This window comes from Quercus lobata, chromosome 5 (genome assembly GCF_001633185.2).
Source record: "Quercus lobata isolate SW786 chromosome 5, ValleyOak3.0 Primary Assembly, whole genome shotgun sequence".
Taxonomy (NCBI): domain Eukaryota; kingdom Viridiplantae; phylum Streptophyta; class Magnoliopsida; order Fagales; family Fagaceae; genus Quercus; species Quercus lobata.
In genome coordinates, this window is record NC_044908.1 from 17608511 (window position 1) to 17752689 (window position 144179).

Genomic DNA, 144179 nt, shown 5'->3' on the forward strand with positions numbered 1-144179 from the left:
TTTTTATTTTTATCATTTTATATGTTTTTTGAAGTGATTTTTATTATTCTTTGTGTTCATGTTTAGTGCTTACTTTGTTTTTCATTGTTTGAGCATGTTTTGTATTGAAAAACAGGTGTCAGAATTTTTGGCTACTTATTCTAGCTACTCTCATGAGTAGCGAGTTTTGGCTACTCGTTTTGGCGACTTACCCAGTTGCGAGACCCAGTAGTGAGTTTACACAGAATAGTTTCGTGACTCACTCGCAACTCATCTCGCGACTCACCAGTTGCAAAACGCCCAAAAACAGTTTTTTAAAGGGCTTTTTGTGCGAAACTTGTTTTAAACCTCTCCCATCCTCTCTTAAACCCCTCTTTCAATACTTTTACTTCAAAACCCAATCAATTTGAATGGTTTTTCATTCCATTAACATCTCTAAGGTAATTCTAAACTCTTTTATTTGATTTTGATCCTTAGATTATGTTTTGGAGAGTTTTTGTGCTCTTGGTTGAGATTTTCATCAAAAGGGTTGAGGAGACTTATTTTTTGTCAAATTTTTGTATGGGATTGGTTTCTTTTGATGATTTGATTTGGATGTTGGTCCCTTGTGGTAAAAAGATCATATATTAAGGGTGGATTTCATGATGTTCATGCATTGTTTTACATTGTTTTACTTCTCACAAACTTTTATGATTAAAGTTTTAAAATAATATGTAATTCATATCTGATTATTTTAAGAATTCCATTAACTTCAAACACACAACATGGTCAAAATAGAAGCTATTTTGATAAGAATCCACCCAAGAGTGAGCAGGTTCTAAAAAAAATACCTAATTTGAGGAAACTGACCTCCAAGAATGAGAAGTAAAATTTAGAGAGAATAGAGAAGATTAGGAGAGAAACTAACTAACAGATATTAACAGCTTCTATGGTAAAAGACTAACAATTCCCTAACTCTAATGCAACATCTTAGGACAAGTTTATGTTAAGTAACATCAACAATAACAGATATGACATCAAGTCAACTATAGTAGCAACATCATTGGCATTGCTTGATGACTCTTAACATATTCTATATTGTTAACTAATATAATAGCTTATTATGTTTTTAATTTTTAAAATAATGCATTACTCCTTTTTCTTTTCTTTTTTTACCTTTTGTTTGGTTTCTGAGAAAATGAAGAAAAACAAGTTGAAATAAAGTTCTAGAGTTTTAAATGATTCTCAACTATGTATAACATAAAAAATCAAAGTACAAGGTTTTTGGAAATAATTCTCCACACTAGAATGACTATCATTGATGTTTACTTATAGCTGTACAAGTAGGATTATGCAAGCTACAAGGAAAGTTTTGATGCAGAGGTTAACTATGATCTGTCATGATTTATTATTGCATAATATTCTCTTTGACTTTGACAAATATTTGATTTGATGCAATGATCTTTTGTGTTTTGGTTTTTTTTTTTAAAGAATGAGACTGATTTTCAAAATTTATGATGGCTGGACCCACAATAATTTTCAACTTAAGTTGTTGCATAACTGATGTTGGTGCTGCTACTGGAGGCTTAAGTAGCTGCAAAATTGCTGGTGTTATTGTTGGAGGTCTGATGGATGTTTTGATAGATTTAGTGTGTCACTATATAAATCCATAAATTTAGAATGATAGAATTTATTTTTCATTCAGGAGTAGGATTAAGAGAATAGCTCAAATTGTTATTTACTTTAAAATTTAACAATCAGTTGGTGCAATATTTGCAAATTTCATCTAGAATGAGAACTTTGAAGCCAAAAACATCTTGGGCTAGGAAGTAGTAAAGGTATGCTTGACTTAACTAAAATTTACTTTCAGTTGGTAATGACTTTCACCTTTGAGTAATTTTTCGAATTTTCTTTCTCCTAAATTTTCATTCCATTATCATAGGCCTTTAGTTGTTTGGATTTGTTGACTTTTGGATGACCTTTTAGAACTAAGAGACTAAATTCAACCAACAATGATAGATTCAGAATGTGATTATCTAAATATGCACCATGTAACAAAAAAATAGGATTTAATTTAAAAACCTGCATTTCTATAAGTGGTTTGGTAGACATACTTTGAATAACTCCAAATGGTTCACATCAACATTTGGTTTGTTTTCATGCTTTCAATTTAGCCTAAAACATGCTTATGATATCCAAATCTGTTTACAATAAGAATAAGTATGTGCTTCATGCATGAATGATTTCCTGGGGCATTTCATTTTTGTGGTGAATACATTTTCAAAGCCATATCAAATGTTGTATATATAGAATGGAAGTTTGAAGTGTAGTTATTGGAAATGGTTACTGATCTTTTAGTTCTTTTAATAGTGTTGATCTATGTGTTTGGTTTGATTGAACAGGGATGGCCAAAGAAAATTTTGCGGTTTCTTTTCCAAAAATTGTTGAAACATAGTGATGTGGGTAATTTTGGAATAATTACTAGCAAAATTTTTTTGTCTTTGATATGGAACAATTTCGATAAAGGCCAATGGACTTTAGTGACATCATAAATCATCTATTCAAGATGTCAACTGTAGTAAATATTTATTTGCTGTCTAATATATATATAATAGCATAATGAGAAAATTGAGTTAGCCAATATCATAAAAATTTCAAGGAAAAATCATTTTAGTACCTCCAAATGTCCTGGTCGAACTAATGTCTTATATGTTCAATAATCCAAGCTAACATCAATAGCAACACTACAATGTCACATACTAGTAGTAATAAGTGCTAAGCAAAATAAATGTATTGTGAAAAGAGACAGAGGAGAAAACCACAGAATAGCTAATCACAACTACAGAAATAAAATAGTCAAGTACATAGCAGAAATCACATAAGGACGGTAATAAGAGGATTATCCTGGAAATCATCAGGGGCAGCCACGTTAGAAAGAAGTTGTGCATGATGAGCCTCCAAATCTGCTATCTCCTTTTTCAAGCTCTCAATCCTGGCATCAATGGCATCAATAGCGGGTTGAACCTTCCTCCTAAAGAAGACACGAGCAATCTCTCGAAGTTGATCCAGCATAAAGCCCAACTCAAACTCAACACAGATCAACTCTTGGATCACTGCCCTCCACTGTAGGATCTTCTCCACAGAAACCGTGTCAATAAAGTTATGTTGGATGTCATTCAAAACACAGCCTAACAACTTGAGGAAGTGCTCCCTAGCAGAACGACCAAGGGGGAACTTTTGCATGAAATCCCCATGATCTTGGTAAATGGCTTGCAGATGATCTAAACAGTCCTTAGGCACTTGGTATCCATGAAAGTCCACATAAGGAGGATCGATACCCCAAAAATCCATGGGGTAAAGATCATTTCTCTCCCTCTGCTCAAAACGCACAAAGAAAGAAGTGACCTCCTCCTTAAGATCAGCAACAGTGGCAGAACTACTCCCAACCTCCATCACAACACTCTGGGCTCCCTTAGCATGCAAAAAACCTGAAAAGGGCAGAAAGAAGACACATAAGCCTTGAGGGTAAGAAAAAAAAAGGTTAGAGAGAGTAGGTAAAGTTGAAAAGTAAACTTACTAGATCCAGCAGGAGTAGGTTTTGCAAGAACACTTGCAACTTCTTGCTTCTCAGGGACCTCAGAGCCTACATGGCACGATGGCACTCATGGTAGGAAGAAGCGTACATAAAAAAAAATTTAAAAAAAAAAAAAAAAAGAGAGAAGATAAAGAAGAAAAATCAAAGGAAGAGAGTTCGTACCTATAGTCACAGGAATGGAAGATGGAGTAACCACTAATGAAGGCCCACCTCTAACCACTTGAGAAAGGGTAGCAAATGGATCGCTAGAGGATATGACATGAGGAGTGGTGAAAGGAGCCTCCTCAATTTGAGCACCCGTGGGAGAAGCACCACCCTTTGGAGGAGTGGAAACCTCAGCGAAAATCCCCTTGGTAATAAGACCGGGTCCCTCTGGAATCTTCTCTTCAACAGGGGCTCCCTTCTCAACAAGAATTGACTCTAGTGAAGGAGTCGGGGCCTTGGTAGAAACATCACCAACAGCAACAGTAGTGGCAACAGCCATTGCATTTGCAATCATCTTGGCATCTGCAAAGAATCCCTTCATGGAAGCATTAGACGCTATAGAAACCTCTCCATCCTCATGCGAACCATCCTTGGCAAAAGTTGCCTCGGTGTCAGCAGTGGGCCTAATAGGAGCCTCCTTGCTCATAGGAACATAAGAAGAAATGGGCTCAGCCTTAATCTGAATATAACAAGAGTAAGAGGGTGAGTGAAATGAAAGAAAGTAAGGTGAGGAGTAATGATACACACACAAAAAAAAAAAAAAAAAAAAAAAAAAAACAAAACAAAACAAAAAAAAACAAAAACAAAAATGGAAGAGAGACTTACCTCGACCTCGTCAAGTATAATATGTCGTGTGGCAAAAGTGACCTCCTTGATTTTAGACTGCAAATGAAAGAAGTGCATACACAGAGTTAGCCATAAGTAAAGACATCAAAACACTAAAATAAGGACGAGAAAATTTAGAGATAATATACTCTTCTCTTAGAAGGGGCAGATGAAACTAAAGGAGATGTCTTCTTCTTGCTGCCACAGGTCCTGCTAGAGGGAGGACCATCTAAAGGTTGTCTCAGCAATGGAGGCTTGGGCTTGACCGTGGCAGACTTCCTGGCGGAACGAGACCTCACAGCAGGAGAATGAGTGCTCTCAAGAATTGTATTGCCAATATGGGAAAGGTTCCCCACATATGGAACTATATCAGAACAAACCTTAAGGGTACCCGTAACAATACCTTTACCCTTTTTGACAGATTTAGACTTGGCAGGCTTAGAGGCCGAACTCTTCTTTGGTGCAGATGGAAGGAGGTTCATGACTTTCACTTTCCTCTCCTAACCCATGGGATACTCACTTGTATACCAGAAACCACCCTTGCTATTCTTCCTGCCACTCAAATATGCCAGAACTTTTTTGCTTCTTGGCATATGCAATCACGGACCTGATGGGAACAAGTAAGTGTGGGTTCGGAGAAAGCAAAGCATGCAAGCCTTGAGGAGGTATGAGTGAGAAGCCATGACTACCCATGATATCTTCGCAAAAGGAAGTCATAACGGCCTGCCAATAGGCATGCATAGGGGCAGTACCAATTTGTAATGCCCTAGGTTCAAAAAAAGAAGATGATGTGGTTAGACTTTAGAGACCCATGTGACTCCCACCTACCCTTCTCCTCAACCACACAATTCTCACAAATATCTCTCCCTCTTATTTTGTTTTGTCTTCATTTCTTTTCTTTCCACACAAACACATACTCCTCTCTCACTTTCCCTCTCACTCCCACTAGTGTACCTCCATACCACCACCTGCACCATCTTTTTCTGGTGAAGTTTATCGAAAAACTCCATAGGAAAAAGCTAAGGCTCACTCATTTCTATGATTTGAGGTAAAATTCCAAATCTTTTGGTGGGTTTATACGCTTTTTCTTGAGGTCCTTTTAAGCTAAGTTTTAATAATGATATTTATGTGATTTATGAGCTTTGGAAGTTATATTCATGTGTTTATATGTATAGGTCTGGTCTTGGTGGATTTATTTGATGAATGAGTTTATGGTTTCTACATTGGTGGCTATCTAAGGTTTGTTATGGTGAAAATTTGAGGGTTTCGGCTTTCTAATGTGAAATAGATGGTAAATATAATTATTATTGTTTATTTGGAGCTAGTTAAAGATTTAAATTGTTAGTCTTGGAGGATATTGTGATTTTTGGTATCATGGGTCTCTTGTTGATGTAGTGTAAATCTTGTGGGAACTACTTATAAAGTGTTGAAGTTTTGATGTTAGAGAAAATACCTTGAATGATTTCAGTCTATAAATTGGAGTCTATGCCTTGTAAATTAAGTTGTTGAGAAACTATGGAAGTGGAATGCATTATTTGTGAGGTTGAATACTTAGGCTTGCCTAAGTAATCTCTTATTTAGTGATATCTAAAATTTGTAGCTAGATGCAATATCAAGCTTGATACTTATCGTGATAGGTTTGCTTGGTATTGTTTAAGTTCTAGCTAATCTCATTTGGAGCTTGAAGAATTAGACTTTTTGTGGGTTGTAAGGTAAGTGGCTTCTTAATAGGATTTTTGGAAAATAACCATGTTGCATAAACACTGTTTTTGGGTCAAACACATTTTGAAAAATTATTTGTGGAACCATGTTTTTTTAAAAAGTGTTGTGGTGTGACCCTACTATATATAATTATATATGAAAGCGCATCATGTTTAATATTGCATATAGGGAAATGCATGAATATTTGGCATGGAAAAGAAAAGCATATTGATAGTGGATTTCATGGATTTATGGTATTATTTGGAATACTAAAGATGTGTTATCTTTACTTGTATTATTTGGGAAATTGATAGAAAATCTTGTTGACAAGAAATGATTTTGAACAATTCGTGAACTTTGTGAAATGCTTGGATATTATAAAGTTTTATGAAACTACTCAAAAATGAACTACGGGTTTCAATTTCATTTAGCTATGAGCTTTGTTTTTATCCTTGTGCCGTGACAGGTGTGATTACCCCAGCCAAATGCCGCAGTCTTTGTGACATTGGTATCTTGGCACCTTGTTTTTGTGGTGGTTTGATGTCTTTATGGCATAATTTGATGTCTTCGTAACATAATTTAATGTCTTCGTGGCATAATTTGATGTCTTTGTGGAATAACCGATGTCTTCGTGGTATAATTAATGTCTTCATGGCATACCTAACGTCTTTATGGTGGGCTTGTCATGTGGCCTTGGGTTGGACTTTCAGGTTTTCAAATGGTGTTTTGATAGCTTATAGTATATAGTATGTAGTTTCATGTTGAAATATTTTGAGAAAGCTTGGTGCTACATTTTTTAATCATTCTTGTCATTTTTTTAAGAAAAATGGATTTGCATGATCCAAACAGAAATTCCCAAATTATAACACGTTTTGTAAAATGCTCATTATCATGAGACTTGCATTTCCCCCACCCCCATTAATTATGCTACTTACTGGGCTTTAGCTCATCCCATCCTCTAATAGTTTTTCAGATCAATTAGCTATGCCTCGAGTATGGAGTTTACTTTATTTGGTGGTAATTGGAGTGCTATGTTAAACTGAGAGACTTTTGCTGTAAATGGCTGGTGACTCAATCTTGCTATGTTCAACGAGGTCGTAATTAGCTCTATTGGAGGTAGGGCACTTCAGGTTTGTTAGCCTTAGGCATGGTAGGCCTAGATTTGATGTTGAGTTGTCTATTCTTGATAGGATTGTGACCTTGTGTAATCCATTTGGAGTTTTGTAATATATTCATGTATTATATGAAGGCACATGATTTTTAGTTATTGTTTGTGAATGTGCTATAGAGCTCTAACTTGTAATGTGGAGATTTCAGTATGGTTATATATTCTTATTATGTGAAAAATGAAAGAAAAATATCCTACAGTTTCTCTCTTGATGGTTCTTTTCTCATGCTTTGGATCCTTTTAGGTTTGGGGTGTGACACACTCTTTGTAAGCTAGGAATGGTAACAATGATAAAGGGCTTCCTTTAATAATCAAAGGAATGTGGACAAAGAAAAGGGCAAACCAAAGTAGTAGAATCCTGAACCAAAGTGAAATCATCAGGCACATCTTAGTCAAGGCCAAATTGCCTTCTCACCCTATGCACAGAATAATACACATACCTCATCCCTTCATCAGCCAAATAGGGCAACTATCCAGCATTGGTGGCGGTTAGATACATGAGTCCCCTTTCATCATAAGCAACTGAAAGAGTGGCTGTACCGGCAATACTCATGAAAGGCCCTATCACCGAATCAGCACAAGTATAGCCAGCCTCGAAATTCCTACAAGCCCTCTATGAAAATCCCACTCCCTTATCGAAAAACTCCTTAATAGAATGACCAATGAGCTTCAACCCAACCCAACGAAAGGCCAAAAGGAACTAATCAACAAAGCCCCCATAGAAATTAGTGATCACCTTGGGACAAGTCTGAAACTTCTCCTTGGCATAGCGAACATACTTACACTTAGACAAATGCCTAGAATAGCTTTCCCAAAGAAAATTCTACAGAATAGTGCTATGGACAGAAGTGGTGACTATATGGCAGGAACCCCCTTCCCGCTCATTATTTGCAAAATGTCCAACTGAATGTAGAAATGGCTTAAGAACAAAGAAGCCAGTGGAAAACTCACCCTACCAGAAATCTTAATGGCTAATTGAAAATATACAGGCTTTATAGCCAAATGAGAATGGGAGCCAAAAACAAACTTACATAACCCAAAAATGATGAAGGAAGCACGACGAGTAGTAGTAGAAGCCTTGGTAAAAGCCCTAATCTAGTTAGATAGCTTTGTGTTGCCACCGCCAAGCCCTTTATGCAACTCTACTTGCATGGCCTCCTTATCAGCAAAAAGTTGGATGTCTGAAGGTTCGATGTCACCAAGTATGGAAAGCAATAATTGATTAGCCACATCTTCCAACGTTACAGTTAGTTTCCCATAGGAAAGGAAGAATGTGTGGGTCGCGCTACACCAAAGACGGACCAAATGCAAGAGATTGAACATGTCATGGTAGTTTTGTAAACTTCGTGAGGAAAAAACGGCCTTCAAGACGCCGGCCTACTGTAGCGCCTCCATGAAACCTACATTGGAAAGTTCATGGTCAACCTAATCCTTCCAACCCAATGATGTACTCGACTCGAACTTAAATAGAATGGGGACTGGCAAGGTTTCTCCACGGCAAACGGCAAGATCGAGGATAGTAGTCGGCAGCGGTGCCCAAGACATATTGGTGGCCCGTTACTCCAAAGATAGCCAAACACGATTCGCTGGTGGGGACAAGTAGTCACCAAGTCCATTGGAAAATGTGAACGAACATCATACCACCGGTCTATGAGAGGAGGGCACTCACTATCGAGGTCATGAGCCATCCCCTCCTCCTCAGAATGCTCTAATTCAAAGAGAAAGACCTATTTGCCTCCCTCACTTTTGATAGGCGACTGATCAACGACGGCCTCTTTCCCTTTACAGCAGGAAGAACCCTCGCTCTTCACCGGCAACATGAAGAGAAAATGGGTAATGTGCAAGAAGTGAGAAGAAGGATGGAGTGGAGAACGAAGAGAGAAAGGGAGATTTCTTGAAAAGAGGAAAGTAAAGAGAATGAAGGAAAAGAAAAAGTTGTGTTGTAGTTAATGAAGGGAAGCGACGAGACGTTTCTCCAAAAGAGGCAACGCATTAGATGTAGCAAAGGTGTTGCATCGAAATAATTGTCAAATAATGAAACCTAAAAAGAAGGGATTGTTTATGGAAGAAAGAAAGTGAGGAAGGATGGGGACCACTATTCAAAAAACTCGCGAAAGAAAGAATAGAAATATTCCTATATGAATTGCAGAACAATTCATATGCCCAAGAAGCCGAATGTTGATACCTTTTTTTTGATTAAAAAAGGACAGCAAAAAAGCTTAGTAACCAGCAAAGAGAGATAGAGAAAAATGAGATTAGTAAGTAATGGCAGAAATAAGGGGCCATAAAAGTCTGAAAGAAAAGAGAGAAAGAAATAAGGCCCAATGGGCCAGAATTAACAACAGGAAGTCCCATAGGCCTAAGAAGGGGTAAGAATAGTGTAAAGAACATGAAGAATTGGATGATTGTAGCTAGTTCGAGGTTAGCTAGGCCTCCCAAGAACAGGAAAAGAATTGAAGGAAAGAATGGAAACACAGAGAGAGTATTGAGACATAAATTGTTTGATTCCCCTCTTTGTACAAGTTGTTGCTATTCTTATACCACTCTCTCAACTCTGCCCTCTGTAACTAACTAACTAACTACACAGCTGTCACTAACCAGCTTAACTAACTCCTATCACCTATCAATGTAACTAACTCCAACAGAATCCTATGGCAGCAACTATCACACTATGGCAGCAACTAAAGTCAACCAATAACACTTCTAAACTAAACTATTCAGCAAAAAGAGTCTTCTTCTCAACTAAAAAGCCATAAAGCTCTAAGCTAGCTAGTAGCTAGAACGAATGATCAATTACAAGAGATCAATTTTTACCACATCAAAAACTGAATTCCTATCAAAAACATCCAAGTTTTAGGACTTAACAATCATTGGGGATCCGCTGTGCAGGTGAATGCACATGAATGATGCAAATCCTCTTTCCTCCATTGTTCTGTAAAGCCCATAACAGGGTTGATTTGCAGTCTTTCACATCTAGTCCCACCGCAACGTATATCGTTTCTTTGATCACACTTGTAACCGGATCCTCTAAATTCTCATGCCCACTTTCCATGGTTTGCCGATGTTCTAGTTAGAAAGCTAATATATATAATCAACTACTCACCAACAAGAACTTATTCATCAGAATCTCACGCTAAAACTCATGCTAATATGCACCACCTTTCACTTTTTGAAGAGAACTTCAGAACAAAATTTTCAACCAAAAAAAGCCTTTTTGATGGCTCTGTGAAGTTTCTGAATCGTACAATTATATATATCATTAGAGGCAAGGATGGACCAGGTGGGGGCCCGGGCCCATAGGTCCAATTATTTTTTTTAGTTATAATATTTTTTATTTTTGTAGCTTGTCCCTCCCAAAACCTTAGATCCATTTTTTTCACAATAAGACTAACTAGTTTCACCAAAATAACAACTATCTAACAAAAAAAACTTAACAAAAACAATAAAAATATTTACAATGGTGATTGTATTTTAGTAAAAAAAAAACTATTTTACTATTAAAGAACTAGAAAATCATGTACTATTGGAGAAGTTAAAGCTAAATTTTTCGCAACTAATATAAATAACAGTTTACTGTAGAAAGTTATTAAAAATAAAATACAATATTTTATTAATATTATATCTCTTCCTTCAATTAAAAAACTCAAATTCTCTCGCTTCCTTTATTATTTTAATAAATTATTTATATTATTTTAAATGAAGTTATAAAAAAAAAAAAAAAAAAAAAAGAACATATGATATTAGGTGAGTGTTTTTTTTTTTTTTTTTTTTTTTTTTTTTTTTTTTTTTTTTTTTTTTTTTTTTTTTTTTTTTTTTTTTTTTTTTTCTATACTCCGGCTCTTACTAGCTTAAAATACTGGGATGGTTCCTGATTAGAGGAGGAAACAGAATTGCTTGTTTGCATGTGTTTGTGTGCGTAACATGGGCTGGAGAATTACATCATACATGGGAGTATAAACTTAAATCTATTTTAAACAAGTTAAAGGTCCTGTGTTACATGATTTTATAATAAACATATAAAATACATATTTTATACGATAAACAATAACGACATAAATAACCTATATATATATATATATATATATAAGCAAACCGTAGAGAGAGTTCAATTAAAATTTGAAAATTAGAATCCAAGTTTGTGTAATGTGTCTAAATTTATGTGGAGATCACACCATAATTATCCATTTAAGTTTGTGTCATGTGTCCACTTAAGTTTTTTAATCTTTGTGTCAAGTGATTTAATGAGTGCAAAATACTAAGAATCTAATATTAATGAAGTATAAAAAAAAAAAATTACATATACTCAACAAAAATCACCTCACATTCTATCTTATTAAAAATTAGAAAAAAAAATGATCATAAGTAGTATTAAATTTAGGTAAGAATTTTAATATGTGACTAATAACTTTTACTTTAAAAAAAAAAATTGACTAATTATTTATATTTTTATGATAAAAATTGTGTTTAGTTTTAAATGTATTTATATGTATGTATTAATGCATGTGTTACATGCTATTTTTTAAAATAATTTGACTAATTATTTATATTTTTATAATAAAAATTGTGTTTAATTTTAAATGCATCAATGCGTTTACATGGATTACATGCTAGTTATTATAATAACAAAAGGAATAAATTGTATTGGTATAATAACTATCAAATTTAAAATATTAACACCTAAATAAAAAATTATTATTTTATAATATAATAATTGTTCTCTAATGAGAATTTTGTATCTTTGAGAGACTGTTGAATACCTCTTTGTATACTATATTTTTAGTATATCTTTCCTCTTGTTTGTCATTGTTCTTTATTAGAAAATTTAAAGGTTGATAAAAATCATGTCAAACCATATATATTTAATGATGGATAAAAATAAAAATAAAACTAAACGGACATACTGTCTTCTTTTATAGGTCAAAGTATACAAGTCTAATAGTTAGCCAGAGCTATTTCGATCAATCAGGAAAAAAAATTAAATTGTTATGAACAATTTATCATCAAATTTATAGCAAGACATGCTTAATAATAAGCTAAAAAGAAGATTTTTCTTGAAATCAAAATTGAGTGGATGAAAGCAATGTATCACCATTGGAATCCATGTCATAAAACACAAAATAATTTTAAAAAATTATGTCTAAACATATTTAATGATTAATTCTCAAACCATAATCATATGAATTGGATAAAATATAAGCAAATTAGGTTCAACAAAAGACAAAAAATACACAAAACTTATTCAATTTAATGGAAAAGAGTAAACAAATACATACTTGCAAGGTTGTTGGTAGAAGAAGAGAAGAACAAAGAAAAAGAATCACATGGTAGGTATTCATTATGAATTATTTAATATATATACACTCCACATTGAAGAAATTGATATGAACAAAAAGTCAAATGTTAGTTTAATTTGTGGAAGTGTGAAGTTGAAGTCTAAATCTAAAAAAAAAAAAAAAAAAAAGGTGGCCTATGAATTGAAAATCCAAAGAAAAAAAAAATCTTGTTGTGTGAAGAGGAAATCCAAAGAATTTAGTGTTTTATTTTAAACACTAACAATAGTTTTGTTTTGTTTTGTTTTTTGTTTTTTGTTCTTTTTTTGTTTTTTTTAACATATACAACCTTGCTTCTTCTTCTTCTTTTTATTTATTTATTTATTTTTATGTTTACATCGTTGCTTATATATATATATATATATATATAATTTAAATTATGATTATAAGGATTAGTTGAAGATTTTGGATTATAATTGTGGGAGGCCATTCGATCAATAGGTCCATTAAGGTCAGGATTGTTGGGCCTGTGGCCCATCCGAGGATGTATATCCATCCGAGGATGCCAAGTCCGGTCATAAGGTAATTACTGAAGGGGGTGGTAGTCAATATCACGAGGGTGAGGTGCTGTATTCATCCGAGGACGCCATACTCCTCGGCACTGTGCGTCCGAGGACGAGCAGGGTGCGGTTTTGTGGCAGCCGGGCCTCGGAATTATGTCACCAATACAGATAGGATCATAGACCAAGGGTAAAAGGGAAAAGATAAACAAATATCTGTAACCACAACTGCCTCTGCATTAATGACTTCTCAACCAACTCTCTGACCGCATTAATGCGGAGGTGATACCTGAACAGTAAGGAGGCAGCCTTACAGCTGCCCATGGGAAGTTCCAGGAGGTGCTGGATGGGACAGAAAGAAATTCTCCGAACCCAACCTACACGTGTGCGGTGAGGATGGAAGGTAAAGGGTGGTATATAAACTGAAAGAAGAACATGCAAAAGACGGATCGGAACAAAAAAAGAAAAGGAAAGAAAAACAAAGACAAAGAAAAAGAGCAAAAAGAGAGTAAACAAAACTGCACCGATTATCTAGGAAAAACGATCGTTGTGCCAACTTTAAGTTTTCAATATACGTGAGATTGAATCTTTTTGATATATACAAAAGTTAACCCAGTTCTTTACACCCACGCTCTACAAATCATATTGTTTGGGCCTTTTTACGTACGAACCCAACACTGTTACGGGTCGTTACGAATTACGTCCTTACAATAATCAAATTGATATTTTTTTTTATCAACTTATAGATTATAATAAGAAAAGGATTAGATGAAGAATTTGGATTGTAATCAAATTAATATTTTTATCAAATTTTGAAATTATAGAAGTAGAATGACACCTGAACAATGTCTATACAGCCTGTAACCTACTCTATCACTGCTAGCCATGCAAGGTTGGGACAAGTATCTAAGAGAGGAATAGCAACCCTCCAAGTGGAGGGTTGAGATGAAAATCAACTAGCTATAAAAGGGGAGAGATGCCACATGAACAAGGATGGGAGAAAAACAAGGGAAAAAGTCCTAAAATAGAAATTGTAAAGTCCTTTCAAGTGTAAAAGTGGTCCTCGGTCTGCTTGAGGAGAAAGAACAATAAATATTTTGATTTTATTCAAACTTCATAATATTAGAGCAAAATTGTGAGACCTCCCTTTTCATTTACTTCATCAAGCTACTAACTTTAGAAGCCCAAGTGTTGGTTCGCATATCCATCTCTACAAATTAATTGTATTGGGATTAAGATCAATTCCAAGCCCAATCGATAAGGCTTGTCTCGGTTTTTGACCCCCTACAGTATATGATATAGACGAAGTTAGACATTTTCATTCATTTTCGGCTAAACGTTGTATAATTTTTTGTTTTATCTTTTATCTTTTTTTCTTTTTTTTTTCTAATCTGTTTTTATCTTTTGTTTTTGATTGGTAGAAAGAATTGGACGTATTTTTTAATTGAGCGAACTAGCAAAGGGTCAAACCAGGACCCATTTTTTAATTGAGCAAACTAGTTAAGGGTCAAACCAGGGCCGACACCACCTTGAAAACAAGGTTGTTATAGGACCACCATGGAAAAAATTATTATTATTATATGTAAATTTTTTTATAAAATATATATATATATATATATATTTTTATATATATTTTAAAAAATTTGTGACCATCATAAATTTTTTTAAGCCCAACAAAATTACATTTTGGACAAAATTTGGAAACAAATTTGGTTGTAGACTAAGGTTACAACTCTACTCAATTAAATTTTTTTTTTTTATTGGATGTGAATTTTGATAAATCCAACATTGGATTATATTTATATATATATATATATATATATATATTTATTTATTTATCCTTTATACTAGTAAAATTTCAAGAAAATCAAAGATCAATAGATATGTCATAAATTAAATGTTTAAATTTCAAGTTTTCATAGTCTAAAATTATACATAAAAAATAAAGTTTATGGATTGAATAGTAAATAACAACTGATTGGCATGAAATTTGAAATGTGTTTTAAGAACATAAAGAACATGCAATTCAATGGTTAGATTTTCAAAATATATAGCCATGTTAATTTTTTTTAGTGAGAGTTGTAGCTTTAGACTACAACTAAGTTTGTAACTAAACTTTGGTATCCTTAATAATATATTAGGCCTTTAAAAAAAAAAAACAAAACAAAACAAAAAAAAAAACAAAAACAAAACAAAAAACAAAAAACCTAAGAAATTTTTTTATTGAATTAAAATTTTGAAAGAGATGTAGCTTACAACATTGATAATGAGACTATTATGCTACAATTTCAAAATAAGAAAACTAATAGAAGGAGATTGTAAGACTTTATGTATTTCCGTGTTTTATTAGATTTTGTATAATTTAAATTTCTTAATGACTACCCTGAAAAATTTCCTAGAGCCACCACTAGATCAAACTAGCAAAGGGTCAACTATTATGACTTGTAGAAACACAAGATGGGTCCAACTCGAATAAAATGATCATATTACTCTAGAGAGTTAAGAGTAATGTTAAGAATGTTATAATTTTTTTATTTGTTTAATTAAAAAGGGTAAAATATAGTATACTACCTTGAGGTTTGAGGAAATACCAAGCACATCCACAACTTTTTAAAAATGTCCAATTTAATTCTTCAACACAAATGGTGTTAATGTCTGCCATTAATAACAAAGTTTTTTCAAGACAAATTTGAAACTAAGATATGACTCTCTCTATCTGTCTCATCTTTTCTTTTTCCTAATCTCATTGACTCTCTCTCTTTCTCAATATATATATATATATATATATATTTTTTTTTTCTTATCCAAACCTTAAAATTTTGAATAATTCGTTTAAGGACCCAAAGATTCATTCTCTGAATATTCCTCCTTTTTTCTTCTTAAAATCAACAACATAAGCAATGCTTTCTTTGGTTCTTTTTCTTAAAATAAAATTTAACAAAAAAGGTAATTACTTTGTTACTTTAAGTTTGGTAGCCTAGAAAATCAAAAGGAAAAGCCATTGAAAAAGTCTCATCTCCTCCATGTAGTGTTTGGTAGTCAAGAAAAGCAAAAGAAAAAGTTCCTTAAAAAACAAAACCCTTTTCTCCTCCACAATGAAACCAAGGAAAACACAATCACACTAGCCAATGTCCTAACTCCAACACAAACTTGCCATCAACCACTGTGCAAACATCAAACTCCTAATACCCACGCCAGCGAAACCCAAATCCAGTCCCACCAAATCTCCACCACCGAAATAGAGAGATGAGAGGGAAAGTGGATCCATCATCAACAAGATTCAAACAACCAAAGGAAAAGAAAATTGAGAGAGAGAGAGAGTCAGTGTCATAATAAGATTTTGGCTATGTTCAACATTATTCCCCAACCATTGAGGGTTTTTCACTCGGTGATGAGCGTGTTTGGTGCAAAAACGCAAAAAGTGTGCGACAATGTGTACAACACTAGGGTCGAGTGTGTGTGAGTGAACTTCCTAAATTATATACATTTTAGGAGTCGCCATTGACCATTGGAATTCTAAGGTGTGATTGGTCACCTAAGTCTAATCAATTTTACTTCCTAAATTAACTAAGAAAACCCTAAGGGCACCTAAGCTAAAATAGAAAAAAAAAAAAAATGTCTTGAACCATAAGACATGGACTCGAATGCTCAATCAAGTGTGAGTAATGTGTTAAGCACCCCACAATACCTATCTAAAAGGATAGTACATTGTTTTGAATTAATCTTAAGCATCTCAATTTAAAGAACAACTTAAAATATTTGGCATTTGATTTTGAAAAGAATGATATGCATGTGCATGTGCATGTGCATATGCATATGCATATATGCATATGCACATGTAAAATTTATCATAAGATGGCATGTGAGAAATGACATGTATCTATCCTAAGATGACATGTGAGAAGTGACATGTATTTATCCTAAGATGGCATCTGAAAAATGACGTGTATCTATCCTAAGATGACATGTAGATGCATGAAACATATAACCTACCCAATGGTGACATGTGAATGCATGAAATGTATATAGGAAGCTATCCTAAGATGACATGTGAACAATTTATTTTAGAAAACAAAATTAAAAAACATTGCTAAGCATGTAATTGCATGGCATTTTCAACGAAGATAAATTGCATAGAGAATTAAATATGGCTAACCTCATGCCAAAGCATAACATACCATTCTTGCAATTTTTACAATTTCTCTTTTCCAAAGTATTTATCTTATGCAAAAGACACAAAGAAATGACAAGAAAAATAAATATTAGGCTTTCAAAAGATGCTGAAACAATGTCATTTGACAAATCATTGATCTTGAAGAAATATTTTTATTTTAGGAAAAACAAGAAAAACCATTTTTGTGACCTCAGGGCCTTTGTACAATTTTTGGGCAATTTAAGAGTCAAAATATAAGTTTGGAAGGTTTTGGGGTAAAAGATGTACTTAAAAAAAAAAAGCTAGGTGAAAACATAATTATGGAATGATTTTAAGTCAATATGCAAATTTGGAAAAGTTTGGGGGTCGAAATGTGATTTGGAAAATTTTGGGGTTGAATTGGGATTCATGTGAGCTGTTGGGCTGGTTTTATTTTAATTGAAGGTTTTGGAAAAACTGATGGGCCGAGTGGTGTTAGAGGGAATCTGAGTGGAGTGGGTTTAAGGTTTTTAATTAAATGGGGCTTTTAATGCCAGTTGGGCTTTGTGTGTGTGTTTGATAGAGTTTGGGCTGCTGTGCCTGAAGGGAAAAAGGCTTAAGTGTGTTGGGTTTCCGTTGGGCCTAAGTGTTCATGCATAAGCAAATCTCAGACTGGGCCTATTTTGCACACTATCGGATTGGGCGTTGATTAACGAATTGATCCAATCCTTACCTTAATTAAAACCCTCCCCACTAATCACAGCCTAGATATTCTCCAATGGCCAATGAAATCCAGCCACCTCACCTAGCCTTATCTCCCTAATTCCTTTATTTCTATTTCTATTTTAAAACCTCTACATTATTTTGATAACGATATGGAGACCGTGGCAGGTATGAAATATTTTGTGAATTGCTTTGTATCTCTCAAGAGTTATTTAAAAAAAAAAAAAAATACTATGTATATCAACTTATTTTTTTGTGTAATGAAGATTTGTTAAGAATATTTGACAGATTTACCCCCTCTCCATGACAAATAGAAAGGTATTCTTCTAGAATCTCATTCATATTTTGGCTTTCTGTTTTTCGGTAATGTCCTACAATCTTTTCGTCCACTAAGCTTGCTGGGCCGACTCATAAAGACAAACGTGCAATTCTCCATAGCAATTTTGAGCCAACTAATTCTCCAGTTCTCCATAGTCATCTTTCTTCATATTAATTACCAGATCATGAGTATAAATCTCAATCAAAATTTGTATATGTTAGATTGACCAATTTTTCCCAAGTTACTAAATTCTCCAAATTGATGAAATACTATTTTGGTCCTTAAATTTTATTAAAAATTTGTTTTTCATCCCTAAATTTGAGAAAGTTGTTTTATTTATTTATTTATTTTTTTTTATCCTTAAACTTTGTAAACAGGTTTTTTTTTTTTTTTCAAAAGTTTAGAGACAAAAAATAAATTTGTTAAAGTTTAAGGAACAAAATAGTATTTTATTACGAATTTATTTCTCCGGAATTATTTTTGGAAGTTTCTTTTCAATTAGTTTCACGATTCTAGCATAAATCCATAAAAATAAAAATAAAAAATAAAAAACAAAAAGAAAAAGCAATAAAAATACACCAAACCCTAGTAAATTTTAAAACTGTAAATCAAGTTCGTAATTTGAAGTTCCACAAATAAAGTCAACCAATAACACTTCTAAACTAAACTATTCAGCAAAAAAAGTCTTCTTCTCAACTAAAAAGCCATAAAGCTCTAAGCTAGCTACTAGCTAGCACGAATGATCAATTACAATAAATCAATTTTTACCACATCAAAAACTGAATTCCTATCAAAACATCCAAGTTTTAGGACTTACAATCATTGGGGATCCGCTGTGCAGGTGGATGCACATGAATGATGCAAATCCTCTTTCTTCCATTGTTCTGTAAAGCCCGTAACAGGGTTGATTTGCAGTCTTTCACATCTATTCCCACCGCAACGTATATCGTTTCTTTGATCACACTTGTAACCGGATTCTCTAAATTCTCATGCCCACTTTCCATGGTTTGCCGATGTTCTAGCTAGAAAGCTAATATATATAATCAACTACTCATCAACAAGAACTTATTCATCAGAATCTCACGCTAAAACTCATGCTAATATGCACCACCTTTCACTTTTTGAAGAGAACTTAAGAACAAAATTTTCAACCAAAAAAAAATAGGAGGATAAAATTATAAAGAAAGAATTGGAAAAAGCCTTTTTGATGGCTCTGTGAAGTTTCTGAATTGTACAATTATATATATTTGTAAGCGACTAAATTTCTCGGTTCGAAATAAAGTCAAACAAGTGAAATAGTTTCACAAATGCGAATTTGTATTGATGATTGTGTGGTACAATTCTCTATAATTACAAAAGAGTTATCCTCTGATTCGATCTCCTTAAAAGACTTGTTAATTGGATTTGTAGTAATGTGATTTTGATTCGAACACCCATTGTACTTCAATTTGGCTGAAGAATGGATCGAAAATCTTTGGAACAGAATTACAATGAATCTCTGGCTATGAGCTTGTTGGAAATCCTTTGTTCTTCACGTTCTTCGTGTTCTTCGTGTGTTCTTCATCTTCGAAGGTTTGTTGTGGAAGTTCTCCGGGATTTTAGAGGCTTGAATCTGTGGAGCTTCACTGATTTGTGGTTGTTTGAGGTTTTTGGAGGCTTTTAAGCTTGATTCCAGTGAACTTTGAGATCTAGGCAGATAGTTTGGATGATTATGCTTCGAATGTTTTTTGTATTTGAAGATTTGTGGTGGAAGTTCTTCGAGGCTTTGGAGGCTTGAATCCTTAGAGCTTCACTGATTTATGATTTGTTGATGTTTTCAGACCTTTGAACTTGATTCCCGCAAAATTTAGGATCTAGGCAGATGATCTGGATGATTCTGTTTCGAATGTTCTCCGATTTGGGGTTGAAGTTCTTGAAGGTTTTGAGGCTTGATCTTCGTAGAGCTTTTTCACTTCTCAATTCTGGTCCTCTGAATCTTGGTCCCCCTAAATGTCTTAGGAAGGCTTCTATTTATAGGAGTTTGGGGGTGGGTGAGCGACACGTGGCGGAGCTTGATTGGTGACACATGTCACAGCCTGATTGGTTCACTTAAGTCATCGCTTACACATGCGAGGTTGCTTGTGTCATCACTTACACGTGTGAAGCTGTTTGTGTCATCGCTTACATGTGCGAAGCTGTTTGTGTCATCGCTTACACGTGCGCTGATGTGTGATTGGTTTTTGCATGACACTTGGCAAATTTCTGTTGGTTTCTGAATAATGATAGCAAAACCTAGCAGCAATACGTGGTACTTTGTAATTAGCTGTATTTTGTGGACTTGGTAATGTGACGTGTCAACTTGTGATAGGTCGGGAATTTTTCCTCTCTACAATATCATTAGAGGCAAGGACGGACCAGGTGGGGGCCTGGGCCCATGGGTCCAATTTTTTTTTTTTTAGTTATAATATTTTTCATTTTTGTAGCTAACCACTCCCGAAACCCTAGATCCATTTTTTTCATAATAAGCCTAACTAGTTTCACCCAAATAACATTATCTAACAAAAAAAATAAAAATATTCACAATGGTAATTGTATTTTAGCAACCAAAAAAAAAAACTATTTTACCACTAAAGAACTAGAAAATCATGTGTTATTGGAGAAGTTAAAACTAAATTTTTTGTAACTACAGTAAACTAATATAAATACCAGTTGACTGTAGAAAGTTATTAAAAATAAAATACAATATTTTATTAAAATTATATCTCTTCCTTCAATTAAAAAACTCACATTCTCCCGCTTCCTTTATTATTTTAATGAATTGTTTATATTATTTTAAATGAAGTTATAAAAAAAAAAAAATAGAACATTTAATATTGGGTGAGTTTTTTTTTTTTTTTTTTTTTATACTCTGGCTCATACTAACTTAAAATCCTATGAGCAAATAGAATTGCTTGTTTGCATGTGTTTGTGTACGTAACATGGGCTGGAGAGTTACATCATACGTGGGAGTATAAACTTAAATTTATTTTAAACAGGTTAAAGGTCCTGTGTTACATGATTTTATAATAAACATATAAAATATATATTTTATACGATAAACAATTACGACATAAATAATCTATATATATATAAAGGCAAACCTAAAAGAAAGTTCAATTAAAATTTGAAAATTAGAATCCAATTTTGTGTAATGTGTCTAAATTTATGTGGAGATCACACCATAATTATCCACTTAAGTTTATGTCATGTGTCCACTTAAGTTTTTTAATCTTTGTGTCAAGTGATTTAATGAGTGCAAAATACTAAGAATCTAATATTAATGAAGTATAATTTTTTTTTTTTTTTAAATCACATATACTCAACAAAAATCATCACACGTTCTATCTTATTAAAAATTAGAAAAAAAAATGATAATAATTAGTATTAAATTTAGGTAAGAATTTTAATATGTGACTAATAACGTTTACTTTAAAAAAGAAAATTTGACTAATTATATATATTTTTATGATAAAAATTGTGTTTAGTTTTAAATGTATTTATACGTATGTATTAATGCATGTGTTACATGCTATTTTTTTTTAATAATTTAACTAATTATTTATATTTTTATAATAAAAATTGTGTTTAATTTTAAATGCATCCATGCGTTTACATGGATTACATGCTAGTTAATATAATAACAAAAGGAATAATATGTTAACACCTAAATAAAAAATTATTATTTTATAACATAATAATTGTTCTCTAATGAGAATTTTGTATCTTTGAGATATTGTTGAATACCTCTTTGTATACTATATTTTTAGTATATCTTTGTTCTTGTTTGTCATTGTTCTTTATTAGAAAATTTAAAGGTTGATAAAAATAATGTCAAACCATATTTAATGATCGATTAAAATAAAAATAAAACTAAACGGACACACTGCCTTCTTTTATAGGTCAAAGTATACAAGTCTAATAGTTAGCCAAAGCTATTTCGATCAATCAGGAAAATTTTTTTTTTTTGTTTTGAACAATTTATCATCAAATTTATATCAAGACATGTTTAATAATAAGCTAAAAAGAAGATTGTTCTTGAAATGAAAATTGAGTGGATGAAAGCAATATATCACCATTGGAATCCATGTCATAAAACACAAAATAATTTAAAAAAATTATGTCCAAACATATTTAATGATTGATTCTCAAACCATAATCATATGAATTGGATAAAATATAAGCAAATTAGGTTTAAAAAAAAGAAAAAAAAAATACACAAAACTTATTCAATTTAATGGAAAAAAGTAAACAAATACATACTTGCAAGGTTGTTGGTAGAAGAAGAGAAGAATAGAGAAAAAGAACCGTATGGTAGGTATTCATTATGAATTATTTGATATATATACACTCCACATTGAAGAAATTGATATGAACAAAAAGTCAAATGTTAGTTTAATTTGTGAAAGTGTGAAACTGAAGTCTAAATCTTAAAAAAAAAAAAAAAAAAAAAAAAAAAAAAAAAAAAGGTTGGCCTATGAACTGAAAATCCAAAGAAAAAAAAAAATCTTGTTGTATGAAGAGGAAATCCAAAGAATTTAGTGTTTTATTTTAAAAACTAACAATAGGTTTTTTTTATTTTTTTTTATTTTTTTTTTAATGTGTACATCGTTGCTTTATATATATATATATATATATATATATATGTATATATATAATTTAAATTATAATTATAAGGATTAGTTGAAGATTTTGAATTATAATCAAATTGATATTTTTTTTTATCAACTTATAGATTATAATAAGAAAAGGATTAGATGAAGAATTTGGATTGTAATCAAATTAAGATTTTTATCAACTTTTGAAATTATAGAAGAAGAAGATAAAAGCAAAAAACTTTATATCTATTTTTTTTTTTAATCTAGCAAAATTTCTGCAATTTGGAGAAGTCACTTAGTGTAATCACGGCTTCTAAGCCCAACTTTTATTATATAGTATATGTAGGGGGGTCGAAGAGAGGCACCTATCAGACTAGGCTCAACCCAGCTGAGATACTCAACATATCTGATAAACCGGAAAACCCGAGGAGTACACTCCACCCGAGAACTCCCCATACAAGGTACCTCGTGAAAGACGAGGAGGAAAGTGCCATAGCTGAGGGGAAGAGAACCGAAGTCAGTAACAATCACAGATGCAGGCAAAAGGACTAGGAAACTTCCAAGAAAAGCAACCATCACCTCTACTTCAAATGCAATGCAAAAACTCAATCTGTCGCATTAATGGCAAAATGACACCTGAACAATGTCTATATAGCCTGTAACCTACTCTATCACCGCTAGCCATGCAAGGTTGGGACAAATATCTAGGAGAGGAATAGCAGCCCTCCAAGTGGAGGGTTGAGATGAAAATTAATTAGCTATAAAAGGGGAGAGATCCCACATGAACAAGGATGGGAGAAAAACAAGAGAAAAAGTCCTAAAATATAAATTGTAAAGTCCTCTCAAGTGTAAAAGTGGTCCTCGATCAGCCTGAGGAGAAAGAACAATAAACATTCTAATGTTATTCAAACTTCATAATATTAGAGCAAAATCATGAGACCTCCCTTTTCATTTTTACTTCATCAAGCTACTAACTTTTGAAGCCCAAGTGTTGGTTCGCATATCTATCTCTACAAATTAATTGTATTGGGATTAAGATCAATTCCAAGCCCAACCGATAAGGCTTGTCTCGATTTTTGACCCCCCACAGTATATGATATAGACAAAGTTGGACATTTTCATTCATTTTCAGCTAAACCTTGTATAATTTTTGATTTTATCCTCCTTTTTTTTTTTTTTTCTAATCTATTTTTATCTTTTGTTTTTTATCAGTAGAAAGAATTGGATGCATTTTTTAATTGAGCGAACTAGCAAAGGGCCAAACCAGGACCCATTTTTTAATTGAGCAAACTAGTTAAGGGTCAAACTAGGGGCGGCACCACATTGAAAACAAGGTCTTTATAGGACCACCATGGAAAAAATTATTATTATTATATGTAAATTTTTTATAAAATATAGATTTTTTTATTTTAAAAAATTTGTGACCATCATAAATTTTTTTTAGCCTAACAAAATTACATTTTGGACAAAATTTGGAAACAAATTTGGTTGTAGACTAAGGCTACAACTCCACTCAATTAATTTATTTTTTGTTTTTTATTGAATGTGAATTTTGATAAATCCAACATTGGATTATATATATATATATATATATATTTTATCCTCCATACTAATAAAATTTCAAGAAAATCAAGTCCAATGTGCAGGAAAAGTGACTTCAGACCATTTCAGGGTTCTGGGTACCTGAACTGTGGATCTAACGTCTGAGGTTTGGATAAGGGTGGTTTCACCAGCCTTTCTTTTCTCTATGGATTGGATAGACATGTTTGTTTTCATGCACTTATAATACACTCTGTATATAAGGGCAAGCTGTTTGGTTCCATGTAACAAGAAAGTTTCATGGGTTTTGATGTTGAGGGTAATATATATATATATATATATATATATATATTTTATTCTCCATACTAGTAAAATTTCAAGAAAATCAAAGATCAATAGATATGTCATCAATTAAATGTTTATGGACCATTCATTTATGGACCCAAAGATTCATTCTTTGAACTTTCCTTCTTTTTTCTTCTTAAAATCAACAACATAAGTAGTGCTTTCTTTGGTTCTTTTTCTTAAAATAAAATTAAAAAAAAAAGGTAATTACTTTGCTACTTTGCGTTTGGTAGCCTAGAAAATCAAAGAGAAAAGCTAAGAAAATCAAAAGGAAAAGCCATTGAAAAAGTCTCATCTCCTCCATGTAGTATTTGGCAGCCATGAAAAGCAAAAGGAGAAGTTCCTTAAAAAACAAAACCCTTTTCTCCTCCACAATGAAACCAAGGAAAACACAAGCACACTAGCCAATGTCCAAACTCCTCCACAAACTTGCCATCAACCACTGTGCAAACATCAAACTCCTAATACCCACGCCAGCGAAACCCAAATCCAGTCCCACCAAATCTCCATCACCGAAATAGAGAGATGAGAGGGAAAGTGGATCCATCATCAACAAGATTCAAACAACCAAAGGAAAAGAAAATTGAGAGAGAGAGAGAGTCAGTGTCATAATCAGATTTTGGCTATGTTCGACATTATTCCCCAACCATTGAGGGTTTTTCACTCGGTGATGAGCATGTTTGGGGCAAAAATGCAAAAAGTGTATGACAATGTGTACAACACTAGGGTCGAGTGTGTGAGTGAACTTCCTAAATTATATACATTTTAGGAGTCGCCACTGACCATTGGAATTCTAAGGTGTGATTGGTCACCTAAGTCTAATCAATTTTACTTCCTAAATTAACTAAGAAAACCCTAAGGGCACCTAAGCTAAAATAGAAAAAAAAAATGTCTTGAACCAGAATACATGGACTCGGATGCTTGATTAAGTGTTAGTAATGTGTTAAACACCCCACAATACCTATCTAAAGGATAGTACATTGTTTTGAATTAATCTTAAACATCTCAATTTAAAGAATAGCTTAAAATATTTGGCATTTGATTTTGAAAAGAATGATATGCATATGTAAAAATAACACGTAAAATTTATCATAAGATGGCATGTGACAAATGACATATATCTATCCTAAGATGACATGTGAGAAGTGACATGTATTTATCCTAAGATGGCATGTGAAAAATGACGTGTATCTATCCTAAGATGACATGCAAATGCATGACACATATAACCTACCCAATGGTGACATGTGAATGCATGAAATGTATATAGGAAGCTATCCTAAGATGACATGTGAACAATTTATTTTAGAAAACAAGATTAAAAAACATTGCTAAGCATGTAATTGCATGGCATTTTTAATGAAGATAAATTGCATAGAGAATTAAATATGGCTAACCCCATGCCAAAGCATAACATACCATTCTTGCAATTTTTACAATTCCTCTTTTCCAAAGTATTTATCTTATGCAAAAGACACAAAGAAATGACAAGCAAAATAAATATTAGGCTTTCAAAAGATGCTGAAACAATGTCATTTGACAAATTATTGATCTTGAAGAAATATTTTATTTTTGGAAAAACAAGAAAAACCATTTTTGTGACCTCAGGGCCTTTGTGCAATTTTTGGGCAATTTTAAGAGTCAAAATATAAGTTTGGAAGGTTTTGGGGTCAAAGATGTACTTAAAAAAAAGCTAGGTGAAAACATAATTATGGAAAGATTCTAAGTCAGTATGCAAATTTGGAAAAGTTTGGGGGTCGAAATGTGATTTGGAAAATTTTGGGGTTGAATTGGGATTCATGTGAGCTGTTGGGCTGGTTTTATTTTATTTGAAGGTTTTGGAAAAACTGATGGACCGAGTGGTGTTAGAGGGAATCTGAGTGGAGTGGGTTTAAGGTTTTTAATTAAATGGGGCTTTTAATGCCAGTTGGGCTTTGTGTGTGTGTTTGATAGAGTTTGGGCTTCTGTACCTGAAGGGAAAAAGGCTTAAGTGTGCTGGGTTTCCATTGGGCCTAAGTGTTCATGCATAAGGAAATCTCATACTGGGCCTATTTTGCACACTAACGGATTGGGCTTTGATTAACGAATTGATCCAATCCTTACCTTAATTAAAACCCTCCCCACCAATCACAGCCTAGATATTCTCCAATGGCCAATGAAATTCAGCCACCTCACCTCGCCTTATCTCCCTAATTCCTTTATTTCTATTTCTATTTTAAAACCTCTACATTATTTTGATAACGATATGGAGATTGGAGAGGGCTTGTGATGTGGTCAATGATTCAGTTTAGTTTGGTCTAATTTGGTCCATGTCGGTTCATTCGGTCCACGTTAGTTCATTTGGTCCATATTGGTCCACATAGGTCCATTTAGTCAATTTCAGTTCATTCAGTCTAATTCAATTCACTTACTTAAGAATGGGAAAAGACAGATTTAGGTGATAATATCTATTCTAAATATGAATTTATTAAAAAAAATATATGAAAAAAAATATATTTTTAATTGTTTAATTTAATGATTTGTGGTATTATATTTTTTTAATGTTATTTTTTCCCCTTTAACTGATACTAGCATGTAACCCATGCATACGCACGGAAATGTTGAACAATATTGATAAAGAAGAACAAAAAATGGAACAATTTTATGAGTATTCATTTTGAATTTTTTAAAATTTAAATTATTATTATTATTATTATTCAAGGGTAAAAAATGTAGATTATTGTTCTGAATGTTGGATAAGGAATTTGATAGCTTGAAATACTATGGTTGATAACGTACAATCTCTTAAAAAAAGTTTTGACGTAATGAAATTGTTTGTTTATCAATTGGGATTTGAAACAAAAACAAAATTGAAATCCACATTTAAAAGTATCTCATTCCTGGTGTGGGGTCCAATAATTTGTGGCCCTGGCCCATTTTTACGTTGGGGCCCAAGGCCCGAGCCGAGGAAGGTTATAGCCGAGGATAGATAATAAAAGTCCAAATAGTCTTGAGATACAGCCGATGATGATTCTGTCCTCGGCATATCCGAGGTCTTCCTGGAAGGAAGGGCAAAAAGGGTATAGGAACAATTTGGGAAAAAATCTAAAATATCTAGGTCAATAGAGAAGGGTACGCTAGATAGTATAACGACCAAGGACAATGGGAAAGCTGCCCTTACTGCCATTCAATACTCTGTACCTGACAGAGCCATACTTTTCAGCTTTTACAACCACCTCCAACCACTCTGGGTATGGGCTGATGGGACAAGTATCCGTCTTGGAAAATCGAACCCCACACGTGGACGTTGGATAAGGGATACGGGCTAGTATAAAAGGAAAAGTAAGCAACCCGAGGAAGGGGGCTGGGAAAAATGGCCAAAAACCAGAACCTCCCAGCCTGCCTCCAGGAGAAAGACTCCTAGGGCGAACACGATTTTATTACGTATGAACACCATGAAAAATCCACCGTCTGGTGACCAAGGCCTAGCCTTTCAAACTCACGCTCTATAAATGATATTGTTTGGGTCTTTTTACGTGCGAACCCAGTATCGTTTTGGGTCGTTATAAATCGTGTCCTTAAAATTGGCGCCGTCTGTGGGAAAGGCTTGTGTGTTGGCACAGGCGGTAGGTCGAGACAGTCCCCTTGTCGTTTCTAAACAGCCGGTTGTAGTGTTTTAGTGTAAAGTTCCACTAGGGGCTACGTTTCTTCACTAGGGGCTGCGCTTCGTAGCGTCAGCAGCGCGGATGGTTCTAGGGGCTTGGCCGAGGGGCTAGTCCCCCTAAACCAAGATCCCACGCCATAGCCGAGGGGTTAATTCCCCCAACTACTTATAGAAATCAAGTTTTGGACAGAACCAAGGTATTGCATGGTCCTCGAACTCAAACCTATGGGGAAACCAACTACTTAGAAATCAAGTTTTGAACAGAACCAAGGTATTGCATGGTCCTCGGACTCAAACCTATGGGGAAACCAACTACTTAGAAATCAAGTTTTGGACAGAACCAAGGTATTGCATGGTCCTTGGACTCAAACCTATGGGGAAACTAACTACTTATAAATATCAAGTTTTGGACAGAATCAAGGTATTGCATGATCCTCGGACTCAAACCTATGGGGAAACCAATTACTTATAAATATCAAGTTTTGGACAGAACATTGCATGGTCCTCGGACTCAAACCTATGGGGAAACCAACTATTTATAAATATCAAGTTTTGGACAGAACCAAGGTATTGCATGGTCCTCGGACTCAAACCTATGGGGAAACCAACTACTTATAAATATCAAGTTTTGGACAGAACCAAGGTATTGCATGGTCCTCGGACTCAAACCTATGGGGAAACCAACTACTTATAGAAATCAAGTTTTGAACAGAACCAAGGTATTGCATGGTCCTCAGACTCAAACCTATGGGGAAACCAACTACTTAGAAATCAAGTTTTGGACAGAACCAAGGTATTGCATGGTCCTCGGGCTCAAACCTATGGAGGAGTCAGCTACTTAAGAAGAATTCTAAGTCGCTCAGTCCTCGGACCAAATACCTGAAAAGGTTAAGGCTATGAGAGTTATCAGAAAGATGGCAAAACGCCTTATTACTCAGCGACCTACAGGGGCTGTACATTTTGGGTTATACATCCTCGAATGATTACTTCCTACACGGCATCGAGCATTCAGCCATCACCTCGTTCAAATTTGGAGTATACAACCCATTTTCATGTCGGCATCGAGCATTCAGCCATCACCTCGTTTGAGTTTGGGGTAGACAACCCATTTTCAGGTCGATCTTATTGTACACGATATCTCTAATAAGTTCATAATGACATCTTTTTTCTTAGTAAGGGATTTCGGCCCTAAGTATTGTTTTCTCAGGTCGGCGTTATGATGCCAGACAGCCCTAATAAGCTCATCATAATATTTTTTCCTTTTCTTCTTAATAAGGATTTCAGCCCTAAGTATCATTTGTTCAATTCGGTATTATTAAGTCGGATAGTTTCAATAAGCACAGAGCAAAATCTTTTTATTAACTGGGATTTTGGCCCTAAGCATCGTTCAGAGCATAGAAATAAAAAAGAAGTCGCAAAGTAGTGCGTCTATTTACGACATAACCATTTCAAAAAGAAGAGATAGAATATACGAAATGAAGCAATGATGACTTTTATTAATATAAATGGGTATTACAGTGTACAAAGAAGGGCTTAAACAAACCTATATAGAAAACGAGTTACAAAAACAATAAAAAAAAAAAAAAAACGACAAACGAACAGCCAGAAATCTTTTTAAGCTCTGCTCCCAAGCCTTTCCAAATTCTGCCCCAGTAGCATCCATATTGAGAGGAGGACCTTCCTTGGTGGGAGAGGAGAAGAAGAGGAAGAAGGAAAAACACTAGGATGGATCTGGTGGTGGAAAGAAGAAGAAGGAGAGGCAAAAGGAGGCACCAGTGAAGGAAGAGAGGAAGAAGGAAGGATACTTTGTCCCTGCGTCAGTCTTGACTCCTAACACGTTGGTGCCATATTAGCTGTGCTCATAAGAGAGCGGCTGGTACTGATAATGGGTGACCCCAGCTCAGTCGCGTCGAAATTTTGACGCGACGAGCCCCTGCTTCGGATTTTGGCTGAAAGGAGGATGAGAAGTATCTTGAGTCTCTGCCATCCCTGCCCTGACCGAGTCATTTTGAGCTTCACAAGAACGTAGCATTTCTGGGAAGGGTATGGTCTCTTCATTCCCGCTTCTAACTTGGACGTATCACAATTCAAGGTGTAAGCAAGCAGATAAGGGAAATTCTGGGGGAGGCTAAGGGTTTTCAAACTTTAAAAGGATTGGAAAGTCACTGTGTAAGGGAGGTAACCTCTTGCTTTCCTTCTTATATGAAGGGCAAAACGGGACGCATTTAATCTGTCCAAATTTCTAAGAAAATCTATAAATGAGAATATGCCCGCTCCACTTCCCCACGCCGTCAATAACCGTTGAATTTAAATGGTCTCGTAAAGGGAAATTATTAAAGGCGCGTTTCGGATAATGAAGCGGCAGGAACGCATCATGAATAAATACAAAGGAATGTCTCGTAGTACGGTATGTTTCTTGGATAGATGAAAAGACACCCACATTGATGAAGGGCAGATCTAAGTAGACCGCAATAAAGGCATGGCATTACCAAAACCCTCCTCTCCGACTAAGAGGTCGGACAGCAGGATTTTGAGGGGCTATTGTGGGGTCCAATAATTTGTGGCCCTGGCCCATTTTTACGTTGGGGCCCAAGGCCCGAGCCGAGGAAGGTTATAGCCGAGGATAGGTAATAAAAGTCCAAATAGTCTTGAAATACAGCCGAGGATGATTCTGTCCTCGGCATATCCGAGGTCTCCCTGGAAGGAAGGGCAAAAACGGTATAGGAACAGTTTGGGAAAAAATCTAAAATATCTAGGTCAATAGAGAAGGGTACGCTAGATAGTATAACGACCAAGGACAATGGGAAAGCTGCCCTTACTGCCATTCAATACTCTACACCTGACAGAGCCATACTTTTCAGCTTTTACAACCACCCCCAACCACTCTGGGTATGGGCTGATGGGACAAGTATCCGTCCTAGAAAATCGAACCCCACACGTGGACATTGGATAAGAGATACGGGCTAGTATAAAAGGAAAAGTAAGCAACCCAAGGAAGGGGGCTGGGAAAAATGGCCAAAAACCGGAACCTCCCAGCCCGCCTCCAAGAGAAAGACTCCTAGGGCGAACACGATTTTATTATGTATGAACACCACGAAAAATCCACCGTTTGGTGACCAAGGCCTAACCTTTCAAACCCACGCTCTATAAATGATATTGTTTGGGCCTTTTTACGTGCGAACCTAGTATTGTTTTGGGTCGTTATAAATCGTGTCCTTATACCTGGTAATGCTAAAGTTTTGTTTTATGTTTATGTATGCAGTGATGATAAAGTGGTCTTAAACTCTTACTTATATATTACTTATAGTCATATATTAATGTTAATGTTTCTACAATTTGTTGGATCTGTTAATTGTAAAAAAAAAAAAATAGTGTCGCATCTATTAATCGGTAAAGGAAAATGTTATAGTGGAATTATATTGAATCACATGAGAACTTGTTGCATCTATCAATTGTAATAGCAAAAATGTTATGGTGGAATTATATTAGATAACATGATGTTAAATCACAAATTTGCAAGTTATCTTACCACTCATTCTTAATCTCTTGTAAACAACTGCAATGTTTGAATTTCCCCCTTTACTGAGGAAAGTAATATGAATTAAGAGTTTTCTATCTAATTCTATTTGACATGTAATCTTTATTCGCTTGTTTAGAATGTTATGTATATTTTATCAAGCCTTTTTTATTAGTTCCCTCAATTTTAGCATGTAGTAAATACTTATGCACCAAAATTAAGTTTTTTTTTTTTTTGTTTTTTTATTTATTTTTTTTTAATTTTTTTGTGAAACATAGTAAAAAATTAGACCACAATTGAAATTCAATGGATTTTCTCTAGAAAAGAATAGATTTGATGTTCTTATAAAAATTATAGTTTACAGCATGTATCTAGAAATAAAAACCACTTTCTTTTGCAAAATCTAAACATCCATAAACTTAAATAAGCTAATATATACAACAAATAGCATTACAAAACAAAACCATTGGTTTTTATTTTTTTTTTAATTTTTTTTATTTATTTAAAGAAAAGAAAACAAAATCATTAACAAACCAAAACTAAACTTAACTAATATAACTATTATATGGCATGATTGAGGTGAATAATCACTGTCTTTCTTACTTTTCAAAAACCAAAGGAGAACAAATATTACATATATGGGTTGCTTTTTATCTACTCCAACTTCTATTACATCCATGCACCAAAGTGTTAGACCACAAAAACTTTCATAAATACAATAGATAAAGCTGATACAGATAAAGTTTAAGCCAAATAAGATTACCCATCAAGAATTCTCTTAATTTTTTCAACTTCTCATTTATCAACATCCCAACCATAGGGTATAATGAACATATATATATATATATATATATATATATATAGACACACAATCAAACTGATATGAAAGAGAACAAATAGATAGTTATAAAATAATTTTCTAACTCACCTAATAAAGTTAGAAATGAAATGATTTGAGGACAATCATAAAAACAATACACGGATACACAAAATTAATTTAACCAAAATACCCAAAACTAAACTAAAAAAAGTAACAACCCAAAAACCTTAATAAAAACCAAATCTGTTGAAGTGATACACCATTACTTTCAAATCTCCTCCAAAAATAAATGAATGCCACAATAGCAAAAACAATCAAAATCTGATTTTTAATTTTTAATTTTTATATTATAGTTGATGGATTTGTTGTGATCGGAGAAGAATTAGAAGATGTAATTGGCCTCTTTCAATTCAAAGATGTTCCACCTATAGATGCCAACTTGTAGGCCCAAATCAATGAGACGTTAATCAAACAATCAAACTCAGAAAAAATTTATGTTCATGACTTTGATTGGATGACTGGTTGAATGCAACAAAAATATTGTATAATAAAATATCTTGATTGAAGAATAGCTACCAATTGTGTGAAGAAATCGACCGTGGTAAATTCAGATGGCTAGCTAATCCCCAAAGTGCATTCATCTCTAGAGACATTGGAGTTTTCTTCAATAGAGGAGTAAATTTGGATTGAATCTACTACTACATTCGCTTGTTTATAAAAGCAAAGCCAAGAATTAATGGGGGTTTTAGGAGTTGAGAAGACAACCAAGTGCAGACTGCCTAAACATCAAGGTCATTGAGTCATAAACATTGTATTGAGATTCAAAATATTGTATTGAGATTGTAGGAGAGTAAATGTTATCTTATTTTGTTCACCATCCTTATCTACTCTTCCAAGACAAATTCATAAGTGATTTATTCATAATGGACACTTGGAAGGATAATTAAGGTGTGGTCTCCACATAAATCTAGACACATGGCGCAAAATTATAACTCTAATTTGGAATTCTAATTTGAGTTTCTCTTAGCTTCACATATTATTATATATATAGATTAGTATTTTAATTTTTGAGTGAATTACAAAATTTTAGGGTTTTGATATAATATAATTTAAATTTAAAGATCAATTTCTAAGTCAGATAGAAATTTAGAGATTTTATAACTATGATTCTTTTTAAGCATTTAAATGATTCACTTGAGCACATGAAAGTTTTTTTCCTATTGACATGTGAAGCTCATCTGACAATGTATAAATTATTCAACATATTATTACAAAAATTCCTTTATATATAAATATATTGTCCTTTTTATTCACTAACAAGAATGATCATGTATATGTTCATACCGGTACTCAAAATAGTTAGTATAACAAAACAATGTTGCAAGAACCAAGCTCTTTATGTTAATGACTTTGTTATAACTGTCCCACCCATTGTTTGGGTCTATGACTAATATTTATTTAATTTAAATCGAGAAAATTGGTGGCATCAACTAAACATTACACAAAAATTAATATGTATAAGAAATAGAGCAATGTTAAAAAATTGATAAATCAATTAAACATATAAAAAATTGTAACATACCAATTGTATGTCTGTGTGATGCACATATTATTTAACTATTGTATGAAAAAAATTATAAGTATTATTTAAATAATAATAATAATTAATGAGTCACTTAAAAATCTAAATTATTTATCTTAGTACATACATTTATTGAGCCACTTGAAGTAGAGAGAGTATATAGCGTGCAAGTTTTGTTATATTAAAATATTAGTCGTTAACTCGTGCAATACACGAGAAAACTATTGAGTATGAATTATTATTTAATCTTTGTTTAATTACTTCAATCATCATTTCATTATAGTTTAACATGAAAACGTAATATTGTAATTTTTTTTTTTTGAATGAATGTTGCACATTAGAATTCTAATCTCAAATATCCCTATTCTCAATATGAATCATTCAATTACTAAATAGAAATTAAATTACATAAATAGATTCAATTGATGGCTATTACATAAATCTCCAGAGTTAAAGAAGCAAATAGCCATTCCACATCCACAAGAAGCATAAGAAGAATAGTCATTGTAGTTCTAAAACTAATATTCACAAACAAATATCCTCACTAAAAATTTAACTCTAGTAAATGATTTTGTTTTGGAATCAATAATATAAATCTCCACAAAATCAAGCACGAACACTGAGTCATCCAACCTCCGTCTCCTATAGTACTTCGTCAAGAAAACCTAAAATAGAAATGCAGCCTGGTGATATTGTTGCTAACAATAAAGAATCAGAAAAAGAACTTCAACCATTCAATTCTTAATATTATTTAATTAGCATCTTAAGAGAAATCATCTAAAATATGAAGGCATTGTTAAAATGACCATTTTCAAAAATAAGTCATTTTCCAAAAAAGACTATTCTTTAAAATTTAAAACTATTTCATTTTCTTATGTTTGATAACAACCTTAAATGAGTTGGAAAAGTTAATTTATTTAGCTTGTTGTGAGATAGATTTCTTTTTCAAAACAGATTTGTAAAAAACAATATTTAAAAATAAGTCGTGATTTTTTTATTGACCAAAAATAGTTTTCCTTTGAACCATTTTTTCTAATACTACCAAATATTAGAAAACATAGAAAACTATCTTCATGCATGATTTCCATCAAAATAAAGGGATCATATTTTCTAGTTACTTTCATGCCTTTTATTGTCCACTTTCATGGACATGATTTATTCCAATTTAATTAACCAATATTGAATCTAGGAATTTTCATAAGTAGTCATTAATAAACTTAAATTATACAAAACTTAATAAGAAAATAAATTGAATTAATATATCATCATCACCACAAAAAAAGAGCAAAACACATGAAGTTTTGTAATATTCTTTTACTAAAAAAAGGAAAATGCAAAGAGGGATTGATGAGAAATAAAGAGAGAAATGGGAATGCTGAGATGAGAGTAATAAATTGAGATTATTTTATGGAATGGGTTGAACTAGTTATATATGAATATGAGTAATTTGGGGTTTTATTTTTTTGAATATTTTGTTCATTTTTTTTTTTTTTTTTGTTTGGCCTAAATCTTGTTGTTTTTTGGCTATTTTTTGCTGTGGTTTGAGCTAATTTTTAGAGTTGTGTTGGCGACACAACAAATTGTCACAATGGATGAGATATCAATCCTTCATATGTCAAAAATAAAATAATAAAATATTGGATTGAGAGCAATTACAACTGAAATCAATGGTTTTGTTTTGTTCATAGAATTTCTCTAATTTTTATTGTTGTTATTTAGACTTTTATTTTATATTTTTGTTTAACGGGCTAAGAATTATTTTTGGGGGACCAAGATTATTTTTATTGAACCAAATTTCTTGAAATTCTCAAGTAAATGTGGTGTTCAAAAAATATATATATTTGGGTAGACAAAACATTTAGTTTAAAAATTGTTAGGGACATATTTATGTAATTGGCTAATTTTTTGACAAAATGCATTTTACTTGTAATTGAGTAGATCTAGGATGGATTTAGTACTTCAAGAAACAAGTGTTCAAGTTAGTATTGAAGCCATGCAAGTCTGACTAAGAAACAAGTGAAGGAAGTGTTGTTCATCAAAACTCGACAGAAGTGTTAACAAAATCATTTATATCGAGATTTAATGTTGAAGCTCGACAGATGCTTGACACAAGCTGTATCTATTAAGAATTACGAAATCAGATTTTTCAAATCTAATTACATGCATATTCCTATGTATTTGTGTAGGGTTTCTTTTCTCTCAACCCTAAACATATATAAGGATTATTTTAAAGGCCATCGCACATGCATTGTGTGACCTAATGCAAAATCTGGCCTAGTTCATTATTCTCTCTAAAGAAGCTACTGCGTCTTTATGCCAAGAGTTTTGTGACCAAGGAGCTTCCTGATCTTCATTGTTGATGAACTGAAGAACTTTGCAGCTAACAATCTTCTTCAAGTTGGTGAATTTGTCACGTACTGGGATTCATGTATCATTGGTTAGTCATGTATTAGGATTTGTGCATTGAATGGAGAGATTGCCGCTACAATACAAGTCCAATTGTGTACTGGGGTAAGGGTTTAACTGTAGGTTGGTATTTCGAGATAGGCCAAAGGGTTTGGTAAGATTTTTTATTTTTGTAACTGCTTATGATTGATAATAGTAGATTCTTGGGATGGGAACGGTAACCTTAAATTCACTTGGTGGAGTTTTGCCTCAGTGATTTTCCCCATTAGTAAACAAATCAACTGTGTCAAATTTAATTTCCGTTGCATTTAGTTTTTTGGTAATTTGTTTGTGCTGCCACGTTATTGCATGTAATTTGACTAATTAATTAACTTGGGTAATTAATTAATTTGTAAGGGGTCAATTCATTTTAACCCAACAAAAATAATTATGTTAATTTGCTAGGTGTTTATATGAACACCCTGAATTACATGTTAAAGGTATTAACATATTCCGTGATAGCACACATACATGAATACACAGAGTACCTTATCTAGTCCTTCAATTTCTAAACAATCCTGGCTATCACGCGTTTTTCTGGCACATTCATTGGGATCGAATCTCGAATCTCTCGTTCACCATAAAGTTTCAATTCACTTGCTCTCTTTTTCAAAGTCCACATCACATGCAATGCCACCCAAGAAGAGGGTGCTTATAAATTTAGAAATCATATTTATCTCCAACTTCACATATGCAAAATATATTTAAACAAGGCTGTCAATCCGGATTAGACCGAACTGGCTAGTCCTACTAGGTTAATCGAAAATCGGATTGAAATCTGGTTATTAAGCAAGCAGAACCGGAATTCAAACAAATCATGTGAACCGCTTGACCCACGGTTGGACCATCTGGTTTAGATAGAACGGGTAGGGGTTCAATCATGGTCCAACCTTACTTGATAAGTTAGAAAAAATTATTAAAGTGTAGTTACTAGGATTAGAACTTTGGCTGAATTGGGTTAGCTTTAGAGTCTTACCACTAGGCTATAATGGAGTGTTGATGCTCTAAGTGAAAACTAAATATACTTAAAGTAAACTTAACAGAATTCATACCAATAAATTAAATAAACTTTCATTACTACTTTTATTTTATATTATAACTAATATTCATAATATTTAATTATATTATATATTTTAATTAGCCATCTCTAGAAGGGAGTATATAAATATATCCATACTTTTATACTTCAAAAATTAATTATAACTTTTAAAGTATTTTTTAATGCTTTATTATTTTACTTTTATTAAATTTCTTTACAATATGCTTCAAAATCATTTAATTTTCCCCATATATATAATTTTATAAATATAATATCAATATTTGTATTTAATTAATTAATAAGGTAATTATGACATTATCGCGGTTCGACCTTAAAAATCTTGAACCTCTCCCCTTACCAGTCTGTGAACGGTTCGAGTTTGAAAATCATGATTTAAACATGAAATATTTTTTTAATTTAAATTTTATTTTTTATAAACAAACATTCCATTTCATTAACCAGACAAAGAAATAGAATTTTTTAATTTTAATTTTAATTTTTATAAACAGACATTCCATTTCATTAACCAGTCAAAGAAATAGAATTTACAAGCAACATGTCTCTTTCCAAGCTTCCCACACATAAGAAGGTAGAGAATTAATTATTACGCTTGAGAATATGAAAAAAGGGGAGAAACAATCTTAACTAGAGCATGAGCTATAGCATTACAGACTCTCTTAACCCAACAAAAACAACAGTTAGCAAAATAACCCTTGAGCTATCCACAGCATTAGACAGCAAGGTCTTTGCATTCTAGTGACAGTTCTGGACATCCCCATTAAGTGCATCAAAGCAGAGTTTTGCATCTCCTTCAATCACAATATCTTGGAATTTTTCACCAATACCAAGATTTAGAGCCCGAACAATGGCAGCTGCTTCTGCTTTAATTGCATCTCCTTCAATCACAAAATGAAATTTTTATACAGCACGCATGAACAACTTTTATATTCCACCAACAAAACAACTGCCTCTTATATCTTTTCTAAGCGTAAATAAAGAACGGGGCCAACCTTGAATACAAACCACACAAAGGGGGGCAATGTTTATGTGATAACAGGTTGCCTTTTATTTTTATGCACATATTGCAGACACCTTTTTGGAAAAGATCCAAGTGAGATTTTGTATATTTGTTAGTTACTACCTTGCCAAGGGTGTCTGTCCAGAATGCACATAGTTAATTCCACTCATTTGTTTTGAATCAGTCTCAAACCCCTCATGCCCTCGAGCCAATTCCATTGCCAAACATTGCTTTAACTCCATCACTACATAAGTCATGGTTGGCCTTTCAATGGAAGTGGGAGATACACAAATCATTGCCACTTCTATTGCTTTCCAAACAGAATTAATATCGGGGTCTCCATCTAACCTTGGATCCACAATATTCTTAACATACCCTCTTTCAAGCATGGAACTAACCCATTTAATTAAATGAACTTTCTCAGGATTTATAGAAATTGCAGGTCGGCCTGTGATTATTTCCAATAGAACAACACCAAAGCTAAAAACATCACTCTTCTCATTCAACCAGTTTGATGCAAAGTACCTGTAAGCCAAAGACATAACTCATTCTATACCAAACACAAAGAGAACCAGGTAACTAAATCACGTAATTCCATGGTTATGCTTAGTTTCGTAATTTAAATTCTATGACAATCTGTAAACTTAAAAATATTAGTATCTCTAACCAAAATGTGCGTTTAACTAATCTATCTTCTCTATTTACTTTGCTCAAACTGTTAGAATCTTGTTAAAAAAACTATAATACTAGGATCAAAGGAAAAAGAAAAGAAAAGAAATTAAAGGATTTAATAATAATGGGTGTTTTAGGGAGTTTAGGAATGGTTGTATATCACCAAAAATATGTTAGAATAACCACGTATATTATTCAGGGGACTTTAAGTAATTAAGTTGATTGCTTTTAGGTTAAGTTTGGAGAATTCTACAAAAGTTTCAGAGTATTTGAGTATGCATTGTATGAGGTAAGTGAACTTTTCTTTAATTAGTATAAAAGTTGTTAGAAATAAATATGTCATTTATAAAAATTGTTAGTCTTTCTTGCAAAAATTGATTTAACAGTTTGGAATATGAATTATTTAAGCTTTGTTTTGATTTTTATTTGATTAATAATATTTGAGCTTAAATATTAACCTTCTCTTGAGAAAGGCTTTTTATACTTGTAATTGTAAAAGTAAAAACTTATTTGCATGGCTAGCTTATTCATTGTGTACGTCGGTTAGAGGTGTGACAAAACATGCCAGGCGAAAAAGAAAGAAATTTTAGTATCCATCAAAATTATGGAATGCAAATACTTACTCAGGGTCAAGGTACCCTGGGGTGCCAACAACTTTTGTTGAGACATGAGTTCCACCTTCGCCAGGGAAAACTCTAGACAGACCTAAATCAGAGAGTTTGGCCTGGAAATTTTCATCCAATAAGATGTTTGTAGACTTCACATCCCGGTGAATAATTGGTGGCTTGCAGCCATTGTGCAAATACTCTAATCCTGGACAATTGAAACACAATTTCAGAAACAATAGTTCAGTGGAGAGAGAGAGAGAGAGAGAGAGGTGAAATATGTACTTGCTTACCTTGTGCTGAGTCCATCGCTATTCTGAGTCTAGTTTCCCAACTCAAGAAACTTGCATTTTTATCTGCATCCACAATATAAATCATGTGGTCATGACTCATGAAAGAAAAGTCGCTGAACTACGATGAATATTGTAAAGGAAAAAAATATCCAACTATATATTTACAGTTTGATTAACTTGCAAGTTGGCAGAAACTTAATATTTTTATAGTCAACGATTTTTAGCATGATCAATACCTGATAGATGCAGTGCCAAGTTTCCGTTTGCCATATACTCATAGACTAGCCCCATATTGGTGTTTTCATGGCAATATCCAACAAAAGAAGTTATGTTTTTGTGATGAACTCTTGTGAGAAAATTGGCCTGTAGAGTAAGGTCGCATCTTAGTTCATATGCATGATGTGAAATCAAAAGATGTCATTAAGTTTCTATACAAATAAGCAAAAGTGATCTCAAGTTTTATTTTTTGTTTTTTTAAAAGAAAAAAATGATCATTGTTAATATAGATTATAATATAATCGTAAATACTCATAGAGGAGGCCCATATTGGCGTTTTCATGGAAATATCCAACAAAAGAAGTTTAGTTTTTGTGATGAACTCTTGTAAGAAAATTGGACTGTAGGATAAGGTCACATCTTAGTTCATATGTATGATGTGAAATCAAAAGAGATGTCATGTAAATTTCTAATACAAATAAGGTCACATTCTAGTTCAAGTTTTTGTTTTTTGTTTTTGTTTTTGTTTTTTTCAAAAGAAAAAATCGTTATTGTTAGTATATATTAAAATATAATGATAAATCTTTAGATCATGATTTTGTAGAATATAATAGACTATCATGGTTTTGTAATACAATGGCCTACTATGTTTTTAGGGTTATCATGCTAAGTCTAATATGGTTTAGGGTTGTATTACAAAGAAAAAAAATTACAAAACCATGATAACCCTAAAATAGACTATCATGGTTTTGTTACTAAGAAAAAAAAAATATTGACTTTCTGTTTCAATTGGTTCAATATTTCAAGACTTTTCTATTATTATTATTTTTTTAATATTCTTTGTATCTGATTCAATGTATCAAGATTTTTCAGCCCTCACACTTGCACACAAAACTTTTTGCATTTTAATTCATCATTTTCACCTCTTGTACTTTTAACCCTTTATATATACCTATCTATAGCCCTTCACTTCATATCATGTCAAATATACACAGACAAAAAACAATGTCATTTATCTTCAATCTTTCGATGACACCTACCCAGCTCTAATCCTAACTCATATGAGTTGACTACAACCAAGGAGGGGGGGCTTGGGCTTGCATTTTATATTGAGTGACAATGGCAATTACAATTTTGATATTAAGGTCAAACGTTGTAAAATTGTGGGTTTTGTAAATGATGTGATTGACTGTGGCTATTTGGAATGTGTATTTTGTTTTAGAATTAAGGAGAAAAAAAAGGAATACAACCAGTCTGATCGCGCATCGAGCCTCTTTTTAGTGAAGGCATGAGCTCTCCCGTGAGCTCCGTAGGACTCTCCTGTGAAGAAGAAGCAAAACTAAGACGTAGCACTAAGAAAGCCAAGGAATCTTACACATCTGAGCCTCCCATTGATGTCAAGCAACAAGGGAATAGCCCTTTCGCTCCTTTCGGAGCACAAGGACCAAGCATATCCTTTGAGGATAAGCTGATAGGTGAAATAACAGGTGCCTATACACAAGCATTTGACTTCACTAGATATATTGAGAACGAGATGGAAGCGGAAGCAACAGTAGAGGTCATCAGGGAAGGGTTCTCTGCTGTCAACCTTTCTAAGGAAACCAAGCAATGAATTAGAGCCAACTGGACCAATGCACTCATCATTAAGGTGTATGGGAGACCGGTTGGTTTTAACTACCTTCACTCAAGGGTTCATTCTCTCTGGAAGCCCACAGGGAGACTTGACTGCATTGACCTGGGTTGTGAGTTTTTCCTTATCTGTTTTTCTTATAGAGAAGATCATGACATGGTGTTGAAGAAAGGCCCCTAGTTTATAGGGGAGCACTTTCTAGCTATAAGGCCATGGGAGCCAAATTTCGATCCTAATGAGGCGAACACTGCATTGATTGCTGTCTAGGTAAGGCTTCCAAAACTCCCCATTGAATATTATGATGCAGAGGCACTCATGGAAATTGGACAAGCTATTGGTATAGTTCTACGTATTGACACTCATACAGCAACGGAATCAAGGGGACGATATGCAAGACTTTGTGTGCAAGTCGACATCAACAAACCATTGATAAACACTTTATTGATCGGCGGATTCCACCAAGCAGTGATATACGAGGGAGTTAGCAAGCTTTGCTTCTCTTGTGGCCAAGTTGGTCACCGTTGGGAGGCCTGCCACTACATGATAAAAAGCCCAGCGTTTGAGGATCAAGACAAAAACGTACACCCATGTAAGGTGAATGGGAATGAGCAGGAAAATAGTACAGATAACGCCTACGTCTCGGATAATGGAGACAAACCCCACTCAGGACAGGTGGATGTAAACGGGTACGACCCTTGGCTTGTAGTGACACGTAAAAAGCAAGGAAGTAGGATCAACAAGAAAAGTAGTGGGGGTGAGCCACTGAAGGCAGCAGTGATTGAGTCCAAAATTTCCTATTCAGCGCCTCTATCCAAAGCAGGAGTGGGCCTTGCAAAAGAAGGAAAGAGGAAAGCCAATGGGTCTCCGAAGCCCAATAAGGTAGACCCTTCAGGTTCTGGCCCAACAAATGGTGCTGATAAAGGCCCGAGGAATTTGAAGCCATCTTGAGGACAGAAAGGTAATTCACTTAAGGCTTTTTCTAGGGAAAAGACTCAAGCTTCAACATTTACATCCTCCGCCGTTCAGTCTAGTTCTTTCAATGCTTCTTTCCCTTCTAGTTTTAAGCTTAGAGACAGCTCATTCATCTCAAATGGAACCATCAACAGCAACTTCAATTTCTCTAGTGAAGCCAGTAAGGAAAATAGTAGTCACAGTAGAGGAACTGGCATGGAAAATGATGGAGCAACATCGGTGGATTTGCAAATTGGGCAAGTTGGTAAAGAAATTAGTAAGTCTAGAAGTTTGGAGGATTGTGTCTCAGCCATCTCTAATACCGTTCTCATGCGAATTCAACCTAAGGTGGATACCGGCGGAAAGAAGGTTGTTAATAAACCTTCCCATCTCAACCTTAGTAATGAGGAGCAAGAGCTTGCTGAAATTGACCCAAGTATGCCTTTCCATGATCGAGGTCAGCTTGCAATTGTGGGTCAGAGAGATGATGATGGAAGTGCTACCACAATGTGTCTTCCTCATTCCGAGGAGGGGATACTCCAAGAAATTGAAACACCAGATTGGATGGAGTTCGAGGGAGGAGGGGTGTCTCATGCCTCCTTTCAGTCAAGTGTGCGTGATCTAGTTGCCAACCACGATCCAACTATACTTGTGGTTATGGAGACTCGCATTGGTAGTGATAAAGCTAAGGATATTACTGATAGACTTCCTTTTCAGGGAGCGCTCTTTATTGATTCTATCGGCTTCGCGGGTGGCCTTTGGCTTCCGTGGGATCCTAACAGAGTTGAAGTCACTTACCTCACTAGCACAGAGCAGGAAATCCACACCCTTGTCAAGGTAAAATCCTCTTCCCTTAACTGGATTTTCACTGCTGTTTATGCTAGTCCGAGACTTAGGGAAAGATGTTTGCTCTGGAATAATTTAGCTATTGTTGCTAACACTCATAATTTGCCTTGGATTATTGCGGGTGATTTTAATGAGCTTTTGTCTAATGATGAAAAGTTAGGAGGTAGGCCGATTAGTTTATACAGAGCTAATCTATTCAAAGACTACCTTGATACGTGTAACATGGCTGACCTTGGCTTCCAAGGACCAAGGTACACGTGGACTAACAAGCATGGTCTAAGCTCTCTCATCCAAGAAAGACTTGATAGATTTTTTGCAAATCCCGGATGGTGTGTTCTATACCCTGAAACTCTTGTTACTCACCTCCCAAGATGCTCATCAGACCACTGTCCTGTGTTGATAGAATTGGAACCTCAATCCTCTCTCAGACTCAACAGGCCTTTCCGGTTTCAAAGCTTTTGGCTCTCAGATAACTCTCTGCAAAATGTGGTTTGTAATGCCTGGTCCAATAATTCTGATCTGTATGATTCTATCTTAAGCTTCTCTAGAAATGTTACGGAGTGGAACCGGGTACACTTTGGGAATATTTTTGCAAAAAAGAAAAGAATTCTTGCTTGGCTAGGTGGCATTCAAAAAGCCTTGGCAGAGAGGCCATCAGATTTTCTCGTTAACCTGGATAAACTTCTCCAAACTAACCTATTGGATGTACTAAACCAAGAAGAGGAGTTGTGGGCCCTCAAATCTCGAATTAATTGGATGATACAAGGTGATAGAAATACCTCCTTCTACCACATCTCCACTCTTATCAAAAGGAAGCACAATAAAATCCTCAATCTTAAAAATACCCAAGGTGACTAGATCAATGACCTACCTATTGTTATGGAGCATGTTCGGAATTACTTCTCCAAGCTTTTCCCTACTGAGTTGCTTTCTTCCCCTCTGTCTGTGGCCTCGGATGATATGGGTTGTCCCCAAATCTCCTCATCTGAGTGTCACTACCTTTCATTGCCTGTGACAGATGAGGAAATAAAAAATGCTCTATGGTCTATGAAGGCTTTCAAGTCCCCTGGTCCTGACGGATTGTACGCTGGATTTTTTCAAAGATTTTAGTTGGTGGTTGGTAAATCAGTATCGGAGGAGATCAAAAAAATCTTCAATGATAGAAAAGTTCCTTTGGCTCTCAATCAAACTTATATTGCTCTCATTCCAAAAAACAAAGGCCCGGAAAACATTGGAAATTCCAGACCTATTAGTTTATGCAACTCTGTCTACAAGATTGTTACTAAGATTATTGTGGCCAGAGTTAGACCTCTTCTAGACAACCTTATCTCTCCTTTCCAGTCAGCGTTTGTTCCGAGTAGGAAAGGAGTAGATAATGTGATTATTGCACAGGAAATAATCCACACTATCAGTAGGAAAAAAGGTGAAGTGGGGTACATGGTTATAAAGATTGATTTAGAGAAGGCCTACGATAGATTGGAATGGTCCTTTATAAGAGAAGTTTTGTGTGCAGCAAATTTCCCTTCAGAGCCTATCCAGCTTATAATGAGCTGTGTCACTACAGTCTTTACTTCGATCCTATTTAATGGTGGTGCTCTTGAACCTTTCCTTTCATCAAGGGGCATCCAGCAAGGGGACCCATTATCCCCTTACCTCTTCATCCTCTGCATGGAAGTTCTTGGTAGAATTATAGAGGATAAATGCAATAACAAGTACTAGAATCCAGTGAAAGCCTCCAAGAGTGGTCCGACATTCTCTCACCTTTTCTTTGCCGATGACCTCCTACTGTTTGCTAAGGCGAACCAGCAGAACTGTGAGAGCGTAAGGGAAGCTTTAGATGAATTTTGTATGGTTCCGGGCCAAAAAATCAACCCCACCAAATCCAAAGTTTATTTTTCTCCTAATATAGATGGAGATCAAAGAACTGAATTTTGTGAGACTCTTGGTTTTCATTCTACTCCCAAGTTGGGAGCTTATCTAGGTTTTCCCCTTAGACATGCTGGAGCGTCAAACCAAGATCTAAACTTTGTTTTGGATCGGGTAAATCAGAAGCTAGCTGGTTGTAAAGCCAACCTTCTATCGTTTGCTGGTCGAAAAGTTCTTATCCAAGCCTCTGTTAGTGCTGTCCCCACTTATGTGATGCAGACCACCTACCTCCCAAGCAGAATCTTGGATAATCTAGATAGACTTAACAGAAACTTCCTATGGGGAACTAGTGATTCTAAGAGAAGGATGCACTGGGTAGGATGGGAGAAAATCACACAACCTATGGAGAAGGGTGGTCTTGGCCTTCAAACAGCAAAAGGCAGAAATTTGGCTTATCTTTCCAAGCTTAATTGGAGATTTCACTCAGAAAAGGACTCACCTTGGGCTCAAGTCATCAGGAAAAAGTACATGTCTCCTAGAAGAATCGCCTCTAGCAATGAAGATTCCCTCCCTAGCTCTCAGACTTGGAAGGCTATGAAGAAGGGTATGGAAGTGTTCAAGAGGGGAACGAGATGGAGTCTTGGCCGAGAAAGCAGTCTGAAGTTTTGGCACGATAATTGGACATCGAATGGCCCCTTGAGATCTATCATTCATGGTCCGCTTACTAGGGAGGAAGATGAGATCAAAGTTAGAGATATTGCTTTGTTGGATGGTTGGGATTGGGAGAAACTTTCTATGGTTCTTCCAACAAAAATCTGTCTAGAAATTCAAGCGATGCCCCGATCTCATGTGGCTAATGAGGATGACAGAATAATTTGGGATGCTTCTTCCAATGGAGAGTTCAACCTCAATAGTGCATATACCCTTGCCAAGGGGGAAACTCCTCAATTTTTTAATGGTAAGTGGATTTGGAAGTTAAAGGTACTGCCAAGAATTCAATTCTTTATTTGGATGTGCCTCCATAATAGCATTGCAACTCGGGAAAGGTTAGTCTCTAGAGGTTTACAAATGTCCTTGCTTTGCCCTCTCTATAATTCCTATCCTGAGACCATTGTCCATCTGTTGAGGGACTGTCACGTAGTTGCAAACTGCTGGCAGAACCTTGGTATAGGGGTCTGTACTCTTGAGTTTTACTCCATGAGCCTTCCAATTTGGCTGGAAAATAACTGGAAATCTATAAAAACCTCCAACCATCTTCAAATTCCTTGGAGCACAATATTTACATTTAGGATATGGACTATTTAGAACCACCGTAACAGTGTGGTATTTAAAAACAAACCAATCAGCCACTCCATTCACAAGGAGATTATTCACAGAGCAGTAGAGTATTCTTTTATTGCTCAAAACTTCTCAAATTGCAAGCTTCGGATTGAAAGAAGCATTCGATGGGAGAGGCCAAATAGAGGCTGGCATAAGCTAAACACGGATGGATCTTCCCTAGGCAATCCTGTTTTGGCTAGTGGGGGGGGAGGGGGGGTATTCTACGAAATGAGGTGGGTGGTTGGATAAGAGCATTCATTAGGAAGATGGGTATAACCACCAGCTTTGTGGCTGAGCTCTGGGCGCTTAGGGATGGCCTTAGCATGTGTGTGGATATGCAGATTCCAGCTCTTGAAGTTGAATTAGACGCTAAAGTGGTTGCTGACTTGATGAACAATACCACAAGTTTGAATGCTGATTTCGCGGCCATTGTGGCTGATTGCAGGCAGCTCTTATCTTAAATTCCCCAAGTTAAAGTCTCCCATTGTTATCGAGAAGCAAATCGTTGCGCCGATGCCCTCGCAAGACTAGGCTGCACTACATCTCTGAATGTTATGTTTTTCAATTTCCCCCCCCCCCCCCCCCTAGTATTTTGAATCTTTTTCTTTCTGATTTATATGGTCTGACTCAGATCAAATTTTGTCCTATAATTGACACTCCTATTTTTGTTTAATTGAATATGTTCCCAGGTTACCAAAAAAAAAAAAATTTAAGGAGAAAGAAATGTACATTCTATATCAACCTTTATTCTACAATATTTCTCCAATTGTTTAAAAAATATATATATATTATTTCTCATTACTTCAATTGAATAATTATAATAGATATGTTATGCAATTTATAAAGTCCTACAACAATTTTGTTATAATGATTGTTATAATATATATACAACATTCTCCAAAACTATTTTACAAACAACATTACAACATTATGATGCACAGGTAACTTACTGGTTCATTATAATAAATATACAACCGTTGGAACTTTTAGTTGTAGACTTAGGCCATGAGGTCAAACTAACCTTTACATTCTTTCCAAACTATACTTTTTTCAATATTACTCCCCTACACGAGCTTGAGGAGATGTTATAATATATTTGCATGAGCTACCATGGTTTTAAAGTGAACAAACAAAGCCAAATATAATCCCATATATACTCTACATTGGGTTTATTGTAGTATATAGTTTAGTATAATAAATATATAACCATTAAGGAGTTTTATGTATGCCGTCGGGCCTAATTACACCATTCGATCTCTTGCTTCAGTTCTCTCTAAAGGTGATTAATATCAGCCTAAAACACTGGCTATTGTGACTATCAGTCTCACTGTTAAAATAGTTGTTACCTACCTCCGCCAGAAATTCATTATACCCTTGAACTGATGATGGTGAAAGCATCTTCACAGCAACTTGAAAACCGTCTAAGTAGCCATGATAAACTGTTCCAAAACCTCCTTTCCCAATAACGCTTGCAAAATTTTTGGTAATGCTCAGGACCTCTGAGTATGTGAACTTCTGTTTCTTGGATTCTAACACCCCACCTTGTTCATTGGATGCAGGCACATCTGCTAAGGTATGACAATTTATTGAAGCAAATGATATCCTTGTCAACAAATTCATTTGCATTCACACAAAATTTGATATCTTTGAGATCTAAAATGTGTAAAGAGTTATTCTATTTCTACCTTTCTTCCTCCTTTTAAGATGCCATAAGAGAGCAAGCCCGCATAATAAGAGGATGACCAATCCGACAACTGCTGCTGCTGCTGGAATAACAATATTCTTTTTCTTTTGGCAAGGACTCAACACACAAGGATTTGGATTTCCTCCATTACTAGCAAGATTTGGATTTCCTCCGACACTAGCATCAACAATGTATGTAAGACTTGAAACTGCAGCTGATACCTCGTAATCTATTATCTTATACTAATAGTAGCTATATGGAACTCTAAATTTTGGCCCTAGAGTTTAGATATATGATATACAGTACTACTTTGAAGAAAAAAATATGGTAATGACGCAAAAATGAGGAAAACAGAAACAATGATAATTTTGTGAGTAAATAGCAGACCTGAGCAAAAGCGATCCCTTATTTGATTTTTCAATGAGTTCCATAGGAATGGACCCTGAGAGGTTGTTATTTTGTAGGTTTCTGTAAAATGAGAGAAAGTATGATTTCTATATTTTTACTAATAGAAACTCAAATTCTGAGTAACTTACAGAACTCGCAAGAGTTGCAACTGTGACAGAAAAATTGGAACAGTTCCATTTAAGCTATTGTTTGATAGATCTCTGAAATAAAAAAAAAAACTATCATATTAAATATTAATCACAAAAAAAAGGTGCTACTCCATTTTAATAAGAAAAAATATTGACATTTTTGGATTCATACAAAATACTTACAAATACTGTATCATTGTGAGATTTGAAATGAAAGGAGCTATCTCCCCTGTCAATCCGCTTGAGGACAAGTTCCTAATTGCATGATCAATAAATTGAGGTATGGAATCTGACTGAAAGGTTAGGATATATGATTCATTTAGAAGGCATAAACTTACAAGGATATGATGCCGGGTGGATCAAAATTACTGTAGCTGCAATTAAGACCGTCCCACGAGTAATCTCTAGGGGCACAAGGATCTCCTTGCCAGTTTCTCTTTATTCGATACATTGACTTGATATTCTTGATAGAATCAACTAGTTGTATCATAGGTGTCAAATCAGATGAAAGAAGTTACGAAAACTAATGTGGTGTAATGAACATTAGCAAAGCTACTTCAATGTATAAGTATCAATAATGATTCACGTGATAAGAACCTACCATCTTTTTGGTCTGTTTGTGCTTGTAAAAGCTGATTCTGTGTAAATCTCGATAGCGTTGAGAAGGGGTGGAAGGGTTGAAGTCTCGGTTTTATTGATCGAAATCTGAAAATAAGTTTCATTGTCTGGTTTTGTTCTGTATGTTGGGCTGAATATTGTAGTAGCGACCAAGTAACTTGGAGAAAGAGCTTTATACCGCAACTTCCCATTCAGAAAGATGTTGAATTCTCTAGACTGATTTGCTTGAAGCTTTTCAATTTCAGCAAAGTGCATGTAAAAATAATATTGGGAGGTTGCATTGTCGGGAGACCAATACAAGCCTATGGAATCATTTGTAGTTAATGGCGTGACTGCAGTACTCATGACAACTGATGGTAATTGGAAAGAATTGTAGCTTGAATCAACCGTTTGAATGGTACTAATGTTTCTCCACAGACTTGTGCCAAAGGGTGACCATATGCGGTCGATAACATCATCTTTGTACCTGATAGAAACGAATGTTATGTGAGCCCATTTGATTGAAAATGACTGCACTAAGTCTTACCAGAAGGATGCTAAATCTAAATGGCTTACCTGTAAGTTTGATTGACTAAGCCGCAATTCGCCCGATCAAAGAGCTCCAGCGATCCTGATTTAGGTATGTAGGTATTGTTCGGCAAAGGTCTTAGCTCTAATACTGATATGAAAGGTGTCCCATAGCCTGTGTTTACAAGACAAACATAGATGTCTTCTGATGAGGACAAATGAATAATTTCCTTGGATATTGTACTTGATGCATCTGACACTGCAACTGTATCCCACCTGTTTACTCCAAGATACAAATCAAATGTTGGGGTTTGGCCTTTGCCGTCATAGTTCCCATACATGAAACTCGCTCGGATCAAATAGTTCCTGTCTTTGCCTGGTGAAGGTCTTAAGGTGTAGCAGTTTTTGGCTCCTTCAGGAAAACTGCGGACAGTCCACAACTGTTGTTCCTGTATTGGGGTAGAATATTCCCATTTGCACCTGTCTCTGTGAAGCTTGAGTCTGAAGAGTAATATATATCTGTTATTCCATCTTTATAGCTTGAGCCATCTGGTATCCCACAGTCGATGCTGATGAAGCCTGAAATAGAAAAGGGTTAGCACTATGGTTTGAGTGATACAATTGAAATATAGTGGTGCTCAAAATATTTAGATTGTCAAACCTAATTGATCCTGGGAATGAACGAGGACTGTGAGGGCAAAAGCACCATGAAGTATTATTGCAAATAGAAAATGCTTCGCCATTTTCAGCACTTTAGATTCCATGGCGTTCCTTTACAGATTCCAATCCTATAAATAGTGCCTTGCTCCAAGTTGATAATCCGAAAGTCAATCCTATAAAGCATTTGAGCAACCGGGTCATTTTCTTCCGTGGCGAAGAATGATACACCATGGCACGAAGACACAACCATTTCTTTACCCTCAAAAAAATTCTTTCCTTTCGAATCAATTCGTTGGCATTGTCTCTAAAATACTTGAACTAAAAGTCCATGACAGTGAAGGCAATTTTTTTAGTATCTAGTCCATGGTGTTGACAGCCAAACAAATGCTAAGAGCTTTTTGAAAGTATAGACGGCTGAGTAAGAAAAGTTGCGGACTTTGTTTTCAGACTTCCACCCTTGATTGTTAAGACATGTCCATCAAGATGTATAAATGGAATCCTAGATAATGTTTTCGAGGAATATTTTCCATTTAAAACAATCATGTTGCAGAAAGAATAGTATTTAAGAAGTAATAAAAATAGAATCTGGGTCAGGTGCAGTCAGTAGAGATGGCTGAAGCTCTGGTGGCGCGAAGGGCTGTGGTCTTCGCCGGGGAAATGAGTTTATTTAGTGTCATTGTTGAAGGTGATTGCCTGGCAGTTATTCAGGCCTTGCGTCGAAGTGGTCTTTGTCCTCTGTTATTTGGTCACATTGTGGATGAGACAAAGCGTCTGAGAGCTGTCTTAAGAAGCTGTGAGTTTCAACATGTTAGGCGGGAGGGGAATAGATTAGCTCATAGCTTAGCTAAAAAAGCAGTTCTATCTGCAGATTTTGAGGTTTGGGTAGAAGAATTACCCGATGATGTGGATGGTGTTTTCTAGTCGGATCTTCCTTGAGTTAGTTTTTTGTTTTTGCGTTGTAGTTCGTTTTGTTTTTCTTTAATAAAATTTCGCTTACCTTTTTCTCAAAAAAAAAAAAAAAAAATAGAAAATTGTACTTCAGTCCTTCCACCTGGCTAATTAGGTAAATAAGAAATTTGATTTCAACTAGTCATATATGCTTTGAGAATTATTTAGTAATAGATGGAATAGCAACTTGCATGGCATGAAATTATCGAATGTCAGCGTTTTGTTATATAATCCATATGGCCGGGCACTATCATTCATTCAAAATATCCAATGGACCACAACTTAATTTGTTTGAAGTCTCGCTTACTCACAAAACTGACAGTTGCATATTTTTGAGTTCATAATTTAGTTGACAATTTTTATTATTATTATATATATTGCACATTCAAGTCTCTATTAATAATGCCATTTTATAAGTATACCATCAATGATTCAAAAATCCAATGTGAACCCCAAGTTAGGCATTCAAATGCAACATTTATATTATGTTTAGAGAGTCCATTAAGATCATTACAGCTACAAAATTTTAACTCATAATAATGTGGTTACTTACAAAGCGGCAAAGTGCAACGATAAGTAAGAAAAGAACAGCAGAAAATTACCGCAATTGGATGCTGAACCTTACCCAAAGAGATTTTGCTCACTGCTTAGGGTATGGCTCGCATTCTAATTCGTGATATAGGTTTTGTTGCTATTTGACTCAATTGTAATTCCTTGGTGTGTAATCCAGATCATTGTTTTTAATTTTGATGCTAAATTTATGTAATCTCAAAGTTTTGGTAACAATTTGAGAGATTGTAACGTTAGGGTTTATGTGTCAGGCTTAATTTAGGGGTTTTGATATTCCTACTTAAATTCTTAAAATTGATAATTTAAAATTTTTTTTGAGACTGATAGTTTTTAGACTCCTTAAACAATTGATTAAACCTAGGTAATTAGCAAAGTTGTTACTTAGTCCAATTAAACAAGTCTAGGTTATCACAATAATAAATATCAAATCATGCAAAGCAGCGGAAAATAAATAACACAAGATATGATCACCCAGGAAACCAAATCGGTAAAAATCTAAGGAGGATTTGACCTAACTATCCTCAAGGTAAACTTGAATCCACTATATTGAAAGAATCGAAGTTCATACACTAAGACTTGCAAGCCCCCACACTCGACTTCTTATTGCTACCAACCAGTAGAACTTACTGACATGACCACGTGCAAGCTCCGAATCCACAGATTCCTTCTTTCTTGGATTCACCACCAGATACAAGCACACCCGCTTGTGTTTTCTTTAAACTTCAATGGCAGCAACTGAATTGATCATCAAGGTGTAGATAAATATTCTCCTTGAAAACCCTAAGTTTGTGTAAAGGAAAACTCCTCTAGATCTCACAAGAGATTTACACAAACCGCAAATATGAGCAACACTAAAACATGGCTAGGGTTTGCCTTTTATACTTAGGACAAATAAGAAACCCTAAAAACGTTTTAAAACATTTAGGGCTGAGTTGGACAAATCTGCAGAAAATCATTTTGCATGAGCTTCGATCGATCGAGCCTGTCTTTCGATCGATCAAGCTAGGCCGAAAGGCATAATCCTTTCCTGCTTTAACTCGATTCTAACTTTACATAGACGCACAACTTTGAGCTAGACTTAAACACTTCTAAACACATTTTTTTGATCATGGTTTGCCAACAATACAAATTAGAGTTCTAAATACATAAAATCCTAAGACTTTAGAACCTAACAAACTCCTCCTTTGGCAATCCGTGACAAAAAACAACTAGAAACTCAAAGTTTACAAAATAAAAAGCCCTTTACAAAATAATACTTATAAAACAAATTCAATCCTAACTACTATCCATCAGTTGCAAGTGTAGACATCAGCTCAATTGAATCAACCTGTATATTTCCTGAAACACTAAACAAAATGCATAACCGCATGTGTGGAAACAATTCAAGTAAACAAATTAACTTCTTGATTTCAAACAACACACAAATAAAGACAAATATCAATGAATAACTCATAAATATAAATCAATAAGTAGTTTGAAACAAGAAACATATAAAGTACCAACAAAACATAAAACTCCCCCTAACATGAATATCTCATAAAAAACATGGCAAAAGCTAAAAATGTAAAGTACAAAGTGAAGCACCTAGATACAATCTAAACTCCACAAGTTCCAACCAAAATAAATAAACTCCCCCTGAAAACAAAAACACTCTACAAAGTACTCCCCCTTTTTGTGACGGAATGCCAAAGGGCAAACATGATATCCATCATCAAAAGGGAGGTGGTCTAAACTGCGCCAACTCCGCACGCAAGGCACGGATCTCATCGAGCACGTCCACCAAAATCTGACCTTGAGCCGCCTGAACGGTCAAGACATGATCCAACGTGCGACGAATGTTTGAATCATCCAAAGCAGTCGGTGGAGGAACATCAGCATCAGCAGCAGCACCTAATGTCTCAGTAGCAGCAGTACCTGTAGAAGAGGGAGGAGGGGGAACACCACTAGATGACGCACTTCTAGGACGAGAAGGAGCAACTCTCAACTGAGCAGCCTTCTGACGAAGAAAGGTGGCACCTATGGGAGCAATCACATGAACAGGCTCACCAGACAGAAAACCATCTAGACCTAAGAAGAGCAAAATCCTATGAATGAAAATAGGATGAATCAGTGCATGCCCTACGACAGAACTCCTATGAACCTCGTTCAAAGAACGAAGGAACAAGTGAGGAAAACTGATAGACGCTCCAGAAACAAAGGCATACAAAACACACATCGCTCTAAAGGGATGTTGTGGAAGTGAGAGATAGGCCATAAGGAATGACACGCTATCCTAAAGAAGAGATAGGCCGTCTCGGTAAGCTCAGCGGACGTGATCCGAGGATCAGAACCCCACTGGATAGATGACCCAGTGATGTAAGACATGACTACATCTAATGAGCGTGACTCATCATAGGGATAATCAGGCTCCTGAACAACCGGAACCCCAAGAGCCTCAGCTACTACCCGAGGGGTAATGGTGAACTCTACACCTCATATCCAACTCCTAATAAGGGTGTTGGAATCATAGATGTGGCAAGAGAGGTTCGAGAAGAACTCTCTAATCAGGGCGGTTGGGGGTGGATGATCTATCTCTAAGAGAGGCAACCAACCTCTAGACTCAAAATTGGCCCTAATGGTCGGATCAAGCTTATCCAACACAACAGCTCACTCAGCCTATATCTTACGCTTACAGTTCAAGGTCTCAAAGGCTTCTCTAGACTTATCATTCCTAAAGAACTCAACCCTAGTGGGAGACTCAGAGGAAGTGGAAGTGGTCCAATGGGCTCTAGTTTTCCTAGGCATGGTGCTAGGATAAGGACCAACACATAGAGAGAAAAAAAAAAAAAAAAAAACCAAGGGCAGACTGCAAGTTAGTACAAAAACAAAATATAGAATAAAAATCTATATGATGCATGAACATGTTAAATGACATGATGCATATTCTAATGCAGTGAATTAAGTCTAAAAAGTTCAAATTCACAAAATTGGCTTGAACATTGAGGTATTAACACAAAAACCCCAAAAATTTGGAAAACCACTTGATCAATTTTGAAAAAATATTGATGAATTGATCATCACACATGATAGAATAACAAAAATAATGACCAAATACATCAATTTGATAAGCCAATTTCATCAATTTAACCCAATTAGACAAAAATTCCCAATTCGGATCAAATTCAAACCCTAGAATTTCCAATTTTTCAAAAACCACAAAATTGATCAAATTAAACTACAAGGATAAAATTGATCAAATTAAACTACAAGGATCATTATTATAGCATCATAGAACAAAAACCCATTGATCAATTTCACCAAAATAGGTTCGAATCATCAAAAACCCCAATATTTTCAAAGTGCCGAAAATAGCCACAAGAATGCATGAAAAATGCATGAAAACATGAAATAAAATGCAAAAGGATGGCAAAAGAGACTTACCAGCCTTCAAGGACGAAAACCTTGCAAAAATCTTGAAGGAAAATGACAAAAAATTGATGGTGGAGCCTATAGCCAACGCAGAGAGAGAGAAAAGTTGAAAAACTATTTGAAAAAGTGACTTTGAAAAGTCCAATCTGTCTTTTTAAAAAACCTATTTCACGAGCTTTGATCGATCGAAACAAACAGAGACTCTATTAAAAAAAATGAAACAAGTTCGATCGATCGAAACAGACAGAGACTCTCTCTATCAAATTTAAAAATTTTCAATCGATGAAAAAACAGAATAGATCGATCGAAATAGGCAGAGACTCACCAAATTTTGAGGAAAAAACACAGTTTTTGAAAAACATTTTGAATTAACTCAAAGCATTGAAATTTAAGAACAAAAATGCATGAGTATGTGATGATATGATTTTCAAAACAAGAATTTTAAGCCCAAATTCCCAAAAACAAAATTTCTTGCATTCTCCACAAATTTTCCAGCAACAAATTTATTTTGCACAAAATTCAAAGTATTTGCAAAACTTGGTTGGTCAGACCATAGACACACACAATAATATGTACAATATTTAGCAAAGAGTAACTCGTGTAGTGTGTGCAACTAGCAAAAACTTGAGATACATGTGAGGTGATATGTGAATAGCAATCAATCACAAAGTCTACAAAATTCATCACAAAGAATTTAAAAGAGACTATCACCTAAAGAGTTACATCATATAACTCCCACATCTCCTAGATCATAAGATTGCAATCATATAAGTTTCTTGTATTTATGCCTCATAATATACATACCAATTTTAAGTTATGTGAGTTTCGCATCAAGCCTAATAGTACATACCAATTTTGATTTTAAGAATTAAGCAATTTAATCCGAGGCTTCACCTTATGTTCTTTTTGTGCGTGTGCTACACTTTCTCGAACACAAAATCTTATGATATGCACCAAGGTGTTCATGATTGGCTAGTGAACAGTGGTGAGATGGTTATTTATGCCTTTCTCTAAAAGTTCAAGTCAAACATTTAAAAACATGTGACTTCAAGATTAAGACATAGTAATAAAAAAACCATAAACATCTTTCCCATACAACATGCACTACAAAACTTCAACTAGTAAAGTGCAATAAGTAAGCTTATCAAAGCTAAACAAGGTACAAAAGACATGTTATGTGAAAATAAATTGACTAACTTTGTTCTCAAAAACCAAGAAGAATAGTACAAAACAAAATTTACTTCCTTTTTCCCTTTTATTTTTTTATTTTTTATTATATATATATATATATATATATTTAAAAAAAAAAACACCCAGAATGAAATGCATGAATGTTATGCAATGCAAATCCTAGAAAAAAAAAAAAAAAAAAAAAAAAAAAAAAAAAAAAAAAAAAAAAAACCAAAACAAAACCAAAGAACAATGGTCACAAAGGGTAGAGCAATGAAGCACAAGGACCATGTCAGAAAGACTCAGTTAGATCGAGTCTTTTGTATCCAAAACCTTTTAGATGCACCATGAGCATTGGAGTTCTTATTCACATGAGAATGATTACCAATTCCAGGATTGGAATAAAGGTTTAAAGCCTTTACCAAATCACCAATAAGTACCATAGGATCAAGTGCTTGAGGCACAGGTACTTTTGGTTTGTTTGCTCTCTTAGCAGCTTGTAGCAGTTTGGACGGATGTGTCCAGACTTTCCACAAAAGTGACAAACTCATGCAGGCTTATCATGTGTCTTGTCCTTAGATAAGGTAGGCTTCTTAGACTTAGACTCTTTCAGGTCAACCCTAATCTTCCTAGATGATGAACCTTCTAAGGGTTTAACAACCTCACTCACAGGGGGTTTGACAGTTTCACTCACTATCTCACTCACTGAAGGTTCAAAAGAAGAAGATGAAGGAACAAACTTTGTGGAATGAGGAGCGGATACAGAGATGCTTTCAACATAACCTAATCTAGTTTTGTCAGAAGAAGACTTTTGAACACTCAGGATTTGATCAAGTTTAGAACTAGCAGATCTAGCAACAAATAAATCAAGTTCCAAAGATTTAACTTTATCAAGCAAAAGCATATTTTCAGTTTTCACATTGTTCTAAAGATCATTAGCATCAAACAGTTTAACAAGAAAAATTTTCTTCTCAAGCTCAAGAGATTCAATTTTCTTCAGACCAAGTTCAACATTCATAGCATCCTTTGCAGCAACTTTGCAAAGTTTATTATAGGCCTCTTGAAAATCTGCATCTTCAGAGAGTTCCCCATCAGAAGGGTTCTCTTCAACATATATGCTCTCATCAACTACAGCAGTAGCGATGAAAGTAATGAAATTTCCATCCTCATCACAATCAGACTCATTATTAGAAACTTCACCATCACTAAGGGTTACAACCATAGCCTTACCCTTAGACTTCAAATAGGTTGGACATTCAAATTTCATGTGTCCTTACCCTTGACATCCAAAACACTGAGAGCCTAAAGAATTATTGGAAGATTGACCTACTCTTTCTCTAGGTTTATCATTGTTGTTCACCTTAGTGGGATCATGCTTCCTAAAATTTCTAGGTTCAGCAATGTTTGTGCCTCTTGCCTTTCTATTATTATTCCTGAAAAAGTTTCTAAAGTTCTTGGTAAGGTAGGCAATCTCTGTAGTAGAGAGCTCATCATCAAATCCACCACCTTCAACATCATCAACTGACTTAAGAGCCATTGATTTGGATTTGGTAGTTTTGGGTAGATCCAACTCATAGGATTGAAGAGATCCTACGAGTTCATCAACAGGAATGGAGTCCACATCCTTACTTTTAGTAATGGCAGTTACCTTGGGTCTAAAGTCTTCAGTCAAAGATCTAAGAATCTTCCTAATAATTTTAGATTGATCATAGATTTCACCCCAGTTAAAAGTAGAATTAACAATATCATTCAATTTAGCATAGAATGCATCAAAAGATTCATCATCAGACATCCTAATGTTTTCAAATTTAGAAGTAATTGCTGCAATTTATTTATTTTGACAGTCTTTGTGCCTTCATGCACAGTCTGGAGGATATTCCAAGCAGTATGAGCAACCTCAACATTAGAGATTCTCTTAAATTCCTCCATAGAAACAGCGTTAAAGATCGCATTCATAACCTTGCTATTAAATGCAGCTGCTTCTTTTTGAGAAGTTTCCCACTCACCAACAGGAGTAGTGGGCTTCTCCCATCCGTATTCAACGGAGTTCCACACCCTCTCATTAATGGATTTCAAGAATGCTTTCATTCTTACTTTCCAGTAAGCATAATCATTCCCATCAAAGTGAGGAGGAATAACTAGAGAGTGTCCGTGTTCCATAACAACAGAGGTCAAGGATCAGCTCAGTGATCAAAGGATCAACAAGAAAAGAGCTACCCGCTCTGATACCACTTGATAGTTTTTAGACCCCTTAAACAATTGATTAAACCTAGATAATTAGCCAAATTGTTACTTAGTCCAATTAAACAAGTCTAGGTTATCACAATAATAAAGATCAAATCATGCAAAGCAGCGGAAAATAAATAACACAAGATATGATCACCCAAGAAACCAAACCGGTAAAAACCTGGGGAGGATTTGACCTAGCTATCCTTAAGGTAAACTTGAATCCACTATCTTGAAAGAATCGAAATTCATACAATAAGACTTACAAGCCCCCACGCTCGACTTCTTATTGCTACCAACCAGTAGAACTTACTGACACGACCACGTGCAAGTTCCGAATCCACAGACTCCTTCTTTCTTGGATTCACCACCAGATACAAGCACACCCGCTTGTGTTTTCTTTAAGCTTCAATGGCAGCAACTGAATTGATCATCAAGGCGTAGATAAATCTTCTCCTTGAAAACCCTAAGTTTGTGTAAAGGAAAACTCCTCTAGATCTCACAAGAGATTTACACAAACCGCAAATATGAGCAACACTAAACGTGGCTAGGGTTTGCCTTTTATACTTAGGACAAATAAGAAACCCTAAAAACGTTTTAAAACACTTAGGGCAAAGTTGGACGAATCTGCAGAAAATCATTCTGCCCGAGCTTCGATCGAGTCAGGCCGAAAGGCACAATCCTTTCCTACTTTAACTCGATTCCAACTTTACATAGACGCACAACTTTGAGCTATACTTAAACACTTCTAAACACATTGTTTTGATCATGGTTTGCCAACAATACAAATTAGAGTTCTAAATACATAAAATCCTAAGACTTTAGAACCTAACAGAGACCTCTAATTGATTATTGAAACCCTCAATTTGACAATACTATTATTTCTGAATGATTTGTTAAATAATTGGAATTTTAGGGTTAGGGTTCTACGCTAAATTAGGGATTTTAGTATTTTTGGCATTAAAACATTCAATTGAATGCACAAGAATGAAATTAGCCATGATTCTTGATCGAATCTATGATGCCTTCTCACAAGTCATATGTAGGACCCAGCCAATTTTAACAAAGATGTTAAATATCATAAAATATTTCATACTTGTCCGTGTCTTTCTTGCTTAAAAATTTTGACATAATATTTTTTTCCAACTTCGCATTTGCAATATATAAAATACGAAATCTTTATACAGCACACATGAACAACTTTTATATTCCCCCCACACAACAACTGCCTTTTATTTCTTTTCTAAGCGTATATTGAAGGGATCCAACCTTGAATACAAACCACACAAAGAGGGGCAATGTGATGCACATATTGCAGACACTTCTTAAGAAAAGGTCCAAGTGGGATTCTGTATATTTGCTATAGTTACTACCTTGCCAAGGGAGTTTGTCCAGTATGCACATGGTTCATTCCAGTAATTTGGTCTGAATCAATCTCAAAACCCTCATGCTTCCGAGTCAATTCCATTATCAAACATTGCTTTAATTCCATAGCTACATAAGTCATGGTTGGCCTTTGGATGGAAGTGGGAGATACACAAACCATTGCCACTTCTAATGCTTTCCAAACAGAAATAATGTCAATGTCTCCTTCTAACCTCGGACCCACAATATTCTTAACATCCCCTCTTTCAAGCATGGAATTAACCCAATAAATTACATGAATTTTCTTAGGATTTTTAGTTATTGCAAGTCGGCCAAGCAACTCCTACTTCTATCACAAGCAGAGGTTTTGATAAACTGATTGGGCCGGTTCACCTCAAGGCACCTTTGAATTAAGAAGTGCGTATAAACTTGCTATGGGATTTGAAGATAGCACTCCTTTCTCGGCTAACTGGATTTGGAAAATGGATACACTCCCTGGGATCAAAACTTTCCTATGGATGTGTGCCCATAACAGTATTGGGATTAAAGTCTGCCTTCAAAGAAGAGGTATTGCTCAAGAGACCAGTTGCCCCATCTGCCAGGGAGGTTCGGAGACAATCCTCCATAAGTAGGTGTGGAATCAATTGGGGCATGAGGTGTCGAACCATTCCTTTTGGAGAAGCAATTTATTGGACTGGCTTTCCTTTAATGGGAAACAAAATAGCAGTTTGCTCAATTCGATCCCCCCTTGGAAAATTGTATTTCCTTTTGCAATTTGGAATCTTTGGAAAAGTAGGAACCGTTTTGTTTTTATTAGGCAGAACCGTAACCCTAACTTACTTGCTGATATTTTGAAACAATCAGTGGAATTTGTTCACTATGTGGCTTCCCCTAGGCAGCTGACCTGAAAGGTTGTAAAGAGAATTTGTTAGGAGAGACCACTTGCAGGTTGGATGAAACTTAACATTGACAGTGCGCCAATTGGCAACTCTGGTTTGGCGGGCTGTGGGGGTGTGATTAGAGATGATTGTGGGTGGTGAATTGTTGGTTTTAGCAGATGGATTGGCTTTACAAATAGTTTTGTTTCGGAATTCTAGGGTCTTAGGGAAGGGCTTATGTTGTGTTGCAGACTTAATATATATTGAATTAGATGCAAAAGCTATAGTGGATGTTTTGGGTAACTCCTTATGTAAATAACATTGTTTCTCCTATTTTGGACGACTTCAGGCTGCTAGTTTCCTACATTCAACAGATTTAGATTAAGCATTGCTTCCGTTAAGCAAACCAGTGTGCTGATAGTCTTGCTAGGATGAGTTTTAGTCAAAAGGCTGATTTTTTTTTTCTTTTGATAGTCAGCCTATGGTCGTAGCAAATGTGTTTGAGGATGACCTCAACGGGATGTATTCTAATAGGATGTGTCCTGAACTGATTGTAGCTCCTTAGTTTTTGTTTTAATGAATCGTCTTTCACCAAAAAAAAAAGAAAAAAAAGAGTATTTGAATATGCATTGTGATGTAAGTGAGCTTTTCCATAGCGTATAAAGTGGTTAGAAATAAATATTTTATTCACGAAATTAGTGTTCTTTCTTGCAAAAATTCATTTAATAATTTGAGTTGCTTGATTTTAATAAAATAATTGCAATTAATTCCTTGCTAAAATATTTTATAAATTTTTTTTATTATTAAATTGGCTTGTTCAAAAATTCTGAACATTTCAAAATAGGATCAAGCATCTTGAGGATTATGAAAACTTGAATGAAATCTTTCATTGAACTTGGACATTACAAATGTGTTATTGAATATGAAGTGAATAATATTGAATATATTTTGAAATATAATACACAATCTGACGATGCAATGGACTATGGCATTGGAGGTAAACATTGACTTAGAAGCTGGTTCATTTTAGGATATATCTTGTGATGGAGTGTTAATCTAACCCTAGTCACGGGTATAGAATGTAACCATAGTTTCATAGATTGTTAGTATATGAACTTAGTTTATGAATTTTGGATTGAAAAAAAATATATATATTTATTCCCTCATTGAAACAATTGTTATTGAAATGTTCACTACAAAAAAACCGGTCTAAAGCTGCGTTTGAAAAACGCAGCTTAAGACCCCAAAAACGCGGCTATAGGCTTTGAGCTGTGTTTCCTATGGCCGCGTTGAGACCGCAGCTCAAAGCCTATAGCCGCGTTTTCTAACCGCGGCTATAGGATTCGGCCCTATAGGTGCGTTTTTGGAAACGCAGCTACAGACCAGCTTTAAGCCGTGTCTGAAAACGCGGCTATAGGTTTTTTAAAAAACAAAAAAAAAAAAAAAAAAAAAAAAAAAAAAAAAAAATTTCTGGGTTTTTTTTTCCCCAGAAAATTCAAAATTGAAAATTCAAATATAAAAAATTCAAAATTAAACACAAATACAAAAAATTCAAAATCAAATACAAATCCAGAAAATTGAAAATCAAATACAACATACTCACAATACAAACACACCCAGAAAATTTTAAATCAAACACAATATACTCACAATACAAACACATGCACCCAGAAAATTAAAAATCAAACATAAACCCAACAAATTCAAAATCAAACACAAACCCAGAAAATTAAAAATCAAACACAACATACTCACAATACAAACACAACATACTCACAATACAAACACAACCAAAAAATTCAAAATCAAACAAAACGTGCTCCAAAATATAATACAAACCCATGAATCTCCTCTCATTCAACAAAACCAACCAAATCTAACACTAATTTCATTCAAGAAAACAAAAGCACAAGCTCAAAAACAAAAAAGAACACAAACCTGTGAAGAAGGAAGAAAGAAAAAGGAACCAAAAAAAAAAAAAAAAAAAAAGGTACCCAGATGTGAAGGAAAAAAAAAAAAAAAAAAAAAAAAAAGAGAGAAAAGAGTACCTGGATGTGGAGAAGGAAGAAAAAAAAAAAAAAAAAAAAAAAAAAGAAGAAAGACTTACCCAGATGTGAAGAAGGAAGAAAGAAAAAGAAAAAAAAAAGAAAAAAAAAGAACGAAGCACTTGAAGAATGAAGAAAGAAAGGGAAAAGAAAGAAAAGAGAGTATGTGGGGGTAGGTGGGAAAGTAGGGGTGTAGGTGGGAAAGGTGGTGTACGTGGGAAGCTTCAGGAAATTTTTTTTTTTTTTTTTTTTTAAGCGCTACCTATAGCCGCGTTTTTAAATAGAAAAAACACAGCTTCAACTTACCTATAGCCGCGTTTTAAAAAAACAAAAACGCGGCTATAGGTCAGCCCTTAAAAAATTTATACTAGACCTATAGCTACATTTTTCGGGTTTTAAAACACAGCTAAAGATGACCCGTAGCCGCGTTTTTAAATCACAAAAGCACAGCTACAGGTTACCTATAGCTGCGTTTTTGAAAAATGCGGCTGTAGGTAACCTTTAGCCGCTTTTTAAAACACAAAAACGCGGCTATAAGTCCACCTTAAAAAATTATTCGGTTGGACCTATAGCTGCGTTTTTTAAAACGCGGCTACAACTTATCTTTAGCTGCGTTTTAAGTTAGCCATAGTGGCGTTTTTATAAAACGCAGCTACAGGTCACCCTCAAATTCAAAATTATTCGACAGGACCTATAGCCGTGTTTGAAAATCACAGCTATAGCTTGTGGCTTTAGTCGCGTTTCTATCCCTTATAGCTGCATTTTTTGTAAACACGGCTAAAAAAAACGCGGCTATAGCCCGCGTTTTTTGTAGTGGTTGCAAAGTCTATGACTTTTACACTGCTTTGGAAAATTGATTACATTTTGTTTTATACTTAACTCGGCTTGTTAGGAAATGGGATACTAACTAAATAAGTAGTAAAGCTCACTCCATTTCTTTCTTTTTCTGTTCAAATTGTGATGAATAACAATTAATTTTGGAGTAATGCTATAGCCACAAATTATTTTACAATATTTTTACAAACGGCTGATGTGGTTAACTTTTTATTAGTTTTCATCTAGACTTACCATTAATATCACTTTTTCATTTATCAATAATCACTCACCACATTAGTAGTTTGTGAAATAGTTTGTATCTCTAGCATTATTCTTAATTTTGAGGCTCTTGCTAGGGTTGTAAGCATTATACAAAATTGTGAATTTCGTTATTTAGTATTTTATGAACTTGTGGTTTTGGATGTTTCTTTTTCCAAATATTTATAGATTCTTTTGGCATATGAATTCTTTGAGCTTAGGTTTGGATTCTATATGATTAAATATTTATTTGAGGTTAAATATTACTCTTTAGATAGGTTTTTTTTTTAAAATTTTTTTTTTATACAAGATAAAAATTATACTCTAACCTAATTTAAGTGTATATGTGTGTGAAATTTCTTTCTGGAAACTTGAACCCCAACCCTTACCCCTATATACCATAAACACTTATACTTGTAGAATGACCACTGTACCAAGAATGTGCAGCGGTACTCTTTAGAAAGGTTTTAAATACTTGTAATATGAAAACTTATTAATTGTGTGGATAGTTTCACGTGCGTACTCTCATTCATTGTGTTCAAGGTGTGACAAAAACATATCAAATGATAAATAAATAAATAAATAATAAAAAAAAAAAATTTAGCTACGTACCTTCAAAATTAAGCAATGAAAATACTTACTCTGGGTCAAGGTACCCTGGGGTGCCAACAACTTTTGTTGATACATGAGTGCCACCTTCGTTGGGGATAGATCTAGACAACCCTAAATCGGCTAGTTTATCTTGGAAATTTTCATCCAATAAGATGTTTGTAGACTTAACGTCTCGATGTATAATTGGTGGCTTGCAACCATTGTGCGGAGAGAGATAGTTTATCTTGGAAATTTTCATCCAATAAGATGTTTGTAGACTTAACGTCTCGATGTATAATTGGTGGCTTGCAACCATTGTGCAGAGAGAGAGAGAGAGAGAGATTGTATTGGCTGACCTTGTGCTGAGTCCATCGCTATTTTGAGTGTAGTTTCCCAACTCAGAAACTTGCATTTTTATCTGCATCTACAAAATAAATCATTCGGCAATGACTCTTGGAAGAAAGTCGTTGAGAGAGTTTGTATTGGCTGACCTTGTGCTGAGTCCATCGCTATTTTGAGTGTAGTTTCCCAACTCAAGAAACTTGCATTTTTAATCTGCATCTACAAAATAAATCATTCGGCCATGATTCTTGGAAGAAAGTCGTTGAATAATGATGATTATTGTGAAGAAAAATAGATCCAACTAAATTATTAAAGTTTAATGAACTCACAACTAGGAAGAAAATAAATATTTTTCTGGTTAAAGATTTTTAGTATGATCAATACCTGATAGATGCAGTGCCAAGTTTCCATTTTCCATATACTCATAGATGAGCCCCATATTGGTGTTTTCATGGCAATATCTAACAAAAGAAGTTAAGTTTTTGTGGTGAATTCTCGTAAGAAATTTGGCCTGTAGATTAAGGTCACATCTTAGTTCATATATATCATGTGAACTCAAAAGATGTCCTATATAGAATTCTTTATAAAATTTGAGACCTCAAAAGTCGATATGGAAAAATATTTTGAGGTCAATCAAAAATCAATCCTAATTATACATTGCCCTATGGTTGCTCGCTCTGCTTTATATTCTAAAGACACCTTTCACGTGTCTCACATGTGCTTAGAGCTAGCTCATGCGCCAATTTCTTCTTAAAGACGTTCCTGGTTTGTTATCTGACATTCACAAAGGTACTTGCTCCATAAAATACACATGTTGGAGATATCTTTTTGTGCTCTTACTATAAAGTCTTTCCATATTTCTCACTTTCATGGGTTTTTCCCACTTGGAAATATTTTTTAGGCGTTTCTTGGTTGGCCTTGATCCATTCAATTGATATTGAAGACTTTTATATAATATCAATTTGGCTTACCTCTAGTACGTTTTTAACTAGAGGTCTTCTTTTGTTTTAAATACACAATGGTAAGTGATAATGAGTTTTAATCTCCATATTTTATTTAGTTAATGGATGATGTGACAGTTTCTCATTAAAAAAGTAATGGAAGTAAGCTAAACCCATAGAATATTTCCATATATGACCTTAATTTTATAGAATACTATGGGCTACCATAGTCTTATAATAGCCAAGGTTCTCAGACCAGGACCGGACCAGGAGGTCGAACCATGAAAATCGGGAATTGGATTGAAATTCGGTTTTTTTAAGCATAGAAAACCGGGCATATATGGTAATTCCATGAACCGCTAAAACCGGGGTTGGACCGCACGGTCCATGTAGAACCGGTGGCAAGAACCATGCGATCCAACCCCTTAGCAATTTTATTTATCTATTTTTATAAAAATAACTTAACACAATTTTATTCTACTTAATTAAATTATCCATCTCTTACAAGGAATAAAAAAAATATATAATTAAAATCCTTCAAAGATATTCAACTTTACTTCAAAAATTAATCATAAATTTTAATGTTTTCATGGTTATTATTTTATTTTATTAACTTTCTTATTTAATTATTAAATATATTGAAAGCAAAAAAATGTGTAAAAACACAAGAGCTTGCTTAAACCCCCAATTTTAAATTACGGCTTGATTGATTTTACACTAACTTAATACTAAGTGCGGAATAGTGTAAACACAAGCAAACAAGCAAGAGAGCTACTCTACTTCATAATTAAAGCAACATAGTAGTAAAATGAAATAAACAAGAGTAGGGAAGAGAGGTGCAAACACAGATAACACCGAGACGTGTTATCGAAGAGGAAACCAAAGAATCTCGGCGAAAAACCTCTCCGCTGCCCTCCAAGCGATAATCGATCCACTAGACAATCAGTTGGGATACATGGGTAAGCAAGAGACCCTCCAAGCCTAATCTACTCTCTGTACCTAAACCCTCCAAGCTCCTACTCCAACAAGGCTTCTCGAAACCGTATCTTGTCTAGCTCTCCGAATCCCGCAATCAACCCGATTGCATCCACCAAGCCTCACCGGCTTCTTTTGGCAATTCCCCAAAGCTTCCCAAGCTCCAAAACAATCTCTACACTCTGAATAGGTGTGGATTTTGTTTGGGTACAAATTTCCTCTCAAGGTATAACAATGGGAGAGAGATGGAGAAGAGGCTACAATGATTTCTCACTAACGATGAGTAGCTCTCTCTCAAAAAGATGGGTGCGTGTGTGTGTTATAGAAAACCTATCTAGGGTTTTTCTTTCTGAATAGCCTCACTTACATTTGTGGGTAATGAGGGTATATATAGTATGGGTGAAGGGTAAGGAATTCACACATAAAAATCCTCCAGGCAGAATATTTCGCGACTATCTCGCGGGAAGGCCTTACCTGCGAGACACTCACGAAAACGATAGCCTAGCACAACTCTTTAGCTTCCAGTCATGTGCTCCTCACATGCTCTTTCGCGGCTTAACTTCTCGCGAGCTTCTCACAAAATCCACTGATTCTTCATTTAAGCTTGAGTCTTCACCAACTTAATACTAAACCCAATACAATAAAATCCCACAAAATACAAGGAACAAAATTAGAACAATTACAACACTTTTTGTCATGGAATAAAGCCAACATAAAATATAGTTGTAAATTACAACTTTACATATATGCTTGAAAATCATTAAATTTCCCTCACATATATAGATATATTAGTCAATTTTGCTAGTTTTATAAATTTAATATCTATATTTAGGCTTGAATTAATTATTAAATTAATTATAACGTCATCACAATTCAACCCCGGTTCGACCTCGGTTTGACCTCAAAAATCTTGAACCTCTCCCTTTTACGATTCAATGAACGGTCCGAGTCTGAAAACCTTGATAATAGCATGAGCTACCATGGTTTTAAGGTTAAAATACTATGCCAAATATATTCTCATTTGCATTCACAGTAATTCTCTTGCTTTCCCTCTCTCTAAAGGTGATTAATTCCAGCCTAGGACATAAGGCTATCGTGATTATCTTTCATCAAAATCAACTTATTTGTCACTCACACACACGGTTAAGAATAGTTGTTACCTACCTCCAGGGGCAGAGTTATGTTGAAGGGTGGGGGGGCCATGGCCCCCCAAAATTTTGAAAATTTTGAAAATATATATATATATATATATTAATGTTTTCAAAATTTAGTCTATAAAAATAAGAGTTCCCCCCGCCCCCCAAAATATTTGAATTAGTCTAGTGATGCTCTTCAAAAAAATAATTGGTCTAATAGATATAGAGATATAACTTTATTTTTTGTAATTCTATTTTTTATTGTAAAATATGTTCTTCCATCTGTTAAATATTTGATAAAGTTTGGCATAAAATATGTTTGAATCTATCCTTTTTAACCAGTTATGTGGCGATTAACAAGTCATTGACTCATTAAAAAAATATTGTCACTAAAATTGCACATGAAATATGTCTTTAATTGCTACATAATAAGTTAGAGTAAGAAAGTTTCAAATATGTTTGGAGCTTAACTTATTCATCCAAGTTTTGGATCGTTCATGTTTTTGAAAATTTCATTAGTTCAATTGAAAGATTTTTTTTACTTATTTTAGTATAAAATTTGATAATTTGTATTTAAAATGAAATATTTTAAGAATTTTACTATAAAAATGGAAAAAATGAATTTTATTTTATGAAAGATCATCATCAAACATAATTTTAATTAAAAATACTAAGTTCTTTTTTTTTTTTGGATGTGTGTATATATATAACTTATCAAATAAAAAAGTGTATATATATAATAAAAAAACATGTGTGTCTATATATATATATATATATATATATATTTATTTATATGTATGTAGGTGGAGGTTGTCTTGACAAGTATATTAGTGCCGCAATTTGACCCCCCTAAACAAAAATTCCTAGCTCCACCCTTGCCTACCTCTACTTGAAATTCCTTATACCCTTGAACCGATGATGGTGAAAGCATCTTCACAGCAACTTGAAAACCATCTAAGTAGCCATGATAAACTGTTCCAAAGCCTCCTTTCCCGATAACGCTTGCAAAATTGTTAGTAATGCTGAGGTCCTCTGAGTATGTGAACTGCTGTTTTTTAGATTCTAACACCCGACCTTGTTCATTGGATACAATGTTCACCTCCCCTGTAGGCACATCTACTAAGATCATGACAATTTGAAGTGAATGATATCCTTGTAAAATCTAAACCGTTAAATCTTTTTGAAAAAATCGACCTTTTTTCGTCCTTTTCAGGGCTGGCTGAAGCTATAGGCGATTTAGGCCACCGCCTAAGGCCCCAACTTCTAAGAAGGCCCCCAAATAGTAATAATATATTATATAATATTAATTTCTCATCTTTTTTTTTTTAAATGGCCCCGTTTCTCGCTCTGAACCTAACATGAAGGCAAAAAAAAAAAAAAAAAAAAAAAAAAGCCCGTGAACTGACTTGAAGATTGAAGGCTAATCCCAACTCCCATCAAAAAAAAAAAAAGGGGGGCCGTTTCTCACACTGAACTGACATTAAAGCTAATCCCAATTCCCATCATCTGAAAAAAATAAATAAAAAAATGGTTGTTTCTTACATTGAAGTGACACTATTCCCATCCCCAAATCTTTTGCTTGCAGAAGAAAAGATTGCAAAAGGCAGAAATCTTTAGCTTATAGGCAGAACCGCAGAAAGAAGAAACATATAAGAAAAGGCAGAAAAAAGAAAGAAGAAATAAAAACTCTCACTCTTTGACTCTCTCTCCATCTTGATTCTAAAAAAAAAAAAAAACACTCTTTTTAGTTAACTTACTCATCAATTGGTGTTAGCAATAGACTTGGTGTGTTCACAGAGCTTCATTTCAGGTTCTTTTTTGCTTTCTCTTCCTTTGCCTCTTTCGTCTTCTTTAGCTGCTGGGTGTCTGAGTTTTTTTTTTTTTTTTTTGAAGAGGAGCTATTGGGTTTTACTCTTTCTTTTTGGCTTTAGATCTTCTTCAGCTGATGGGTGTTGAGTTTTTTTTTTTTTTTTGAAGAGGAGCTGCTGGGTTTTACTCTTTTTCTTTAGAGCTGATGGATTTTTTTTTTTTTTTTTTGAAGAGGAGCTGCTGGGTTTTTACTCTTTCTTTTTGGCTATAGATTTCTCTAGAAGCCTATCTGGCTATGGAATGGTCCAACCAAATGGACCCCTTAAAGATTTAAAGTGTTGTTTTGTTTTTGCTTTTGGCTTTACACGTTTTGTTTTATTCTTCTTTTTGGCTTTACACGGTTTTTTTTTTTTTTTTTTTTTTTTTTTTTTTTTTTTATTTAAGAAACCAGATTTAGTGGGATGGAGCCATGAGGGATAGTGGGCTCTAGGCTGGTCTCAGATTTAGTGTGGATCAAGTTGAGTCTTACACATTTTGCTAGTGGGTTGGTCTTAGTGGATCCAATCTTTTGCTAAAAAAAAAAGGTTTAATGCTACACAAAAAAAAGAGTATTGATAAGTGATAACAAAATTATAAATTTAGAATAATTTACTTTGTATTAATATTAATTTTAATTTTTTTGTGCAGGTTTAAAGTGTAAAGTGATCATATTAAGTAGAGCTGCAATTGTGCTTTTGATAAACCAGGTTCTATTGTTTTATACATTAAATTTATATTATTCTAGTTAAATTGTTATTTTTTTTATTATAGATTGTGTTTCATTTATTCATAAATATTTTTTAATTACAAATGTCTACTAGAAAATATCCATCTGGATATGAAAAACTAAAAAAAAAAGAAAAAAAGATAAAGAGAAGAACTAATTGAATCTCAAAAAGGAGCTATGGACAAATTTATTACTAGTAAAAAACAAAATTTTGCAGAAAATTTGAGTGAAGGTTTCATAAATGAACAAGAAATTCATCAAAAAGAGTTGGAAGATAATGAAAATATACAACAAAATGATAATAACGAATGTGGTCATGATAATGTTCAAACATGTAATGTCACCATTCTTGATAATGAAGCTCAAAATAATTTAGAGGAGAGTGAAAATATTAATGATCAACCTAATTATATTCCTACAAATATTTTTGATCCAAGTCAATGGAAAACTATTGATATAAAATTAAGAGATTTGTTAGTAGAAAATGGTCCAATAAGAGTTGATGATCTAAACTTTCCTATAGATAAGAACTCTAGACATTTTTCTACTACGCATTATATTCGAAAATTACCAAATGGAGAGAAACATGATAGAAAATGGTTAGTGTATTCGAAAGATCTAGATAAAGTATTTTGTTTTTGTTGCAAGTTGTTTAATTCAAAATCTAATACAAATCAACTAGCTAATGGAGGAACTAAGGATTGGAAAAATATTAGTTCTATTCTTAAAAATCACGAAACAACCAATGAGCATATTACTAATATGAATACTTGGATTGATTTAGAACTAAGATTATTGAAGAATAAAACAATTGATAAAAATGTCAAAGAACAAATTAAGAAAGAGAAAGATCATTGGAAAAAGTGTTATTAAGAATAATAGCGGTGGTAAAAAATCTTGGTAAAAATAATTTGGCATTCCAAGGAAAAAATGAAAAGATCTATCAAGAAAATAATGGAAATTTTTTAAGTATAATTGAAATGATTGCAGAATTTGATCCAGTAATGCAAGAACATATTCAACGTATTCAACATGGTGCAATCCATAATCATTATCTTGGACATAATATACAAAATGAAGTGATACAATTATTAGCAAATGAAATTAAAAGTAAAATTATAAAAAAGATTAAAGAAGCAAAATACTTTTCAATTATACTTGATTGTACCCTTGATGTAAGTATCAAGAACAAATGACTCTCATACTAAGATGTGTGGATATTTCAATAAGTCCGATAAAAATAGATGAACATTTTGTGGAATTTTTAAAGGTAGATGATACTTCTGGAAAAGGTCTTTTCAATGAAATTATAAGTGCAATAAAAAATCTTGAACTTGATATTAATGATGTATGTGGACAAGGATATGATAATGGGTCTAATATGAAAGGGAAAAAACAAGGGGTACAAAAAAGAATTCTTGATATAAATCCTAAAGCATTTTACACACCATGTGGTTGTCATAATCTCAACCTTGTCCTATGTGATATGGCTAATTCTTGTCCTAAAGCTATATCTTTTTTTGGAGTAGTACAACGTATATAAACACTATTTTCTTCTTCCACAAAGCGATGGAAAATTTTACAAGATAATGTGACAGGTTTAACTCCTAAGCCATTGTCACAAACATGTTGGGAAAGTCGAATTGAAAGTGTGAAAGCAATAAAATTTCAAGTTCTAGAAATAAGAGATGCTTTGTTACAATTGGCAAAAACAAGTGAAGATCCCAAAACAAAAAGTGAAGCTAATTGTTTAGCAACATATGAGATTGAAAGTTTTGAGTTTTTGCTAGCTATGACTATTTGGTATGACATATTATTTGCTGTTAACTCTATTAGTAAAAATTTATAATCGAAAGACATGCATATTGATGTTGCTATAGATCAATTAAAAGGTCTCATGTCTTTTTTAAAAAAATATAGAAAATATGGATTTACATCTGCTATGAATTCATCTAAAGAAATTGCAACCAAAATGGAAATAGAGCCTATATTTCATGAAAAACATATAATTCGTAGGAAGAAACAGTTTGATGAGAATGTCAATGATGAGACAACACAATCTGCTGAAGAATATTTTAGAATTAATTATTTTTTATATATAGTAGATCAAGCTATTTCTTCAATTGAAAGTAGGTTTGAACAATTTCAAATATATGAAAATATTTTTGGTTTTTTATTTAATTTTGAAAAACTAAAATCACTAGATAATGATAGTTTGAAAAAAAATTGTCTTAATCTTGAATGTTTTCTCACACATGAAACTTATTCAGATATTGATGGTTTAGATTTATTTTCAGAACTAAAAGTTTTAAAAGAAGCTTTGCAAATAAATGATAACTCTCCAATTAATGTACTAAATTATATAAAGAAATTAGAATCTTTTCCAAATGCGTGTATTGCTTTCAGAATATTACTAACTATATCTATTATAGTTGCTTCGGCAGAAAGAAGTTTTTCAAAATTAAAATTAATAAAATCCTATTTAAGATCAACTATATCACAAGAAAGATTAAGTGGATTAGCCATATTATCAATTGAAAAGGAAATGTTAACGGAACTTGAATGCAAAAATTTAATTAGTAATTTTGCCTCTCAAAAAGCAAGAAAAATAAATTTTAATTGAAAAAAATATATGAATTTATAATTAAATAAAATAAAAGGCCCAATTTAAAGTATTCGCCTAGAGCCCCCAAATTCATTGAGCCGGCCCTGGTCCTTTTAAGTTGCCAGAAGAGAGCAAGCCCCCATAATAAGAGGATGAAAAATCCAACCGCTGCTGGAACAACAATATTCTTTTTCTTTTTGCATGGACTCTAACACACAAGGATTTGGATTTCCTCCAATACTAGCAAGGTTTGCATTTCCTCCAACACTAGCATCAACAATGTATGTAAAACTGGAAACTGCAGCTGATGCCTCTTAATCTATTATCTTATACAAACAGTAGCTATATGGAACACTAAATGATGGCGCTAAAGTTTAGACATATATGATAGTACAGCTTTCAAGAAAAAAAAGTTGGAAATAAGGAAAAAATGAGGAAAACAGAAACAATGATAATTTTCAGAGTAAATAGCATACCTAAGCAAAAGTGATCCCTTATTTGATCTTTCAATGAGTTCCATGGGATGGACGCTGAGAGGTTGTTATTTTGTAGGTTTCTGTGAAGAGAGAGTAGGTATGATCTCTATATTCTTACTAAAAGAAACAGTGTGGTTGAATTCTGAGTAACTTACAGAAATCGCAAGAGTTTCAGCTGTGACAGAAAAATGGGAACAGTTCAATATAAGTTATTGTTTGATAGATCCTTGAAATAAACAAACTATCGAGTTGAATATCAGTCATGAAAAAAAAGGATGCTATTCCGTTTCAATAAGCAAAAAATGGACACTTTCTGGTTCATATGAAATACATACAAATATTGTATCATTGTGAGATTTGATATGAAAGGAGCTATGTTCCCGGTCAATCCACTTGAGGATAAGTTCCTAATTGCGTGATCAACAAATTGAAATTTGGAATAAATTAAAATATTAGGATGTATACTTTACTTAGAAGGCATTAACTTACAAGGATATGATGCTGGGTGAATCAAAAGCATTGTAGCTGCAACTAAGACCATCCCACGAATAATCTTTAGGGGCACAAGGATCTCCCTGCCAGTTTCTCTTTATTCAATACATTGATTTGATATTCTTAATAGCATCAACTAATTATTTCATAGGAGTAAAATAAGAAATATGAAAGAAGTTAAAGAAACAAATGATGATCGTGTATTGATCATGTGGCGCTGAATTTTTTATGCGGTATAAACTTACCATCTTCTTGGTCTGTTTGTGCTTGTAAAAGCTGTTTCAATGTGTAAATCTCAATAGCATTAAGAATGGGCGGAAGGGTGGAAGTTTCAGTTTTATTTAACCAAAGCTTAAACTCTGCTCTAGTAGTTCCCGTTGTGCTGTATGCTGTAGTTGTGGATAAGTAGTAAGGGACCACAGGCTGAGTAAGCCACAAGTCTCCATTCAAAAATACGTTAAATTCTCTAGTCTGGTTTGGTTGAAGCTTTTCAAGTTCAGAAAAGTGCAAGTAGATATATTGGGTCACGGTGTTACCATTATCAGGTGTCCAAAAAAAGCCTATGGAAGCATTTACATTTAATTTCATGCCTGCACTGCTCATGACAACTGATGGTACTTGGTATGCTTTGTTGCCTGAGTCATCCATTGTGAGATTGGTAAAAATGTTTTGTTTGTTTGTTTAGACCCCTTAAACCAGATTGTTTAATCTAATATATTAACCAAGTGATTACTTACATTAATTATTCAGATCTAGGTTAAACACAAATAAATCATATTATGCAAAACAGCAGAAAATAAATAATATCACGATATGATGACTTAGGAAAACTGATGAAACAAACCATTTCAAGGTAAAAATCTGGAAAAAATTTGACCTAACTATCCTTAAGGTAAAGTAAATCCACTATAAGAGAAGTTTTTACAATCAAATTTAACCCTAAATCTATTTCTACCTCAAGTAGTAACTTACTGACATGACTACGTACAAGCTCCAAATCCATGGACTCTTTCTCTTCTTGGATTTTCACCAACACAAGCCGCCTTACTTGTGACTTTAAAATCTCATTCAAAGGTTTCAAACCACCATTGTCACGCCCCAAACCCCAAAGGGTCCAAAGCATGAGAAGGACGTCTCAAAGTGCCTGTAGATTTTTCCTTTTTGATAATCCAATCCACATAAATCATATCAAGTACTAACATCAAGAATTATCATAATAATTCTATTGAATATACTTTCAAAGTAAGTCAAAACTCTTAGCAATAATTACAAGGACTATTGGCCACAAAAGAATAGAGGTCTGAATAAATAATTACATATCATTAGCTTGTCTCATCAGTGGGAATAACGTCACAACCACTATAATATACAAAAGAATGAGTCAAGTCTATTCTAAGATGTACATCATTTAATATTTCTATTACAAAAATTCAGCCTCCATTAGTAGTTAGTCTAACTACTGTTAGCCACCAAAAAGCTGTCTCAAAATATTGTTGCCTACTCTGAAAAGTTTATAAAATAATGGAATGAGACAGAGTCTAGTAAGTAGAATAATTAATGAGGGTGGGGGAAATGCAAGTTTCATTTTCAATAATAATAATATGCTATGACAAGAATGATTTAATAATAAAACACAAAGTTTCTCAACGTAAATACCTTGAAACTATATACTATAATCTGTGAGCACCAACAATATAATTTCCAAAGCTATAATATCTAACATAAGGTAAATTATCACAAATATACCACACTACCACATAGACTGGTTAGGGGATCCACCCATTCATAGCTGGCATGATATTTTCCTCTCTGGTATGTAGACTCTTGGTCCCATGGACAGCAGCCTCACCCATACCCTCAAGGTTTTTCTCTCCCCCCATGGGCAGCAGATAAAGCACATCAAATAGGACCTCTTTTGCATGTGGTCTTTAGGCCCCATGGACAGCAGCCTCACCCACACACAATCAAGGAACCTCTTCTCCCCATGGGTAGCAGGGAAGAACGCTTCATCCAAAGTGAAAGGACATTGACCTAGATCTGATTCCGTTCTCACAAAGACTATGAAAACCAAATCGGGTGATCATCGGAAAATCACACATGGCATGGTGTTAAAACCACATAAAGCTCACAAGTTACATTACTTTGAAACACATAATTTATATCCAGGTAGTTTCAGAAAAACATTAAATAATCTAACCTCTACGAAGTTTGTAAGGTTTTCAATTTTATTCTTGTCAAGAGATTTTCTATCAATTTCCCACGTAACAAGACAAGATAAGCATCTTTAAATTTTATAATATACTATAAAATTCATGATTTCCTTATCAAAGATTAAATAAAATATGCTCATTTTTTCATATCAATAATTCATGCATTTCCCTAAATGTAATACCAAATATGATGCATTTTCATATATAATCATATATATATATATATATATATTAAAGTTGCGATACAATAGTTTTTAGGAAAATATAGTTTCCATAGGTAGTTTCTAAAAGCGTGTCTAACCCAAAAACAACATTTATATACCATGGTTATTTTTCAAAATTCCCATTAAAAAGCTACCTACCTCACAATTGCAAAAAGCCTAATTCTCCAAGCTCCAAGGAGATTAGGTAGAAGTTAAACAATATCAAGTAAATCTATTACAATAAGCATAGAGCTTGAAATTGTATCTAGCTACAATTTAGGAATTGCCAACTAAGCACTTAATTAGGCAAGTCTAGTATTTAACCTCATCAATAATAATATATTCCACTTTCAAAGTTTCTCAACAAATTGATTCACAAGGCATAAACTCCAATTTATAAAGTTAACCCATTTAATATCATCTCCAACATCATGACTAGCTTCCATAAAATTTACACTACATCATTAAGAAACCCATGAAAGCAAAATCAAAATATCCTCCAAGACAAGAAATTTCGAACTTCAACTAACTCCAAATAAACCCAATGGCAATGGAAAAATTAGATTTACCAACCATCACATGTTATAACTCAAAACCCCTAAACTTTCCACCATACATAAACCTTAAGTAGTCATCATTAGTATAAACCATATACACACTCATCAAAGAATTCCACCAATACAAAACTCATACATACAAACACATAAATATCACTTCCAATGCTCATAAATCACATGGGTATCATTATTAAAGTTTAGATAAAAATAACCTCAAGTAAAAGTGTAAAACCCACCAAAAAGATTAGAAATTTTTACCTAAAAAAAAAGGATGTGAAGGTGCTTATGGGTTCTTAAGAATTTTTCGGTGATTTTGTCGGAAAATGATGGTGAGATGGTGGTTTGGAGTGAAGTCTGGTGGGTGAGTGTGGAAGTGAGTGTGTGTTTAAGTAAAGAGAAAAGAAAGAAAATGAAAGGAAGAAAAGAGATGGCTGGCCAAAAGAGAGAAAAGGGATGGTATGAAAATGAGTGGTGGGGGATTGTTGGGTTAGGTGGGGCACGTGTGGTCCACTAAAAATCTGAATTTTACTTTTTTTTTTTTTTTTTTGACTGACTGGGACGTTACAACCATCAGTAATGATCTTGATACAGCAAATATGTTCTACCAACACTTGATTGTAGATCTGGCTCTTGTAGATTCTTATGTAGTTAAAAAGTACAAAACCTCTCAGATCTCAAAAAGAGTAACACACAAGTCTTCCAAAAAATCTTTAAAATGTGGCTAGGGTTTCTCTTTTATATGTAGAAAAGTTTAAATGAAATCCTAAATGTTTTCGTAAGCTTGGGTTTGTTTAAAAATTCTACAAAAAAAAACTAGACCTAAGATTTTCGATCAATTGAGTTTAATTCTCAATCAATCGAGGAAGGCAAAACCTCACTTCCTTTTTTCTGCAATCAGCTGGACTTGAAACTTGAAACCTATACTTTTAAGCATTGCCTTAAACTTAGACTAAACATGTTTTGTTCTCGATTTGTCAACACAACAAAAATATAATTCTAAACATTTAAATCTAAATCTATAGAACCTAACATATTTTTCCACTCAAGTGGAATGTAGGGTGACCATATGCGGTCAAAAACATCATCTTTGTACCTAAAAAGAATACCATATCAGGCAACTTGATTGAAAACGGCAATACTAAGTATCTTACCGATAAGATAATGATTGAAAATGGCTTACCTGTAAGTTTTATTGGTTAGTGAACCACAATCCAACTGCCATATGAGATCTAGTGATCCTGATTCAGATATATAAGTATTGTTGTACAGAACTCTACCAAAATCAATGATGGTGTCAATCCAAAATAATCGATGTGGAGGAAAAGGTCTCTACCCATTAAAAGAAGGTCACTTCTTATAAGCACATCCCTATGCGCTTCCCTTGGCAATGTGGGATTCTATGGATTGCAAGACCCCCCTTTTTGAGTCACTACAATTCACCCCTTACGTTAAAGGAATATCACTCTTTATTCCATAGATTACAAGACCCCTATTTTTAGGTCACTTCAATTCACCCCCTTATCGGCACGCGTGTCCTTGCGTGTGGGGCCTACACTTCCAACTAGAGCATGGCTTTGATACCATTTGTAAAGACCTCGACCTTGACTGTATAGATATTGTCTGTTTTGGGGCCTATATTCCTCATGGTTTTGTTTTCTTCCTAAAGGACACAGTAATTGGAGAAAATGCCTCTATATATTAAAGGGAGGTCACTCCTTATACGAACATCTCCGTGTGTTTCCCTAGGCAATGTGAGATTCCATGAAATGCAAAACCTCCCTTTCTAGGTAACTACAATAGTCAGTGGTCCCTTCACGACTCCCTCAACTCCACAGGATCACTAAGAAATTCTTCGCTGATGTCGCTATCTTAATTTCAACTCAAAATCCTTTCGTAAATTGATTGGGAGGCATGGCTCCTCTTTCAACGATTGGACCAACGTTGATAAGAAGGTGGGTTTGGGGATTATGGCCATATATGTAGTTAGTAGTTGATAAGATAGTAATGGGTTTTTTCTTAAGGTAAGTGAGAATATTACACACAATGTCTATCCCTTTGAAATGTTCTGGATTTAGAAATTCTCTATGAATTTGAGGCTTTTGCTTTCCTTTCTTGAGACTATATTCTCTTCCTCATTTTTGTACATGACCTAACTTATGATTTTGTTCTTCTTATTGACATTTATAAATTTGAACTCTTATTATTGGCCCCTTGGAATATTTATATGTTTTACATAATGACTGTGACTTTTTTTTTTTGAGAAATAAATAATGATTGTGACTATATTGTAGTCTTTGAATTGAAAATATTTAAATATAACTTTTTTATTTATATCACATGAATTATATCACTGACACCCACACATATGTGACATTGTGTGTAAATTCTCACTAACCTTAAAAAAAAATAAATAAAAAAAAAATAAAAAACTTCATTGCCATCTCAATTATATGCCTAATTGCACAAATCATCTGAAGCCCCAATTGCCATTGGTTAAAACTCTCTTAAAATAAATAAATAAATAAAGCCCCAATTGTTTATTAAAAAATAATAATAATTAATAAAGCCCCAATCTGACATACTAAATCTAATCCCTAAAGATGACCTTATGTTTTTGTTTTTATAATAAAAATCCCCTTTTGTTATTATCTCAGTCATTTTTTATTATTTATTTATTTTTAAAATCCCTCGACTCAGGCATAATCTAACAAAATTGGAAGCTCAAACATTAAATTAGGAAGCTTAATTTCGCTCTTGAGCATTCAATTGAATGTTTGAAGGGTAAGAATACTGAAACCCCACATTTAGAATAGAACCCTAACCCTAAAATTCCATTTATTTAATAAAACGTTTCAAAAATAATAATCATGTCAACTAAATTATGAATTCAAAATTTGCAAGTAACCGTTTTATGACTATAAAAAATTAAGTTATAGTCCATTGGGCAATTTGATAACTGAGGTACCACATCATGAATGATGGCGTGACATCAAAGATATCACTTGATCCTGCCCTAACAATTAAAAGAGAAAACGCTGACTTTGGACCACTTTGAGTCTGTGATTGCTGAAATTTTCATGCCATTGCCATACTTCATTTGAAGTACGTCAGGTTGCTATTCCATCTTCTTCTCAAAAAAAAGGTTGCTGTTCCATCAATTAGAACTAAACAAGTCTCTAATAATATAGGACTAGTTGAAGAAATCAAACTTTTTATTTCATTTTTCTTTATATATTCAAGAGGCTCGTTATTGCGTATTGATATTGTGGGAAAAATTTGTTTCCTATATTAGCCAAGTGGAAGTACAGATTTCTTATTCTTTTTACTTTCTAAATATTTATTCTGCAATATGATTGTATTAAATGAAGATGATTCCATGGACAAGGCTTGGAATAGTCTGACAAAATGCCATATAGGGTCTGGTTAATATGTGCCTACACGTATTAACCATCAATTTTGGAAAAGTTTTTATGAGGAATTAAAAAAGTTGTCAAAACAATTAATTATTTTTTCATTTTTCGATAAAAAATTTCCTAAAATAACTTACTAATATATGCTCTAAAAGCACAAATTAGTAAATCCTAAATATATATATATATACACACCGACGGATGTGTAATTATGACATTAAATAATATATAGTTATATACAATGACTTAGGGGGTGTTTGGTTTGTGTTTTTAAACAACCATTTTCAGTTTTTAAACTACATTTCACGCATTTCAACGCACTTTTTTACCCACACGTATTTTCATAAATGTTTTCAAACAACAATTTTCAGTTTTTAAACACATGTACCAAACGGACCCTTAACCATCGACTTCGAGGATGACAGTCTCTAAAAACAAAGTCTACAACTTTTCTTACTCCGCCGTCTATGCTTTCAAACAGCTCCTAGCATTTGTTTGGCTGTCTGTCAACACCATGGACTAGATTCTAAAAAATTTGCCTTCACTGTCAAGGACTTTTAGTTCAACTATTTTAGAGAGAATGCCAACAGATGGATTTGAAAGGAAATATATATATAATTTTTTTTTTAATTTTATATATATATTTTTTTAGGTTAAAGAAATGTTGGTGTGTCTTTCGACAAAGACAGAATTTGTGTCAGCGGAATATCATTCTTCGATGCAGAAGTAATGGACCTAGTTGCTCAAATACTTAAATCTCATCGATGTAAGACTTTCTCAACATAAAACTTGGAGCAAAGCACTATTTATAGGATTGAAATATGAGAAGGCACGCCAAGGAATCTAAACTGTGTTGGAAATGGCAAAGCAATTTCTATTTGCAATAATACTTCATGGTGCTTTTACTCTCACAGTCCTTGTTCATTCCTAGGATCAATTAGGTTTGACAATCTAATTCTTTTGACCTCCTTTATTTATATATATATATATATTTAGAAACAAACACACACACATAAGGGAGATGAAAAGGGATTCTAACCATAAAATTAATGTTTTTCTATTTCAGGCTTCATCAGCATCGACTGTGGGATACCAGAAGGCTCAAGCTATAAAGATGGAGCAACAAAAATCAATTACACATCAGATTCAACCTTCATAGACACAAGTGTAAATGGGAATATTGCACCCGGATATAGGACCAATAATATTGATCAACAGTTCTGGACCGTCCGTAGTTTTCCTCTATGAAGCATGGACCCGGCTGGGAGGGTGCCGTACAGGAGTCCGATGCGGCCTGACGCGAGTTGTGGTGTCCAATGCGGCTGCCCCCACATCGGTGCTGCGTCTGAGCTTTTTTTATTTTATTTATTTATTTTTTTTTTTTTATGGATTCGCTTTGACTCGGCTTGATTCGTGCCAACTCGACTTCTATTCTCGCTGAACCGGGACGATTTGGCCAGAATCAAGTCGTATTGGCCGAATCGGGTCGTATCGGCCGGCGACCGAAACGGCCGAATCGGGTCGTATCGGCCGGCGACCAAAACGGCCAAATCGGGTGGTATCGGCCTGCAACCGAAACAACCGAAACAGGCTAAAATAGGCCTTGAATCATGCTGGAACAACTGAAATTGGCTTTGAATGAGGCCCAAACATCCTAAATCTATCTTTCCTCAATTTTATTCTAAATAATTATTGCTTCTTTTGTATTTTCTTTTTTGTTTTGTGTTTCTTGCCTTCTTCTTTCTTTGTTTCGTGAATCAGGGCATAGTAATGTGTTTTTTAAGAATATTTTAATAGTAAACATCTATAGAAAATATAAATATAAATATAAATATTTTTAATAATTTTTTAGTCGCTGCACCCGCACCCTACTTTTTAAAAAATTGCTGAGTCCAACACCGAATCCGAAAACGCACCCTTGCTTCATAGGTTTTTCTAAGAGGACCAAAAACTGTTACACTTTAAGACCTTCTCCAGGAAAAAACAGGAACTATTTGATCCGAGCGAGTTTCATGTATGGGAACTATGATGCCAAAGGCAAAATCCCAACAGTTGATTTGTATCTTGGAGTAAACAAGTGGGATACAGTGGCAGTGCCAGATACATCAAGTACATTAAGAAAAGAAATTATGCTTATATCCCCATCAGAAGACATCTATATTTTTCTTGTAAACACAGGCAATGGGACACCTTTCATATCAGTGTTAGAGCTAAGGCCTAGAGAATTTTGCAACCCAGGTTGCAGAATTAGAGGAACCATTTCTAGTTTTGTATAACACCGCTCTCTATTCCACTTCTAATTCCTCACCATCTTTTAAAATTTTAGAGCTCCCAATTTTGATTTAACTCGGACTATTCGTTGTATGTCATTTCAGAGATAAAATTGTTGGACATTTTTATACCTTATTATCCGTAAATCTTGTATTTCTTATCTTAAGGTTCAAGAAGAAGTGCCTTTTCAGCATGTACCTTAATAGCTGGCTGTACTAAGTCTTACCAGAAGGATGCTTATTGAAAGTGGCTTACCTGTAAGTTTTATAAGTTGTTGAACCACAATCGAACCGCCGAAGGATATCTAGTGATCCTGATTTAGGTATGTAAGTATTGTTGTTCAAAGGTCTTACCTCTAACACTGATATGAAAGGTGTCCCACTGCCCGTGTTTACAATGAAAAAACATAGATGTCTTCTGATATGGATAGATGCATAATTTCCTTTGTTAATGTACTTGATGCATCTGCCACTGCCAGTGTCCCACTTGTTTACTCCAAGATACAAATCAAATGTTGGGGTTTTGCCTTTGCCATCATAGTTCCCATACATGAAACTCACTCGGATCAAATAGTTATTGTCTATGCCTGGTGAAGGTCTTAAAGTGTAACAGTTTTTGGTTCCTTCAGGAAAGCTGCGGATAGTCCAAGACTGTTATTCAAGAGAATTGGGCCTGTATTCGGTTGAAATATTCCCATTTACACCAGTATCCGTGAAGGTTGAGTCTGAAGTGTAATTGATATCTGTTATTCCATCTTTATAGCTTGAGCCATCTGGTATCAGTCTATGCCGATGAAGCCTGAAATAGAAAAGGATTAGTTCTTTGGTTAGAGTGCTACAATTGAAATATAGCGGTGCTCAAAAGATTTAGATTGTCAAACCTAATTGATCCTGGGAATGAACAAGGACTGTGAGAGCAAAAACAGCATGAAGTATGGTAATGAGAAGGGCTTTTGGTCATGTGATTGCGATCACTTGGGGTTATGGGTGTCTAGGATTGGTTTGTTGGTAATGAGAAGGGTTTTCAAAAATTAGAAATCTACACAACAACTTCTTACTTCATATTCATGTTGTACAATTTTTATTTTATATTTTTGATTTAACTGTTCAATTTGTTTATCTTTGACACTTTAGTTTTCTTATATTTGACATTTGTTTTACTCTATGTAAAAAAATAAATAAAAATAAATAAAAAACCAAAGCTTAATGTATTTACCTCTGATAGTTTTGAAACAATAATAGAGTACGTTGTAATTATACTCTAATTATTGCTTTCATATTTTTTGACTCAATGGTTCTTTTTTGTTGTGGGACCTTTCTCAATTTCTGTTTGGTTTCGACAAATATTATATTTAGCACACTTTTTCTTATTATGTGCAGTACATAATAATTTGATCTTGCAGTCCAATAGATAATAAAAAATCTACCTCAAAAGTTTGGTCACGAGAAAATAGAAAATCTCAAAACATGATTAGGGGTTTAATTTTTATCTAATTTTGATAAAAGCTAAATGTCGAATTTGGTTCTTACAGGGTTTAGGATCATTGACCTAGATACATGAGAGTTTGATAATGAAAGTTTCTTAAGTGGCCAAAGACATTTCTAAGGAACTTTAAGAGAAGAAAGATTTTTTTTTTTTTTTATTTTCAAAACTTCCATTATTATTATATATAGTATAGATATGTATAGACATTGTTTTTGGTTTTTAATTCTTCATTGATTTCATGATTTAGTTATTAAAAAAAAACCCCAAAATAATAAAACCGAAATGAATAATACTTTTAAAAATAGTTCAATTTTTAAGAAAAACAATTGACTTTCAATAATTTTTAGAGAATAAATTATACATTATACTATATTACAAAATAATTATATTGGTCTGTGACTAGTTCTCATAATACTCATGCTTCACCAAAGCAACAAATAAAACAAGATTATATCTCAACAATAGCCTCTCTCTCTCTCATATTTTTTGAGACATTACACAGTGGACTTGATATCATTGGCTATATTTTGGGCATCAGCGCTAGCTCCATAGAACCCTCTTCTAGATAGTCCAACACAGTATAAGCAATTCTTTCCCTTCCAATGGTTAGGATAAGTAGGTTTTGGAAGTCCATCCTCGTTCAAAAGATACTCATCCCCCTACTCATAACAATAAAATAGTTAATTGAGAACTATTTTTTTAAAAGAATAGTTCTAGTATGGTAGCTATTTGGTACAACTTAAATTTTTTTAGTGTAATTTTTAAAAGTGGAATTCTTGTGAGGTTCATGTTAATAAGTGAAATTGAATATAATATTAGATATAGCTGGGGGGGGGGGGGGGTGTGTAACACCCCGACCCAATTTTTTTATAATTAAACTATGTGTTTAAGTGGTTAATTATTATTTTTAAGCCACTTACTTACAAAAAATAATTGAAGAGTATTTAATAAGCATATTATTTTATAATGTCATTAAATGAGAATTGTAAAGATTATAAATAATTGAAATGACTATTTGTATTATAAATATATACTTAGTATGTGCAAAACTATATTAAGTGGTTAAGTTATGAGATATATATATATATATATATATATATGTATATGCAAAGTGATATTATTTTTGTAGAAAAGTGTGAGTGTGAATGCAAGAAATTACTTTGGTAGAAAGGTAAGTGTGAATGCAAGAAAGTTGAAAAGATGAGTTATCCTCCCTTTTCCTTAGCAATATACGTATGTCACCCAAGATATTTTGCCCAAGATATTTTGCTTGACTTCTTGACTACACCAAGAGGTTAATCTCTTATTCTTCTATCCCTATTTCTTTTCTTTGACTTTCTCAAGCTCTAAGATATTCCATAAACTCTCTTGCTCTCCACTTCCACGGGTACACAAATCAGAATTCTCTCACCCACTTTACACTCTTTTCTCCCAAGGAAAGTGCTAGGAAGCTCCCTTGAGTCTTCCTCTCAAGTCCACCGGTTCACACACCAAAAGAAAGACAAAAGCCCACCCAAAAGTCTTCCCCTTAGCTCATTTTGCTGGCTGCCTCAGACAGAAAGTCCAGCAACAAGAAGGAAGCTTCTTTCAACTCTCCCAAGTTCTCTACCTCTCATATTTTCTGGTCCAGCCACTAGGAAAAGAAACCCTTTCATGTAAGTCTATATATATATATATGCTATTTTAAGAAGCTTTGAGCTGTGTTGATGGTTTGTGGAAGGTAGATTAGGGTTTTTACTAATTAATGATTTTATATGATTAAGGAAGTAAGAAAAATTTAGGATGAGTATTTTTGATGCTGCTGCTGGGATTTTTGGTTGTGTTTATTTTGCCCTAAATGGTTAAATGACTGTATGTAAGTGTTTTATAACATGTCTTATGAGTGTATAAAAATCCCCATATGAAAATACCATTCTTTGGTAATTGTTTGTGAATTTACGGGAAAAACGTTGCAAAGCTGTCACTGTGACAGATTCTGTGTTTGTGTATGTTAAATTATGCATTAAATTGTATATAGTGAATTTGGATGCTAGGGATAATTCCTATGAAACCTAAGACACTTATGGTTGTTATTGAATTGGTCTCACAGCATTTGGATTAATATATAAATAATGGTTTAATTTATAAGTTGCATGAATTTCTGACAGGACAGATTTGAGTATGCTGTCTTGCGTGATTTTTAGTAAATCATGGGTTTATTCTTTGACTCCGAAATTTTTATAGTATATACTGGACATACAGGGGAGTAGTTCTGTAAAATTTCATGACAATTGGATGTGTTTGAGCAGCCCGTTTGTATTTTACAAATGGAGCCTATGCTGCTGGAATAGAACAGTGAATAGTGAGGGACATGTCTAACTTTGTGGATTTAATTATCAAGTTAGGGTGAATGTTTTGAGCTATAATTTAATATGCTTGTCTTTTGGTATGTCTCGATCATAGATTAATTTTGTATAACTTGTTTTGAGGCTTATTACTCAAAGGAAGGGGTTCTAAACCATGAGACGATTGTATGTATGAAGCTGTTTTGCCCGACGTGTTGTATGCTATCATATGAATGTATATAGTTACATGATCATGCTCAAAAGATTTTATATTTATGCATGCATTATTGCCCTGACCTTAAAGCACCTTTTGAAACAAAGTTGGCTCTTTTAGAGATATGGGATCAATATAAGAATGTTGGTTTCTCTAGGATTTTGTACTTGTTGTTGATGAATGTATCTTTGTTTGTGGGAACCTCGTTGAGGTGGGATTAGGATTTCCTTAATTCTAAGAAATAGGCTTTGAGTTGATTGTGAAGTCTATGACAAGGAAATTATGGATAGTAATAAGTTTCGATTTATGGTTTAGGTGTTACCAGTATCCAAGTCTAAGCTCCTTCGACTTTAGGCTCTCGGTTCCTCTGCTTTCAGGTAAGGGATAAGTTATATGGGCGTTTGGTAAGTCATGAGGTTATTTTAAAGTATATTATGCATTAAAATGTTTTTGATTAGAGATATGGCATGTAATCATTATTCTAACAAAGATATGTTCGTGAGCTTTCGAAAAACTTATGTATATGATTTAAGCATATTGATGCTATTATTGATTTCACGAACATGATGTTTAATGAAAAGAATGGAAGTGCTATGATTATGAAATGTTATGCAAAAGAAGAAATTTCAGTATGATGTAAAATATGAAATGTTTTCGGGTTATGTCCTCTGGTAATCTGAACTCGGCTAGTAGGGGTTAATTATTGGCTTTCCATGGAAATATGTTATCTGTTTGGCCATTTAAAGTAGAGGAAATGGGGCTGCCCGTAACTCTAGGCCATTTAAAGTAGAGGAAATGGGGTTGCCCGTAACTCTAATCTGACTAAGGCCTTCTCCCCAATGTGTACGGACGGCGGGGAGGAACAAAACCTGGAGGAGATGTGCCATCAGGCCTCTCAAAGGGGACAATATCATGCACATGAGGTTTTCCAAATGTGATGAGGCCTTCTCTATACAGCTTATCAGACATGGACTAACCAATATGTTATGAACAGCTATGTTGTGTTATTAATCATGAGAGAATTATTTTGTTTAAATGCATTGTGAAAAGTGAAAGCTCTCATGGCAAGAAGAAGTTTCTAATGAAAAGAAAAGTTGTTCATTAAAGATAAAAGTTTCTGAAGTTCTGTTATGCTATAAAAGTAAAGTTTCTGATAAAAGTACAAGTTTATGTTTAAAAGTATCAGATATCTGTTTTTATGAAACGTTAAGTTTTCTGATCATGAAAGTTATAGTATTCTATGAGAAGAGGTTTATAAAGAAAGGTTTTCTTATTGGGTCAAGATGTTTCTAGTTTAATACAAAGTTGTCAAATAATTGATTTACGTTAAAATGATTATTTTGTAATGAGAATATATGTGGTGACTTTGTAGAAAATGAAAGAAATTTAATCCAAAAGGTTTGGTAATGTTAACCTAATAAGAAAAGGACAACAATTATTTTCTATGAAGAGCGTATAAGCTATTATGAATAGTATAAAATACTATGCATGAAAAGATGTTCTCCTGTTCAAATATTCATAGAACGAAATGATCTGATTTACATGCATCCTTATTGAATTCTCATATATCTTACCTTTACTGAGCTGTGTAGCTCACCCCTTCCACTCTTTCAGTTAGCAGGTTTATTTTGGAGCAGAGAGAGCCTTAGTCGAGTTTTGGGAAGGAGCTGGTTTTAGTTTTATATGCATAGATCCTGAATTAGCAATTTGATGTTTAGTTTTGTTGTATTGTGTATTTTAGGATCTAAAGAAAGTTGTGTACCTTAAAGTATTAAGAGATGCATTATGTGAAAGTGTGGAATTAAATGATTGGTGGATTATGTTATACTTTAAGTACAGTATAGATGCTCTGACTATCAAGTGAAAAATGATATCAAGAAGTAAAGAAACAAGAAAATTATTCTGAAATGAAAAAGAGAAGCTTTTGCAAAAGTTTTGTAAAAGTTAAGTTGGTTCTTGCTAATATCAGGTTTAGGCTTGATATTAGCATGCCGGTCATGGTCACAAATCCGGGTAATCGGGTTTTGGGCATGACAATGGGTGGGGGAAGAAACTCTAAAAGTTGTACCTAACAAGAAAAATAAACTAATAAACCAAATTAAACCACATTTTACACCCTACCAAATGAGAAATTATTCACTCCTCCAGAAGGACCATGTCACACTTGCCTAATGGTCCTCCTTACCAGTAAAATAGATCCACCAAATCTTAAATAATTGAGTTAGCTCCTAATTTGCCATACCAATTAAACCCCAATTTATGTTTATATTTACATTTGCATTAGAGTTAAAAACTTTTGATTGATGATTATCCTAAGTCCTTAGTAGTCAATCCTCCTACCAAAAGCACAATAAAGAGTATAGATCAAAGTATAATTTTGACTTTTAAAGTTTGGAGTTATTTTTATTTTGACTATTTATGTTTCAAAATTTTCATTTTAACTCTTCATGTTTGATTTTCTTTTCATATCCATTTATATTTCAAAATTTTCATTTTAACCATTCATGCTTAATTCAATTTTTAGTTTAGTCCTTCATGTTTGATTCAATTTTCTATTTGACTCTTCATAGAAATGAAAATTTTGAAAGGTAAAGAGCCAAACAAAAAAATTAATCAAACATGAATGGCCAAAATGAAAATTTTGAAATCTTTAGAGGCCAAAAGTGTAATTCAAGTCAATACTTTAAAAAGATTGGAGAATTTATTTCCTTCACTAAAATATTTTTAATTATTTCTTTTTCCTAGACAAAATTGGACCACTTCATCACCTACTATTACGGTAGGATATTTTCTAGTTCCATGTACTTGTTGATGTTTAGAAAATTCAAATTTTAAGAAATATCATTTATGTAATTTCTTTCAAATAAATAGGTGTAAGCTTTCAAAACTACACTTTAATTTAAACTGAGTTAAAACAAGTAAAAATTAGGATATTACCTTGCAAATAAAAGTAGATGATAAATTAGAAAAAAATATTATATTTAAAAAAATCTCAAAATAAAATAAAGGACAAACACTAAGACTACTCTATCAAATACCTTAAGCCACAAGTTTGTCGACCTCTTAAATCCAGTACAAAAAATAATGGTGTCAAATGGATGTAACTTATCATTCTTGAATAGTAAGTCGTTGCCTTGAACTTTCATTATTTCTGCTGGCAAAACCTGCGTAAGTAAATCAATCAAATAAACAAGCATGTTTTTCTCATCACCCAAAAAAAAAAAAAAAAAAATAATAATAATAATAATAAAGGCATATGAAAAAGGACAAACAGGAGCTTAAAAGATAGAGTAAAGTGTATTGTATCAGATTTCCATTGCTCTTCTAAACTTTACCATTTAAAAAAAGAGAAGGTCCATATTCTAATGACACAAAAAATTTGACACCTGCTAATATGACAGATTGTCAGTAGTAGATAAAAAAAAAAGTGATGTCAATATTAGATCACTATAAACTTCCTAACTCAACTATTGAAAAAAATATTATCATTTTTTATTTTTTATTTTTTTTGTATATAGTATTGCTCTTAAGAAAATCATTGTAATCAATTATTTGCTGTCATGAACAAGTTAGAAAAGTAATTGTGGAATGGTATCCATTAGACTAGAACACAATTGGCCCCAACACAAGTTAGAAAAGTAATTGGCCCCAAAAAAAAAATTGTAGTATCCTTTTCATTCAACCACCTAACATATAAAGTTATTATTTCTTTTCTTACAATGAGAGTTTTGAGGAATCACTACAAAACGCGGGGGCCTTGGGCCGCGTTTTTTAAGCCGTGGCTATAAAAAACGCGGCCCAAGATAGACTGAAGCCGCGTTTCATAAAAACGGGGCCATAGACGAGTTCTTAGGCCGCGTTTCTTAAGCGGGGCCATAGACGGGTTCTTAGGCCGCGTTTTTTTGAGCAAAAAACGCGGCCTAAGGACCTCCGTATTTTATTTTTTGGCAAACTTCTTTTTTGACATATAGCTGCGTTTTAAAAACGTGGCCATAGAACCTTTTTTTTGTAGTGAATTGACGTAAGATTTAATTTCACAGACAATGACAAGATGCCATTAGATTGGATCTACTGAAAATCCTCTAACTTGAACTCATTGCATATCCGTGTACTTACAGAACAAGTAAAAACTAATCCAACTTATAGTTTTAATTAGCGTAGATCAAATTTAGCTCTGATACCACAAACAATTCCAAAGAATTAATTTTACTTTTTTAAGTACAGGAACCATTCCCTCACTCAAAATTCTTACCTGAATTTCTCCTGACTTGATCTTTTTATATGTACCAACATCAAAAAGTGGATACTTGCCGTACTTAAGCTTCATAGAAATTGGACCCTCTGTAGGCCTTCCAATCCCATACTTGGTCAGGTCCCCATAAACCAGTTTGCTAAGCATGACCATCAAGAAATCCACCAAGCTAACGGGAAAATACTTCAACATGGTTAAGCCCAAGTACACCATCTCCCTTGTGAGAAAATGAGCCTGTGTATATAATCCAATAATATGTAATTGTAACCATGATGCATAGATATATTAAATTTTGTACTAATAACAATGATCCATGTAAGAAAAATTAAATCTAAGTTAGATGTGGTTAATTTCATACCGGGCTTCGAAAAATAATGGAAGTTTTGGCACCATGATTTGCAAGGTCTAGAGCAATTTCCACTCCAGAATTCCCAGACCCAACAACCAAAACATTCTTGTTTTTGAACTCCTTCCCTGACTTATACTGAGTAGAATGAAGAACCTCACCAGGGAAAGTGTTTAACCCTTCAACCTCTGGGGTATAAGGGTTGGTTGTTTCCCCAGTGGCCACCACTAAAAACTTTGCACTATATTTCTCAACCTCACCTGAACTTGCATTCCTAGCCTTAACAATCCATCTCTTGGAAACTTCATTGTACTCAGCAGACTCCACGGTTCTTTGGAACATAGGACTAATGTTGAAATGGGAGACATAGTCATCTAAGTACTGTATGAACATCTTTCTGGGCACAAAGGTGGGATAAGAGGCAGGGAATGACATGTGAGGGAGTTCACAAAATTGCTTTGCAAGGTGGAGGTGAAGACGATCATAGGAATATTTCTTCCATATAGAAGCAATACAGTCTTCTCTCTCAAGAATTATGTATGGGATTGATTGCTGGCTTAGGCTAGCAGCTGTGGCAAGCCCAGAGGGGCCTGATCCAACTATTATTGCTACTTCTTCCTGCATATTTGTTTTTGAGTCACTGTTTGCTTAGGTTGCTGTATGTTCTTATTACAAAGAAGGAAGTAAAGAGAGCTAAGCAAAGGCTTACATAATGTATGGAACGGGGTTGCCTCTATATATCCACACATATGGTTTTGATGAATTTCATTTCATTGGTTAAAAAGAACTTACCCTGACTAAGTTTACCCAATTTATTAAATATAACTTCTTCTTTTTTTTAATCTATGATATTCCTTTTATATGAATCTAGAGATGGTCATGACCCGGGTTTGGGTCAGGACAACCGTACCTGGTAACTATCCGAAAGTCTTGTCCGTGGATACTCATACAAAGATTTTACAAAGCTAATATATAAGTAAATAACCATCATTCATTCTATAAAATAATAATAATAATAATAAATAAATAAATCCAAGCCCACTGCATGTTTGCACTTTGCACACAAAAGAGAGGGATGGGTATGATTCTCAAAAAAAAAAAAAAAAGAGAGGGATGGGTAAAGATATATTTTTCAAAGTTAGATTCCCCTTGAGCTTTGCCATTGATGCTAGAGGATTAATAAATTTGCAGAAGATGCAAGGCCGGCTGAAGCTATAGGCCACTTAGGCAATAGCCTAAGGCCCCCACTGATAAAGAGGCCCCCAAATAGTAATAATATATTATATAATATTATATAATATCCTATCAAAAAATTGTATAGTTTGAAAAAAAACTGTCTTAATCTTGAATATTTTCTCACACATGAAACTTATTCCGATATTGATGGCTTAGATTTATTATCAGAACTAAAAGTTTAAAAAGAAATTTTGCAAATAAATGAAAACTCTCAAATTAATGTACTAAATTATATAAAGAGGCTAGAATCTTTTCCAAATACATGTATTGCTTTCAGAATATTATTAACTATACCTGTTAGAGTTGCTTCTGCATAAATAAGTTTTTCAAAATTAAAATTAATAAAATCCTATTTAAGATCAACTATGTCACAATAAAGATTAAGTGGATTAGCCATATTACCAATTGAAAAGAAAATGTTAGCGAAACTTGAATGCAAAAATTTAATTAGTAATTTTGCCTCTCAAAAAGCAAGAAAAATAAATTCTAATTAAAAAATATATATGAATTTATAATTAAATATAATAAAAGGCCCCATTTAAAAATTTCACCTAAGGTCCCCAAATTCATTGAGCCGGCCCTGAGAAGATGGAGACAGAGATGTGAAAATGTAGAAGAAAACGAAGGCTGCTGATGTAGTGGGGTAGGTAGTTATTAATATATTATGTTTATATGGGTTTATTAATAAATTATTAAGGAGGTGGGAGTGCCACGTTTTAATTTTCTTCTGATGCTGCCATTTTATTTTTTTTAATGGATCAGATTTGGGTCAGGTCGAGTTAAATACCCATATGACTGGGTTTTAGCCATCCTTAATTATAATTATTTTTTACTATCAAGTCAAACAACGGTAATTTTTTTTTCCTTTTATTTTTCTTTCAAAATAAAAATTGATTCTAAGTCCTTTATTCAAATAAGAAAAATGTTACGTTTACAATATTTTCACAACAAAATTATAAGTAGAAGATTATTACAAGTAAAAAACAAAAATTCTAGTCATTAAAACCTAATATTTAGATACAATTTATTGAATTTTTTTTCTAAATATTTTCCATTAAAACCCTATTTATTGAAAAGATTTTTTTTTTTTTTTTTTTAGTTTTTTAAAACTTTAAAAGGGACATTACTTTTAAAAGTAAGCTGCCCAAGAAAAGAAAGAATGAAAAAAGAAAAAAAAAAAAGTTTCCAAAGACAGAAATCCAATTCATACAGTAACATAATTCCACTAGCTCTTGGTTACGAATTTGAGGGTTTGTGTGAATTGATAAAAATGATTAAAAATATGTCATGAAAAGTGTGTAAATCGTATCTGTGTGATTTTTGTCGGTGGGCCTGAAGTTTTTGTCGGTGGGCCATAATATAATATAGATATGATATTGACAATAAATTAACATCAATAAATCATGTTATGATAGTTTTTTTGTCAAAGTTATGCAATTCATACATCACTTTTTAACATTTTTAATGGAAATATTCAAGTTTGAATTTTCTTTCTTGGGTTCCATTTAGTTTACCTAATAAAATTTTTTGTCAATTAGTATCTTGATTTGATGATAAATAGCAATTATCAAGAGCATATTAAAAGTAGAAACTATCTTTCAAAAAAAAAAAAAAATCACCCTCCCATTCTTCAACTATCAAATTCAAAAATAAGTAAATAAAAACAAACAAACAAATAAATCTTATTATAGAAGATAAAATTCAGTAAGTCCAGATTTATTAAGTTAATTGAATTTAATGGTAGAAAATGGAGTAATTTGAGTTGTCATGTAATATGAACTCAAGCATTAAAATATCAATTAGATAAGTCAAGTCAAGTCAAGGAAAACTAGTCAAGTTATTAGAGGGTTTTTTTTTTTTTTTTTTCTTAAGTCAAGTTAAGTCATTATTGATATTAATAAGTTGTAATTAAAATAACATCATTTTCACATGAATCTATTGTTAACATTATTTTTATTAAGACTTATGTTACTTTAGCACTTGTGTGTTTATAGCTACACTTATTGGATATAGATATAAATAAAACTAAGAATTTTTGTTTGAAAGGCCAAACTGTGATATTTACATATTAAGACAAATTCAAAGCACATACATATATAAACAAGCATATAAAAATACAAGTTGAAATTTAATAATAGACACAATCATAACTCATAATTAAAATTTTATATAAAAAAACTCATAAATATATTGTATACAAACGTCAATTTATATATATATATATATATATATATATATATATATACAAGATCATTTTTGAGCAATGGCATCCCAACAAACTTTAAGGTCTAAGAAGATATATTTAAATGGGGCATTTTTGTTATTACTTTAACTAGTTTTTAATAGCATAATTTTTTTTATAACAAAAATCCATTCTTTTTATCTTGTAACATGAGTTTTTTTTTTTTTTGGAAGAAATACTAAAGTTATAACAAATTTTACTACAAAAAACTTACAAACAATGTAGCAATGAATGTGATTAGTCATGACATTTCAAGAAAATAATAAACAAGTATTTGAATGAATGATATTAGAGATATTATAAAATTTACAACATAAGGCTTATAAAGATATATCACCAATCACAAAAAAATGTAATTTAAAAATGCATTTAATAGGTTGTTGACGTCCACAAATCATATTAATTGTCACATCAATTTATAAATGTTTTGAAGTAAAATTTATAGTATTTTTTATTTGAATTATTTCTTGTGAGCAGTGATACATATTTGTAAGTCCTATGTATTTAAAGTTATAAGGCAAAACTTAGATATAGTACCTTAGATACTCCTTTTAAAATTCAGCCACATACCTGACTAAATAACTCAATTAACGGTGTTAATATAGCCTGTTTATTTGTCTCTTTCTTTTCACTTTTGTTTTTAGTTTCCCAAGATGTTAGAGAACTCGTGAGAAAACCCAACCTCTTTAGCTTTTCAATCTCTCAGACTTCTAAATTTTTAAAGAAATCAAGATTTTAGAAAACTGAAAAGGTTGACTTAATTATGTACATTGCATTGTCAACTAAAGGTTTGTTGCTTCTTGTCTACGGCTAGGGACATAGTTAGAGAAGTAGAGAACTTGAACGAACAATGAATAATTTCATGTAATCACAGATCTACAAATGACCATACCCAAAAACTCCATGTTTGGAATCCAACCAAAACCATCATGTCCTAACAACCAAAACACACCCACATAAAATCAAACGAGGAGAGGAGAAAAGATAAATTAAAGGAAAACTAAAGAACAAATAAAGAAAGAGAAGAGGAGAAGGAGGAGGACGTTCAGTGGCCACCACATCACTGGTGTGCTTTCGATGGTTGCAAAGCTCATAGGTTTCAGGCTTTTAGCCTTGGGGGCCTTGGCTAGACTTCAGGGAGAAGAGCAAACCCAAAAGAGACCATGAGAGTGGCTAACGGTGGCCTGCTGTGGCCGCCCTTGATAGCAGCCATGAAGATTCGATGGTGGAGAGATCTTCAAGTTTGAGATGAGAGTGAGATGATGGAGGGATATAGTTAACAGAATTAGAGAAAGAGAGGGTGCAAACACCATTAGCTAAGTTATTTATATATATATATATATATATATATATAACTTAAACTTCTGAAACTTTCATAATTTTTTACATCAGCACAATATTTAAATAAAATTATCATTTTATTTAAATAAATTTTTTTTGTTTAGTCCAAACTTAATAAGGAGTGAAAGTCTATCTCTCTAACAAGTCCAACTTAAACTCAAACTTATCATTATCATTTTTTTAAATAAAATTATTTTTGTTTAATTCAAACTTAACAAGAAGTGAAACTCTCTCTATAACAAGTACAACTTAAATTCAAACTCAAACATTGATAATTTATCTCCAAATTTGCGAGGTTAATCATAAACACTATAAAAGTAAACTAAACCCCAATATTTTTTCTTAAAACCGAGTAGAGGTATGGGCTCTTCTTATGTTATTTTTTTCTCTACTACTTTGTTAAAAAAAAAAAAAAAAAAATTATGGTTTTTCATGTATTTTTAAAAAAAGTAATTTTGGTACATGAACCACCAAACTCTCTCTAGTCTCTTTTTACAAGATAAAAAAGCTTGCTATAATTGAAATTATTCTTTCGAATGTAACTCATCTTTCTCTTATATTTCTCTACTATTTATTCTTTCGAATGTAACTCATCTTTCTCTTATATTTCTCTACTATTTAGTCATATATATTTTGTTTTGTTTCAATAATTTCAAAACAGTGAATCATCTAATTCTTTAATATTTTTTGGTGTTTTAGAAGTTTTAATATCTGAATTTTTGAGTTATTTTTTTGCAATATCAGAAGCTGTTTGAAAAATTTTTTGTAAGTCATTGCACGTTCAAGCAATGACTTCTTCATCAAGTTGTAACACAAATTGAAGTCATATAAGAGCAAATCATGCAATCGTATAGTTTTTTTAAATTTTTTATAAAATTATTTTAGTTTACCTCACAAATAGGTAGGTTCCCGTACGTGTATAGCACGGGTTAGCGACTAATTTTAATAAGACAGATGGCTGAATTTTAAAAGGGGTACTTAAAGTACTATATTTAAGGTTCTATATCTAAGTTTTGCCCAAAGTTATATTATGGGTCCGTTTGGATACAATTTATCTATATATATATATATATATATATAAAACCGAAGCTTTTGAAGCTTCCACAATTTTCCACGTCAGCACAATATTTAAAAAAAAAAAAAATCATAAGCCCAAAAAAAAAAAAAAAACTTTTCTAAATCCCAAAAAATACTTAAACGCAAAATCAGAGGAGGCCTTATAAACATATTTTTCCAAAACAGCAAATATATTTTTAAAAAAAATTCTACCCCAAACAAAACAAAACCCAATTCTCTTCTAAAACTAAAAAACTAAAACCCGTCCTGCTCTCTCTTCTCAGAAACCCAAAAAACAAAACTCTCTCCTTCCCCCAAAATCAAAATCCAAAACTCAGATGAGAAAGAAGTAAGCGATCAAAGGTAGAGCTTATCAAATACAAAGAGTCTCGCACCCACCTTCAAATGCCTCCCCTTCTATTGCTGCGAGTGCCTGTTCTCTCTTTCAAATTCATTCATTGTTATTTGAATCTCTCTCTAATTTTCAAAATTCTTTTATTTTTTGCTTTGTAGTCTTACATTGACACTTTTTATTTTCTGGTAATTCTCCAACTTCTTTTCATTCTAAATTTAATCTGTTTAGTTTAAAGTTAGGGTTTTCAAAATTTCAGTTATAGTGCATGGTAGGTGTTTGATGTTGGGTCTTAGTTAATAAATCCTTATTGTTTGTTAAAAAAAAAAAAAAAAAAAAAAAAAAAAATCTACCAACGAGTGTGAGAGAGAGACAAAGACAGTCTTTTGATGTCGCAAGAGTAGTGATCTTTATAATCTTTGACGGTAGCATCAGTAATTGGCACTAATTTGCCAAGTTACCATCCTTCCTAGAATCTTCTCCATTTTGTTTCTCTCCAGCAAAAGATTCAATGTTTGCTTTCAACTTTGCTTAGATTTGATCCTTTAAACTTTAGCAAAGGGATTGCTAATATAGCAGTTTGTGTGTGTATAACAGTGACATTTTGGATGATTCTCTATAGAGACAACATCTTTTATAAATATTGATATAAAGCTTCCAAAGTATTTTCACGATTAGACAAACTTAACCAAATTGAGCATCTGTTTAGGTGTTGAGGAAAAAAACAACAGTGAAGCAAAAGTAAATGGAAGCACAATCAATTGTGAAGGTTCCTTTTGTGAATTGTGAATTTGGCTTTGTTAATTTGCCAATTGTGAATTACTTTATGTTATTTCTACTAAGATTTTTCTATGGTATTCTATTTTATTTCACTTTTGTTGCAGGTGCTTGCATTTTTTTTTTCTTTTGTTTTTTCATGTTTGTAGCTAAACATGATTAAGGAGGGGTCACATATGATTCTTTGTATCAGGTATTTACCTTTCCTTTATTATGTACTGTTTCTTGCATATTTATTAATAATATGTTTCTAGAAAGAATTTGAAATTGGAATGTGATTGCATATTTAAGTTTCTTGGTAATCTCAAACTTAGAGGTATTCTTGAGTCTGTTGACTCTGTTTTGTATTTGTAGTTTTAGCTGTGTATCTGTACTGGCTGTCGTTCTGTTTGATATATATATATATATTAATAAAATTTTGATATTGTTAATTGTCATAGATGTTTTTTTACCTCCAAAACAGAGACTCACGGTTAAACCCGTTACTATCATAGTATCATCATAAGAGAATTAGACCAAATGTTACTATTAAAATGAGCAAATATTATATTCAAACATCTATGACAATTAACGATCAAAATATGAGAGCGTAAAGGCTGCCCTTTTAAGCAATGAGATTGAGCAAACTCAATCAAAATATGAGCAAATATTATATTCAAACTAACAATCATATCATGGCTCTAAGCCAACTTCAATTCTTTGTTTTTGATGATTTTTACACTTTTTTTTTTTGCTTAGGCTAACTATATATTACAAATTGCAGATGATATGCTCCCATTTATGCAGATGATTGTTGTGGCTGATATTGATTTTTCCTTAATTGATTCAGAGAGGGAAAAGATGCCAATTGTCAAGGTAAGCTCTAAATCCAATTTCTTTAAGAAAAAGAAAAAAGAAAAAAGAAAAAAAAAAGCCATGGTTAATAAATAGAGCCTCAAAATTTATAATTGAAGGATTGGAGATCGAAAAGGATGGCGAATGGATTCTCTGTGAGCTATTGCCAAATTCTTTTGTGATCCTTGCTGGAGATGCTCTCATGGAATTTCACTCTCTTTCATTTAATGAAAGGAAAAATCATTCCCAAGAGTAAAGCATATAGCAATTTCTATCTTACCATTTTATTTTATCTTTGAAAAAAATAGTCATTATTTCAATTGTCCAAGAAGTCATGGAATTCCAAGCAAAGCCAAATCTTATTATTTTGAATTATTTGGTAAGCATGTCAGTAGACATTTTTTAAATTTTAATAGGATTTCACGGACAAACTAACAATCATATCATGGCTCTAAGCCAACTTCAATTCCTTGTTTTTAATGATTTTTACACTTTTTCTTTCTTTTCTTTTCTTTCTTTTCTTTCTTTTCTTTTTTTTTTTTTTTTTTTTTTTTTGGCTTAGGCTAACTATATATTACAAATTGCAGATGATATGCTCCCATTTATGCAGATGATTGTTGTGGCTGATATTGATTTTTCCTTAATTGATTTAGAGAGGGAAAAGATGCCAATTGCCAAGGTAAGCTCTAAATCCAATTTCTTAAAAAAAAAAGAAAAAAGAAAAAAAAAAAAAGGCATGGTTAATAAATAGAGCCTCAAAATTTATAATTGAAGGATTGGAGATCGAAAAGGATGGCGAATGGATTCTCTGTGAGCTATTGCCAAATTCTTTTGTGATCCTTGCTGGAGATGCTCTCATGGAATTTCACTCTCTTTCATTTAATGAAAGGAAAATTCATTCCCAAGAGTAAAGCATATAGCAATTTCTATCTTACCATTTTATTTTATTTTATTTTACCAATTGGCTGCTGTGGTTTTTGCTTCAGATTTGATGGTAAAGTATTGAATGTTAATAATAGGCCCTTGGTTACAAAATTGTTATGATCCGATATGTAGGTATGATATATAAAAAGGTCCATATATGGTTTTGGATGAGGGATAGCATGAATGGTTTATATAAATAGTGTAAAGAACTCCACTCATTTTTCTTATGCTTTTTCAATTGAACCAGGATGGATTTTGTTTCTCCAACTTAAAATGAATGATTGGCTTTTATGTGCTACACCTATTCTTTGAACTTGCTTTCAAGTTTCATATGATTGTATTCTTTAAGAAAACATCTATTAAAAATTTGTTGTTTTTTACCTACTGGAATATGCTTGTACATCTTTTATGAGATTTTGTGTTACCAACATTTGCTATGGCTCAGTTTGTTGTATAGTTTATAGTGGTGGAACAACTGAGTGTGTATTTTGGTTTCTGCAATGAAAATAGTTGGTTTAAGATCTTTAAAGATGACAAGAATTATCTGCAAAGTTGTGAAGTTTGTTTAATTCTTCATATTATTTTTTTCCTATAAAGTTTTTTTTTCCCCCCAAATCGTCACCATTAGCAATTCATTACTATTTTTTTTTTCTCAAAGTCATAATACATTTAGTGTTAATTTTGTGATTTTGCTTGGGTTGTCCTTGATTAATTTTTTCTGTTACATTTGTAGTTTTGCATTGATTTATGACTATTATGCTACTATTTTAAAGTTGAGTATGGACATTTTTAGTAATGTTCACTTTCATTAAGTGTTGTTTCTTTTACATGTACACAAGGTGTTTGATGAAATTTCTTATGAGTTCTAGAAGCCATAATACATGGAGAGTTGTAAGGAGGAAGATAGGTAAGAAATGTGATGCTCTATTGTTGATCTAATCAAGGTAAGCTGTGTTTGATTCTTATTACTATTTATCAATTAAAAATGTATTGTATGTAAATGTTTTTTTAACAAGGGGTTGCTGATATTTCCTAGAGGTATGAAAGGTTTGATTTAGCATTGACAAAAAGTAGATAACTCAATTCAATTATGATCCTACTTTCATGGAGGAAATGAGGACAAGAAGACAGACATCTCATGAGTTTCACATACACAGTTGCAGAACCAGTTCATAAACCATAGAAATATGGAATATGCAAATGGACAAATGTCCATGTACAATGATAGATTTGCTAAAGAAGTGTTCATAAAATAAATATTCAACTTGTGGTGGTGTACATAAAAGTAACATTCAACTAGCATTAATAACAGCTACTCTTCTAAGTTTATGAAATTTTACATGTATTACTTTTGTGATCTTCTGAAAGTATGTTGTTTTAGGTTTCTACAAGTTCAGTGTTTATTTTTATTTTTATGTGAACTTTTATTTTGAACCAATTGTTTTTATTTTCATATATTTTCAAGTCAATACCTTGAACAAAATAAATATATTTAATTTCTATTTAACTATCCCGTGCATCGCACGGGTTAGCGACTAGTTTATTGAAAACTGAAAATATTATAGCAAAATAATTTTTAAATGTGTGAATAGTACCGTATGACCCATTTTTAATATATATTTTTTGAATAAAGTAATTGTGGGTCCCATGAACAGTAACTTTGTCTCCTGCATAGTGTAATCATGTGCATAAACAGTACTAGTTACTGTTCAAAAGCACTGAAAAAAAAAAAAAAAAAAAAAAAAAAAAAAAAAAAAAAACGCAAAACGTGCAAACACAGAAATGCAAACGCTAGTCCAAACTGCGCCTATGTTTAGCATTACTCAATTCTTTGAAACTTCTTAAAAATAGAGGAAAATAAAAAAAAATAAAAAAATTTCCTATGTCTCAAAATTTTTTAAAAATATATTTCAATTTTTTGTCCCAAAATTTGAGAGCCTTTCTCTAAGGGCGCCTTAGGCGTAGGCGTAGGCCTAGGCCGGCCCTGTTTTTGAGAAGAACTTGTCACCTTCTAAATACTAAACGTAAAAAGACCTTATTGATGGAAAAAGAAGTAAGCATGTGTACATCAAAACTCGTGTCAGCATAGCGTATCCATTGCATGTGCATTGTGCTGCCAGTGCCAGAGGCAACAACCCATAAAGATTCAGAACTCTCTGATCATTTGCTACCGAGTTTCCTCTTGAATCAATGGTTTCTCGTCCTGTTGCATAGCAATTACCGTGTATATCTACAGAACTCTCTGATCTTTGAGATTTTACTCACATCTTTTTCTAAATGCAGAAAATTAAAAAATCTCTTACCAATAGTGGATACAGATATATATGCTATCTTTTCTATCTCCTTGCTTACTGTGCCCTGCTGACTATTGCAATACTCCATATTAGATTATTAGAATTTATGGTAGGTTGGGTCTTGCTTTTTTTAATTTTGATAAATAGTTTCAATATAAGATGTCTCTTGATAAATTTTTATTTTTTATTTTTTATTATCATATGAAAGCACAAATTGTTTTTTTTGTTTTTTGGTACACGTGGATCAAATTTCATATTTCTTATTTGAAATAATAAATTTTATCAATTGAGTTAATTGAAACACACATTAATTCACTTGCTTGAAGTCCTGTAACAGCTAAGAGCTTTCGTATCTGGCGTCTATAAAAAATTCTATTTTACTATCTCAAAACTCACTTTATCATTTATACTATACCATTTTTTAACACTCCTAACATCCCGACTTTCAATTCCCTATTCTACTCATTAAAATAATATTTTTATACAATAAAATAATATATCCCAAAATCACCATCATTTACAATACAACACATTATTTATTCTTTCTCTCTCATTCTTTCTATTCAAGAAACAACCACAAATTTACTGAAACCACCATCGCTGGCCACTTCCACCGGCCACCATCAACACCAGCACAACAGCTCACAAATAATATATCCCGGCCACCATAACCACCGTCGGAGCTACCGACGAAGCCCTACAAACAACACCGATCAAACCCAGAAACCCACCAATTTCCACCAATCTCAGCCATACCCACCTCTTCCTTTAGGCATTGGTCATGACACACACACACAAAAAAAAAAAAAAAAAAAAAAAAAAAAAAAAAAAAAAAAAAAACCGAGAACCCAAAAGAACCTAGAACTCCAAAACCCAAAACACGACTTGGATCGCAACCCACCAGAAAAAATGAACCAATCTTAGCCATACCCACCTTTTCTATAGGAGTCGGGTATAGGAATGCACAAATCTCCTGTATGTTTTGTAGATCAGAACCCATTCTTGTCGACCCACTTGTCAAGTTCAATAGCTTCGCCTCCCACTCTCTCAGCATAAACTGTTCAGCTCATGCTTTCAGTGTAGAGAGAAAAAAAATTTCAAGTTCTTTGGACTTTTGCGAATGGATTTTGGTTTGAATGTGCAGAAAAAAAAAATTTTAAAAAAAAGGACCCAGAACACAAAACACAAGAGAGAAGAAGGATGGTGTCACTGATGTGGTTTTGTTTAGGTTTGATCATTAGTGGCGACTCCAGGAATTTTTTTCAGGGTATTCCTTAAGAAACATAACTTTTTCCAGTGGCGGCTTCAGAAATTTTTCCCAAATGTATTGTTGTTTAGTTGTTTCATTAATTTGTTTGTCTTTTATAAACTATAATTTGTTATATTGTTGTTTCATTAATTATAAAATTATTAATTGTTGTTTAGCCTAACATAATTTAATTTATTTGTCTTTTATAATGTATTGGTTAATTAAATTATTAATTATTGTTTATTAGTTGCTTTTCCCAATTAATTATTGGTTAATTAATATCCCAAACAAACAAAATTAATTAGTTTAACTAATTACTATGGTTGTTTGATACTTGGAATATGATTCTATTACTTAAAAAAAAAAAAAAAAAAATCAATAACTTGTGCAGCACAAAAATTATGTAGGCCGTATAGCTCAAGTCCAAGTCTAAAAAAGAGTGATTTATTACATATTTTATTACTATTAGTTGAACTAATCAACCAGCACACAACACACAACCATATTTATTAATTATTAGTTGCACACTTGCACTAGCAGCACACAGTAAATCAGATAAAGCCAATTGATTATATCTCACCAAAAGACACCAACACCAACACTAAGAGACAATTAATAATCTCACCTACACCAACACTAACACCAACACTGGATAAAGCCAAAAATAGGGTAAATATTAATAAAGAGAGACTGAGATGAAGAGAGAGAGAGAGAGAGAGAGAGAGAGAGAGAAATACCTTGAGGGAGCACCAGAGCAGGGAGGTTGAAGGCTGAGGTTGAGGCAGTGACCATCATTGATGACCCATCTCTGATAAGGGGCGACGATGTGCTCTGGACTGCGACTGGACCGATCTTCGATAAGTGGCAACGATGTGCTCTGGACTGATCTCCGATGAAAGGCGACGATGTGCACTGGACTGTGATTGGACCGATCTCTGATGAGGGGAGGCGTTGCTCTGTTTTAGCTTGCCATGGGCTTGATGTTGGGCTTGCTGTCTGTTGTTTTGCTCTGTTACAATTTTTTTTTTTTTTTTTTTTTTTTAATTTGAGGGTGTTCCAAATTTTGATTGAGGGTGTTTCTAATTTTTTTAAGGGTAAACAAATATAAAAAAAATTAATTATTATATATAGTTTTTTTTTTCCAAGTTAGGGTGTTCCTGGGAACACTCTGGAGCATAACGTGGCATCGCCACTGTTGATCATTGATGTGTGGATTTGGATTTGGGAGGAGGATGGTGTTTGGGTCTGAAGAGAGGAGAGAGCAGATGAGAAAGAGAGAAGAGAAGAGAAATAATGAGAGAGAGGAGAGAGAAATTTTGGGAATTAGAAATAGAATAAAATAATAATATTTTTTTTACAATACTGCTACAGTGCCATTCTACCTATAGAATGGCATTGTAGCAAGATTGTAAAAAAATTTGCAATTCTTTGCTTTTGCAATTTTGGATGTGGGACCTTTTTGAGGGAAAAATGTTAAATAAACCTCACATATGGCATTTAGCATTCCGGATGTGAATGCTCTAACAACCTATATGCAATGTTCATTATTTGTATCTAAAAACTAAATTTGCCCAAACCAGCGTAGCTCACATCTTTATTTTCTAAATTTCAGACTACTCTTTTGAAACTTTTTGAAAAGCTATACAAGTTTTCTTCAGAAATCTGTATTTTATTTTAACAAATAATATTCTATAGAAGAGAATCATGCTATGTGCATGGCCTCACTTCATTGTCTATGAAGTTATACACAGCATCCATAAAAAATAGAATTGTGGAATTCAATATCCCTAATTATTTGGATTAAAGTGATTCTTTACTTTCTAACATAAGAAAATAAGGTGAAACTATGATAGGATAGTATCGTATCAATCTTGATAGAAACTTATCCTACTTTTACCTATAATGATTAAATTAAGTTCTTCAATAGATTAATGCTTCTTATAGAAGATATAACAAAGTGAAAAATGATCATTTAACTGTCTTTTCCTTTTCTTTTCCTTTTTTAACAAGAGCTATTTATTTTTACCTATATTGATGAAATTTGTGACAATTTAAGATCTTCCATAGGTTAATGCAGTAAAGGGACAAAACTATGTATAGACGAGGAAGGACCATGACCTCCCTGGAATTTTGAAATATTTTTATTAATATATAAAATTATAAATGATTAAGTTGAAATATATTAAACAACAGTTATGTTGTATCTTTTATTTTGTTTATATTCTGATAATATTTAATAGATATTAATTTTATTTTTTATGTATCTGTGGGTCCGGGAGGTCTGCAGTCCGGCCCAAAACTCTATCTGGGCCCAAGGCCCGTGCCGAGGAGGTATTTTGCCAAGTACGAATAATCGATGGCCGGGGTGTCAAGGGGAACGGTTGAGAAACTACCCCGTCCTCGGCATTCCAGAACTTCAATGGAAAGACCAACATCTTGGTGGAGGCTATCCCCCAAACAGCCCCCTGAAGGGGATGTGAGTGGAATGGAGCCCATAGGGAAGCAGGGTGTAGGATTGGATCAAGGAAAATGCGTCCCCTCCGCATTAAATACATCTACCAACACCCAGATCCGATTAATGAGAAAAGACGTTTGGACGGTGTAAACTTCGATCTTCGTAACTGGTAGAAAGTAAGAGGGGACTGTTGATGGGATGGATACAGAAATAAGCACCTGCCTGACCAACAAGTGGAGGGCCAGGATCAACTAAGACGGACTATATAATAAAAAGGTAGGTGCACCAAGAAGAGGGGCTGAGAAAAATGGCCAAAAACCAGAGCCTCCCAGCCCACCTCCAAAAGAAAGACTCCAGGGGTGAAGAAAACTTAACCATGTATGAATACCATGAAAAACCCACCACCTGGTGACCAAGGCCTAGCCTTTCAAATCCACGCTCTACAAATAATATTGTTTGGGCCTTTTTACGTGCGAACCCAACACTGTTACGGCTTGTTACGAATCGTGTCCTTACAGTATCAATTTAGTTTTAAATTTTAATATATTTTCTGTTCTTGAATTGTAACGTCCCATCAGTTAAAAAAAAAAGTCAAGATCAGATATTTCTTTTGGGTTCCCACGTGCCAAAACCCCACCTAACCCCACTACCCACCTTTTTGGTGGGTTTTGCACTTTTGCTTGAGATTATTTTTATTTAAGCTTTAATAATGATACTCATGTGATTTATGAGCATTGGAAGTGATATTTATGTATTTTTATGTATGGGTTTTGTATTGGTGGAATTATTTGATGAGTGGGTATATATTTTGTGATGGTTGGTAACATGTGATGGTTGGTAAATTTAATTTTTCAATTGCCATTGGGTTTATTTGGAGTTAGTTGAAGTTCTAAATTTCTTGCCTTGGAGGATATATTGATTTTGCTTTCATGGGTCTCTTAATGATGTAGTGTAAATTTTATAGAAGCTAGTCATAATGTTGGAGATGATATTAAATGGGTTAACTTTATAATTGGAGTTTATGCCTTGTGGATCAATTTGTTGAGAAACTATGGAAGTGGAATATATTATTATTGATGAGGTTAAATACTAGGCTTGCCTAATTATGTGATTATTTGGCAATTCCTAAATTGTGGCTAGATGCAATTTCAAGCTCTATACTTATTGTGATAGGTTTACTTGATATTGTTTATAGGTTTACTTGATATTGTTTAGGTTTTAGCTAATTTCCTTGGAGCTTGGAGAATTAGGATTTTGCGGTTGCGAGGTAAGTAGCTTTTTAATGGGATTTTGAAAAATAACCATGTTGTATAAATGTTTTTGGGTTAGACACGCTTTTGGAAACTACCTATGGAAATTATAATTTCCTAAAAACTATTATGTCGTAACCCTATTATATATTATTATATATGAAAAGTACATCATATTTGGTATGGCATTTGGGGAAATGCATGAATTGTTGATATGGAAAAATGAGCATCTTTTGTTTAATCTTTGATAAGAAAATCATGGATTTTATGATATATTAGAAAATTTAAAGATGCTTATCTTGTCTTGTTATGTGGGAAATTGTTAGAAAATCCTTTAACAAGAATGAAGTTGAAAACCTTACAAATTTTGTGGAAGTTAGATTATTTAAGGTTTTTCTGAAACTATCTGATTATAAACTATGTATTTGAAAGGAAATGTATACTTGTGAGTTTTATGTGGTTTTGACACCATGCCATGTGTGATTTCCCGGTGATCACCCGATTTGGTTTTCGTAGTCTTTGTGACAACGGAATTAAATCTAGGTCAATGCTCTTTTACTTTGGATGACGCGTTCTTCCCTGTTGCCCATGGGGGGAAGAGGTTCCTTGATTGTGTGTGGGTGAGGCTGCTGCCCATGAGGCCAAGAGACCACATGCAAGAGAGGCCCTATTTGACACATTCTCTCTTCTGCCCATGGGGGGAGAGAAAAACCTTGAGGGTATGGGTGAGGCTGCTGTCCATGGGACCAAAAGTCTGCATACCAGAGAGGACAATATCATGCCAGTTGTAAATGGGTGGATCCCCTGACCGGTCTAAGTGGTAGTATGATATATATCTTTGTGAGAAATTTACAGTATGTTAGATTTTATGGCTTTGGAAACTATATTGTTAGTACTCACAGATTATGGTATATAGTTTCAAGGTATTTACTTTGAGAAACTTTGTGTTTCATTATTTAATCATTCTTGTTATATTATTATTTTGAAGACGAAACTTGCATTTCCCCCACCCTCATTAAATATGCTATTTACTGGGCTCTGTCTCATTCCATCATTTTACAAACTATTCAGAGTAGGCAATAATCTTTTGAGATAGTTTTTTGGTAGCTAATAGTAGTTAGACTAATTACTGATGGAGGCTGAACTTTTGTAATGAAGATATTAGATGTTGTACATCTTAGAGTAGGCTTGACTCATTCTTTTATATATTATAGTGGTTGTGACTTTATTCCCACTGATGGGACAAGTTGTTGACATTATTCTCAATGTTCATTGTAATTAATGCTTAGAGCTCTGACTTACTTTGAGAGTATATTCAATGAAATTATTATGATAATTCTTGATATTAGTACTTGATATAATTTTTGTGGATTGTATTGTCAAAAAGGAAAAAGAATAAAAAAAATTTTACAGGTACTTTGAGACATCTTTCTCATGCTTTGGACCCTTAGGGGTTTGGGGCGTGACATGAATGATCAAAAAACTTTGGTTCATATTCTGGTCCTCAAGACAAATTCTGTCACTGGGTTATAAAGTTCTTATACAAGACACAATAAAGTGGAAAACAATAATGCAAATGCTTCTTTAAAAAATTGTAGTCTTTTTGTTTTTGCTGTCTTCCGTATATGTTCTGTAATCTGCCATTCAAATTCAAGTAAAAAAATTAGGTGTTCTAATCTTACACTACGTCTATCTAAATTGTTTATAAATTTACTTGAACTATTAGATAAAATTTTAAAAAATTATGAGAAAATTACCTGTATGAAAACTCTATCTAAATTGTTTATAAATTTACTTGAACTATTAGATAAAATTTTAAAAAATTATGAGAAAATTACCTATATGAAAACTCTAGAAGATGCTACTCCTAATATGCATATTATTCACATTATAATAATGATAATTATATTTTACAAGTAAATCCTTGTAAAATTTTAGACTAATAGGGATAAGAATATCATATTATAAGAGATGTTGAAACCATTAAGGTATCCCTTAAATTGTCATTATAACCTTATTTTTTTAATAATTCAATAGTTACAATGAGAGAAAAGGGTTTTGAAGTCTGAACTTTGGACATCTAATTAAAAGAACTAGGCAATATCAATTAAAAATTTGGACAATTATCATTGTAACCTAAAAGAACGTAATAATATTAAAATAAAAGATACTCTTGCTAGTTGCTACATGCTTTATCACTCCTCATTTTATGTTACTAGTTAGGGCAACACGTGCAAGGCATGTGCTTGCCATGGAAAAAGAGTAGTAATTAAGGTCAATTTTAGATTTTATTTGTATCACAAAAAATATATATATAAATCATTTGATTTTTAAAGTACATAGAGATTTACATTATTCAAAAGACACATTAATTTTAAGAATTTTGATAACTATGTTGTAAAAAGTTAATCTCATTCGTATAAGAATTTTGATCAACCACAAAGTTAAGGTCACATCTTATATCAATGTGAATTCAAAAAAATTCATAAAAGATTTTTTTAATACATATATAAGTGAGTTCGTAGGTTTTTCCCTTTTTATACAAAAAAAATATTGTTATTTTAAAATATTAACATATAATTATAAATATTTAAGTGAGAATTTTGTAGAATACAATTGAATATTATTATTTTTATTGGCCTTCCGTGGTTTTAAGGATATCGTGGTAAGTGAGAATTTACACACAATGTCACATGTGTGTGGGTGTCACTGATATAATTCATGTGATATAGATAAAAAAAAGTTATATTTAAATATTTTCAATTCAAAGACTACAATATAGCCACAATCATTATCTGTTTCTCAAAAAAAGCAAAGTCACAGTCACTATGTAAAATATAAAAAACATTCCAAAGGACCAATAATAACTGTTCAAATTTATAAATGTCAAGAAAAAGAACAAAATCATAAGCTAGGTCATGTGCAATATGGCCCTAAAGAGGACAATATTTAAACAGTCAGAGTTAGAGTCTTTAGTCTTTACACATGGAAATATATTTATAAAGAGTGATCTCCTTTTAACATAAGGGAGTGAATTGTAGTGACCCAAAAAAGGGGTCATGCAATTTATGTGGAGATGTGTTTATAAGGAATAACCTCTCTTTAATGTAAGGGGGTGAATTGTAGTGACCCAAAAAAGGAGTCTTACACATGAATTTTTTTAAGAAACTTACGGGCAAATCACTTCTCCCTCATTATTTTTTTTTTTTTTTTTTTTTTTTTTTTTTTTTTTTTAATTCAATATGGAATTACAGTACCCAATTGCAGATTGGAACATGTAATCGGTGAGCTAATCAAAAAAGATTTATTAATTAATTTTTACGGTGGTAATGATTTGAGGATTTTAACTTAAATTTGGGTTTTTTAATATTCTTTACTTTCGAAATGTTCAAGACCCATATGGATTTGAACGTACAATTTCACTTGTGGCATTTTTTTTTTTTTTTTTTTTTGAGGAAAACTTGTGGCATATTCAATTATGCTTAGTGTAGGGACACAATTTGGGGCCCAAGCCCAAAAATGTATGGGGTCTTGGTCCAAGAGGCCCAATACAATGAATTTGTAGAGAATGAGTTGAAGAACTAAGGCCTAATAAGTTGTACAGCGGCAAATCTTGAATTAAATGATAGTTAAGCACAAATAGGAGATATTAATGTTAATGGACTTTAAGTCCGAGGAGGTTACAATTGTGTATGCTAATTACAGTTGGATATTGAGACAACTTAGGTTATTACAATGTTCTCTCCCCCTTTTTCTAATGTTCATCTCATGGGGATCTCTCGCATTATATAGCCCTCTTTCAGCCATCTTGATCCTATACTTGTTGATCATCTGAATTCCCACTTGAGTGCCCGTCCCATCAGACACCTCCCCTTCAACCTTCTATGAGTTGTGGTAGCCAAGGCAGCACTGTTCAAAGGTCCTCTCCACATAAATGCGGCCAGAAAAGTAGCTGCAATACATTTAATGCGGTGATAGCAGTTTTTCCTTAGATATTTTGTATTTCCTTCTTCCCCGTATGTTTATGTGGCATACTCCTATTACTAGGGCCTTTTGGAGGGGCCTTCTAATTGCTAGACTTACGCATTTGAGCTATATCCATCGCATTTGAGAAGGTATTCCTCCTCGGATCATATTTCATGTATTCCCTGTTTATGAGACTTTAACTAGGAGTCTCTTTTACAACCATTTGCCTCTCCTCGAACTTGTCAATTGTCCTAGGTGAAGCCTAAAGCCCACTATATGATTTTGGGCCTTTGTCCCTACACTTAGTAGGATTATTTTTATTATTTTTTTTTGGAGAATAGTTATGGTTAGTAATAGAATTTAGAAATGGATAACATAGTAATGGTGATTTTTTTTTAGGGTTAAAGATATTTTGCATAAAATGATACTGGGATAGAGTAAGTGGTTAACTATGATATTAATTAAATTCTTATTTAGGTTTTATTTATTTATTTTGTCTTAGGCTTCAAGGATCATAGCTATGGACCAGCGAAACTTATGCAAGGTAAATTTCAATTAACTGGTTATATGTGCTGTCCTATTTTTTTTTTTTCTCTTTTTGTTCTTTATATGTTTCCTTTGAAAAATTCTAGATTTAGAAATTCTCTATAAAGATGACCTTGATACGTTCCTTAGAATCCATTTCCTTTATATTTATAACTTACGACTTTCTTCTTGTTCTTGTAATTTGTAAATTGAACTCTTATTATTGAACTCTTCAAAACATTTTTATATTTTGCATTTTTACATGGAGAAAATTTAGCCACAAAATTAGCTGTAACTTTACCTTACTCAATATCTTTTTATTAGAGGCAAATTTTGACAAATTCACCATTGGATGACATATTCTTCTTATATTCTTCATACTTGTAAAATTTCTAGAAAATTAAATATCAATAGCTATGTTATCAATAAATTTTTCAAATTGCAAGTTTTTGTAGTTTAAAATTATGCATAAAATATAAGGTTATAGATCATATAGTAAATAATATCCAATTGACATAAAATTTGACATATATATTAAGAGCATAAAAAACATGCAATTCAACGGTTAGATTTTCAAAATGTGTAATAATGTTTATTTTATTGAGTAAGATTGTAGTTTTAAGCTATAACCAATATTATAACTAAACTTTGTCTTTTTTATATCCTGTAATTATGGTTTAGTAATTAAATATATATGTTTTAATCTATTTTTGATTATATCACTTGAATTATATTAGTGACACCCACCCATATGGCCATGACCCGCAAACCCGCACTGTCAGTACTGTTACCCACGTTTGTCCAATTGTTGATAGCGGAGCGATGCCTCCAAATCAGTTAACACAAGGTTTTTTAGTTATTGACAGCGAGCTTCACGACGAGAAAGAAGAATTCCAAAAAGATCCTATAGAGTTGAGGGAATTATGAACGACCCTTGAGGCCTGAACATTGCCACCGATATTTTCAAGTTGACACCATCATTGGTTGTGGACCTTGTGGTGGAGTTCTATATTAGAGAATTAAAACTCGGGTTGCATAATTAGAGGAACGAATTTTAGTTTGAATCAGGTAAATGGGTGCCTCCAAATTTTCTTAACCAACAATTTTTTATTTTATTTTTAAATTGATACTATTTTATGAGAAATATTAAATACCTGTCAAAAACATCAATTATTTTTTATCTTTTTATATATAATAAATTTTTAAAAATATTTTCAAAATTGATACTTTTAGAGTATTTGTTAACTTTATCTTCTAATTTACACAACAGTGACAAATACCACTCTCTTCTCCATTTCTAATTTCTCGCCAGGTTTCAAAATTTTGGAGCTCCCCATTTAGATTTGACTCAGGAATTTTTTATCGTTTGTCATATTAAAGTTGTGTTAATTTTTTTTTATTTATTAAATTTCTTTTTCAAATTTCATTTAGAAAAAGTTGTGTGTTTTTTACAGCAGAACTTACTATCTCTATAAGTTAGAATAAATATTTTTTATCAAATGAAACTATATTATTTATATCAAAATCTAATAAATATGAGAAATGTATATTAAAATTACTACCAACTAACACATATTTTTCATTTGTCAATAGGGCAGTTATTTTTCAAAAACATATCGCTCGCTTGTTGCCATCAAATCCCAGACACTTTCATGCGCTAGCAATACAAAGCCATGTGCATGTGTTTCCACGTGCTCCATGTACCGAATCTTGATCTGACCGCACGCTAGGCCATGTCAGCCGTAAGGCCATGCTACAACGTAATTATTACAATGCCATGTGAGCAATTTCAGACACATCAGCTTCCACATATATAGGCACCAGCATCTCCCTCTATCACTTATATTTAATATATATTATATATATATATATATATATATATTGCCTCTCTTCCTGATTTAAAATAGAACCACATTTTTTTTATAAGACATCAAATGTAGTTCTATTTGATGTCTTACTTATTAAATATCATTTTGTTTGACAATTTGTGTTAGTATGATAAATTGTGTATGCTAGCTGGTACTACTACTTGCAATTTGCAAAAGATGGCAGGGAGCAGCAAATAGTTGTAATTAATACTGCTACTATTATATTTTGTTTCTCAACTTTAGACCATGATTGTCACTATCTGCTCCACCAACACAACAACTATTTTATTTATTTGCTCATTGTAAATCGAAGATCCAGCCCTGAATGCAAACCACACAAAGGTGGCAATTTGATAGAAGGCCAATGGTTTTTATGCACATATTGCATACACTTTTTTTTCTTTTGGAAGAGTGTATATCAGATCTGGAAAAATTCCATGTGAGATTTTGTGTATTTTCTGATTACTACCTTGCCAAGGGAGTTTGTCCAGAATGCACAAAGTTCATTCCACTAATTTGGTCTAAATCTATCTCAAAACCCTCATGCTTCTGAGCCAAACTCCATTGCCAAACATTGCTTTAATTCCATCACTACATAAGTCATGGTTGGCCTTTTGGTGGAAGTGAAAGATACACAACTCATTGCCACTTCAATTGCTTTCCAAATAGAATTAATGTCAAGGTCTCGTTCTAATCTCGGATCCATAATATTCTTAACATCCCCTCTTTCAACCATGGAATTAACCCATTTAATTATATGAACTTTCTCAGGAGTTTTAGTAATTGTAGGTTGCCCTGTGATTATTTCCAATAGAACAACCCCGAAGCTAAAAACATCACTCTTCTCGTTCAACCGGTTTGTTGCATAGTACCTGTAAGCCAAAGATGTAACGTAATCTATACCCAAGCGAGATGAGAACCAGGTTATTAAATGATCTACTATTCCAATTTTTATGGTTAGTTTTGTGATTCGAGTTAGGTAAACTTAAAAATATTACTATATTAGTATCTTTAACCAAAATATGTGTTTGACAATTCCATCTTCTCTAGTTACTTTGGTCAAACTATAATACTTGGATCAAAGGGAAAAGAAAAGAAATTAAGGGCTCTTATATATATCAATGGGTTTTTGAAAAACTTCAAGAATGGTCGTATATCAGCGAAAATTTCTTATAATAACCATGTATACTGTATACTGTATAGTATTCTGGGGACTTTGAGTAATTGAATTGATATATGATTGATTTTAGGTTAAGTTTGGAGAATTTAACATAGAACTATTTGAGTATGCAGAGTATAAGATATGTGAACTTTTCTGTAATTAGTACAAAAATGATAGAAATAAATATTTTATTTATGAAAATTATTAGTATTTCTTGGAAAATTTGATTTAATAATTTCAATTTCTTAATTTTAATTACATAATTGCAATTTATTCCATACTAAAATATTTTCCAAGTAATTTTTCTTATTAAGTTGGCTTATTCAGAATTTTCTACTTTTTCAAAATAGGATCAAGCATCTTGGAGATTGCGAAAATTTGAATAAAAGCTTTTATTGAGCTTTGACATTCCGAATGTAATATTGAATATGTTTTAGAATCAGCTATACAATCTGATAATGCAGTGGACTGGAAATTGCCAATAAAGGTACACATTGGTTTAGAATCTAGTTCATTCTGGGACTTATAACGTGATGACTAAGTATTTTGAGCCTAGTTACGAATATAGAGTGTGACCATTGCCGTATAGATTGCTAGTACATGATCTTAGTATATGTATGAATTTTAATACAATAAAAAATTGCTATTTATTGTTTCATTGAAACTATTGATTTTATTGAGGTGATGTCGCGAAGTCTATGATTTTTACGTCGCTTTGGAAAATTGTTTAGAGTTTCTTTTGCCTCACAGCTTCACAGACAATCTTCTAAAGGGAATACCAGGCCTGCATTCTTGTAACTAAAAACTAGTGTCTCTGTAACAGGCCCAAGTGCACCTATATCCAGCCTTGCTAACTTCTATGTAACCTGTTGGAATTTTACTTGTAACACTCTTTTCAATCAGTAATATATGTTCTATCTTTGGTCTCAAAAAAAAAAAAAAAAAAGTCAGGAAGTTGGTTACTTTCGAAGTAGTCAAGCTCACTTTATTTCTTCCATTTTCATTTTCAAATTGTTTGATAACAATTAGTTTTGAGGCCTTCGTTGAGTTTGCCGCATTAAAAAAAATTATGAATTTTGGAATAAGATCAGACTTTTAATGTTTGATTTTTTGTCGTTTATGTTTTTTATGCACTTGAAGTTTTGGGTTCTTGTTATCTGTAATATTTGAAGCAATTGAAGTTTTGGATTTCTTTTTTCTCTAATATTTGAAGATTCTTTTGGCATACGAATTATTCGAGTTTAATTTGATGAATAATATTTGGGGTATTAGTCTTTGAGAAGGGCTTTACATACTTGAAAGGTAAAAACCTAATACGTGTGCGATCCTTTTTGTATGCCTAGTTCATTTACGTGACAAATACAGGTCAAATTTTTTTTTTTTTTTTTTAAATAGTGACTGTCAACATTATGTAATTTGCTGAGCCTTATAGCTTAATTGGTTGGAGTTTCTTAGAGATTCAAACAGAAAAATCTTAGGTTCAAATCCCCCACCCCTTTTGTAACTATTGATTTATCCAAAAAAAAAAACATACAAAACACAAAACACAGAACAAAAAAACAAAAATATGCAATGCAAATACTTACTCGGGGTCAAGGTATCCTGGGGTGCCAACAACTTTTGTTGAGACATGAGTGCCACCTTCATCAGGGATAACTTTAGACAGCCCTAAATCAGTTAGTTTTGCCTGAAAATTTACATCTAATAAGATGTTTGTAGACTTCATGTCACGGTGGATAATGGGTGCATGGCTTGCGACCATTGTGCAAATACTCCAATCCTTCAAAATTGAAAATTCAATTTCAGACACAATAGTTCAATTACATTGGAGACTCACACACACAGAGGCAAATATGTACTTGCTGACCTTGTGCTGAGTCCATCGATATTTTGAGTCTAGTTTCCCAACTCAGGAAACTTGCATTTTTATCTGTAAAGAATAATAGATCCAACTAAGTAATTACAGTTTAATAAACTCACAAATTGGAAGAAAGTTAATATTTTTATAGTGAAAGATTCTTAGTATGATCAATACCTGACAGATGCATTGCCAAGTTTCCATTTTCCATATACTCATAGATGAGCCCCATATTGGTGTTTTCATGGCAATATCCAACAAAAGAAGTTACGTTTTTGTGATGGACTTTTGAAAGAAAATTGGCCTGTAGATTAAGGTCACATCTTATATCAATGTGAATTCAAAAAAATTCATATAAGAATTTTTTATACAAATATAAGTGAGTTCGTAGGTTTTTCTTTTTTATACGAAAAAATTGTTATTTTAAAATATTAACATATAATTATAAATATTTAAGTGAGAATTTTGTAGAATACAATTGAATATTATTACTTTTATTGGCCTACCTTGGTTTTAAGGTTATTGTGATAAGTTTAATATGGAAATTGATTTGCAGGCCGAATTACTCAATTCTCAGAGGCAGCTCCTAAAATATTTTCTAGGATGGTTATTAAAAAACTTAAATTACATAAAATTTAATTAAAAGAGATCTTCATATATTGACCCAAAAAAAACACATTCACTCACACAAATACATAAAGTCTTACCATTTCTATCTACAATTTTTTTTTTTTTTTTTTTGAAATTTTTGCATGATAGTCTCATTACCAAGTTACATCTCTATCAAAATTATAGTTAGATAAAAATTTTCTTGGGATTTTTCTTTTTGTTTGTAAGGACTTAATATATTGTTAAGGGGAGTAAAGTTTAAGAGCAAAGTTTGGCTACAATCTTAATTATACCCTAAAACTACAACTCTCATTAAATAAATTAACATGGTCAATTTTGAAAATCTAATTGTTAAATTATGTTCTTTATTAGACATGGCAAAACAGGTTAAAATTTTTTGACCCGACCCGAAAAATACCCAACCTGAACTCGATTTTTTGACTCAAAGCAAAAACAGGTTGACCCATGACTCGACCTGTGTTTTTTTGCGGGTCAACCCGACCCGACCCATGACCCAAACCATTTCTTAAAACCTTTTTTTTTTTGAAAAAAATATAAAATTAAGACAATATTGGTTTAATTGTTTATTATGAGTTTTTAGGAAACAATTGAAATATTTATATAACTGCATGCAAATGAATTAAAAGATGAATAGTTGAGTATTCTATAATGAGTAAAGATTTTTAAATATCAAATAGCAAAGTATATGCCAAGATAATCTGATTATAGTAGAATTAAAAACATAGATTTAAAATTGTAAACATGTTTGAGAAACATTCATAAATGTGAAAATAATGAAGCTAAAATATCAAATTAGCATAAATTATGAATGCGTAGACCTATTTTTTAACTATTTCTATCCAAAATAAACGGTTTTTCAAAATAAATTATAATACTTCTTAGAGTACGTGTTGCTTAAAAATAATATGATATTCATAAAAGAGACCATGTATAAATAAGTCAACAATCAAATTTTGATGGATATTTTCAAATTGAAATAGAGTGCCAACTACAATTGATAATATATTATAAAATTAATTTTCAAGGTTGTAAATTTCTTATATGTTTTTATTTTTTATCAAATGAGTTATCCAATAAGTTATTTGTAATTTTGTTTTATACTTTGAAATGTTGATATTGTGTAAAAATAAAACTTGTGTACTTGTTTTACTTATCTTTGTGTTATTTTGTTTTAGTTAGCAATGTTGGGATTTCTATAATTTTAAAATTATTGAATAAGTATTAATAAGTTTAACTGAGTTCATTCTTGATATAAATGGTGAATTCAAAGTAATGCATTTTACATCAAGTAATTTGTTGCATGACATTTCAAATAGTAAATACATGTTATTTTCTTTGTAAAAAAATTTATATGAAAAATACGGGTAAACTCAACTTGCAATCCGATTGACCCGAACCCCTTTTTAACCCGCTTAAAATGATCCGTTTTTTACTTGCAGCCTGATTGACTTGACCTGAACCCGACCCGACCCACCCGTTTGCCATGTCTATTCTTTATGTTTTTAAAACGCATGTTAAATTTCATGTTAATTGTATGTTATTTACTTTTGATCCGTAAATTTATTTTTTGTGTATAATTTTAGATTACAAAAACTTGAAATTTAAAGATTTGATTGATGACATACATATTAATCTTTGATCTTCTTGAAATTTTGTAAATATGGAGGATATTAAAATAAAATGTATTTATTTGTAGATTTGTCAAAATTCACGTAAAAATATATATATATATATATATATATATATATTGAATAGATTATAGCCTTAGTTTACAATTAAGTTTGTTACCAAATTTTGTCCAAAATTTAATTATGTTGGGCCTAAAATATTCTAGGGTGGTTACAAATATTTTTTAAGGATTAAAAAATCATAAATTTTTAAAATTTATATATAATAAAAAAATTTAGGTCAAGGTGGTCCGATGACCACCCTGAACTAAACATAGAGCCACCGATGTCAATTCTCTTGCTTTTGCTCTCTCTTGCTTTCTTTCACTACGTTTTCTTTTTTCTTTCTTTCTATTTCAACTTGGTACTAAAATGGCACAGAATAAACACGCAATAGAGGTCAAATCTCATTCTAGCTTAACGGAACCCTTAAATCCATAAGAAGTTCCTTGAATCCACCAAAGAAAAAAAGAAAAGGAAACCCTTTCTTGAAAATATCATTAAAAATATGAGTTCAAATTTTTGTTTACATAGTGTAAGCCTATTTAAGGCTTATTTTGCAAGTCAAAATATTCCTAAACTGATCTTATTTAAAACCCTGGTGGATCTCGCTATGCAAGTCTACTTGGATGATTTCCAAGAGACGGCCCCTCCAGCTAGTGTGAACACATATCCACTAGTGGACTTTACCTCATCTGTATCAGAGATCCAATTAGCATCACAATATCCTTCTAAAATAGCAGGATAACCACAATATGACAAACCATAATCAAAAGTACCCTTTAAATATCTCAACAATCTAGATATTGCATCCCAATGTTCAATACTAGGATTATGAGTATATCTACTCAATCTACCAACAGCATATGCAATATCAGGGCGAGTACAGTTTGTCAAAAACATCAAACTACCAATGATTTGTGCATATTTATCTTGTGAAACACTATCACCACGATTTTTAACCAAGTGCACCTTTGAGTCAAAAGGAGTAGACATAGGTGACATATTAAGGTGTTCAAACTTTTTAAGAATTTTCTCTACATAGTGAGATTGTGATAGTGTAATGCAATCATTATCCTTAAGGATCTTGATGCCCAAGATTATATTCGCCTCACCCAAATCTTTCATATCAAAATTAGAGGCAAGAAAGTGTTTAGCATCATGCACAACATCAAGGCTAGTTCCAAATATAAGCAAGTCATCAACATATAAACATATAATAACGCCTTCATTATTAATAAACTTGCTATATATGCATTTATCGGCACCATTGATCACATACCCATGTGTAAGCATAACATTATCAAATTTTTCATGCCATTGTTTAGGTGCTTGTTTTAAACCATATAAAGATTTAACTAACTTACAAACTTTATGTTCTTGCCCAAGAACTACATAACCCTCGGGTTGCTTCATATAAATCTCTTCTTCTAAATCACCATTTAGAAAAGCAATTTTAACATCCATTTGATGTACTACAAGTTTGTAAATAGAAGCAATGACAAATAAAATTCTAATAGATGCAATTTTAGTAACCGGAGAATAAGTATCAAAATAATCCACATTATGTTTTTGCTTATAGCCCTTGGCTACTAAGCGAGCTTTAAACTTATCAATTGTACCATCCGGTTTTAATTTCCTTTTAAACATCCATTTGCAACCAATAGGTTTAACCTTGGGTGGAATCTCAACTAATTCCCAACTGTGATTAGACATAATAGATTCTAATTCATTATTAATTGCTTCCAACCAAAAAGGTGCATCTACGGATTTAATTGCATCATAATAACTTACAGGTTCATCTTCAACGACATAGGCAAGGAAATCATTACCGTAATCCTTTTCTTTCCTAGCTCGCTTGCTCCTTCTTATTTTTTGCACATCATCAACAAGGTCATTAGAAATTTCAAGAGAATCATGTAATTCTTTTTCCTTATTTTTCAAAGGAAACACATGCTCAAAGAATATGGCATTTTCGGATTCAATAATAGTGTATGATTCTAATATATCACTTTTGATGACAAGAAATCTATAGCATGAACTATTACAAGCATAGCCAATAAACACACAATCACATGTTCTAGAACCAAGCTTTCTCCTTTTAGGTTCGGGTAGCATGACCTTAGCCAAGCACCCCCACACTTTGAGATATTCCAAGTTAGGCTTACGCCCCTCCCAAAGTTCATAAGGAGTTTTACCGGTTTTCTTATAAGGTACCTTATTTTGAATATGGCAAGCCGAAAGAATGGCCTTCCCCCACATGTTGGAAGATAGCCCGGAACTAACAAACATAGCATTCATCATCTCTTTAAGAGTTCTATTTTTCCTTTCGGCTATTCCATTAGATTCCGGTGAATAAGGTGGAGTTACCTCATGTATTATGCCATTTTGTTCACAAAATTCCTTAAAAGGATTAGACTCATATTCACCACCTCTATCGGTTCTAAGTCTTTTAATCCTTTTATTCTTTTGGTTCTCAACTTTACTTTTATAGTTTATAAACATCTCCAAAGCTTCATCTTTGGTTCTTAGTAAATAAAGTTTAGTGAATCTAGAGTGGTCATCAACAAAGATCACATAAAATCTTTTACCACCTCTAATCATAGTGTGTTTTAAATCACCCAAGTCACTATGTACCAATCCAAGAAGCTCGGTTTCTCTTGTTATGGATTTACAAGGTTTCTTGGTGATTTTAGTTTCGGCACAAATTTCACATTTGTCCATATTACCTTCACTTAGTGAGTTAATAATTCCACATTCTTTCATTTTCTTTATATAGCCAAGATTAACATGTCCAAGTCTACCATGCCAAACATCAATGGAATCAACTAAGTAAGCACAAGAAGATGAACCTTTTTCATTAATAACTTGATCAACATTAACTACAAAAAGACCTTCATCATCATAGTCCTTACCAACAAAAACTTCATTCTTAGTTAAAGTAACTATGCCACCATCAAATAATACTTTAATACCGGCCTTACCAAGCAAATGTACCGAAATGAGATTGTGTCGAAAGTGAGGTACATGAAGGATATTATTGAGTGAAAGAGTTTTACCGGAAGTTAGCTTCAAGAGTATTTTCCCTTTACCACTCACCGGCACGGACCTATTGTCCCCAACATAGACACATTCGGTGCCTTCCGTCATAGGAGTATAGGAGCTAAACTCTTCTTTGAATGCACCAATGTGTTTTGTGCAAGCCGAGTCAACTACCCATCCCTTCACTTTTGTCACCAAGTGTGCCTCACACACCACCGCCGCAATAATCTCTTCGGTTTGCACCACATTTGCCTTATTTGATGTGGAGCCTTTGTTGTTGTTCTTATTGTTGTTGAAGTTGCTCCTCGCCCTACATGTTACCGCATAATGACCTACCTTGCCACAAATAAAACAATTACCCTTTTTCTTTTGGATTTGAGGATTTGGGCCATTTTTATTATGAAATTTTCCTTTTTCCTTAAAATCATGTTTCTTATTATGTTGTGGAGGTCTAGAAGGTCCTCCCTCTACAACATTAGCCTTGCAAGTAAATTCCTTAACTCTAGAAACCTTTTCCGACATCCTATTTGTTTCTTCAATTTGAATATCAACGATAGTTTGTTGAAGATTCAAATAGGTTCTATGATGGCTATACCGGTGTTTATACTCTTTTCAAGAGTCCGGCAACTTAAACACTAAGCCATGAGCCACAAACCTCTCGGGTAAAACATCACCCTCTTTAGCTAGGTCGGATACTAATTTTTGAAAATCTTCAATTTGGCTAGAAACACTTTTTTCCTCAACCATTTGAAAAGACATAAATTTAGCCGTAGCAAATTTTTTAGCACCCTCATCCTCAAACCCATAACGACTATTAAGTTCATCCCATAAATCTTTAGCACAAGTAAAATGACAATAATTATCAAACAACTTGTTAGATAAACCACACTTAATAGTATGAATACAATTTATTTGTTTTTTCCCACTTTGCTATATTTTTAGGATCTTCTTCGGGTTTAGGCTCATAAAGAACCCGATCAATTTCGGTAAATTCCAAGATGGGCAAAACCCTTTCTTTCCAACGTTTAAAATTATTTCCATCAAAAGCCTCAAGCTGTGTAATTTCCGAAATGACCTTAAGAGAATCAACAACTTGTTTTTTCATTTTTTAAAACACAAATATCAACCTTTAAAAATGTTGGAAAATATGGCTAAATAAACAAGTTTTGATTCAACAATACAAACCCTAAAAATTAGCAATGACAAAAATAAATAGATAGAGTTAGAAAGATCTCACAAACTATAGAATCACGCAAATGCGTTGTCTTTAAAGGTTGATTCGTGCCACCCGGAGTAGAACTCGGTGTGAGTGGCTCTCTTGGCCGAACAACCCCCCAAGATTAGACTATAGTAATTTCTTTAAGTTGATCACACACTCAAGCAAGAAGAACTAGGAACAACCTTACTCTTGCCTTTCCTTTCTTTAAAAAAATTGAAGCTGAAATTTTGTGCAACAAAACAGAGCAAAACAGGGGAAATACGGCTGGAGAAGAGGAAGAAAAATATGTTGAATGAATAGTGTGTTGTAGGGTTTTATATATGCCAACATGTAAGACAAGTGGGTTGACTAGAGGACTAGGCCTAACGGTTATTGTGCAAACTGATGCCCAACGGGCTGCTGTTTAATGCCCAACGGGTAGAACCAAAAAGGGCTGAAAGGAAAAGAAAGGAAAAAGAATGAGGCCCAACAATGATGTAACAAACCCAAACCCAAGCCCAAGCCAACACCTAGCCCATTGTGATCCATTCCTAACCAATGTGGGACACAAACATACATTAAGTGTTTGAAACATACACATACTCCAACAAAATATATAGTCATTAAGGATATTTTGCTTTAGACGTATAAGATGTAGGCCAGTATGATTATCTTTCGTTAAAATCAAGTTATTTATCACTCTCACAATTAAGAATATTTGTTACCTACCTCTGCTTGAAATTCCTTATACTCTTGAACTGATGAATGTGAAAGCATCTTCACAGCAACTTGAAAGCGATCTAAGTAGCCATGATAAACTGTTCCGAAGCCTCCTTTCCCGATAACGCTTTCAAAATTGTTGGTAATGCTCTGGACCTCCGAGTATGTGAACTGCTGTTTCTTAGACTCTAACACCATACCTTGTTCATTGGATACAAAGTTCACCTCCCTTGCTGGTGTATCTGCTAAAATGTGACAATTTAATGAAGCATATGTTATCTTTGTCCCTTTTGCTTCCACAGAAAATTGACATTTTAGTGATTTAAAACTGGGATACCCAAAAACGTCCAAGCTTCAAGAATAAAACATAAATAGTTATTATACCTTTTTTCCTCCTTTTAAGGTGCCACAATAGAGCAATTCCACTTGATAAGAGGATGGTAAATCCAACAACTGCTGCTACTATTGGAACAACAATATTCTTTTTGTTTTTGCATTGACTGGACACACAAGGATTTGGATCTGGATTTCCTCCATTACTAGCAAGATTTGGATTTCCGCCAACACTAGTATCAACAATGAAAGTAAAACTTTAAACTGCAGCTAATACCAAGAACCTCTTGATCTTCTATCTTATACTAACGGTAGCTATAGAACTACTCAATGATTTGGCTAAAGTTTGGATATATGATAGCACTAATTTATAGAAAAAAATTTGGTGTCAAGGGAAAAATTATTAAAACAGAAATAACGATAATCCTCTGAGTAAATAACAGACCTGAGAAAAAGTTGTCCCTTATTTGATCTTTCAATGAGTTCCATGGGAATGGACCCTGAGAGGCCGTTATTTTGAAGGATTCTGTGAAGATAGAATATCATGATTTCCACATTCTTACAAAAATAAACTGACAGTGTGACTTGAATCCTGAGTAACTTACAGGACACGCAAAAGTGGTAGCTGTGACAGAAAAATGGGAATAGTTCCATTTAAGCTATTGTTTGATAGATCCCTGAAATAAGCAAGCTATCATGTTAAATTAATATCAGTCACCAGAAAAGGAAAAAAAAAAAAAAAGTGCTACCTAGTTTTAATTAGCAAAAAATTGAATATATCTCTGGTTCATTTGAAATGCTTACAAATACTGTATCATTGTGAGATTTGATATGAAAGGAGCTATCTCCCCAGTCAATCCACTTGAGGATAAGTTCCTAATTGCGAGATCAACAAATTGAGATTTGGAATAAATTAAAATATTAGGATGTATACTTGATATATTTAGAAGGCATAAACTTACAAGGATATGATGCTGGGTGAATCATAACTATTGTAGCTGCAATTAAGACCGTTCCACGCGTAATCTTTAGGGGCACAAGGATCTCCCTGCCAGTTTCTCTTTATTCGATATATGGATTTGATATTCTTGATAGCATCAACTAATTATTTCATAGGCATAAAATGAGAAATATGAAAGAAGTTAAAGAAACAAATAATGAAGTAATGATCATATACAAATTAAGCATGTGGTGCTGAATTTTTATGCGGTAAGAACATACCATCTTCTTGGTCTGTTTGTGCTTGTAAAAACTGTTTCAATGTGTAGAACTCGACTGCGTTGAGAATGGGCGGAAGGGTTGAAGTTTCAGTTTGATTTATCCAAATCTGAAACTGTTGTCCAATTTCTCCATCTGGGCTGCTGTGTACTGTACTCGTGGATAAGTACCTGGGAACAAAAGATCCCTCCCACAAATTCCCATTCAAAAAGATGTTGCATTGTCTAGACTGGTTCGGTTGAAGGTTTTCTGATTCAGCAAAGTGCATGTAGATATATTGGATCACCGCGTTACCACCGCCAGGAGTCCAAGTAATAAACATGGGATCATTTATATTGAATTTTGTGACTGCAGTACTCATGACTAATTGCGGTACTTGGTAATAATCGGGGTGGCCTATGCCATCAATCGAAAGATTGGTAGCAATGTTTTTCCATATATTTAGGTTCAAGGGTTGCCATATGCGGTCAAAAACATCATCTTTGTACCCAAGTAAAAAACATATCATATCAGGCTATTTGTTTGAAGGCCCATTAACAACTACAAACCATTAGGATATTTGTTAATAAATTATTTTAATAAAATTTTAATATCACTTTTATAAGAAATATGAAAATACAAATAAAAAAATCAATTACTTTTTTTTCTTTTTTCATAAAAAATATCTAAATGTATTTTTTAAATCAATATATTTAAGACATTTATTAACTTTACTCTTGTTTGAAAATGACTGTACTAAGTGTGTGTTTGATAACACTTATTTTTGTCAACTTATTTTACTATTCAGTTTATTTTTGTTACAAATAATGGGTCACACTACACTTTTTTATACTATTTATTAGTCTTGCTATACTATTTCAGTTAACTATTATTTTTATTTATAACTTTCAGTAAAAAAGTTTTTAATTTTAGTAAAATAAGTGGATCTCAAACAGACATTAAGTGTTACTGAAAGGATAAAAAATTAAAATTGGCATACTTGTAACTTCTATTGGTTTGTGAACCGCAATCAAACCGCTCAACGAGATCCAGTGATCTTGATTTAGGTACGTAAGTATTGTTGTTCAAAGGTCTTTCCTCTAACACTGATACGAAAGGTGTCCCGTTGCCCGTGTTCACAAGACAAACATAGATGTCTTCTGATAAGGATAGATGCATAATTTCCTTTGTTAATGTACTTGATGCATCTGTCACTGCCACTGTGTCCCACTTGTTTACTCCAAGATACAAATCAAAATTTGGGATTTTGCCTATGCCATTATAGTTCCCATACATGAAACTTGCTCGGATCAAATAGTTCCTGTTTTTTCCTGGTGAAGGTCTTAATGTGTAACAATTTTTGGTTCCTTCAGGAAAGCTGCGGACAGTCCAAAACTGCTGTTCAAGAGAATTGGTTCTGTATTCGACTGAAATATTCCCATTTTTACCTGTTTCTGTGAACGTTGAGTCTGAAGCGTAATTGATTTCTGTTATTCCATCTTTATAGCTTGAGTCATCTGGTATCCCACAGTCTATGCTGATGAAGCCTGAGATACGAGAGGATTAGCTTTATGTTTAGAGTGCAACAATATATATATATAGTGGTGCTCAAAAGATTTAGATTGTCAAACCTAATTGATCCTGCTGGGAATGAACAAGGACTGTGAGAGCAAAAGCACCATGAAGTATTATTGCAAATGGAAAATGCTTTGCCATTTCCAACACTGTTTCCTTTCCTTGGCATGCCTTTTCAGATTTCAATCCTATAAATAGTGCTTTGCTCTAAGTTGGATGTTGAGCAAGTCTTACATTGATGAGATATAGTATTTGAGCAACCAGGTCAATTACTTATATGTAGCGAAGAATGATATATCATGACCCGAATTCTGTCTTTGTCAAAAGACACTAACATTTCTTTATTCTCAAAAAAATAAAAAATTCCCTTTCAAATCCATCGGTTGGCATTGTCTTTAAAATACTTGAACCAAAAGTCATTGACAGTGAATGCAAATACATTAGGCCCGTTGGAAGAGGTTCGGTGCATTAGTTTTTTAAAATAATGTGAAAATTGTGGTTTTAAAAGTATCCTGCAAATACATGTTTAAACTTTAAAGTATTAATAATGCAAAAAATATTGTTTAGCATCATATCTCTAATAACATTTTTTCAAAATTGAAAGAGCATAATAATGTTGTTAGGTATGAGCATGTGTTTTTAATTAGAAAAAGTGGTACTTATTCTAACATGACCAACTAATTAAACTATTTTTAATTTAATGAGACTGAGAGAAAACCCTCATGCAAACCAACAACTCTTCTTTTCTTCTTCTTCTACCTCTTCGACCCATTTTCCACTTTGATGTGGAGATAGATCTTGGTGGTGGCACATGCTTAAATGAGAGAGAGATGAGCTTTCTTTTTCTTTGAGAGAGAGAGAGAGAGAGAGAGAGAGAGAGAGAGAGTTTTAGTTAATGCATTGTAAAATCATGAAAATCCCATACTTTTCAAAATATTTTTCAACAATGTCACTTACCATTGTTACTCGAAAATTGAAACTGCTCCCAATGTGTTCTCAAAATAAAATGTTTAAACATCCTAAATTGAAAACTATGACTCAACTCTTAAATAAACACTCCTGCCAAACACAATTTTTTTTTTAGTCCATAGTTATTAATGTTTAAATACTGAAAACTATTATTTGAACTCATATGTTGGATCCAAAACTCATAGGTTTAACTCTTTTGGGTTAAGTGATGTCTTTATTTGTTATATTATGATCTACTCAATTGGAAGCTTTCTACGGTATTCTCTCCCCTATAAGTAGTATCAGAGCTCAAGGTGATGTTTGACAAATATGGCAAGGTGTTCAAGGTCCTTTTTCTAACAGGAATAGAGTAAGCCTAAAGGGCTCATACAAACAATCTTGGAGAAAGACCTAAAAAATGAGTATTGCTATTTGTGCTAGATCACAATGAAGTGTGTGGTTCTAATAGACAGGAATGTACATGCTGGTTCTCATCAATGAGCGTGTAGGGTTCATACATGGTTCCCATGGATATCATACAACGTGATGGTGATAGAAAAAGCCCCTAAGGCAAGGAGGAGAGCTAGTAGGACGACTTATTCATGACTGACAAAGAGACGGAGACACATGTGAGGGGAAAATTGTTGGATATATATATGTGAGTGTAGTCTCACATTGTAGTGAGAAGGGTGAGTGATTAATATAACATTGTTGAGTCCAAACTCATAGGTTTAAGTCTTTTAAGTCAACTGGTGTTCCTATATATTATATTATCAATCCAACATATTGGAGGGTACGGTCCTCAAGGTATTCTCTCCCCAATATCATGGAATTGACAGCTAAACAAATAGTAAGAGCTGTTCCAAAGCATAGGTGGCTGAGTAAGACAATTTGTACACTTCGTTTTCAGACTGCCCCTCTTGAAATCAATTGTTAAGTCATTGAATATATTATCTAAAGTCATAATCATAATTAGTCCATCACGATAAATGGACTGAGAGATTTATATACATGCATGCCATGACGAACCTTTTGAATATCTTTAAAAAAAAAAATGAAAATAAAAGGTTTGATTTCTTCAATTATTCCAATATGCATAGAGACTTATTCAGCTCTATAGCTAATAGATTGAACAGCAACCTGACGTACTTCAAATGAAGTTTGGCAGTGGCTTGAAAATAACAGCAATCGAGACTCAAAGTGGTCCAAAGTCCGCGTTTTGTTTTCTAATTGTTAGGGCAGGATCAAATGACATCTTTGATGGCCCGCCATCATTCATGATGTGGTACCTCAGTTATCAAAATGCCCATTCTGCTATCATTTCTATTTTATATTATTTAAGTTTTTACCTATGACATCTACTTATGATAATAGCTGTTTATTATTAGATCAAGACATCAATTATTTTTTAATGTAAGGAGTGATTGAATCTCAGATCTTTTATTCAATCATCAGAAACTTTACCAGTTGAGTTAATTGAAACCAACCAATGGACTATAACTTAATTTATTATGATTGCAAAATGGCTACTTACAAATTTTTGAATTCATATATTTGCACATTCAAGTATAAATGCTTGTAGGGTATGGAGGGTAAAGGTCGAGATTCAAGTTTGTACATATACAACTTAGACTAAAGTAGAATTTTTATCTTGTAAAAAAAAAAAAAAAAAGTAATTATTTGGTACTTTTTAATATTATTTTATATGTCACGTAAGCTTTAAATATGTCAACAGTGCACACCGTTTGCCACGTAAACATTTTTTGTTAGTAAATTAATAGTAGGAACCAAATTGACTACATTTTGAAAATAACAGTGACTAAATTGAATGCTACCAAAATGTAGGGACCAAATTGACTGTGACTCCAAAATGTAAGGATCAAAATGGTGTTTTTCCCTTACAGAAATTAGAGGCCGAACCTTATCCAAAAAGTTTTTGCTTACAGTTTCTAGGGATTTAGGGGAGGCTTTATACATTTTTTGGTTTAAGGTGAAGATTAAAATGACGTATTTTATATTTTTAAATAGTTACAGCCAAAACAAACTCTATTTATATAAATTTACAATAAATAGAATATAAACATTCAAGCATAAAAAGCAATAAAACTTGATTATAGTGTCACTAGCCTCATTACACGCTCTTTGCGCATGCGATGAGGCTTTTTTTTTTTTTTGGTCTAGTGTCATTTTTTTTTTTTAATAAGTTTGTTTTTGAAGACATGAATTAGTAGAAAAGTGTCATATTTTGTAGACATTTTAAGTGGTGTTCAATATATATATTTTTCTTAAGTTTTCCTCAAGTTTCTTCCTACTAAACTAAGGTTTAAGGTTATATTTGAACTACATAAAAGTCCAGTCTAAAGAGGGGAATCCTCTTATAAATAGTATAAAAGATGCATAAACAAAATCAATAAAAAACGTATTTATTATATCACTCAATAAGTTGGATTAAATAACTCAATACAATATAACTAAAAAGAATATATATCTTAAAAAATAAATACTAAAAAATTATAATGAAATTATATTTTTCTTAAGTTAATTTTGATATGAAGAAGTAATTAACTATATAATATAATTGATTTGTCTTTTTTTTCACTAAACTTATTTTTTTTATTTATTTTTTATGGGAACTAAACTTAATTTTTTTTTTGAACAATTAGTGTGTGTATATATATATATATATCCGAAGTAAGTGGATTTCATATTCTTTAAAAAATAGAAAATAAAAAAAAGGACAAAATTTGTCATATTTCACTCGATTCTATGAATCAAACACCTCACGTTTAAGTGGAGTAGGTGTGGTAAAAGTAAATTTGCCATAGATAAAGACAAACTGATAAAAGTAAAGAGTGCAACACCACAAACTAGCACCAATATGTACTGATAGGGATGGACATGGGTAGGGTATGGGTAGGATGTACCCATACCCAACCCAATTAATTTATCCATGGATACCCAATTACCTTATCCAATTAGTATCTATATCCAATTGTTACCCAGTTATTTTACCCATGAATATCCATACCTTACCCAAACCCGATTTTTATAAAATCACCAAATATGTTCAAAAACCAATAAAAGACCAAAATATTCTCAAAATCTCTAAAATGAGCAAAATACCTATGAAACCTCTAAAATGACCAAAATACCCCTGATATCTCTAAAATCACCAGTTATGCTTAAAAACCACTAAAATGATCAAAATATTTCAAAATTTCTAAAATGAGCAAAATACCCCCAAAATCACCAAATATGCTCAAAAACCACTTAAAATTACCAAAATACCCTTTAAACCTAAAAAAGTCCAAAATACCCCCGAAACCTAAAAAATGACTGAAATACCCCCGAAACTTAAAATTTGACTGAAATACCTCTCGAAACATAAAATTACCAAAATACCCCCCTAAACCTAAAAAATGACAAAAATACCTCCAAAACCTAAAAAATGACTAATATACCCCTGAAACTTAAAAATGACCAAAATACCCCCGAAACCTAAAAAATGACCGAAATAACCCCTAAACCTAAAAGATGACAGAAATATCCTTGAAACCTAAAAACTTACTATAACACCCCCGAAACTTAAAAATTACCAAAATACCCTCGAAGCCTAAAAATTGACTGAAATACCCCGTAAACTTGAAAAAGACCAAAATACCCCCAAAACCTATAAAATGACCAAAATACCCCGAAATCTATAAAATGACAAAAATGCCCCTAAGACTTATATGATGGTAAAAATACACCCTAAACCTAAAAAATGTCTGAAATACCCTCAAACCAATAAAATGACCAAAATACGCTCTAAACCTGTAAAATGACCAAATACGCCCAAAACCTCTAAAATGACCAAAAATAACCCCAAACCTCTAAAATTACCAAAAATACCTCGAAACCTCTAAAACAACCAAATACCCCTAGAAAATATCTAAAATGACCAAAACACCCTTGAAACCTTTAAAGTGACCAAAATACCCCTAAACTTGACCAAATACAATCAAACCAATTAAAAACAAAGTAGCAAAACAGATCTGAAAGATTTTGTCTCAAATCGGAAGGCAGTTGGAATGGAGACTGAGACTCTGACATGTAGCATCAGCAAATAGAGATTAAAAATAAAAAAAAAATAAATAAATAAAGCCATTTTCCATTGATGTGTAAAAGGAAATTTGAGGTTTTGAATTTGTTTTTTTTAAGATTAATATGTTTTGTTGATGGAAAGAGAGGAAGAGAAATATATATACACACACACATATGTAGACATACACACACTAGCCTCATTACATGCACTTCGCGCATGCAATGAGACTTTTTTTTTTTTTAAATATCATAAATTTTCATTTATTTTAATTTGAGATTTACATGTTTTTGCATTAATATTATGCATTTAGCACTACTAATACAACCAGAAATATCATGAGGCTAGCTTAAAAAAATGAAAAAAAAAATTGTTTTTATTTTTTATATATAATTTTTATTTTGATAATCTAATTTATAAGTAGATAAAGCAATTTGATAATTAACAGAAAAGTGGTTGTGGGGACCAGGCCAAAATAACAGGCTGGCTGGGCCCTAGGCCCGTCCGAGGAGTCAGCGTGGCCCAAGCAGTCCTTATTCAGGCCCACTGGGGCAAAGAGAACATGTTCGAGGAGTAATTTATCCTCGGATACTGCAAAATCTGGAGCAAAGGTACATCCAAGCCACTATAGTCCATCTTCCAAATACGTAAAAATGAAGGAAACCCGAAATATCTCAACAAAGGTTGCCACCACCACATTAAATGCATTACAACTACTCTCCTAGCCGCATTAATGAGGAGAAGACCCCTGAACAGTACTACCTTGGCTACCGCAACTCACAAAGAATTGAGATGGGTGTCTGATGGGACAGGTGCTCAAGTAGGGGTTTGGATAATCAATAAGTGTAAAGTCCAAATGATTGGAAATGGCCTATATAATATGTAAAGGTCTCCCAAGAGAGGGGACGGGAAAAAAGGAGAGAAGATTGTAGAGAAGCCTTACTGCATTGATTTATTAGTCAAGTTTTTAGCCTTATCATTTCTGGAGACTTTTCTACACAGTGGCATTTTCGTTCTTATTTGTGTATTCTCTTAACCCATGCATCAAACCGTTGAAACTAACTGAAACTGAGTTCTTTAGTCTATACTCTACAAAAATTCATTGTGTGGGACCTTTTGGACCAAGACTTAAGCGACAAGGATTGGGTCACCAAATTGTTCACCTACAGTGGCCTATTTTTTAGACAATGTTTTAGTGAAAGTTAGAGTTGTATTTTTACCTAATTGTCTTTTAGTTTTGTCTCTACTCTTTTTTTTCTTTTTTTCTTTTTATTTATTTATTTTTTTTTTTTTTATGGGAGTTTGGTCTCTACTTAAACATAAGGATGTATAGGTATTTTTGAACAAAAAAAATGAGGATCCCAAGCCGAGGAAGCTCCTTAAATAGTATTGTAATATATACATACATACATACATACATACATATATATATATATATATATATATTAGCTTCTAGGTCACAAATAGAATTAATCTTTTATTTTATTTTTTTATATAATTTTTTTTTTATCTATGTTAACAGTTTGGGTATAATCTTTTACTCCTAAACATTAGGGTCTTCTTTTCTGTTATGTTTTCTTAGACTTTTTTTCCTTTTCTTATTTACGAGCTATAATTTAGGATTTAATTAATATATTTTACAAAATTAGCTAGTTTTTTCTTAAGCAAAATATGAACTTCATTGGTTAAAATTTGGAGTCCTTCCTCAATTAAGGGGCCTTAGGCGGTTGCCTAAATTGCCCGGGCAAGATGCTGGGCAAGAGTCGACCTTGAGAAGATTGAACCCAATTTGCTGACAACCTAGTGCACTATCATTGGATAGTTGTGAAAATAGAGCCAAATTTAACAAATAGAACAATTTTAGGAGAAAGACATTCTAACGAAGTTATTTAGTTATGTAGTACATTTGTGGAACTCAAGTTCCAACTCAAAGTCGAGTGGGTTGGAGGAAATTTTATTCTAGCCAATTTGGATGTAAACAGTAAACCCTATCCCTTTTGTTTTTTGTTTTTTTTTTTTTTTGTGTGTTTTTTTTTGTGTGTTTTTGTGTGTGTGTGTGTGTGTGTGTGTGTTTCTTTTTTTTTTTCTAGTCTTTATCTTGTACCTGATTGGCCTTGGGCATGGATAAGAGTAGTTAGAGCAAACATTGCAAGGAACTATGTTCAAATGCTTAGGTTATGTTTGGTAACAGTTTTTGTTTTCTATTTTAAAAAAATTGTTTTTGGGAATATAAAGAAAGAACAATTTTCTTGTATTTTTGAAACCAAAAACACGTTTGGTTAGTTGAAATTAAAAAAGATAGTTTTTTGAAGAAAAAAATAGAAAATACTGAAATATATTGTGTGGGTCCGGGAGGTCTACAATCCGGCCCAAGCTCTATCTGGGCCCAGGGCTCATGCCGAGGAGGTATTTTGCCGAGGACGAATAATCGATGGCCGGGGTGCCAAGGGGAATGGCTGAGAAACTACCCTGTCCTCGGCATTCCAGAGTTTCAATGGGAAGACCTACATCTTGGTGGGGGCTATCCCCAAACAGCCCCCTGAAGGGGATGTGAGTGGAAGAGAGACCCATAGGGGAGAAGGGTGTAGGATTGAATCAAGGAAAACGCGTCCCCTCCGCATTAAATGCACCTGCCAACGCCCAGATCCGATTAATGAGAAAAGACGTTTGGACGTTGTAAACTTCGATCTTCGCAACTAGTAGAAAGTTAGAGGGGACGGTTGATGGGATGGATACAAAAATAAGCACCTGTCTGACCCACAAGTGGAGGGTTAGGATTAACCAAGACGGACTATATAATAAAAAGGTAGGTGTGCCAAGCAAAGGGCTGGGAAAAATGGCCAAAAACCAGAGTCTCCCAGCCCACCTCTAGGAGTAAGACTCCAGGGGTGAAGAAAAATTTACCATGTATGAACACCACGGAAAATCCACCGCCTGGTGACCAAGGCCTAGCCTTTCAAACCCACGCTCTACAAATGATATTGTTTGGGCCTTTCTACGTGCGAACCCAAATTGTTACGGTTCGTTACGAAATCGTGTCCTTACATATTGTTATTAGGATTTGAATTCTAATGCTAACTCATTAAATGAGACAAATTCATTAAATCAAATATGTATTTTCTTTGACTTTTGAAAACTAGAAACTGAAAACAGCATTTTACATGTTTTCAGTTTCCTTCACAAATTGAGTTTTAAGAACAATTTTTGTTTTTTGTCTATTTTGAGTTGCCAAACAAGTTTTTTAGTTTCAAAAATAGAAAATTATTTTTGAAAATAGAAAAAAAGTTAAAAAAAAAAAAATAGTTATCAAACATACCCTTAAACTTCCCAATCTCTTCTTGCTTATGGTAGCACAACACTTATTTCAAGTTATTTAGATATAAAATATTAACAACTTAGTGAAAAGGTTATGGTTTTTTTTTTTTTTTTTTTTTTTTTTTTTTTCTAGGGATAGAAGGATGAAATTGTCGCCTTAGGAGAAATTACTAGAGAGATGCTTCCTATATGAATCTAAAAAAAAAAAAAGATTTGCTTCTAATTACTTTTGGTCAAAAATACGTGCACCCTAAGGTGTAGGATAATCATACTATTTTAAAGAAAAGTTTCAAATCATGTAATTTGACTAGGATAATCATACTATTTTTTTCATTTATATATATATATATATATATATATATATATATATATTCTTTCCTTTTACATCATATAGATATTTTGTAACTAGTCTGCGACTTTGTCAATAAATTTTGATTCCTTAACTGGTTAAATGTTCACATTGGAGCACTAAGGATTAAGTGATTAAGTTGTAATGACTCAACTTATGATTACATAAGATAAGACAATAGCACCACATTAAAATATAAATCTTTTGTACCATTTTTTGTGTATCACTCTTTGTTAAAATTAATATATGACAAGTTGTGATTGGTAGAACACAGAGTTAGTACAGAAAAAATGGTGCAGGAGATTTGTATTCCCTAGTTAATTCTCTAGGATTGAGATCAACACCTGATGCAATACCTCTCTTCCCTCTCACAAAACTTTTTCACTTTTTTTTTTTTTTTTTTTTTTTTATAACTTTTTTTATTCAATGGTTGAAAATGAATATTGATTTTTTCAGCTTTCAATCTCAGCCATTAAGAGGTATTACACATGATCTCAATCCAATTCTCTGTAGGGTTTTCCTCATTTCTTATGAACTTAATCATCCTATAGAGTTGACTTGCCTAAGCTACTCCCCTCCTTTTGCTCAAAAAAAAAAAAAAAAAAAAAAAAAAATCCTGCTCCCTCTACCCAATCCAATATTAGGTCACCCAATACTGCCAAAGCCCTCCATCCTTAAATCTTAATCATCATGTAACTTGAAAATCCTTTCCTTCATTGATCCATTGGAAATTACAAGTCATTTAAAAATTTAAATAACATGAGAGTTTGTAAATTGTTAGAATTAGAAAATAGATTATGAACCATAAAATAGATTCTCTCTATTTGTAAAATGGAGATGATCCTATCACTAAATACATCACCTTCACATTTTTCAAATCCCAATTATGAACACAAAAATCTAGACAAACTCATTTCTAGATAGAGAAAGACCTACTAAGAACCCAAGTTAACTTCATCAAAAAAAGAAAGAAAGAATGAACCCAAGTTAACCCTATAGCATGACCCACAAAAAAGAAAAACAAGTTGCAAAACCTGTGACCATGATTTGGTCTTTTGAGGATCAAGCTATCTTTGTTTGCTTCTTATTTTTTCACCTGAAAAAATAATAATAAATAAGAAACTTAATAATATTGTCTTTGAATTTATTTCAATAAAATAAAAAAATAAAACAAAAATTACTAAAAAAAATAATATTTACACTTGTGTTTTTGTTTTTGTTTTCCTTTTTTACCTTGTCAGGTCGAAATTGTCTAGGAATAGAAGGATAGATTTATCTTGGGAAGTTAGGATTTAAGCAACTTTTTGGGTCATCATGAAATTATTAAGGACAAATCACTAAGAGATGGCCGCTAGTTTTGGTCAAAACAGGTTAGACCGGGTAAGTGGATTTTAGCTAGATGTGGCTTTGTATACTTTTTTTTAAATGACCTCTCTCTCTCTCTCTCTCTCTCTCTCTCTCTCTCTCTCTCTCTCTCTCTCTCTCTCTCCATATATATATATATATATATATATATCCCCAAAAATATACAACATATTCTAATATTTATAAACAAATAAAAAAAATTGACATATTTTAAAAAAACCATGAGTCAGATTGTCAGAGATCTAATACAATATTTACTGGCAACAAATAATGGAGGTCTGCATTTTGACCAGTGACTATAGGATTGAGATGAGGTGGAACTTAGGTATTGCACTTAATGCAATTACTTTCAATTTTTTTTTTTTTTTTTTTTTTGTGAGAAAGAATATCGTGACTTTATTCAAATAACCAAACTTTGGTCAAGCAATACAAGGTTATGGGCCTCTCTGTGGATGTCTTCCATCCATATTTGAGTGCTATTACAGTGCTTTGCCAATTTGGCCAGTTTATCAGCTACATAATTACCACTACGCTTCACATGACTAAAGGAGTGGTATCTAAGAGAAGAAGCTATGGAACGTGCGTCCTCGATGATGTGTCCAAAGGGAGCCATGCATGGTGGTTCCGTGTTGAGACTTCGTATGATAGTGTCTGAATCTCCTTCAAATATTACTTCCTGGAGACCAATCTCAAGGACGAAAGATATCGCTCTTCTGCACGCTAGAGCTTCCACATCTTCAATCGTTGGTGGCAGCACCAAACGTTCCATTAAAGAACTGACAAATCTTGCCTGAGTAATCTCTGATTACGACCCCAATACCTGCTGAGTTTATGTCTTGGAAAATAGCTCCGTCGAAATTGGCTTTGTATAGAGCTTGAGGAGGTGGAGACTAGTGAACCGTTGGTGGTGGAATTTGTTCCGCACCCAGCATCAACCTCTTTGCTGACTGGAATTCTTATAGGCACTCCATCGCATTAGAATAAATCCTAGAATATGGCAGGTAGTTTAGGTCCAGTCGAGAAGCGTTTCTTTTTGCCCATATGCTCCAAGCAATATACGCAAATCTCTCAACCAAATTCTCATTCTTGACGTTGAGAATACCCATAAAGAGGTCTCGGAAATTTGCAAAGTGGACTAAAAGTTGTTGTCGGCAAAAACCATCCTCCCACCATGTTTCTTTGATTGCTTGGCATTCCCAAAGAGCATGAATGGTGTCTTCTACTCCGTTGTGGCAACAATCACAAGTTGCAGTTCTCGTTACTTGTTGCTGAAACAGGTTTTTCTTTGTTGGAAGAGACTCGTTGCTTGCCCTCCACAGAAAGTGTTTTATTTTGCTTGGGATGTCAAGGTCCCACAAGTCCTTCCAGAAGGTACCCTCAGAAGATTGGTTTGATGAACCTGGTTTTTTCCTTTGTTCGGCCTCTGTAAGCATTCTATATGCACTTTTAGTCTTGTAGTTGTCATCCTTTGAGCCAGACCAGATGAGACAATCATTGGCACGGCTTACACTCAGGGGAATGCTACTGATAGCTCTTGCTTCATGTGGCAGGAATTCTTCCTCGATCCTGTCATGTATCCAGCTTGTACCATCTTCATTTAAGAGTGCATAAACCTGAGTATTTCGAGGGAAGTTTTTCTGTGGTGAGATAACTTTGCTTGAGTGAGGGTCAAGTAACCAATTGTCACCTCTAATACGGACTTTCTCCCCATTCCCTACCCTCCAAACAACACCCAATTCGATTACCTGTCGTGCCTTCAGAATGCTTTGCCATGCAAACGAGCCCTTCGTGTTGACTGCTTCATCCATGATTGTGCATTGGGGGAAGTATTTAGCTTTGAAGACCTTGTAAAGAAGAGAATTTGTGTTATGGAGTAGTCGCCATACTTGCTTGCCCAGCAAAGCTAAGTTGAAATTCTCTATGTCTCGAAATCCTAAGCCTCCTCTAGATTTAGGTTTGCATATTTTATTCCACACAATCCAGTGGATTTTCCTTGTCTCTCCATTGTATCCCCACCAAAATTTTTGAATTAGTGCTTCAATATCCTTGCATAGACTTTTTAGGAGTTTAAAAAAATTCATAGTGTAGGTGGGCATTGCTTGTAGCACTGCTTTAATCAATACCTCTCGGCCTGCTTGAGAAATGAGTTTCTCTTTCCACCCTTGGATTTTATGCCAAATCCTTTCACGGATATAACTGAAGCTTTGTTTCTTTGCTCTACCAATAAAAGAAGGGAGACCAAGATATTTCTCAAATTGAGAAGTAATGGTTACCCCAAGCCGATTCTTGATTGTTGTTTGCACATGATGGTTGGTGTTGGAGCTAAAATAGAGTTGAGTTTTGTTCCTATTAATACACTGCCCCGAAGCTCTTTCATATGCTTCTAGGATCTCCATCACCGTAGTGCAATCCTGGTCATTGGCTTTGCAAAAGAGAAGGCTGTCATTAGCAAAGAATAGATGTTTGATTTTTGGACCATCCTTACATAAGGATACACCTTGGATGGCCCCTCTATCCTCCGCCTGTTTAATAAGAGAGTGTAAGCCTTCTGCACATAGGAGAAAGAAATAAGGTGATAGAGGGTCTCCTTGCTGGAGCCCTCTTTGGGGATGAAATAAACCATGTGGTTCACCATTGATAATGACAAAAAAAGAAACAGACCGTATACATGAACTGATTAGTTGTAAAAAGTATCTTTCAATCTCAATTATTGATTAAAAAAATAAAGAAAAATTTTATGAGAAGTAAAGAGTAAAGGTTAAAAAAGTAAAAAGTGAAAATTTTTTGTTAGACAATTGAGGTGAATTGCACCCGCCGGATCCTAAACGGGCTATAAGTCATTACCAAAAATCAGTTACAAAATCATCGTGAAAAATCTCCCTTAGAATATGCAACTTTATCAGCAAGTTCTGAGTCAAACCCATGCAAGGTCTATTATCCGAAAAAGCCTGGTCTGTAATTAATAAGTAGTTGACTAACCACTTCTAGCTCCAAATTTTAACTCAATGGTGGTAGTATTTGAGACTGGTATTTGGGAAGTAAGGTGTGATTGATTCTTATGCATAGGTGCTTTCGCTTTTGTAGTGGTGAAAAACTGACCCTCGTAGAACAAGAGTTTACTTGTTGAAATTGGTGACTACATAACTTTTTTTTGTGGTGGTATTGTTCTTGCATAGGTGAATGAGCTGGTCTTAGATTTTCACCTTAGATTTTACCGGATTTAGGTGTTTAGTGACTTTAGTCACGTGGCTTGGGTTCAATTTAGTTTTTTCCTAACAATGAAATGAAAAGACTCCAGCTAGAAAGGGTGGGTGAAAGTCGAATACAAATAATTTGTACTATTTTTTGTATTCCACTTTACTCTCCATCAATTGTGATATGTCATGTATCAGAAAATAATGGGAACTTCTTAAATATTAAATTATTAATACTTTTGAGAGGGTTTAGGCTTGCTTAAACATGTTTTAGCTCTAACTAATCAATGTGCACATGCATCGATCATTGGATTATTCATATATCCCACACCCTCAAAAGATGACTCTAAGTAGCATGCGTTGAGTCAAATCACTACCCCACCATCAAACTCAAAATCGTGTAATTGTATATGATACAGGGTTGAATTATGAACGCACTATATGAACACTAAATTTCACAAAATACTAAAGTAACAACTTATGATTGAATTGCATTACTTACACATAAAACCATCAATAATACTTAATGAAAAAAGAAAATCATTATGTACCAATTACAAGTTAACACTTATGTATATTGTGAAATTATGTATGTATTAGATGTGTCCCTAATTCTCTTTTCTTTCTTTCTTTTTTTCGTTCAAGAACCATGTTCTTCGGTCACAAAGTCCGTTGTTAGGCAATGGAGTCCCTAGACATAACCTATGAGGAGCCTTTCCTGCTCAGGTAACTAATTCATTGGGCTAGAGAGTCCCTTGATGGATAGGGTTGGACCTGTGGGTCCCCATGAGTCCAATGCCCTATGGTGTTGCCTTGGTTAAATTAGCCCACAAAAATATAGAGCTCCGAACAATTCAGTCTAATGGATCTCAATAGGCTTGGAGCACAAAAATTGAGTACTGTCTTCTTTTTTCTTTTTCTTCTTTTTGATAAGTGTAGATGTTTAGTGTCTCTATTTGATTTATTGAGTATGGGCTTAGTTAATAAATCCAGCACAAAAGAGAGCTTCCGCGACATTCATCTCAGGGGCTAAGAGATAACATTGTACTTAATATTTAAGTTTATGGTAGTTGTTATCCATTCTTAGATTAAAAAGTTTTTCAGCCCATGATTTGGCTTATGGGATTTTGAATATAATGTTTGGGGGCCTGCGACTATCTCTAATTCTCTATACTACCTTTTTTGAAATCACCACATAGAGAGAGCCCTTAACTGTCATAATTCTGTTTTTGCAATAAAATCATTACTCAAAATTAATTTTTTATAAAAATAAATTGGTGACAATTTCTTGTAAGAAATAGCGTTTGCTTTTTAATGCAAAATTATAACAGTCTTCCAATATAAATAAATGTGCATTTTCCTGTAAGATAAACAATATTTTTCTAGAAAAGTTAAATACTTTTTCAATGTAAATTTAACATACCTAATCTGAGCCAATATACAACATATTTTTCAATTACTATCAATTTGCACAGTCAAGGAATTAAGATACATTTATAAATAAATAAAAGAAGCTAAATTCAATTTAGCCTCTTAAATATTTTTCTTTTCTTTTTTGTTCAATTGTCAAATTAAGTCACTAAGGTTTATTTTTGTTAATTTAGTACCTCACTTTGTCAAAAAGAATAAATAGGTTATTCCATCCAAATCTGTTAGCAAACAACCATTTCAAAATTTTATTGGAAACATTCATGAGATTTTTTATTTAATAGATCTTGTTGCTTGATAAATTTTACTGAAAACATTCGTTTTGCTATTGATTTGGACAAAAGTACACATTTTGACAACTGAGGGAAGTTATGGGACATCGGTTAAGCTAGATTAATCAAAAGAACAGAGAAAAGAGAAGAAAAACAACATAGAGATTTTATGTGGTTTGGAACTGTGGCTACATTCGCAAGAGCAAGCGGCTAATTATCCACTATATATGGAAATTTTGGATTACAAAAGTGTTTGATAAATAGTATTATGCTCTATTTTGTTCATTACATTGCCCTCCACTTCACTTTATTGCGCCCATACAGCCCTATAGGTAATGACCTAGAATCAAATATGAGCCAACTCCAACAAGGAATTACATTAATAAAAATTAAACTATAAAACTAATTTGACAATTGAAGAAAACTTAAAGAATAATTATTATTATTTTTTTTATTTGGAGATAATCAATTAGGTTTTGACTTAAAAAAAAAAAAAAGTAATCAAAGATGAAAAAAGAGGAGGTAAAAGGTACATGGTAAATTAATTGGTAAGATCTTTTAGTTTTACTCAAAAGACCAATGATTTAAGCCCATTTTCATTTAAACCAAAATAAAATAAAAAATACACATTTGAAAATTGGGGTGTGGTCTAGATATTGGTGTCTCATTTTCATTTGTTCATTTCAAAGCACCTTGGGCTTAGGCTGTATCCAAATTCCAAATGTAATACATCTATATAAATATCGATATTTGTTAAAAGTTCTGAATTTTGGATATCAAAGTCCAAGCTTAAGTAGCCACAAGGAATTCTAGTCCATTTTCTATGGAGTAATGTAGAACCAACACTCACAGCTTCAACTATGTAGCATGTTATGAGGCTACATGTAATGTTCTGTAGGAAACACCAATACTCTTTGTGAAATGGTGTGGTTTTTTCAGTGTCCCTACACTGTCAACATTTTTAGGCAATGGAGTTACTAGACACAGCCTAGGCCTTTGTTGCACATGCAAACTTGAGCCTAGATGTCATGGAGTCAGAGTTCCCTTGTTGGGTAGGGTTGGACCTTTGGGCCCCCAAGAGTCCAATGCCATATGTTGTGGCCTTTTAACTCCATTGGGTTTGGAAGTCCATTACTGTGTAGAATGATTCTCTGATTCCATTGCACACAATTCCTTGTACTGAAGT

The 144179-nt window shown here is 33.3% G+C and overlaps 3 protein-coding genes and 2 pseudogenes across 3 annotated transcripts; all 5 read right to left on the bottom strand.

The window, feature by feature from the left end:
- Positions 1-2775: 2775 nt before the first annotated feature.
- LOC115990094 lies at positions 2776-4845 on the bottom strand. The gene is made up of 5 exons (XM_031113958.1): positions 4513-4845; positions 4364-4420; positions 3716-4217; positions 3536-3601; positions 2776-3446 (listed from the first exon to the last, which is right to left on the bottom strand). The coding sequence occupies exons 1-5, from the start codon at positions 4843-4845 to the stop codon at positions 2833-2835; spliced, it is 1572 nt and encodes a 523-aa protein (XP_030969818.1). The 3' UTR covers positions 2776-2832.
- A 34071-nt stretch (positions 4846-38916) lies between these two features.
- LOC115990095 (probable LRR receptor-like serine/threonine-protein kinase At1g05700) lies at positions 38917-51284 on the bottom strand. The gene is given in 15 exon segments (XM_031113959.1): positions 38917-39322; positions 40093-40282; positions 40368-40430; positions 40604-40730; positions 48547-48764; positions 48882-49030; positions 49268-49348; positions 49417-49488; positions 49600-49671; positions 49755-49893; positions 50018-50055; positions 50057-50500; positions 50590-50998; positions 51001-51120; positions 51203-51284. Coding segments are annotated over 15 exon segments (2610 nt in total).
- Positions 51285-65522: 14238 nt separating this feature from the next.
- LOC115990096 lies at positions 65523-84737 on the bottom strand (annotated as a pseudogene).
- An 843-nt stretch (positions 84738-85580) lies between these two features.
- On the bottom strand, positions 85581-92972 carry LOC115993085 (probable indole-3-pyruvate monooxygenase YUCCA10). Its single transcript, XM_031117366.1, has 4 exons — positions 92303-92972; positions 91945-92178; positions 90731-90856; positions 85581-85813 (listed from the first exon to the last, which is right to left on the bottom strand). The coding sequence occupies exons 1-4, from the start codon at positions 92912-92914 to the stop codon at positions 85649-85651; spliced, it is 1137 nt and encodes a 378-aa protein (XP_030973226.1). The 5' UTR covers positions 92915-92972; the 3' UTR covers positions 85581-85648.
- A 22228-nt stretch (positions 92973-115200) lies between these two features.
- On the bottom strand, positions 115201-128182 carry LOC115990097 (annotated as a pseudogene).
- Positions 128183-144179: the final 15997 nt, after the last annotated feature.

What these genes read in the sequence shown, in the direction of transcription:
- LOC115990094 (XM_031113958.1), bottom strand. Translation starts at nt 4,845, where the DNA reads ATGAACCTCCTTCCATCTGCACCAAAGAAGAGTTCGGCCTCTAAGCCT. An exon ending in CTGCCCCTTCTAAGAGAAGA is followed by an intron (nt 4,421 to 4,512) that starts GTATATTATCTC and finishes TTTCATTTGCAG; the next exon opens with TCTAAAATCAAGGAGGTCAC. An exon ending in TTCCATTCCTGTGACTATAG is followed by an intron (nt 3,602 to 3,715) that starts GTACGAACTCTC and finishes CGTGCCATGTAG; the next exon opens with GCTCTGAGGTCCCTGAGAAG.
- LOC115993085 (XM_031117366.1), bottom strand. Translation starts at nt 92,914, where the DNA reads ATGCAGGAAGAAGTAGCAATAATAGTTGGATCAGGCCCCTCTGGGCTT. An exon ending in CCATTATTTTTCGAAGCCCG is followed by an intron (nt 92,179 to 92,302) that starts GTATGAAATTAA and finishes TTATATACACAG; the next exon opens with GCTCATTTTCTCACAAGGGA. An exon ending in CGACAAACTTGTGGCTTAAG is followed by an intron (nt 85,814 to 90,730) that starts GTATTTGATAGA and finishes TGTTATGAGTAG; the next exon opens with GGGGATGAGTATCTTTTGAA.